The following is a 144179-nucleotide window of genomic DNA, read 5'->3' as shown; positions in this document are numbered from 1 at the left end:
AAAGTGGTGTTATTGTTGCGGGATGCGGATTGATTTGAAGAAGAAAAAATAGGCCCTGAAAAAACCCCCCAAAACAGATTGTTTCCACAAAGGAAAGTCAAACGTTTGTGACCGGACGGAGTATCAGAGCACTTTCAGGTGAGTTTAGCACCTAAATGTTTGATTTTTATTTTTTTAGATGAAAAAAGCAGAGAAATTGGGTAATAATCTGAAATCCGATAAACCAAGGCACGCTTTGGGATTGGCGTGAAATATTGTTGATTTGAAATAAATGGTCTAAAACGTGAAAAAAACCACCAGTATATGTATTTAACGATTGCATGATCAACCGACCGACCAGAGGGGGCGCTAGTGCAGCGATTTACATTACCACGTCTGGCTTCCCACCCGTAGACACGGCCAATTGTGTCTGTAGGGACGCCCGACCAGGCCCCGCGGGTAACACGGGAGGGGGGGGGGGATTCGAACCGGTTATCCAAGGGGTCGGTAGGCAACAGAATAGACCGCTACACTATCTGGCCGCCCCAAAACTATGGTGTTCATTAATATGTTTATTCACTCACACTGCCAGTTGTTCTCATCTCAACTTGGTCTATATGCTGTGGTTAGCATGATGATCACCAAAGCCTTTTTAAAGCAGATTATTTAACAAAGGCAGCTGGAAAACATGACTCTGATGCATCTACATTGAGCACACACACACACACACACGCGCGCGCGCGCGGGAGATACTATCACAGTCTACAGTGGGCGATTCTTTTCAAGTTCACGTTTCCCTTTACACACCCACGCCCCGTGGGAAATGCTTATGGATTTAGATACCATCACTGCCTGCAGGGGGGTAATTTAAGTTCAAGTTTTACTTTATTATCATATACATAATTATAAAAAGTACCATGCACCTTCCAGTGCAATGAAATGCATATGCCCTTCCTCTCTCAGCCCCTAAAACTTTAAACAAGGAAATGATAACAAAAGCAATAAATAAGAAATCAATGAAAGTTATGTAAGGAGCCTACTGTTCATTATTCTGACGGCCTTGGGGTAAAAACTGTCTTTGAGGCGGCTGGTCTGAGCTCTGATGCTCTGTAAGCATTGTCCTGAGGGAAGGAGGGAGAACAGACTATGTGCTGGGAGGCCGCTGTCCTCCATCATACTTAGGGCCTACCTTCTGTCTGCAGTGAGTGGTGTACATGCCCTGACGCTGTGGCAGTACTGTTCCTATGATGCCTGAAGCTGTTTTTACCATCCTTCCCAGTTGTTTGTGGTCCTGTTCAGTCAGGTTGCCAAACCACACCAGTATGCTTCCCGTAAGGATGCTCTCTGTGGTAGTCTGGTGGAAGCTGACCAGGGCTTTTGTGGACATTCTGAATTTTTAAAGACATCTCAGGAAGTATAGTCTCTGTTGTGCCTTCTTAATGAGACAACTGGTGTTTAGAGACCAGGAGAGGGAGTCTGAGATCTGAATGCCTAAAAATCTGAAGTTCTTCACAATTTCAACAGGGACACCGCTGATGTAAACTGGTGTCTGAACCGTTTTTGGATTTCCTAAAACAGATTAAGAGTTATGCATGATCTTCATATTCAGCTGAGATACACCAGGGCTGTAGTAGTCTGCCTACTGAAAGGTTTTTTTTGTGGGGTTTTTTTACCCCAAAAGTGGATGTTTTTATTCAGAACATAGGATATACCTTTTTGTTAGCCAGCCTTCGATGGACTACTATGGCTACAAATGTACAATACTTTATAGTACACCAAAACTTGTAATTTAGTGGACGGGTCGGCAAATAATGGATATTTTCAGGCTTACAAACATTGTATGGTATTTACAAATAGCATATTTTGACATTAACTGGTGCTTAGTTTCATTAAGTACACTAAGTTAGGAACCACCCCCCAGCTACACCCATGTAGTATGTTGAGCAAGACATGGACACACTCAAGGAGATGTACAGGGGGTTAGATAATATCATCGCTGTCTATGCTGAGCAACTGGTAGAGGTGTGTCTGATCCTCGTGTTCAACCGAGTTTAGAGGAACGGGTATGGAATGACATTCTTCCTCTTTTCAAATGTTTTTAAAGTTATTCCACCATGGTTAGGGGTGTTAGCTTTTGCATGTGCAGATTATGAAGGTTGATCGTTCGACTCTTGTTTCATAGGCGATTGATGGCGAGCTGCCGGGGGTGGAGATGACCAATACGCGCTGTGGGTTTTGTGGTGGGAAATAAAGACCCACGTCTGTGCTGTGGGGTCCTGACCTCAGTGGATGCTTTAGAACATGAAGTTGTCAGGCTGAGGTGGCTGTTATGTGAAACTGAGCTATTTCACATTCACAAGCGAGTGTAATAAGAGTTAGAAATACTGAGGTAGGAGCGCTACACGGAGTCTTTTTTGTCAATTTGACCTTCAAATGGGTGCTCTTTTGTAAAGGGTTGCAGATATCGTATGATCAAAAAGGAAAGAAGGCCTTCTTCGGGGCATAAAATGGTGTGAAACGTGTAATTAGAGGTTGCATTAAGATACTGATTTTTTTTTTTTTTTGCAAATACTTTATATGTAGATTTAGTTGTGTCCTAATAGGCTTCTCTACAGTGGCAAACTTAAATGTTCAATACTGCGTGTCTGTGACGTTCTCTTTGACACTGTCAAGCAGTTTTGTGTCTGTAAGAACAAGGAACTTGGCCATGGAGAGGAAGTTAGTCAATAATGGCAAACTGGATTTCTCAACGCCGCCGTTCATTTAGGGCGATGAATTGCAAATGATAAATCTCCCAGCGTTATTTGATTCTTAATGACAACAGTCGAACCCGTATGGGTGGTTGTCAGACAAAGTCTGGCATGTGTGTGTGTCTATTTCACAGAAACCTATACATTTTCTTTTTTGCTCAAAGGGAAGGTTGAGCTGAGATATGGGTCATATGCTGAATGAAACTGCTGATAGCAAACACCGACTCCCAACCTGTGGGGGAAAGCTCCGGACTATAAATAGACACTTCACATTTGATCTAGAAACTCAGTGTTCATTCAGATTGTACTTGTCACTGAATTGATTTTTTTCTTCTTTTTCCATTTATCAAGATGTTTTAAAGATAACGTTGAGATTAAAAAATTGTTCCTACTCACAAGAGAGAGAAAAAAAAAACCTCAAATGGAGTAACATCACCTCTGCTGCCCATGACATCACTTCCTCTCGGTATGCTGAGTTTGAAAAAAAAAAGGCATTTACACCTCCGGCCGTTGTGGGAAGTAATATTGGCACTCTTGGATGCATCAGTGAATAAGTAGTGTCTTTCCTGTATTCTTCAACAGGCTGCTTTTCCCATCTCGCTGGCCTCCTCCATGGCTGCTGATGACTACAACCCAGTAAGTACAGGTTGTTTCTTTGCGTGTAAAAGCAGAATGGAGCTCATTTTACAAAGCTTGCCTTGTCCGCTACTATGGACCCTGCCCTGTTCTTTATTCAGTGAGGGAATTGTGCTTCTCTAAAGTTGTATGACGGCATTGTGAAATGTATAGGGATAGAAACTTGGGGTCGTACATCACCAAGTGGCGAAGCGGCGTTCATCTAGTTTGGTTTCACTGCTACCAAATCTGGCTGGGTCGAAGGCAAATGTACCAGACAGAAGAGAAACTGAGAGAAGGGAACATAAAATGGAGACAGACCAAAGGGCAGAGAGAGACACACACAGACGCAACGTGCGGAAAGTGAAGTTGCAGATGAGGACTTTAAGAGAGGGGACATGTATTTGTGTGTGTTTGTGTGTGTGTATGTGTGTGTTGAGGGAGAGCGAGCGAGTGCAGGGGAGGGAAAAAATGCATGTGACACTTGGGGGTGAGAAACAGGATGTTGCAGACAGTCTCTGCTGGGCTACAGCATGCAAGATTGCTACTGTCTTCTTCTCGTGTTGTACACCATCTCTCTCCTGTGTTTACCCTGTCACACCACCCGACCTCAGATTTCGTCCTCTCTCTCCTTTAAGGTTTCTCTCAGGCACAAATCTCGGAAGAAGAACCGAGGAGGTAAGATGTCACCCTTCTGCCACCATCACACCACTTACTGTCTCTGTGTCTGTGCCCTCAACTGTAATTTGGAGCCACTGTGGGGGTGTATGAAAGGGCAATTAATGTGTGCAGAGGGCTTGTGGCAGAGATGCCTCCAGACAGCACCCGGTTCATTTGACTTAGATCTTCTGGTCTATTTAAGCTCTCTGTGCGGTGGCGTTGTCTTGTGCTTGGTGTCTAAACTACATTTAGGATTTCTGGTTTTTGTTTTTCGCTTGTTTGGGCCACGACTGCGTTAGTGACCCTGGTAATAAGGAATGTTTGATTTTTCCGTTTATTTATTTATTCATTTATTTTTGCGGCGTGAGTAGGTTGTGAACAGGGCATAAAGGGGCTCCCCGTTAACCGATTTCAGTTAGTGCAGCTGTTTTGTCTTTGTTTTTTCCGACTTTTCTTCCCTTTGGTTCTTTTTTTTTTTTTGAAAATTAGAAGCTCGGAAAATTTAGCCATCAAACAAATCTAGTTTGTAGATTTGGATAGCGGTATTCTCCCTGCTCATGCTGCTTTTTGCCTGATTTTTGACGTTTGTTACTTGTGCCTTAGATTTCTTCTCGTAGCCAATGTCTTTCTTTTGGCCTTTATTCTCTTTCAGCGTTGGACCGTAGGAGTCTTGTACTCATGTTACATGCGTTTTGTACTCTTAGGCAATGTGACAATGAGCAGAAGAAGGATCTCAGTCAAAGAGCTGGGCCGGCCGGACCACCAGGGCTGGCTTTACCGGAAGAAGGACGGGAAAGGCTTCCTCGGCATGAAATGGAAGAAATACTGGTTTGTCCTCAAGAAGACGTCTCTTTACTGGTACACCAACCAGATGGTGAGGGCCCTTCCCATCTGATCAATGCAATTCAGTTTCCACTTATTCACTTCATTTTAATCTGGGTAATTTAAATGTGGTGCCGTGACGTTGGATCTGCTCTTATGCAGTGAAGCAGTTAGGCGATAGCTGACTAAAGTTTGGAGGGACTTTTTTTAAATTGCATCCTAGACAAATTTTTGTTTGACTGTTGTGCATCTGTGTAGATATAAGTAAGCATGCATGCTTGTTTGTCCTTCCTCTGACCACACCTCTTGTTTTTCTACCGTGTTTAATTGTTTGTTTTTTGGGGTCTGTCTGCAAATTTTTCTCCTTTCTCTATGTACAATGTAGTTGTTTGCATTTATTGCTTGATATTTATTTTGTTTATCAACTCTTAGGGGATGAGTAAGGAAAAGACCTTTGGGTTTCTGTCCTCTCCTTTACATATAATGATAGTAATAATAATATTCATTACATTTATATAGTGCTTTTCTATACGAGTTCAATTTTATTCTTTACCTGATGGCCATTTTTTAATCTGTGCAACTAAAGTAAACTAATCTTATTATCATTTCCCTCATTTGGCATTTGCAGTGTTTAAATTGCTGAAGAACTTAATTTTTTTTTTATTTATATGCTTGTATTTTGCAAAGTAGTCCACTTAGGTCAAATCCAGTTCCATTTTTATTCACCTTTAAAATGGCCAATAAGAGCAAATGTAACACTTGATTTCCAATTGTTATATTCTAAATATTACTATTGACGTGACCCAGTGGTTTGCATAATTACACAATAGCTGTCCTTCTTCTCATTGCACCTTTATATGCAGTCTAAGGTTTTGTGGTTTGCAGTCTATTCTATGAGCCCGTGAGTCACAGCTGTCATTGCCACAGCTGCCTGCCTGTCACTGCAGGGAACAGTCATCATCTTTGCTGAATCTGAAGGTGTCACTAATTGCCTGTCACTTCCTGACATTAGCAAAACGGAAAGGCACGACCAACTGGCGTAATGCCCTTCATAAGATAACCTGGATTTGCCACATGTCAGCATCTAAAAGGCAGTCGGAATAAGAAGTGGCCCGCTGCAGTTTAACAATGTCATTGCCAGGAAGTGGTTTGAGCTCGACCAGCCATTGTTTTCAAAGGCTTAGACGTAAACCACTTTTTTTTTCTTTCCCAATCTGTGTGTTTCAGGCTGAAAAAGCTGAAGGGTACATCAACCTCACCGACTTCATGATTGACAGAGCCATAGAGTGCAAGAAGAAATAGTAAGATCATTGTTGTGTTTTTTTTTTAAAATCTCAAGTAATTTCACAACACGAACTAGAAGTGTGCAGTCAGTAGAGTGCAGATCCCCGCCAGGCGTAGCTCCCCTTCTCCAGTGCTTGGACTTCGGTGAAAAACCAGCTGAGGAGTGAGCACTCAGTTGCATTATTGAACAGGTCTTTCAAAGCTTTTGAGTCACCGCAGCCACGAGCGGTCCTTGAACCAGTGGGCCGGCACGTTTGTTTGTTTTGAGAAGATGGACACCTGACAGCAAATGCAGCACGAATGTATACTGTATTTATTTGTGTGAGGAAGAGACTCTGGGTCCACATAAAAAGAAAAAGTGGGGGGGGGGGGGCGTGGAGCGAGCTAGAGAGTGAATGAAGAGAGGGAGAGGTGGTAGCGAGAACAAACGTTTTGAATCACCGCAACCAGGGAAGGTTCTTCATCATACAGTCGTGTGTATGCGACCAAACACATATTCTCTCCCAGGCTAGCACCTGGCACAGATAATACCCGCCCACGGGACTGAGTTGAAAATGAGCTATTTCAAGAAGAACCACAGAGAGTGTCTCCTCACAGTGACAGGAAGTACCAGGTCTGAGGATCGTAAGCTCTCGAAAACCAAATCAAAACTCTTTTAGGGGCAAAGCAAAAGCCAACAGATTTATTAAAAACCCTACAGTGCTGCAAACCGTAAAGCAAACGCAGGGTTTGACTGAGAAAAGTTTGAGTGATGTCGTTCATGAGCCGCTGTGCACTTCAGTGACACCTTGAATTTTTGTGCCCCGTTTAGCGCCATCAAAGCCTGCCACCCACAAGTCATGATGTTTTACTTCGCTGCTGAGAGCCTGGAGGAGATGAACATGTAAGTCAAATGGGGAAGGAAGGAACAAAAAGTGTTTAGTCCAACACAAAGAAAGCAAGCTATCCATAATTGTAGCTCACTTTCAAATTATCGCTTAGGCTCTCACAATTCTTTGCTCTCACTCAATTTGGGGTTGTTGTTGTTGGGGTTTTTTTTTTGACGGATCATTTCCTTGTGCTTTGAGAAAAGTTGCTGAAGTTGAATATTTCCATTTGATTTTAGTTGGCTGAACAAGCTTGGACTGGCTTCAATCCAGTATGAGCCAACAGACAGCAACACTGAAGCTGGTAAGAACCCATAATGACTGGTGGTTTGTCAGGGTTGTAATTCATCCCCCCCCCCATGGATTCTGACTCTGTGTGTGTGTGTGTGTGTGTGTGTGTGTGTGTGTGTGTGTGTGTGTGTGTGTGTGTGTCCAGAGTCAGCAATTGGCAGATATAGTCATGCGTCAACCTACGGGCATCTCAGAGCACTGAAAAGTAATCATATCATATAGCCGTGTCACATGCATGCCATGTCAGGTGCAATTAGTGTAAATGTGCAACAGGTAGATCACCGATAGTGACACAAGTCATAGGGGATTCAAATCACTAATCAGCTGGTCAGTGCAACAAAATCAGCATCATACCCGTACTAAGGACCACCTATGAAATAGTGTAGGCTTGGAAAAGTAAAGTTTTTAGTCTTTTCACTTCATTCACTTCCGTTTGTGTGTGTGTGTGTGTGTGTGTGTGTGTGTGTATGAACATACACGTTCAGAGTGTTACAGTGAGGCCAGTGACCATGAAGAGACAGAAACCACTGAGGCACCCCCTCCTCCATACTCTGAACAGACCCTGCGAGACTCTGCGGATGTGACTAGTCTGCCTGGCAGCAGCCATCAGGTAAGGGGGGGGGGTTACTGAGGGCACTCTGGAAATAACACCAACCAACCTAGAAGGACATGAGTTGTCAGTCAGTCAGCACTAAAGCGTTCCTAAAAACTTTCAGCGAGCTGTAATCCACTTGGTAGTACACTTAGTTAAATCATTTAGCAACTCCATGTTGGGTGTTTAATGTGTTTGATAGGCCTGTGAGCCATGTTTTTAAGAAACTGCCCTGCTGAACATTATCCTGATCGCTTTTCACCAGATATGTGACTGTTCCACGCTTTTCTCCCAGGGTACGCTTCCCCCACCTTACTCCTCCCTGCTCCCCGGGGAAGCCAACGGCTCGCTCTCGTCACCCGTCAGCACAATGACGTCGCAGAGCTCCGCCTCCTCTCTTGCCAAACACCGGCAGTCCTGGTTGGACCTGGTCTCACAGGTCTCTCCTGTTGCCGGGGAGACAACAGTGGTGTGCTCAGTGCAGGTACACACGCATCACCCCCCGCGAGAGGAGGAGGAGGAAGAGGAGGAGGAGGACGAGAGCCAGCTACTTTTACAGGGAACCTCGGCCACAGGTTACTCTCCAGAGACCAGGCCCGGTGATGAACACCCCACCGCCGAGGGTCAGACACAGGTGGACCTTTCAGGCGCTGGAGATGAAGGTGAGGCTGCTGGAGTTTCTTTTACAACTGTGGATGTTTGGCTTTAGAGTAAATTATTCACTTCACTTCAGTCTGGTTGTCCCATCCAGTCATAAAACAACTGGGGATGTTTTACAACAAGGCTAACTTTTGATTATATCTTACGTCCTGTCAGCATTTTCATAAGAATTTGGATCATATACAAGCATTTCTTGGACGTTCTTTGAAACAAAGCTGTATTTTGAATTTTGTTCCGTTGTAAGTTGTTGGAAGACAGACATGTAGCAAACATTTCCTGTTTTGGGTGCTCTCATTACAGTAAACTGCTTTCGTTAAAGGAAGTAGTGTTGCTCTCTGTGCCTGCTGCCAGATCTCAGCGTAAGACTATCTGTCTTTCTCATGCTGCCTTGATGTACCATTCAATGTGTGGTCATTCAAAGAATGCAGATGAATGCTGGGTTTTACCAGACATTTTGTCCCTAGCTGCATAGTTAAGGTTTTGTCGCTCCCAAGAAAAACATATTATGCGATACATTCTTTATATAGAGAAATCTTAAAAGCTGGAAAATCTGGAAATGACAAGGTATATGGTAATAACGGAGTGCAACCTTATCTTTTAAAAGGGCGTAGCGAAACCAGCTCAGATGAGATGGAGAGACTTTACATCCACCTGAAGGAGGCTAGCCTTTCACCCATTGGGGATCGCAAACCGTCCACGAAAAGGGAGTTCAGGGCCTCCTTCATAAAACGCTGTAGAAACCAGAACGTCAATGACAAGCTGCACCTCATCAGGACCCTAAATAGCACGCTAAAGGTACTTTTTGTGGTGTGCAAAGTCTATGATTGCTTTTTGTTGTTTTCTTTAAAGAAAGGGTGATGGGGTTTCTAATCACACCATCAAACCACAACCAAGAAACACCAGTTGGCTTTAGGTGATTCCTATGCTTGAATTTTAGAAAGGCATGTGACCTCTCTGAAGTATGCAGTGGTGTGCCTCCAATTCACACTTTCCCCTCTCTCTTTTCTCTCTTGCCCTCCATTGGAGCAGTCAAAAGAGGCAGACCTGCAGGCGATACAGCAGGTGCTGTCAGACCAGGAGCTTACCTCAGGCAGGTTCAGAGAGTGGAAGGAGGCCAATGCACCCCTGCTGCACGAGATCTGTCTCAAGCACGACCAGCAGAGGGTGCAAGAACAGGCGATGGACACAACAGTGGCAGCAGCAGCCATTACTGCTCCTGTGGTAGAAACAAGTTTATAAAGACGCCACACGATTTGTTTCAGTATCTGGTGGGGGGTCAGAAGGCCTCACACACATATACACATATATTAACACACACACACACACACACACTAGGAGGCCTTACACAAGACCATTGCCAGACATCAGTGGTGATCAAATCAAGTGGATGGATCTACGTGTGTGTGTGTGTGTGTGTGTGTGTGTGTGGGAGGGGGGGGGTGATGTTGCCATTTTTTTAAAACGTGTTATATATTATTAGTGGGTTAGAGTAAAATGTGATGTGTGTATGTTTAGTATTACTTTAACTGTACTTCCAAGATTTACAAATTCAGTGGTCACTTGATTTGATTGTACAATTTGTTTGTTTTTGTTTTTTTTCCGCTGGACTCCGATTACAGTTTTAAGATTTGAAATGATGGAACATGTTGGAATGCGTCCGTCTTTCTCTACCTGGAAACACTCCTTTCTACTGTAAGTGTTTTACTTGTTTTAATTTGATCTGTAGTTAAGATTTTAAATTATTTTCACTCGTACTGGTGCCATGCACTACCACTGCCTTTGCACCTAGGCTTAACAGCAGCTGTCTTAAAGCGTTCGGGCGTGATACTGTTTGGCCTAGAGATGTTAAGACACCTCTTACCTGTAACTTCTATGTCGAACACCAAGCCCTATACCAGCCAGCCGTGGCTAGTCGGGTTGGAATGAAAACCTGCATGCACATGGCTCTCCATGGCACATGGTTAGCCACCCCCGCCCTATACTAACACAATACATGTTGGATACATGTCACGGTGGTTTTAATGAGCATTTACCGTGTGTGTCATGTCATTCCTTCTGAAAGGAGGGCTTGTGAATTGGCCCCTGGGGAGTCTCTGAATGGTTTTTAAATCAAGATGTGTCCTGGAAGTTATGACCATGACATTATGACCATGACAGAACATGTGAATAACCGTTTGATAACAGATTTCACTCTCCCCAGCTATCTTGCTTTTAAATAGTTGGACAATTAATCAAACCAAGGGAAAAACAGCCAAAACAGAAGAGTACATAAAATCTTGTAAGACCTGGTTCTCAAACCTAGTGATACGTATCATTTTCTCCTGTTCTTGGCTTTAAGAAATGTTGGGGGGTTCTTGCGGCGAAGCCCACTAGATATACCTTCTTTCAAAATTGAAGGCTAAAAATAAAGAAATCTGAACTTTAAGTGTGGAATTTTCAGCCAACAAAGATAATACAGTTATTTTATCGACAGCCAACATGAACAGTATGTGGGGACTTTGTGGAACCAGCTGGATGTTACAGTGTTGTTTGCTTTTGTTATTTAGTAGGCTTGACTCCTTTTCCAAGCAGTATCCTGTAATATATGAGTTGAAGCGGAATATGTATACTGGATAATGCAATTTTCTTCGGAAAATAAAACTGCCATGGTGTTAAAGTCTGCTAATCAAAGTGTAGTAGACTCTAATGTGCAGTGGACTCTAATGCTAAAGGTAATGAAATGTAAATTGCACATGAAGATTGTCCACCAGATATAGGCTGATGGAAAGATAATTCAGTCTTTGACTCTGGAATACCACCACCACCACCACACAGGTTTTTGTGCTGACCCTGATGCGCCACCTAACTAGGCCTGCTTCAGGCCAAGCAGATGCCTCTCCTCTGGGGTCAGCACAAACTGGTGGGACCCAAACACTGGGCACAAAGATGCATCTTTTCCCTTTTTGAAGGATTTTTTTTTTTACTTGTATTATCTGTGATGTGTGTTAAATGTTAATTGTTTAGTATAAATAGTTGTACATAGACAAAGTGTTTTTGGTCTTGAAGTCACAGTAATGTTGAAATAAAGTATTACTGCAACAATACATATATTTTGGATTATTGTTTTGTTTCATGAGGTCATTAGTTGTTTTCTTTTTTTAATTTTAGGAGTGTTACGGTGGGTTTTATATTACATTTTATACGTATGCATTTTGTTGCATCTGGGTTGAGTCCCAGACACTGGTGTGTGATTCCCACCAAGGGAAAAAACAAAACAAAACAAGGTTCTTATCCCAGAGGGGGCAAGATCACCAGCCCCAGATGAGCAAGATATTTACCAACTGAGAAGGTCTGCTTGTCCAGAAGTTCTAATTTTTATCTGTCTGGTTTCTTCTATCGCTACCTTTTCATTTGAGCCCTTTCACTTAATGTAAAGCACACTGCATTGCCTTTTAATGTACTGAATGTGCTACATAAATAAAGTTTGAGTGAGTGAGTGAAAGAGAGAGAGAGGGAGTGAGTGAATGAGATCGCTCCATGAAAACTAAGGTTTGCCGATGTAATATCAACGTTGTCACATGTACAGTGTAATGTCTGATTTACTGTGTCGTATCGTAGATCATTTATCTACTACTGTAGTACAGTGTTATTGGTGCACCAGCTTTGAAAAACAATGTTTTCTCTGAGGGCTATAAACGTGTGTATCTAACGTACTGGGAAATGAGGAGGGATGTCAGCAGGGTAGGTGGAGTCGTGTCGAGTCCATGAGATGTTCTCTGATGGGGGGGATTGACAGGATGTTCAAGGACCCACGTGAGGTCGTAAAGTTTGGAGGGGGAAAACTTGGAGATGTACAATCGGTCAGGAGAACTGGAAGTGGGATGGTTATCAGTGACTATTGCAAAGCCTCACGAGAGATGGAGACCTTAAGAGCAAGGTATTCAGAAGGTATCTCTGTGTGACTTGCTTCCCACTCGGGTTGGTCATCTATTGTGATTCATGGTCCATTACTCAATCAGTCAAATCTTACTTTATTCAGACACATAGGTCCATATAAAAAAAAAACAATAAAAATACAACACAGGACAACACATAAATATAGCTAAAACACCAATTCACACGACCACAATGATTAAAACCTATACAGATATTTGTTCCAATGTTTCCAGAAACAAGAGATGCGGAGAATATTTCATATGTGGTATGTATCCGTTTCATACACAAATAAGTATTGTGACTGAACATACGTAAGTAACAGCTCTAAATGTGACACTGTCCTATGGAGCAACTGCCAAACCAAAGTGTGTGGTAATACCTAGCCATCCTCAAGTTTGACATCAGCGGGGGGGGGGGGTGGCAACCACAGGAACTGCCGAAGCCGGGATGCGAACCTGTATCTCCCGCACCGCGGGAGAAATCGTTAACCGCTCGACTAAAGTGTCCGACCTGTTGGCCAAGGACTACCGAGACTATCCATCCGTGAGCGTTACAATATACTTGGTGCCTCTATGAGGTGTCCAGTCAAGTGTGATTATTTTTCCCACCTGGACTCCGGAAAGACCCGCCCCTACTCTATCTCTGATTGGCTAACCCTATCCCTAACCCCGCCCTAACCCTAACCAACATAATCGACGGAAGCAACGAGTACTAGCCAATCAGAGGCAGAGTTCCCGGAATGCGGGTCGGGAAAAAAAAACAAGGCGTCCAGTCACACCCCTCCATCCGATGTTCGGCAGCTTCGTGATGTCACTTGTCCGCTGAGCTTCAGCAAGAGCAAACGGGTGGGGAAGTTTTTCTCCAGTGCTTAGCGTAAGTTTAGACTCGTAATGCGTTCTGTCTTCCTTACGTAGACCTTCAGCATATTCGGAGATTTCCATATTGTCAAATTTCTAACTTTACTGCGTTTAGTTTTAAGTTTTATACGCTTTCATCTGCGAGTTTCACAGGAACGCGCGTCGTTTCTCGGCCATGTTTTGCCACATGTACCGCGCGTGCATTTTGTTTACAACGCGGCTTTTACATCACGCGATACGGGGTCGATACATTTGTGTGTTTATAGGCTGTTTTGCTATTTGACCGGTCCGTGTCTTATTTGTGCAGAGTATTCAGATTTCCACACTGGATCGGTCGAGGTCCAAGTTACCACCCTGCTGTTGGCCAGCAGGTTGCCGGTGGAAACTATGCTACTGTTGGGCGAAGGAAAAGGAGAGGGGGAAGGCACGTCCAGAGGCAGCGGGAGAGGAGGAAGGGTAGGAGTGTGGAAGTGAGAGTTGGAACTTTGAATGTTGGCACTATGACTGGTAAAGGGAGAGAGATGGCTGATATGATGGAAAGAAGAAAGGTAGGTATACTATGTGTGCAAGAGACCAGGTGAAAGGGCAGTAAGGCCAGGAGCATTGGAGGTGGGTTCAAACTCTTCTACCATGGTGAGAATGGGAGAAGAAATGGAGTAGGGGTAATTTTGAAGGAAGAGTATGTCAAGAGTGTGCTGGAGGAGAAGAGAGTGTCGGACAGAGTGATGAGTATGAAGCTGGAAATCGAAGGTGTATTGATGAATGTTACCGGTGCATATGCCCCGCAAGTTGGGCGTCACAAGCATAGTATTGAGACTGCATTACTAAGAGTGTCCAGTGACATTCTTATGCATGCTGATAAAGGTGAATATTCTATCCTTATTCTCCTAGATTTAACTGCTGCCTTTGATACCATCGATCATGCCATCTTACTTGATAGGTTGGAGAACTGGGCGGGCATTTGTGATACAGCGTTAAATTGGTTTTGCTTTTATCTTATGTTTTTTCTCCCTGTTAAAGGGTTTTTTTAGGGAGTTGTTCCTTATCCGATGAGAGGGTCTAAGGACAGGATGTTGTGTTGCTGTTAAGCCCACTGAGGCAAATTTGTAATTTGTGATGTTGGGCTACACAAATAAAATTGATTTGATTTGATCTGACAAATAGATATTTTAATATTTGTATTAGCAATCTTGTATCCTCGTCAGCTCCCCTACTGTGTGGAGTCCCTCAGGGGTCTGTCCTTGGGCCAATCCTCTTCTCTTTATACATGCTTCCTCTGGGTCATTTGTTTAGTCACTTCCAAGACATTTCATACCTCTGTTATGCCGATGATATGCAGATCTATTTCTCTGCCAGACCCAATAACCTGAATCAACTTTCCTCCCTCCATGATTGCTTAGCTGCCACCAAAGACTGGATGTCCCTTAATTTCCTCCATCTAAACCCCGACAAAACTGAAGTTCTCTTAATTGGTACTGAGAACTTTGCCACTGCAGGTGACCAGTTTATTGGTCCACTTCATTCAAACATCAAACCTACTGCTAAAAATCTTGGGATCATTTTTGACCAGAATGTCTTTCGATCACCATGTTGCTAAGCTTGTCCAATCCTGTTTTCTTCAGCTATGAAATATTGCAAAAATCAGAAATATTTTGTCTTTTAATGATATTGAAAAATGAATTCACACTTTCATTTTATCGCGTCTAGATAACTGTAACTCCCTCTACTCTGGCCTCAACCAAGATACTTTAAATCATCTACAGTTGGTTCAGAATGCAGCTGCTAGACTACTAACTAGAACTAGCCGTAGGTTCCATATTACCCCTATTCTTGCATCCCTCCATTGGCTCCCCGTAAAATTCAGAATAATCTTCTGGTATCTTGAACTAGCTATACGTGTTATACATTCAGGCCTCTAGAGGGCGCTCCTACCTTACCATTAGTTAGATGATACAGTATAACTGCAGAGAGCTAGACCAGTTCAGACTAGCCAGTCAGTGATGCACATGTAATAATGTTCCACGCTGCAAGACATTCATTAAAAGAAAGTAAACATTGGGGGCGTGGCCGGGACGTCGAGTATGTAGGACACGTTTCTCTATTGCTCCTGAGTTAGTGACCAAATTTATATATTTAATCTCGCTAAATCGTGCATGTCTTTGGTGGTCAAGCGTCTAAAGAGTCCTTTAAACGATTCACACTATATTTGAGGACTTTGAAGGTGAAATGACATCTAATCGACCGAAAACGGAGTCTGCAAGAGCAGGCCGCAATAAGCCTGCGCCCTCTCCTGAATCTGATCCGCTCCCAACATCGGGTGCTACAGCTAGTGCTGACAGCATGACAGTACTGACCGCGGAAATGCTACAATCCATGATGGGCTCCCTCAAAACCGATATTTTCGGTAAGATTGACACTTCAGCTACCACTCTCAGATCAGAGATGATACTGGTCAAAGACGAGCTTAAAAGATCTATCGAGAGGATCCAGAATAAACTCGACGCACATGGAGTCGTTTTATCAGAGCTGGAGCGCAGTGCTACAGATCACAGCACTCGGATTACCGAGCTAGAGGCGAACGTCGGCTCACTAACAACTAGGGTGACATACCTGGACAACAGATGCGAGGACCTGGAAGGTAGAATGCGGAGGAACAACATCCGTCTTCTGGGAATACCGGAGGGAGTGGAGGGCCCGCGACCGACAGAATTCGTAGCCGGGCTGCTTCAGGAGCTGCTCGGCCTGGATGAGAAGCCGCTGCTAGACCGGGCCCATCGCACCCTGCGGAGCCGACCCCGGGAGGGTGAACCTCCGCGACCATTTGTCATCAGGGTGCATTTCTTTCACGTCCGGAACGACATGCTGAAGAGATCTGGAGATGCGTCTCCTCTCCTCTACAAGGGCAGAAGAGTCTCGATATTTCCGGACTACACCACGGCTGTGGCCAAGAAGCGGGCTAGCTTCGGAGATGTTAAGCGCCAGCTGCGCGCCTGTCCCGGCGTGAAATATGGTCTCATCTACCCTGCGGTTCTGAGACTGACCCTGCCGGACAGCTCCACACACAGGTTTGAGGACCCGGCTGTTGCGGCCGATTTCATCAAAAACAGGGTGAAAAAAGCTGTCATGCCACCGCCGGGTCTGTAGCTCAAAATATCAGTTGGCTGGTCTGGTTAGCAGGCTAGTTAGCGGGCTGGCTGGTAGGCAGATTAGCTAGTGAAGTTGGTCTTGCAGTGCTCATTGTTGACATTTGAACGCAGCTGTTTTTTTATTTTCAGTACATGTTGGAGAGTGAAGCTAGCCTTGCAGTGCTCATTGTTGACACTTGAATGTAGTGGGTTTTTTATTTTCAATACATGTTGATGAGTATACAGCGGACTACTCACATTAAGGTGATATAATGTGGAGATATATTTTATTCCACTTACATTACTGCCTACTATTTGTGTCTTCTCATTTCATTTTGTTTTGATCTGAGCTGCCTGCACTGCCAGTATTTGGTTGTTTACATGGTTGAAGTTCAATTTTGCCACTTTATAGATTTTGTACCTCTCTTAACTGAGTTAGTTTTCCTCGGGTCCTAATGTTATTGGAGACCGACTTATGCACATTTGCTTTATTCTAGTTCAATGGTCACAAATCTCAGGTAGCTAAGAGTAAGCTAGCTAAGTTGGTATGCGTTGCTCTAAAGGTTTTTTGTATTTAGGGGTTTGCTTGCATCTCAGTTGGGGAGATGCTTCGGCAAGAGGGATTTTGTGGGAGGGTTTTTTTCCTTCTGTATTTGTGTTTTGTTTTCTTGTGTTTTGTCACTTGTTTTTGTTTTTTGAATTTGCACTATTGAGGTCAGCCAAAATATTTAATTTGCATTATGCCTTGTCCTTAACATGTACTCTCTCTCTTAAGACATGACTCAGCCTGACGTAGCTCATCCTGCTGGAGGGAATGGTTTTAATTTTCTCACTTGGAATTGTAGGGGCATTAACAACCCAGTTAAACGCAGTAAGGTTCTCCACCACCTCCATCAGTTGAAAGCTCACATTATCTTCCTCCAAGAAACTCATCTCAAGGTACCACAACACTCAATACTTAGGTGCAGATGGGTGGGTCAGGTGTTCCATTCCTCATTTCAGAGTAGGTCAAGAGGGGTGGCTATCTTACTTCACAAATCAGTACCTTTTACATGTTCTAATGTGATAGCTGATCCCAATGGTAGATATGTAATTGTCAGTGGTAGGTTATTCGATACGAAGGTGGTTCTTGTTAATGTTTATGGTCCTAATTGGGACAATGGGGATTTTTTCAAATCGGTTTTCTCCACACTCCCTGATATGTCCTCCCATATGCTGATCATAGGCGGTGACTTTAACTGCTGGTTGGACCCACATTTGGATCGATCCTCCACTAAATCTACTACTTTATCAACCTCAGCTGGGGCTGTCCGTACCTTTATGTCTGATTTCGCTGTTTCAGACCCTTGGAGAACATTTAATCCATCTGGGAGGGCATACTCTTTTTTCTCTTCGGTACACCACACTTTTACGCGCATAGACTACTTGTAGATGATAGACTTCTCCATTCCATATCTTCGTGCTTATATAATCCAATTGTGGTTTCGGACCATGCCCCTGTCACTATGGGAGTAGTCTTTCAAACAGCTAATAATCAGAGACCGCCTTGGCGGCTTAACACTCAATTACTCAGTAGCGAAAATTTTATTAACTTTGCTTCGGCCCAAATTGACTTTTTTATGGATACAAATAGAACCCCAGGTATCTCTGCGTCTACCCTATGGGAAACTTTGAAAGCTTATCTTAGAGGTGAAATTATTTCCTACACCACATATGAGAACAAACTTAAAAAAGATAAATTGTCCATGCTAACACGCCGCATTGCCCAATTAGATAACGCATATTCCGTTTCACCATCTCCAGATATTTATAAGGAGCGCTTAACTTTGCAAGCAGAATTTGACACTTTGCTAACAGATCAAGTTACTGAGCTGCTTGTCAAGTCTAGGAGCACCTACTATGAACAGGGAGACAAAGCCAGTAAGTTATTAGCACACAAGTTGCGTCAAGTTTCATCATCACATCAAATTCCCAAAATTCATACATCATCCGGAATATCATTAGACCCTAGGGAGATAAATGATGAGTTCAGAAGTTTCTACCAGTCTCTATATACTTCTGAAGGTGATGCTGATTTATCAGAATTTGATGACTTCTTCCACTCCCTTGATGTACCTTTAGTCAACCAGGATTTGGTTAAAGAATTAGAACAACCAATCACTGTTGAAGAACTGTCTAGAGCTGTCAAATCCCTTCAATCCGGGAGAAGCCCAGGGCCTGACGGTTACTCGACAGAGTTTTATAAAAAGCTTCTCCCCAAAATAGCCCCTATTCTAATTGAAATGTATAATGAAGCATTTGTTAATGGTATTCTTCCACAGACTCTCACTCAAGCGACTATCTGTTTAATTCTTAAAAATAATAAAGACCCTCTTGAATGTGCATCATATCGTCCAATTAGCCTGTTAAATGTTGACTATAAGATTTTAGCCAAACTTCTGGCAACACGCCTGGAAACAGTTCTCCCATCGATTATCTCTCCTGATCAAACAGGATTTATTAGAAATAGACATTCATTCTTCAATCTTAGGCGACTATTTAATATCATGTACAATTCCTCTGACACCAACACCTCGGAGGCCATTATATCCCTGGACGCGGAGAAGGCGTTTGACAGGGTGGAGTGGAAGTACCTTTTCTATACACTAAATAAATTCGGCTTTGGTTCAAAATTCACTACTTGGGTAAGACTTCTGTATGCGTCCCCCCAAGCCTCTGTCAGGACTAATAACACTCAGTCAGGCTGTTTCCCTCTGCAACGGTCAACACGCCAGGGTTGCCCTCTAAGCCCTTTATTGTTTGCTCTAACCATAGAACCCCTTGCAATAGCACTTCGTTCCAACCCTCTTATCAAAGGTATAGTTAGATACGGACATGAGCACAAGGTGTCTTTATATGCAGATGACTTATTGCTATACACATCTAATCTTTCTGTTTCTGTTCCTGCTGCCCTTGCTACTATTACATCCTTTGGTCATTTATCAGGGTATAAACTGAATCTCAGTAAAAGCGAATTGATGCCGCTTAATGTGACTGCGGAAAAATTCCCATTACATACCTTGCCATTCAAAGTTGCTCATAGTTGTTTCACTTATCTTGGTGTACAGGTCACGAGTCGATTTGAAAACCTTTTTCGGGCCAACTTTTCCTCGCTTTTAACCCGCACTAAGGATGATTTTGAACGCTGGTCAGTGATGCACCTCTCTTTAGTAGCGAGAATTAATTCTGTTAAAATGAACACACTCCCTAAATTTTTATATCTCTTTCAGTGCCTACCGATTTTTCTTCCCAACACATTTTTCAAAAAAATAGACGGCCTAATTCTACCTTTCATATGGGATAAGAAGACTCCTAGGATACGAAAACAGCTCTTGCAGAGACCCAAGTCAGACGGAGGTATGGCGCTACCAGATTTTAGATTTTATTATTGGGCGGCTAATCTTAGGGTCATTCAGTTCTGGTTGCGAGGTGGAGAGATGTCCCCGTCCCCAATTTGGTTAAAGATGGAAGCTGCTTCGTCTGTACCGGCATCATTGTCTTCCCTCGCTCACTCCTCCATTACAGGCCCTTATTCCTCTTTCACCAAGAATGTGTGTGTCAAAACAACATTGAGGATCTGGAATCAATTTAGACGCCATTTTGGGTTTCAGACAACCTCTCTTTCTGCTCCGATGGCCTCGAACCCTGCTTTTGCCCCATCTATGGTTGATAGTGCTTTCTCAATATGGTCTAGTCTTGGTATAAAAAGGTTTAAAGATCTCTACATTGACAATACATTTAGTACGTTTGAGCAACTAGCAGTTAAATTTGGTCTTCCCAGGCATCATTTTTTTAGATTTTTACAGATCCAGAGTTACGTCCGCAATTTGGATCCTCATTTCCCCACCCTTCCTGGTGAAACACAGTTTGACACCTTTCTTACCCCGCTTCCCACTCTGAAAGGTACCTTGTCAATAATTTATAGACAAATTTGTTCTTTAAGAATTGCCTCACTTAATGACATTAAATCCTCATGGGAGGAGGAACTGGGGGAGGGAATATCTGATGGGCTGTGGGAGAGGGCACTCGGAAGGGTACATACCTCTTCGGTCTGCGCCCGACATGGTCTCATTCAATGCAAAATCATTCATAGGGCTCATTGGACCAAAGCGAGACTAGCGAAAATTTACAAAGACATAAATCCTAACTGTGTGAGGTGTAACCAGTCTCCTGCTAACCATGTGCACATGTTTTGGTGTTGCTCATCTCTTGATGGTTTTTGGAAAGATATTTTTAGCACACTTTCAGAAGTATGTGACACACAGATCAAGCCAGACCCTTTTATTGCGCTATTTGGGGTGCCCTCGCCCACATTGCAACTGACCAATATTAATAAGGATTTTATTGCCTTTGTTACCCTGTTGGCGAGACGATTGGTTTTGCTTAGTTGGAAATCCTCTGCACCCCCTTCTCATGCTCTTTGGATTAAGTCTGTTTTAAATTGTATAAAGCTGGAAAAAATTAGGCACACCCTCAAAGGGTCCCTAAACAAATTCTGGGCAATGTGGACCCCCTTCTTTTCTTATGTTAAGCGACTTCATTTCCCTGTTATTTCAGAGTGATGTGTGTGTATATATATATGCATATTTTTTCCTTTTTATTGATGTCCTTGTTGGATGGAGGTGGGGGCGTGGCAAGCTCCGGTGATGAAGGAGGTAGGGTGTATGTGTACATGATGTCTGTGAGGGACTGTGCTGGGTTGGCTGGCCTGCGGACAAGTGCATTGGAATATGTGTACTTGTATTTATTTAGTTATTTTTATTTATTTTTTATTTTTTTAATTATTTTAGTTAATTTGTTTTGATTTGATTTGATTTTTTTTTCTCCTTTGAGGGTGTGTTTTTATTCCTCATTGTATTCTGGTGTGTTAGTGTATTGTTGGATGTGTTTTGTGTTCATGCTGTACAACTTACGAGGACAATTATTTTGTAAATGTTGATTATGCGGAAAATTCAATAAACAAAGTTATAAAAAAAAAAAAGAAAGTAAACATTGATAAATGCGTGCTCGGTTCATCCACCAAGATATAACAAATCTATAAGATCTTATTGGTTACATTTAAAGCACTGCATGATCTTACCCGCAGTTATGTTTCTGATCTTCTCATTCCTCATTCCACTTCCCGACCACTCTGATCCTCAAACCTTGGTCTTTTATCCATTCCTCACTCCAACTGCAAAAGAAAAGGTGACCACGCCTTTGCAGTTTTAGCCCCAAGCCTCTGGAATAATCTCCTCCAATCCATTAGATTCACTGAATCTTTGGACTGTTTTAAGCGGCTTCTAAAAACTCATCTTTTCAGGCAAGCCTTTTCATAGATTCCCACCCCTGACTTCTGTTTTGTTTCATTTTTAGCTTGGTCTGTTACTCCCGATGCCATGTTTTTATATTCATTCAATTTATTTTATGTATTTATTCGTATTTTGTGTATGGAGTGTAAAGCACTTGTAACTTTAACTGTGTGTTTTTAAAAGTGTTAATAATAATAGTGTAAATAAAATTTTGCTTGCTTGCTTGATGTGAGATGGAAGAGAAAGAAGAATTCTGGAGTGAGTTGGATGAAGAGGTTGAGAGTGTACCCAAGGGGGAGAGAGTGGTGATTGGAGCAGGCTTCAATGGGCATGTTGGTGAAGGAAACAGAGGTGATGATGAGGGGTGGGCCGGTATGGTGTCAAGGAGAGAAATGTGGAAGGACAGATGGTGGTGGATTCCGCGAAAAGGATGGAAATGGCTGTGGTTAATACATATTTCAAGAAGAGGAAAGAACACAGGGTGACGTACAAGAGTGGGGGAAAGTGCACACAGGTGGACTATATCTTATGTAGAAGGTGCGATCTGAAAGGGATTGGAGACTGCAAGGTGATGACAGGGGAGAACGTAGTTACACAGCATCGGATGGTGGTATGTAGGATGATCTGGGAGACCAAAAACAGGAAGAGAGTGAAGGCAGAGCCAAGGATCAAATAGTGGAAGTTGAAGAAGGAAGACTTTGTGTGGAGTTCAGGGAGGAGTTAAAGCAGGCACTGGGTGGTAGTGAAGAGCTACCAGATTGCTGGGCAAGCACTGCAGAAATAGTGAGGGAGACAGCCAGGAAGGTACTTGGTGTGTCATCAGGACAGAGGAAGGAAGACAAGGAGACTTGGTGGTGGAACAAAGAAGTAGTACAGAGGAAGAGGTTGGCAAAGAAGAAGTGGGATAGGGAGAGATATGAAGAAAGTAGACAGGAGTACAAGGAGATGTAGCATAAAGCGAAGAGAGGGATGGCAAAGGAAAAGGTGTATGGTGAGTTGTATGAGACGTTAGACACTAACGAAGGAGAAAAGGACTTGTACCAATTGGCTGGACAGAGACACCAAGCTGGTAAGGATGCACAGTAGGTAAGGGCGATCAAGGATAGCGATGGAAATGTGCTGACAAGTGAGGAGAGTGTGTTGAAAAGGTGGAAGGAGTACTTTGAGGGGCCGATGAATGAAGAAAACGAGAGAGAGAAGGTTGGATGATGTAAGGATAGTGAATCAGGAAGTGCGGTGGATTAGCAAGGAGGAAATGAGGGCAGCTATGAAGAGGATGAAGAGTGGAAAGGCAGTTGGTCCAGATGACATACAATATATTTACATACAATTTATTTACAAGAGTTTGAGAGATTCCTGGAGGCAAATGGGGTGCAACACCTTCGCTCTGCTCCATATCACCCATCTACTTGTGGATTAGCAGAGAGATTTGGGTAGAGCATGAAAAATGCTTTGAAGACTTCACAGGGACAAGGCTCCCTCCACCAGTGGCTGAACAGTTTCCTGCTGTCATATAGAGATGTCCCACACACAAACACCAAAGTTGCTCCTGCTGCACTTCTCATTAAGAAACAGCTCCATGCCAGTCTCGACCTTGTGAAACCACCCAAGATTAAAGAGATTGTTCTGCTAAAACAAGCCCATTTTGAGAGACGTAGACAAAGAGCACAGGAAAGGATTTTCCACCCAGGTGATCACCTCCACTCTTCCGCCCACTTCCCTTTCTGACTGCTTACTAGAAATTAAATCCTGGATTTCATTAACTCTTCCTCAAACTTAATAGTGATAAAACTGAGGTCCTCCTAGTTGGCATGAAATCTACTTTGGCCAAAACTGATAGTTTTTCTCTTACTATTGACAATTCTATAGTTCCCCCATCGCCTCAGGTTAAGAGTCTGGGTGTCATCCTGGACAGCACGTTATCTTTTGAAGCCCACATCAACAATGTTACTCAGTCTGCATACTTCCACCTATGCAATATTAATCGTCTTCGGCTGTCACTTACACCTAGAAGCACAGCCATACTCACTCACACCCTGGTTACATCCCATATTGACTACTGAAATCCTATCCTCTTTGGTCTTCCCCTCAAGTGTCTTCATAAGCTTCAATTGGTCCAGAATTCGGCTGCCCGTATCATTACCAGAATTCCTTCCATAGATCATATCACTCCTGTTCTTCAGCAACTCCATTGGCTCCCTGTTAAATACTGTATTGACTTCAAGATCCTGCTCCTCACCTTTAAGGCCCTTAATAACTTTGTTCCTTCATATCTTTCCGAACTCCTTCATATCCACACGCCCTCCCGCACTCTCAGATCCTCTTCTGCTCTCCAACTCACACCATTGGCCCGCTTGACTACCATGGGGACTAGAGCCCTCAGTTGTTCTGCCCCCCGCCTATGGAATTGTCTCCCACAAGACATTCGCAACATTGACTCTCTTTCAACCTTCAAATCCCATCTCAAAATGCACCTTTTCAAACTGGCATATTCAGTCTGATCCACGCTTCATTGAGTTTTGTGCAGATGATGATTTTATACTTATCTGTTGTATTAACTTTTATTGTCTACCTTGCTTTGTTTTGATTTTATACTGTCTGATACAGTGCTGCTTGTTTTTTTGTTTTTTTTACTGTGTTCTGTAAGGTGTCCTTGAGTACTCTGAAAGGTGCCCACAAATAAAATGTATTATTATTATTATTATCGTGTACTGGCACATAGCTATAACAACGGGCCAAAATGCATTCCTGCTACAGCAAGCGTGGATTCACCGGATGGCAGTGCTATGCGCCAGTATCCTCAGAGAGAACGGCTGTCTCCCAAATGCCTAAATTTGTAGTTATTGACATACCCAGAAGAATGGGGCAGAATAATCCCCAGGGTTATGTCTGGGTTTGAGCAGTCAATGTCATTCCCTTAGTTCAGATTCAAAAAAAGGACTGAAAAAAAAAACTGAAGTTGTGTATGGTTTGTTGTGACATAGTCCCATAGTTCAAGCGTGATGTGTTTGTGTTTACATAATTTGACAGTACTGGATGGTTGTTGATTTCAGTAAAGCTCGTAGTGTTATTGCTACATGCTACACATTTTGGTTATACCCATGGTACATTTTTCAGATTGGCAGACAACTTTATTTATCCCAGAAGGGCAATCCAGTTCTTACAGCCTACCCAGACATACACAAACTCACAGACAAGCGGCAATCATCACTATGTCAGAGACAACAGACAGATCAGTACATGGGCAAGAGATGCACACTGTCACCCTCATCTAAAACACATTTAGTTGTGTTTTAGATACCATGCAATTTGCAGTTGCTTTATGGTTTTGACGCATTCCTGTTGTGTTTATTGGGTGCAGCGTGTTCATTAAATGGGGAGGAGTATGTCTTAAATTTGTATTCATGATCCATTACTGACATCTATTGGTGTGCGCCCTCTGGCCACCGGTGTTAAGAGTATATAATAAAAGAGAGCGCGCTGCACCAAGGCGTCGGTCTTGGTGATTCATATTGTAACTTGTAGTATAAGTTGGAGAAATACTCAAGTGAAGATACAATAGGATTGAAAGTAAAGTGTGTGGCAAGAAGAGTGATGACATTCTGAGAAGAAGGACAGTAAGTCTGTGTGTTTGATTTTTGAAGGGGAATTGCCAGAAAGAGTGGACCTATGTAAGTTACAGGGTGAGGCCATATGAGAAAGCTCCTCTCAGATGTTTTTGCTATCAAGAATACGGACATGTTGCAGCAGAATGTAATGGGGTCAGAAGATGTGGGAGATGTGGGAAGAACAACTGCAAAGTGTAGAAGAGTAATGCGAAGAAAGCGCAAGCAACGTGCCTGCACTGCAAGGGAAATCATGATACGGGGTCAGCACAGTGTCCAAAAATAACTGAGGAAGAGTGAATAAGATGAGAGCAGAAAAGGGATTGCCGTATGCTGAAGCCGCTAAAAGAATGGAGAGAAACAATGAGAATGAGCAAAGAAAGTTGAATCAGTTCATCTGGACACGTTTATTAACAGATGTGTTTCATCACTCATCTAAGTGACCTCTTCAGTGTAAACGGCCTGCAGGTATCCCCACACAGAGGTATCATTAGAGGATTTGGGAATGTTTGCAACCACAGCATTGTAAGATGACGACAGACGTACTCTTGGCTTCACCTGACCTGCATGTCTTTGAACTGTGGGAGGAAACCGGAGCACCCGGAGGAAGCCCACGCAGACACGGGGCGAACATACATACTCCGCACAGAGAACAACCCGGGACGACTCCCAAGGTTGGACTACCCCGGGGCTCAAACCCACGACCTTTTTGCTGTGAGGCAACCACGCTAACCACTGCACCACCATTTCATATGCAAATATGGGTGTGACCATTAATTAGATCTTCAAAGGCCATGTGTACTATTCACAGAGTTTAGTTTAGTTTAGTTTAGTTTAAACGTTTATTTGGGACGGGACAATGTACATTAATCAACATTCGAAACAAATATAAATGTACTCGAGTTAGCTAATAGGCTAGTTTCCATCGGCAGTCCCTTTGCCTGATGTTAGGCATCCTAGATGCACAGCACATTATCCTTTGAAGCTCACATCAACAATGTTACTTGGTCTGCATACTTCCACCTACGCAATATTAATCGTCTTCACCCGTCACTTACACCTAACAGCACCGCCATACTCATTCACACCCTGGTTACATCCCGTATTGACTACTGCAATTATATCCTTAAGTCTTCCACTCAAGTGTCTTCACAAATTTTAATTGGTCCAGAATTCAGCTGCCCATATCATTACCAGAACTCCTTCCATAGATCAAATCAAAATCAAATCAATTTTATTTGTATATCCCAATATCACAAATTTGCCTCAGTGGGCTTAACAGCAACACAACATCCTGTCCCTAGACCCTCTCATCGGATAAGGAACAACTCCCTAAAAAAAAAAAGAAAACCCTTTAACAATGAGAAAAAATAGGAAGAAACCCCAGGGAGAGCAACAGAGGAGGGATCTCTCTCCCAAGATGGACAGCGTGCAATAGATGTTGTGTTTACGCAATTTACACAATACAACATTTGAAAGAGGATAACAGAATTATAATGGACTTATAAAATTTATGAAGAATATGATGCGCAGGATGCCAAGCAGTGTCCAGACGCCATCGGAACAGTCCAGGACCCAAGCCGCGCAACCAGCATTATCATGTAAAGAAAAAAAAATCAGCCGCCCACCGTGACACCTGGAATGATAGATCATATCATTGGAGTGATAGATCATATCACTCCTGTTCTTCAGCAACTCCATTGGCTCCCTGTTAAATGCTGTATTGACTTCAAGATACTGCTTCTCACCTTTAAGGCCCTTAATAACCTAGCTCCTTCATATCTTTCTGAACTCCTTCATATCCGCACGCCCTCCCGCACTCAGATCCTCTTCTGCTCTCCAACTCACCACACCATTGGCCCGCTTGACTACCATGGGGTCTAGAGCCTTCGGTCATTCTGCCCCCCACCTATGGAACTCTCTCCCTCAAGACATTCGCAACATTGACTCTCTTTCAACCTGGCATATTCAGTCTGATCCACGCTTCATTGAGTTTTGTGCAGATGATGAGTTTATACTTATCTGTTGTATTAACTTTTTGTTGTCTACCCTGCTTTGTTTTAATTTTATGCTGTCTGATACAGTGCTGCTTGTTTTTTTTAAGTGTTGTGTAAGGTGTCCTTGAGTGCTCTGAAAGGTGCCCACAAATTAAATGTATTATTGTTATTATTATATAAATTTCTTTTAACCTCATGCCATAATACAACATAATAACCGGGCCCATTGCTTGGGCCTAGGGTTAGAACGAGGTAGAAGGGGACTTCCGGTATGGCGACCGAGAGAAGCGGACCCACAGAGAGCAGCTCCCGAGCGATTTCGTAAATCCTTACTATTCACATCAACAGGAAATATCGAATTTATTCAGTGTTGCGGGAACGGGCTACAATATACATTTTAATAATGTCTGGCAAAAATAAGACCGGCGCCCAGAGAGGAAAAACTACAATGACGGGCCCTACCATACCTCCAGAGCCTAAGCTAACAACGGCTACCGCAGAAGTAGCTAACTCCGCTCTGACCGTCGCCGACCTGATAGTTGAACTGGGGCAGATTTCTGCTGAAATACAAGCTTCACTGTCTCCTATTCAAACGACCTTAAATGCGGTTCGGATCAAGGTGGAGGATCTGGGCTCTCGTATGATTACAACGGATACTGCCCCCTCCGACCATAGCGACAGGCTAACCAGCATTGCAACACAGCCGGGACAACTCCAAACTGAAAACCTTCACCTTAAACAAAAGACAGAAGACCTCGAAAATCGCTCTCGTCGGAACAACGTCGGAGTAGCTGGACTACCCGAAGGTTACGAGGGACGTTGGGCCACAGACTTTATGTCTATATTTTTCGTTGACGTATTGCGAGACAAATCGTTCACCTCACCGCCAGAGCTTGAAATGGCACACCGCACGTGGAGAGCGAAACCAGGGGAAGGAGAACGGCCCCGACCCGTGATCATTCGCTTTCTACGCCACGAACAGAGGGACCGGCGGGTACTCGCCCTAGCGAGAAAACGAGGGCAACTTGTATATCAGGGTCAAAGGACCTTTATTTTTCCAGACATGAGCAGCGAGCTGGCCAAGAAGCGCGCCACATTCCTCACAATCAAGCCCGAACTGTACGAGAGGTATCAAGTTCACACTCCGCCGTCCAGTTGTACACACCAGGGCGTGGAGCACACGTTTCACGCCGCAGAAGAGGCCGACATGTTCTACAACCAACACCCGGCGAGTTGATATCGAGTAAACAAGCTCGCAACGTACACGGCTCCTGAAATACTGCGGAGGCTTTCCTATCCGGTCCGGGCCAGGCATCAGTTATATACACAATTGTAAACTACTAATAAACACGTTAGTCCCTAGCTACCGGGTCTGACCCTTTAGCTGAGCGGTTAGTGATGTCGCCTTGTGGTGCAGTACACCCCGTATCGAATCCCGCACCGGGCAAGAAAATAACCGGTTACACAATTAAATAATCCCTGGTGTCGCGGTGGGCGCCGGATTTGGCTACCGTGCACCTCGGCCCTTTTTTGAAATGTGATTATTTCAACCCGACGAAAGTTCCTCGTTATAACACTAACGTTTGATTTTGGATTGTGGACCTCTGCCATTGGAATATGGACATGTGGTCTAAACATTAATTCCGGACACTGCAATTGGACTTTTTCCACCACTGCCGCGATCGCCATGATATCGGCTCCCTCAAACCAAGTACACGAAAAACGGGAGTCTCTTCAGACAACTACGTCACCCACGGAACGTAGGAGTCTACTTCGGACTTTTCTTTTTTCAAACTGCGATCGTCTCAAAATCGGAACCTGCTTCTTAAACGGCTTTGACACTTCAAGGTAATGGTGTGGAGTTTGTGTGTGTGTTTGCGTGTGCATACGTGTATGTGTGCGTGTGTGTGTTTACAGTTGCGTGTGCATATGTATGTATGGGCATGTAGCTGTGGACGTGCACACATATACATATACTAGGTTAATTTTTCTGGCATTCTTGTGCTGCTCTGCTCCGCTCCTGTTTTAGTTGAATCTGTTGGTGTGTGTTAGTAGTACACATGCAAGCTCGGTAGTGCTCTCTGTTTTAAGGATAGAGGGATAAGAAGGATAGTGCTTTAATTTAGTTATTCCCGAGGTTAATAAATAGTTTTACCTGCAGCTCATCATAGGTGGGCAGATGAGCATAGGTACAAGGGGGGAGGGCGGACTGTTATGGGGGGGCATGTTTTTGTTTTGCTTTTTTTTTCAAATCTTTTTTCTCCTTTTTTTTAATTACCTGTTTTTGCATTCGGATTGGCATGTGTGTGTCACTCTTCTTGCTGCAGTACCTTACTATGCCCGGCGAGTTTTCAACTGAACCAAATCACTGTATCCCATTATCATTTGACTTTCAGAGATTGTTATGACGAATAACCCAAGCAGTGAGAGTGACAGGCTCCATCAAAATTATCTCGCGGAATGTAGGGGGCCTGAATGGACCTGTGAAGCGTGATAGAGTGTTTTCTCACCTGAAACATTTAATTTCACATTCTTACAAGAAACACACTTGCGTACAATAGACCACCAACGACCTAGCAGACCCTGGATAGGTCATATTTTTCACTTTACATTCAACCTTAAAACGAGAGGCGCAGCTATCTTGATTAATAAAAAAGTAAATTTTATTCCCTCTAACATCGTCTGTGACTCTAACGGGCGATATATTGTAGTAACTGGCTCCCTTTTATCAAACCCTGGTTGTTCTTGTCTCTGTGTATGCCCCAAATTGGGATGATGTAGATTTTATGAAGAAACTTTTTTCGTCGCTTCCCGATTTACACACTTGCAAGCTTATATTTGGAGGAGACATTAATTGTGTGATGGATCCCAGTTTAGACAGATCTAGCTCTAGAACAGTTACACCTTCCAAGATGTCGCAAGCGCTGGCTACCTTTTATGGATAAGTGCACCTGTGTCGACCCATGGAGATTCTCTCATCCAACTGATAGGCATTATTCTTTTTATTCACCTGTCCATAATTCTTACTCCTGTATAGATTTTTTTTTATAGATAAGACACTTCTTCCCCCTGTAACCTCAGTTGAATACTCTTCTATAGTTAATTCTCACCACTCCCCTGTGATACTTGACTTGAGCCTTGAAAACCATCATAGAGAGAGTCACCTCGGGAGATTGGATTCCACGTTTCTGTCTGATGCTAAATTTCGTAATCTTATCACCCAGTCTATTGACCTTTTCTGGAGACTAACATGTTTCCGATCCAATAAGTTCCATTCCGCATATTTTAGCCACTCTCCAATCCTTTAGTAACTTCTCTTGGTACAAACTAAATATACAGAAAAGTGAATGCTTTCCTATTAATCAACAGGCCCAGGAAATACTCCAGTTTAATAGTCCCGTCAAGTTATCTAGCTCCAGGCTTAAATACTTAGGAATAAATATTACAACTTCCCTCCACTCTATACGTGCGGAAAGTTGTACGGCTCTAACAGCAAAGGTGAAAATTGATCTGCAGAGATGGAACAGCCTACCCCTCTCCCTAGCAGGTAGAGTACAATCCATTAAAATGAACGTGCTCCCCAGATACTTATACTTATTTCAATGCCTACCTATTTTTTTTAACCTAAACACTTCTTTCGTCAATTGGATTCAATAATTTCTAATTTTATATGGGGGGGGGTGTAAAATCCCAAGAATTCGTAAATCTTTGCTCCAGAGAGGGAGGTTCCAGTGGGGACTCAGTCTACCAAATTTTCAGTTATATTACTGGGCTGCTATCATGCATAAAATTGCACTCTGGATCTCAGACACTGAGGAGAATTGGATTCAGTTACAAGCTAACGCTTGTCATTCTTCATCCCTAAAAGCATTGGTGTGTAGCAGTCTTCCATTTAAGCCTAAACAGCACTCCTCTAACCCCATAGTAATTACCACTTTGAAAGTCTGGCAACAAATTAGGCAACAGTTCAGCTGGACTTCTCTGCCCCTAGCTACACCTATCTGCAACAATCAACTCTTTCAACCAGCCAAGATTGATTTGAGATTTGCTGTCTGGCGCAGACAAGGCCTATCTTGCCTGGGTGATCTTTATGTTGATGGCCTGTTTGCTAGCTTTGCACAATTACGTTCCACGTTCAGAATTGAACATTCTGATCTCTTTAGGTATTTTCAAATTCGCAACTTTGCCAAATCCAGCACCCCAGCATTTCCACAGGCTCCGCCGGCCTCAGGCATTGACCATCTTCTTGCAGTTACTGACTTGTCAAAAGGCCATATTTCTTTTATATACAATCTTTAATCAGCAACGACTCCCCCTGCTCTGCATAAGATCAAGACAGGCTGAGAGACTGAACTAGGTATCACTCTGTCCGATGATTGGTGGGACACTGCAATACGTGCAATACACTCATCCTCCTTCATAGGATCCATTTTAGCAAAGCAAGATTATCGAAGATCTACCCAAACCTCTGTGATTTTTGTGACAGATGCTCTCAAGCACCAGCAGACTTGACTCATATGTTCTGGTCATGCCCGAGTTTGACGGAATACTGGAGGTCTTTCTTTGACCTTATATTGGAGATTTTGGAATTTAATCTGGACCCATCGCCTCAAATTGCTATCTTTGGTGTCCCTGAGGAGGGAATTAAAATGACAGCTAAGCAAATTAATGTGATCTCCTTTGCCTCTTTAATTGCCCGTCGCCGTATTCTCCTATGGAAAAATCGCTCACCCCCCTCAAACACATCCTGGCTACGGGACTTAGTGTAATTTCTGAAATTGGAAAAGATCAAATTTGCGGTCCGGGACTCAGTTGAAAAATTTTTACAAACACTGGCAGCCTCTTATCTCTTGCTTTGAAACGATGTGCTCTATCCCATTGGACTATAGCAGTGTTTGTATGATTTGGTTTAGACAGTGATGTACTGTTCTGAGATATGCATTTGTATGCATATAGTACATATAATGTATATATAGGTACATTGGGCATGCGTTTATGTTAGTGGGTATGTGTGCAAATATAACCATATGCGGGTGCATACACCTTGGACTGCGGCCTTGTGGGTTGCCGGCTGGTGTTTGGGGGCAGATTGACATGTTGATTTGGTGTATTACCAATTGTCCATACCTTTTTTTTCTCTTTTTTTGTTATGTATGTTTTTATGTATGTACAAGTATTTTGTACTCTGTCTTTGCTTATTTAATTCACTCATTTATTATTATTATTATTGCTGTTGTGGTTGTTTTTGATGTTAGCTATTAGGGGGGAGACAATGGTTTTCGGTGTCTCCCCCTTTTACATACGTTTTTTTTTTTCTTTGTATTGTGTGCTTTTGTTGAGGTGCAGGGGTTGGTTGGAGTGGAAGGGTGGGTGGGAAAAGAAAATATGAAAAATGGTGACCTGTAATCCCAGTATTGTTTGTTGTTTGCTTGTTTTCACCAGTAAAAAACAAAAAGGATGCGGTAGAAGTCTATCTGATGGATAGTGCCTTTCTTAGGATATGAGAAGTTCCAAGTAATGCGATCTTCTGTAGTTCTTGTATTTTGATATTACCCGGGATCCGTTGGGCGTATTTCTCCATCCCTTCTATCACTACTGGTATTGTTGTGGTTTTCATTCCCCACATTCATTCAGTCTCAATTTCAGGGTCTTTATATTTCGACAGTTTTTCAGTTACTTTTGCTGAGGTGGTCCTTTAAGTCGGAATGGACATGTCGATGAGTAGGCAGCTTTTTTTCTTTTTTTTTTGTTCGTGATGACGATGTCTGGTCTGTTGGCCTTTATCTCGATCTGTCTGTATTGTCATGTCCCATAAGATTGTGATATCGTCTTTTTCTGTTACTGTTTGGGGCTCGTGCTCGTATCATTTTTTTTTTTTGTGATGTTGAATTCTTTGCAGATGTTCCAGTGCAGGTATGTGGTGGCCTTGTTGTGTCCTTGTAGGTATTCAGTTTTGGCCAGCTCAGGGCACCCTGTCACAATATGGTCAATGGTTTCCTGGAATTGACCACATATCCTGCACACTGGGTCTGTGCCATCTTTGAGGATTTTGCTCCGATAGTAATTGGTCTTGATGGCCTGGTCTTGAGCAGCGATGATAAAGCCCTCTGTTTCGGATTTCAGCCCAGCTGTTTTGAGCAAGGGCAGCACACAGTAAGAAAGTCCTGGGTTCGAGCCCCGGGGTAGTCCAACCTTGGGGGTCGTCCCGGGTTGTCCTATGTGGAGTTTGCATGTTCTCCCTGTGTCTGCATGGGTTTCCTCTGGGGGCTCCGGTTTCCTCCCACAGTCCAAAGACATGTAGGTCAGGTGAATCGGCCGTACTAAGTTGTGCCTAGGTATGAATGTGTGTGGGTGTGTCTGTGTATGTCGGCCCTGTGTGATAGTCTGGCGGCCTGTCCAGGGTATCTCCCCACCTGCCGCCCAATGACTGCTGGGATAGACTCCAGCATCCCCGCGACCCTGAGAGCAGGATAAGCGGTTTGGAAAATGGATGGATGGATGTTTTGAGCCATTGGTTGGTCATATGTTGGTCTACATCTTTCTCACCTACTATTTTGGGTATTGCCAGTGCATTTGTTTCCCTTCCCATTTTTGTTTCATTTGTTCTTGGGCTTGCTGCACATCTTTCCCATCTCGGTCCCTCTGTTTAGCCAGTTGGTACAAGTCCTTTTCTTCTTCCTTAGTGTCTAACCTCTCATTACATTACATTACATTACAGTCATTTAGCCGACGCTTTTATCCAAAGCGACTTACAACAAGTGCATTTAACGTAGGAAATCAGGAGAACTACTAGTCATCAGAGGTCATAAGTGCATCTTCGACTCTCATACAACTCACCATACGCCTTTTCTTTTGCCATGGCTCTCTTTGCTTCATGCTGCGTCTCCTTGTACTCCTGTCTACGTTCTTCATCTCTCTGACTATCCCACTTTTTCTTGGCCACCCTCTTCCTCTGTATAATATTCTATACTTCCTCATTCCACCACCAAGTCTCCTTGTCTTCCTTCCTCTGTCCTGCTGACACCAAGTACCTTCCTAGCTGTCTCCCTCACTATTTTGGCAGTGCTTGCCCAGCCATCTGGTAACTCTTCACTGCCACCCAGTGCCTGTTTTAACTCCTCCCTGAACTCCACACAACAGTCTTCCTTCTTCAACTTCCACCATTGGATCTTTGGCTCTGCCTTCACTCGCTTCCTCTTCTTGGTCTCCAAAGTCATACTACAGACCACCATCCAATGCTACCTAGCTACATTCTCCCCTGTCACCACCTTGCAGTCTCCAATCCCTTTTAGATCGTGCCGTCTACATAAGATATAGGCCACCTGTGTGCACTTTTCTCCACTCTTCTACGTCACCCTGTGTTCCTCCCTCTTCTTGAAATATGTATTCACCACAGCCATTTCCATCCTTTTCGCAAAATCCACCACCATCTGTCTCACACCCAACTTGCGGGGCATATGTGCTGATAACATTCAGCAATACACCTTCGATTTCCAGCTTCATACTCATCACTCTGTCTGACACTCTCTTCACCTCCAGCACACTCTTGACATACTCTTCCTTCGGAATTACCCCGACCCCATTTCTCTTCCCATTCGCACCATGGTAGAAGAGTTTGAACCCACCCCCGATACTCCTGGCCTTACTCCCCTTCCACCTGGTCTCTTGCACATACAGTATGCCTACCTTTCTTCTTTTCATCATATCAGCCATCTCTCTCCCTTTACCAGTCATATTGCCAACATTCAAATTCGACTCTCGCCTCCACACTCCTACCCTTCTTCCTCTCTTGCTGCCTCTGGACATGCCTTCTCCCTCTCCTTCTCCTTCGCCCAACAGTAGCATAGTTTCCATCAGCACCCTGCTGGTTAACAGTATCGGTGGTGGTCATTGGTAACCCTGGCCTCGACCGATCCGGTATGGAAATCTTATTTATGATCCGCTATTTGATTTGGCAAAGATTTCACGCCGGATGCCCTTCCTGACGCAACCCTTCCCATTTATCCAGGCTTGGGACCGGCACTAAGAATGCACTGGCCTGTGCATCCTCAGTGGCTGGGTTGCATTGTATATAGCCAATAAATTAAAGAAAGTCCTAAATTACATTATTGATGAATCTCAAAATGGCCTTATGTCTGGTAGATATATAATTGATACTATAAGACTCATTCTTGATATCTTAGACTATTCAGATTTAGTACTAGACAATAGTTTCATTCTCTTTCTAGATTTCCACAAGGCCTTTGACTCTATAGAGCATCAATTTATGCTCAAAGCTCTTGATTTATTTGGATTGGAGAACATTTTGAAAAATCAAGACACACTCAATATGCATTGGGGAATAGTTCGATTAAGTTACCTCATGGAACTACAAAAAGATTAAGAATAGAATGGGGTGTCCGTCAGGGATGTCCTATCTCTGCATATTTATTTTTACTTCCCATGCAAATTTTAGCCTATTACATTAAAAAGAGTAGTTTAAAAGGAATCTCGATAGCAGGAAGGATAATCTCTCTGAGTCAGCTAGTGGACGATACAACTCTATTTCTAAAGGATAAATCTCAAATTGATATTGCAGTTAAACTCTTTGATAAATGTTCTGCAGCTTCTGGTCTCAATCTTAGCTTATCCAAATGTGAATTGCTTCTCATCAAGGCCTGCAGTGATGCAGAACCTTCAGGAATTCCTGTAAAATTTAAAGTCAAATACCTTGGGGTCACCATTGTTAAAGACCAAACTGCAAGAATGAGTGAAAACTTTAATCCACTTATTTCTTCACTACAGCAGAGATTTAATCTATGGATTCAGAGAGACTTGACCGTAACTGGGTGAGTCTTGCTCTCCAAAGCTTAAGGTCTATCTAGACTTAATCTATGCTAGCTCAGCTCTCGATGTCTCAAAAGATATATGTATAAAAATTGATAAGACCTTGTTTGATTTTATATGGAAAAGGAAATCTCATTTCATTCAAAAAAAATGTCATGATTAACAAGCTCAGTAATGGTGGTTTCAATGTTTTAGACTTAATTGCCCGACTTTGCTCTTGGAATATAGGGACATCACGGTGACAGTAGAGGAGGTACTTGATGCCTACAGTAGGAAAAGAAGGCTAGCCCTGGTGTTATAAGGTAGGATGTTTTCTTTATTAGTGTAGACCTATTGAGTTTTTAATGGAACTATCATAAAGGGGAGTTTGTTTTTTGCCTGTGCGTTTGTTACGTTATTGATCAGGTTGACAGTACAACAAGTCTTAAATAATCAAATGACAAAAAAGTTGTCCAACCACCTTGTCAGTTCTAGATATCTCTGGTTGTTGTCTCATTTAACTGCATGTTCACCTACTGTTATCCATTCACATAACATAAAACGCACATTCACCACTCCTAAAGGGCTATTACACATTGATGTTTAGTATATTTTCTCAACCCCCCCCCCTCGAAATTAATTCCTGGCTATGCCACTGATCAACATATGTATTTGATGCATGAGGAGGATTTAATTTTACATTAAGATGTAATTACAATATAGAAAAGCTCCCTGCAAAACTGTCCAATTTTCATAAAGTTACTATTATGCTGGTCCGTGGTATACAAACATAAGTTTTCCCCTCAGAAATACTACATTTGAAATAACCAGGATATATGTTTCAAGCACAAATCATTGTTTTTTAAGAAATGGGTTGATAATGGCATACTACTTGTCTGTCAGTTGTTTAACAAGGAAGGTCATATGTTTACTTATAATGAATTCTTATCAGAATATAACATTCCTGTACTTCCTAGAGAATTCGCTATTGTCTTCGATGCTATTCCGTCAGGTATTAAATCTCTGTTGTCATCGTCAACCAGAGATATAGTCATTCAAACTACTCCACCAGAATTATACATAGGGAATTCAGATCCTTTTTTGAGTTGAAAAACTAATAATAAATGTATAAGGGAAATAATCCAGAAGGGCACAATTAGTAAACCTGCTTCTGTTTTTGTTTGGAATAATTTGAATATTGCTATAGACTGGGGAAAAAACATGGTTATTGTCTAAGAACTATTATGTTTCAATTAAGGTGTGAGAGGTATCTTTGAAAACATTGTACAGGTGTTATCCCGTTAATTCTGTTATTGTAAAATATAGGCTAAATGTTGATCCTCATTGTTCATTCTGTCACCACACAGATGAAACGATAACTCATCTTTTTGGGACTACCTTTAGTCAAAGTTTTTGGTATGACCTTAATCTGCTGTTAAAAAGAAAATTAGATATTCAGCTCAAACTCAAAATTGAATTAATTTTATTTGGTCTCTCTGATGATGAAATTCCTGGCATTCTGATGTTGTTGCCTTTGCCTCACTCATTGCCTGTAGACGCATTTTGTTACAGTGGAAAAGCCCAAATCCACCTTCCGCTACCTCTAGGTTAAAGGATTTAATGTCATTTCTCCCATTAGAGAAAGTGAAGTATTCTTTAAGAGGCTCAACTGCTAAGTTCTACAAAAAAATGGCAGCCTATATGTAAATTCTCTTACCACTCTGGACCCCCAACTGATTATCAATGAATTCATTCCTTGGGGTGGGCATCCCGAGCATTATTTTTATTGCACTGACCTCCCTACTTTATTTTATTTCATTTTATCAACTCCCTGTTTGTGTGTGTGTGTGTGTGTGTGTTATTTAGTTATTCAGCTCTGTATGTGCATTTTTTTCTTCCCTGTTTTCTTAAAGAATTTGGGATGGGTGGGGGGTTGGAACAAGGTGTTATTGTAGTTCTCTGTTCTAACACCAAAAAAAAGAAACAGGGGAAAATGTTGTGAAACACTGGTCTGTTCTTTGTGTCTAACATGTATATAACACTGGTTTCCAATTAAAAAAAAGTTAAAAAAAGAAGAAAGAAATGTATGTCATTAATCTTGTTTCTCTAACAGCAAAATTCCACATACATGCCAGCAAATTTGCAAAACAGAAACCCAACCGTACTGTTTTCATGTCTTACTTAAAATCCTACCTGGACACACTAAAATTCTGCACAAACTCAGAAGCTGTGAAAACTAGAGCCTTATGTAATGAATTTGATTTAATTTGATTTGTAATTTATTTTAATTTTGTTTTTGTCTGCATTTATTTTCTTTATCCTTTTATGTATTTTCTTTTTATACTATGTTATGATATATCAATACCTCGAGCATGCACTGCCTTGTTGAAATTATGAACATTTTGTAAGTTCAATTGTGTAAATAAAGTTTATTATAAAAAAAACCACATCGGGGAGCAGCGAGGGCAGAACACATAAACAATATAGTTGCATAACGATCGAAACCAGCGACCAGTCTCATATGCAAATAGATTTCGATGACCATGTGTACCATTCACAGAGGTGTCCTCTGTGAATAGTACACACGGCCATATTTGCATATGAAACTGGTCGTTGGTTTCGGTCGTTATGCAACTATATTGTTTATGAGGGCGGGGATACCTGCAGTCAGTTTGGACTGAATAGCTGAGTGATGAAACGTATCTGTCAATAAACGCTGTGTCCAGATGAACTGATTCAACCTCGTTTGAGCACCAAATCGTTGTTTGCCTACAGCCGGTAAACCCAAGAAAGAAGACGTACTGGGAAACATTTACAATACCCTGTTTTCGACACGTAGAGTCGCTGGTTCCTCTCTAGAGTTCTGGTTGGGGTGATGCGCCATATTGGCAGTCTCCTCCATCTCATCCAACCCAGAGAGCATGCACGTCTCAAAAGCGGTGATCGAGGAGATTAATTGAAGTAATCACAGACAGCAGCGAGCCGAAACGCAAAACCATGGAGGCCGTAAAAGCTTTTAACATCGAGGTTTGTTTCAATCACGGCGACATCTAAACGCCTACCCGACAGAACACGATCGCAGTCACTTTGGCGCTAGCATGCTAACGTTAGCATTAACTATCAGCGAGAAGGGCAGTCGCGCACCAGGCCGCTTTCCTTTTCCGACAGCGGTACCTTACTGTTGCCGTGCTCATTCGGTTTCATGTCAGCCAACGGCCCGAAATACATCCTAAGGAAAAATATAAAGCGTACACTGCGTGAAATTAACGTTTTGTGGGGACCAACCGGGCGCCAGTTAGCTGTTAGCTTAAAGTTAGCGCCGCTTTCAGGTGCGTGTTGCTCTTCGAGCGCGCTAGCATGGGCTAACGTCATGAAGCTAACATTAACTTTGCCGGGCAGTCATATTCATGGCGTCTAAAGGAGGTTTAGGTCCCCGCATTTAACGCACCCGAATTAATCAGGTCGGCTTATTTGGCTATCTGTTGTGCAGTAGTTGGCGCCTGTGGTCTCATCAGTCCTCCTCACCCATCCATCCATCGTGGGTCTACGTTGGAGATGAACCAGTGCAGTCGGCCCGGTGGGAGTGAATGCACCTGAACTCGGCTAACAAATAACTAGATTAAAGTGCTACAGGTGCCATTTATCACCGGCATGACCTGATATACGATAAAGTTGTTATTCATAGTAAGACTGTCTGTTGTTTTCACTCCTTATAATCAACTTCGTGGTGTTCCGACCGTCATAACAATAAACACAAATGCTAGCGTGCTAAGATACCGCCTTGGGTATCATTGATTGTCCGTGTACTTGCGGAGCGATGGTTTTACAGTATTTGTGCCAATGTGCTCTTCGAATCTGGCAGATTCTGAGTGCACAGTCTGCGATGATTTGAGAATGTTTATCTTGTGCTTCTGTGCCTTAGTAGTCGAAAGGTTTGACTGAGGGGTTTCCCCCCTATTTGTTTTTCAGCTGTACTCTCTGAATGAGTACAAACCTCCCATCTCCAAGGCCAAGATGACCCAAATCACCAAGTCTGGAATCAAAGCTATAAAAGTAAGTATGTAGAGGTGAAGGATGAGACAGGACAGTGAACAAGAAATATACAAAAATGCTCATAAATGGATAGTTCCTCTATCCTTGTCTTTTCTCCTTGTGTATTCCTTTACTCTGTACGTAGTATCAATCCTTTATCATTTATTTTCACAAACCCTTATGAAACGAAAGATAAAGGTTGGACCACAGGCTATTGTTAATGGAATTTACTATCCAGGGCCTATTTCACATGCTGAACAAGTAAGCACATCTAAAACTAAAATAAGTCAATTCATATACAAAAGGTAAAACAGATTTAAACATCGATTGGGCAGATGAATCCTTTTTCCCCTCTTAATATAAAAACATAATCAACCATAATGAAGTTGATAGAGCATATAATTCAGAAACGTTTGTCTAATTTTTAACCAGGTGGCACATTCTCCAAACCAACTCATGATGGCACATTGAATTGGCCGTGAGAAATTAAAGCCACAATCCTGAAGATTTGCATATAAACATATGTCGTTCCGATACTTTCTTTTGCTGGCGTATCGACTGTTACTACTTTCGGCTGCTCCCGTTAGGCGTTACCGCAGCGGATCATCTGTTTCCATCTCTTCCTGTCCTCTGCATCTTCCTCTGTCACGCCAGCCACCTGCATGTCCTCCGCCACCAAATCCATAAACCTCCTTTTTGAACTTCCTCTTGTCCTCTTCCCTGGCAGCTTCATATTCATAATCCTTCTCCCAATATACCCAGCATCTCTCCTCCACACATGTCCAAACCATCTCAATCTTGCCTCTTGCATTGTCTCCAAATCTCCAACCTGAGCTCTATTATACTCATTCCTAATCCTGTCCTTCACTCCCAACTAAAATCTTAGCATCTTCAACTCTGCCACCTCCAGTTCTACCTCCTTTCTTTTCGTCAGTGCCACAGTCTCCAAACCATACAACATAGCTGGTCTCACTACTATCTTGTAAACCTTCCCCTTAACTGTTGCTGGTACTTCTGTTGCAGATCACTCCTGACACTCTTCACTCTGTCTGCGCTCTGTTCTTCATCTCTCTTCCACACTCCCTGTTACTTTGAACAGTTGACCCCAAGTATTTAAACTCATCCACCTTCGTCACCTCTACTTTTGCATCCTCACCATTCTGTTGTCCTTCCTCTCGTTCCCGCATATGTATTCTGTCTGGCTCCCACTGACTTTCATTCCTCTTCTCTCCAGTGCATACCTCCACCTCTCCAGGCTCTCCTGAACCTGCTCCCTACTCTCGCTACAGATTACAATGTCATCCACAAACATAGTCCATGAAGACTCCTGCCTGATTTCATTCATCAACCTGTCCATCATTGCAAACAAGAAAGGGTTCAGAGCTGATCCTTGATGTAATCCCACCTCCACCTTGAACCCATCTGTCATTCCAACCACACACCTCACCACTGTCACACTGCCCTCATACATATCCTACACCACTCTTACATACTTTTGCCATTCCCAACTTCCTCATTCAATACCACACCTCCTCTGTCGGCACCCTGTCATATGCTTTCTCTAAATCCACAGAGACAAAATGTAACTCTTTCTGACCTCTATACTCCAACATTCTCAAAGCAAACCTCACATCAGTAGTGCTCTTTCTTGGCATGCAACCACACTGCTGCTCACTAATAATCACCCCTGCTCTTAATCTAGCTTTCACTCCTCTTTCCCATATCTTCATGCTGTGGTTGATTAACTTTATACCTTTGTAGTTGCTACAGTTCTGCACATCACCTTTGTTCTTGAAAATCAGTACCAGTATGCTCCTTCTCCACTCCTCAGGCGTCCTCTCACTTTCCAAGATTGTGTTAAACAATGTAGTTAAAAATTCCACTGCCATCTCTCCTGAACACCTCCATGCTTCCACAGGTAGTTATCTGGACCAACTACCTCTCCACTCTTCATCCTCTTCATAGCTTCCCTCATGTCCTCCATGCTAATCCACTGCAATTCCTGATTCACTATCCTGACATCCTCCAACCTTTTCTCTCTCATTTTCTTCATTCATCAGCCCCTCAAAATACTCCTTCCGCCTTCTTAACAAACTCTCATTTATCAGCACATTTCCATCTCTATCCTTCATCACCCTGACCTGCTGCACACCTTTCCCTGCACATGTAAAGGTCAAATTAAACAGTATTTAGAGCGCTGCAAACTTATGCGATTTGACGAATGTCCAAAAGACATTGAATAGTTGGGTGGGATTTTGTGAGAGGAGGGAGTTTGATGTGACTGACAGCCAGTAATGGTCTGGACATCTTTAGAAGAATGTTGTTAGTGGTATGCTATTGGGTAGTTTCAGTATGGTGGTAGAAGATCACTTGTCTTGTCTTTCTCACATTCATTGGTCATGTTTGTTAAAGTATGCCCACAAATGCAGGATGACAATATTTTTAAAAGATGTTGTACTTTGTCAGGAAGAGGAAAAACTAAATTCTTATAAACACATAGTGATGTTTTTTTTTTGGTAATGTTTTGCAACGAAGTGATGAATAGATGTAAATTAACAGCAGATAAGAGGTAACATGAATGAAAATAAAATTTTAATTCCGTGGGATTGTAAAAGCTGCTATGAGGAGTTTTTCACTAATCATTTACAAGTCTCAATTTAATTTTGATGCCTCTATATGACCAACAATGAGATCGTCAGCAGGCATATTAGATATTGTTATGTGTTTCCAAATGATGATGATGGATTACATTTATATAGCTCTTTATTTTGACACCCAAAATGCTTCACAGTGTAGGGGGAAACGCACCTCAACCACCACCGATGTGTAACTCCCACCTGGGTGATACACGGCAGCCATTTCGCACCAGAACACTATCACACATCAGCTTTAGGTCGAGAGGGAGGAATCATTGAGCGAATTACATTGGGGGGGGGGGGTGATTAGATGGAGAGAGCCAGGTTGGAAATTTTGCCAGAACAACAGGGGACCCCCTACTCTTTGTGATAGGTGCTTGTTTCCAGGTCGTATTTCCCACAAAATTTGACAAAACAATTTACAGCACTCAGACAAGATACATAGCCACATTTAGAGATACATTACCTCATCGCTGCATATCTTGCAAACGTCTTTTCCTAAACGTTTCTTTATCCCATTCTTCTTTTTAAAACAAATGGGCAAGGTACCCGATAGGGCTGTGCGATATGACCAAAATCTCATATCCTGATATAGGTCATTTCATATCCCGATAACGATACATGTCATAATATAGCACATTTTCTGTAAATTCAATGTATAGATAGTTTCTGGTCCTTGACCCCCCCCCCCCAAGGGTGCGCACATGCTGCCTGTGTGTGTGGAGGGGCAACCCCGACCCTTGCTGAACCACAGAGAAGAGGAGAGTAGCGCGACCATAAATGACAGCAAAGGCAATAGAAATTCTCACGCTGAGCTGAAATTAAACAAGTGCACATAAATTAGATGAATAACATGAATAAACATAGTGTCTACTACGTTTTGCTGTCATTTATGGTCATGTTAGTTTCTCGTCTCCCCTCCTCTGCTGTCTGTTTCACCGTGGGCGGGGCTCAGCACCTCCACACGTGGAGCTCAGCTGAGCAGAGGGAGAGACGCCACGGTAGAAAGTTGATGACAACTACATTAGTTAAGTTACTGTAAGTGCAATAAAAGCTTCACGAGTAAAGAGTCAATAACTAATTTATTAATGTAATCTGCTGACATCGGGCCCCGCCTCTCGCCCGATGTCAGCTGAGATTGGCTCCAGCTTCCCTGTGACCCTCTAGAGGATAAGTGGTAAAGACGATGGATGGATGTAATCTGTGCAAAAGATGGACAGACTTCAAATGACAAAAAATATTGCTGTAAAAAGTGTGATTTGCAACACAGCAAAATAAATGATGGAGCACAATATGAAATGATAGACGTTTTTCTATCATCACATGATATATCACACTGCGCTAGTACCAGAGGGTGAATGTGGATCTTCGTGACAAGGCAGTTCAGATGGGAAACAGTACTGCTTTTGCCCACAGGGGTGTGTAAAATCAAAAGAAATGTAGCTTTAAAGCAAGGGCAGATCCACAAATATAAAACTTATGAGCTCTGTTTTAGTTGCCTTTTATGAATCAATTTACATCTTTAGAGCAGCACCCAAATGCAGAAGGCAGCAGGTAGCTCCAAGTTTGAAGATAAAACAAAGTTATTTTGGTGGGCAAGCAGCCAGCGAAATAAGCTTCACCAGACTGATACTGGAACATCAATAACTGAAACCCAGTTTCAGTCGTGATGTTTTGTTTGGCAGCGATAAAGATGCTGACACAACGGCACCGGCCAGTCTGAATGGGTCTCATGGATTTGGGGTTCTCATCTACTACTGCCACGGTGCCACCGCCACATATCACCATAGATGTCATTGAGTTAAACATAAACAACGATCTTCAAGATTGTATCTTTAACAGCATTAGTAGCTGGGAACCAGCACTCTGCAGGAGCTGCTGATCCCGTTTCAGTCTATGGTGGGCATTATGCCAGAGAGTTGACACTTTAATAATAGTAAATTAAACTTATATAGCACTTTTCTAACTCTCAAAGTCACTTTACAATAAACAGCGGTGAAACAAGAAAACAGATAAACGTAGCACAAACATACAGGGGTGGATGGGAAGGGGGGGCTACGAGAGGGAGAAGCGGCAGCCACACACGACGCCAGCAGTACCACCACAGCCACGACGCGAACCCGGGTCTTGCGCACCACGGGCGACAACATTAACCAGTCAACTAGAGGGTCCGACCCGTTAGCCAAGGGCTAGCGAACTTTACTAACAAGCGTCATCTCCAATATTCTTGGCAGAATAGTCTGTCCAGTCTAATAGTTGGTTTTGATGCTGTCTCCAGTTAGTGGTCATATTTGATAGGTAGTGTTCCCATTTGTTGTAGAAGACTGGTCTTTAAAAATTATATGACGATCACTAATAATTTTATCTTTTTCAGTTTTGCAAGGGATTATTATTAACTCTTATCTTCCTATGATTTCCTGAGGGGGGAAAAAACTGAACAGAACTTGGCTTTTCAGTTAAGTAGCAACAGAATAAGATGACACATGTTAACATGAAGGGTTTGGCCAAAAGAGAGATAAAATTATAACCCAGTTAGTTTTGCTTAAAGCTATGCAGTTCAGTGAAAGGGATCTGACATAGTTTGTCATTAGCTTGACTGACCGTAATAGAAACAAAATACATTCATTAAACACGGTGTGTTCTGCCATCTGTGACATGTGCTACATAGCATTAAATAGTCACCAATAGAGCCAAGGATTTTATGGAAGTATTTATTTGAAACCTGTGCAGGTGTTAATGAAACACTTGCCTGAACCAACTTTTTTCCTGCATTCTGATTTATGAACAAAATTAAAGCATTAAGGTTAAACCTAAACATTGCACCGTTCTTATTCACCCCAACAGCAATGCACATACCAGCAAAAATATAAAGAAATCCACATCACATGCCCCACAAGTGGGTATGTTTTGGACATTTCATGTCCATCGTTGTACATTTATGAGCTTTAACATTACTGTGATAACATGTTTAATGCTTTAATTACACATTCTGCATCAATACCGGTATTATGGTACTGCTGTTGGTTTTCCCATTCAGACATACAGTTTCTAGCCATAAGATTTCTGGATAGAATTCATTCGCACATGACACGACAGACCCTTCTGGGGTGTAGTGAGAGAGAAGTAGTAGTGAGTAAATGATGGCAATTCTAACTGTACCACACAGCTGATTATTGATTTCATCCTCTGCACCAACTTAAAGTAGCTCTCACATTTCTTTTTGACAGTTTTTTAGGCATTTTTAAATATACTGTTACTTTGGCTGGTTTGCAGATAAATCTCCCACTTCAGACAAATCTGTGAGCAACTTGCAGATGCATTCCTTATGCTTGTTTCTCTATCTCCAGTAAAAAGCCTTATTTAAGATGGGCATAATCCTTTGCATTCTTGATCTGGCAACCCTTGAGGCTTTTGTGCAAATTGTTGTCGTTCCGAAATATTTCCATTAGTGTTTCTAGGTCCAGCAAGTTTCCAGTCTTAACTTTTCTGGCTCACATTCACACACGACCCTGCCATGGAAAATTCCCGGACGATTCACGCGTTAGGCTACCTGTGTGAAAAGGCTTATAAAAATTGTTAGATCGTCTTGGTTATCAGACGTTAATTTAGAGATGCAAAATCGGTAAGGGATGAACCGAGTCCTCTAAAATACGATGTTATCCATTTTTAGGTGCATTATACCAAGTGCTCAGATTTAACTCAGTACTTCTCAAAGGGTTTTCATTTATTCATAGTTGTAGAAGGCTGATGTGGTTAAGGGATGCCAAGTTGAATAGTGGAAAAATGTCTTTATGCATGCTCAATAATCCAGGTAAGGAAATCACAGAAAGTTGAATCAGTTCATCTGGACACAACATGTAGTGGGGGAAACCTTTCATCACTCATCCAAGTGACCTCTTCAGTCTCAACTGACTGCAGGTATCCCCACCCATATAAACAATATAGTGGCATAACGACCGAACATATACAAATTGGCACGACCATTAACTAGAGTTACAATTTATGCGTGTACTATTCCCAGAGGATTTGGGAATAGTTGCAATCACAACACTGTAAGATGGTGACAGATGTGCTCTTAGGCGCCCCCCCCCTTCTCGGATTAGGGATGGTCGTTCCCTCTTCACATAGATATGTGTATGAAACCGATAGTTGTTTTTTTCATTAAAAAGTTGTGCCCAGATGAACTGATTCACATTTCTATGAACAGTGGAAAAAGTGTGTTTGCAATACATTGAAATTTGAGAAGTGCTTATTGAGGGCCTGTCCAGTACTGCAACCACATCTAAATATCTATGGGAAACTGAAATGCTGATCCTTCTTTCAAATATAAAGTATACCTTTTGTTAATATTTCAGTCTTGTTTTTCCCTCACTTGGTTTAGGGCTATTTAGCTTTATTATTACCAAGCTATACCAATTTAGCACAGTAGCACAAAATGGTTCAATATTCTATAGTTTTTCTCTAGCTCTTTTTGAAGTGTTAATACAAATCACTGACTTCTCGTGTCCTGTACCTAAGGCCTATAGAGAAAGCCTCTCAAAGGAGGGGTTGACATCACTGACCAAGTCTTCATAACTATTTTATTCACTAATACTCCTGAAATACAACAATGCACATAAATTCTACTCTGAAATATTTTCCAGATATTGGTTCTGAGTTAACGGTATCTTTGAATGGAGGGAGGCGTTTTTGTATTAGGAGGCCCTAGTCCATGCAGCAATGCCAGCCCTTGATCAGTTTCCAATAATAATGATCAAGTAACTTCCTTGTTCTTCTTTTATTTCTGAAGGAACTGCTGTGATCTTGGTGTTGCTGTGCCTCGTGTTGCCTGTGAATAACACCTGTTTCCCCTTCCCTCAGCAGCTCTCCCAGCTCCCCCAAAGCACTGAAAGTGAAGCAGGAGGATGGGGTGGAGAGAGTTACAAAGAGATAAAGAGAATCCCTATCCAGCTTAGGTAGGAGTATGGGTTGTTTCACAAGGAAGATGGAAGAAGACCAAATCATTGAAACTTAAATTGCTTCCCACACACAGAAAGGGGGTCTGTTGCTAATGGCACTGTGGGCTATTTCCCTCTCCCCTCTGTCCTCTTGTCTCTGGCTATCATGCGTTGGGCGATGTTTGCTTTGAGAAGTGTTTTCATTGTTTGAGCTTGAAGATGCCATCTTGTTTTATGTTGTTGTTGAAATGTTTGATTAGCAAATTGGTGTCTTGGGATAATTTACCCAGTCACCTTTTTGTTTTACCTTTCTGAAGAAAAATTGTTGGCTACGGAACCATTTCTGTGCTGCTCAAGTGACCAAACATAGTGTATACTGATAGAACTTAAGCAAGTGATTTAGAGGAGATGGGGAGAAGATTGATAAGCGGTTATTTGTGCATTTTTAAAAGTTGGCCTGTGGCTTGTTGGTATTGGATAGTCTAGTCGGGTTCAAGTGCTTCGTAATAGACCAAACGGCCAACGGCTCATTACATTGATGCAGCGTTCATACACGGCACCATATTGGCTCTGCACATAACATGTGATTTTCATGTGAGATCGGTTGGTGAAGCGCTTTGTGTTTGATGTTGTGTGCCACAGGCATTTTTTGATAGAATATGGCTTGCGGAGAACCTCAGGGTGATTTGATGTCTCTCAGGAGTTGTCCTCCATCACTCTCACATTAGTTTGATGATCTACATGAGCATGAAAATAGTTTGCTTCAAGGAAGCACGTCTGCTTCTTCCTACCCTGCCAGTGCAAAGACCCATCAAGTTTCTTTGGACACAGCAGCTGACGTGTTCAAAATTACTGTAACACACGGTGTCTCCTTTAAAATACTGACACAATGTCTGTATTCCCCATATTGGTAATAATGATGGAACATTAAGATAGTTGGTCATAATGGACGATTTTAGTTCCATGTTTATGCCTGATTTGTCAGCACTTCTGGATTCTAGGATCAGGCTTAATGTTTTTTGACTCAAAAGATTTGTGTCTTTCAGGACAAAAAGTTCAACATTAAGTGTGAGAGGGTTTGTTTTACTGCCCTGAAAATAAAAATAAGTCAATAGTAAATGAAAAAAGAATGAATGACCAATTGGTGATAAATGTGTTTTAGGTTCTCAAAGTAGGGTCTGGGAGCACTGATGGGTCCTTTAGGGAGTTCTTAGCTAAATGGTTAAATTTGGTTGCAGTCTTTTTCCTGCAAATCATCCCAGTAAGTGAATCTATGAAAAAGGTTCTTCAAAGCATAGGTTTTATGCTCACAACTTTTCCCCATGCACAGTGCATGGGGAAAAGTTGTGATAGTATATCAGCAACACTTATTTTCCAGTATTGGGGTGGGGGGGATCTCATCAGTTTGTGGTCTAATGTATGTGTGTGTGTGTGTGTGTGGGGGGGGGGGTCAGTCCATGTAGTCAAGTCGTCAATTTTATTTTTATAGCCCAATATTACAAATTTGCCTCAAGGGGCTTTACAGCAACACAACATCCTGTCCTTAGACAGGATGTTGATAATCATTTCTGTAAACAATCGTTGCCATCTTTGTAAATGTTTAACAAATTCAGTAGTAGAGATGCACCGATTGCAATTTTCTTGGTTGATTCCGATTTCCATTTTTTTAAAAGTTTGACCTGCCAATTCCGATTTTGGCCAATTCCTTTTTCTTTTTTTTCCTCAAGAACTATTAATTGACAGCGTATACAAACATTTTTGTAACTTTCCTTTAAAGTGTAACTTCTCCCCCAGGTCTAAACCCAACTCCACCTATTGCATAATTTTGAAAAATACTAAAATGGCCAAGGGGCTTGGGGGGGGGGGGGTTCTAGGGAGATCCACAAGAAGGGCCCAGCGCAATCACCGGCTCGCTGCCATACCCAGTCCCCTCCACCGGCCCTCCTTCTGGCACGGCGTCATACTCCACCCCACGAAGGTACCGTGATGTGGATCCGCCGCAGACGGAAGGGGGCCCCATGAGACAGCTGCGGCTTTCCAGCAATGGAGAGAGGCGGGTGACTGCTCCCCGAGGCGTGAGACCAGCCCGACCGACCCAGTTTTCCGGCTTCTACACAAGTTGAAACCATTGCACCAAAATGGAACATGATGAAATAATATAACTATAACTGTAAATTGACAGAAATTCAATAGGGTGATTGAATTTTGAGTCTCAGTCAGCATATATTTGAAAATAAGCACAGTTTCACAGACTGACACTCAAGGGCAGGGGCTGGAGGAGGTGGAACCGTGTGCGCGTCTGTGTGACTAGTGCAAGTCCACAGCTGTCCACGGAATGCGGAAAATATGTCTGAGACTGTCTGTGCTGCTCTGTGCGCGACATGAACCATTGCGCAGCTCATGCATATAAATTAAACCGCCACAGAATCAGATATATGTGACTGACCGGTCGGTCACTGGTCATGGTCGATCAAGCTGAAAATCGGCTGATTCCGATCACCGGCTGATCTCTATTCAATAGCAGCATCAACAGTAGCCTCTTCCAACACTCTCATTGTCATCCTTTTCAAAATACGGCGCTGGTTGTTGTCATCGTCATTTCAATCACTCCCCATGGTTTGCTAATTAGTCTGATGTTCAGCTGCCAGGCACAAATCACGTCTCATTGGATCCTTTCCATGCTAAAATCTTGTAGCGAACTTGCAAGATTTAGTCTGGTTTTGTAAGGCTAGAGTCCATTAGCTTTTTTTTTTTTTTGTCTGGAGGGAGCTTAATAAAGTAGGATATATTCATATTTTCAGTACTGAGATAAATGTGTACACAGAATGGCTGGCATTTTTTGAGCTTCTTAGTGTATGAGAGCTAAACTTGGATCAGTTCTGCCTGTTGGATCATGATTAATGAAGATGATTATGGGGACTTGGTCAGTAATCTTAGCTATCACCCGTTCTGTCTGAGGCTTGACATGCATGATGGTGTACTCATATTTAAACCGTCTTTCAAGATTGCAGTGAGCACAACAGCTAAATTACACTTTAAGTATAATCAAATATATTTATTAAATTTTCAGGTTGTAAAACTGCTAGGGGTGGGACGATTCACAAATCTCACGGTTTGATACGTCTCACGATTCAGGGCTCACAATTTCGATTCAATATGATACAGTGGATCCTTTGGTAAGCAAGAGACAAAACACCGTTGCAGTTTTCTGTTTCTGTTCATTTATTTTAAGAGTTAGGCCCAACATTTCGACATTATCAAGGCACATATTCAAACATAATGCAAGTGCAAAAGTTCTAACAAAATGTTGTGCCATCTTGTTGTGTAACACAATTGCTTTACTTTAAAACTTTGAAAACTACTAGAACGACCAAGACAGTCATTTTGACCGTTTTGGATTTTAATAACTTTGTGGGGAAAAAAAGAGATACAGACCTGCCGCTCCCTGAATGCTCCTAAAATTGCATATATTTGCATTAAAATGAGTTTTAGATCAGTTGCACAAAAAAGTTAAGCTCTACCTAAAACGACCATGAGCAGTCAAAATGACTGTACGTAATTTGTGCATCATCATGCGCGTCATGTCATTATTTATGACGTGTTCGCCTTTTTTCCTTCGCAACGTTCAGTTCTTTTTTTACATTTCGCATTATTTCGGCCTTGATATGTTTGTTAGATTAGCAATATGTGTTTTCCGTTTTGTTTTTCATGTCTGGGTACAGCCACCGTTTCAGACACACCATGACTACCACCAAGGTGTTGCAGTATTTACAGGCATTGGACAGCGGCGATTTTAAGTTGTTTGAAAAATAGTATTGTAACGATCACGGATGTGTAGACCTGCTAGCTCGTTGGCAAATGTTTTGGACCCTTTAGTCGACTAGTTAGTGCAGTCGCCCGTGGTGCAGGCGACCCGGGATCACGTCCTGGCTGCGACGGATTCCCGGCTGCCTCCTGAATTCGCTAGCATATTAAAGCTGTTAAAATGTTAATTTTGGTGTTAGTCATTTCCTAATAGACATACTAATATAGGCAATGCATTAATATCTCAATTATTATATATTTGTCCTGTATTTATCTTGACATAATAGAGTTTAAAAGCCAGCGGTCATTTTGACCGCCCATGGTCATTTTAGGTAGGAGTGAAATCCCAGTCGTTCTAGTGTTAATAACACAAAATCTCACAAAATGGGGAGCGTCTTGAACCGTGAAGACCGTATTGAATGATTCGGAATTCGATCCAGTATCGTCCCACCCCTAAAAACTGCATGTTCGTTGCTATCAAATGATTCAGGCACTCATTTAGTCGACTAATTTAGGAGTTAGCAACTTGAAGCAATCCTCATACTTCACTTCATTCCCAAACCAGATATTTAACCCTTTCCAATCGGGTTACAGCAGCATCTTGTAAACTTGTGAGTTGTAGACAAAAAGTCAGGTATAAAACTACAATCTTTTCATCCACAAACAGAAAATAGAAGTGTTTTGTCTGGTAGGATAAGATGACCTTCAAGTTTTCATGAATTTAGGGCTGCCCCGACCAAAGATTTTCCCAGTTGACTAGTAGTCGTTTCAAGCCATTTGTCGTCTAGTTGTTGCACATATATGTTACTGATTTAATTATTAGAGCCCGGCTGATATAGGATTTTTATTAAGTCCAATACCAATTTTGATATTTGAGGATTTAAAAATCTGATAATGATGTATCGGCCGATTATTACGGTTTTTTTTCCCCCTCCCAGAAACACCTAACATAACCAAAGATTTTCCATAACATTTTTTATCTGTAGTTATTTAAAAGTCTTCATGAAGATAACGTGACATAATGCAGTTTAAAAATAAACTTCTTTTGCTGTCATAAATAGTACCTAATGCTAACCCTAACCCATCTTAAGCTATGCAGTACACTGATCGATACAGTGACCTAGAGTAAAACGCTGCTGTTGAAAGCATCTAATACTACATGACTGTCTGCAACGAGGACTTGCGACTTTGGGATTTCACACTACGCGTTTGAAAGAGAAGCTAGAAAATGTTTTGACTACCAACCCATGTTAAATACTTGTTCAGCTCACATTTATTTACGTGTCCCCTCTGGTTTAATCATTTCCAATGTACCGACTCCAACTACAGAAAAGCAAGTCACAGATATAATTACCGTAGTTTCATTTAGGCAGAATAAATTAAACACTATAGTTTTAACTGCTTATTAACATTAGCCATCTTGTACTGATAAACATGGCATTAGCTAGCTTTGAGGGTAACCAGGTTAGCAATGGACAGCGTTATAAGCTGCTGTAAGCGATGTTGCCAGAGAATTTTTTAGAAGTGACAAGGGAGAAATGAAAGGACCATTGTTTGTTGTCTCGCTAGAACTGCCACACTGTTTCATAAATAAACCTACAATCAACAGCTTAGCCTACACCACTCACCTACCATACTGTTAAACAAAGAAGATTGACTCAGTTCATCTGTGAACGTTTATTGACAGATACGTTTCATCACTCAACTAAGTGACATCTTCAGTCTAAACTGACTGCAGTCATCCCCACCCCTTATAAACAATACAGTACAATTACAGTTGCATAACGACCGAAACCAAATACCAGTTTCACATGCAGATATGGGTGTGCCCGTTAACTAGAATTGCTTTGATTTTCTTACCTGGATTATTGAGCATGCATCAAGACATAATGTTAAACGTAATTTTGATGTTTGATTGACGGTAACCACTTCCACATTACTGCAGCAAAAACCAGGCATAGCTGACATGAATGTTGTCAGGCTTATTTGGTCTAAGAGGAGAAGTGATGGGAGATTTTTTTTTTTTTTTAATTTTTTTTTCTGATTTTTCCCTTTTTTCTCCCAATTTAGTGGCCAATTGATCCCTATTTTAATTCAAACACCCACCCTCGTATTGCATGCGTTCGCCAACTGCATCTCTCCGGCCGGCAGTCTCGAAGGAGACGCCTCCCCACTTTCGTGACAAGGCGAATCCAAGCCGAACCACTGTTTTTCCGACACACACAGAGACGCATTCACATGACGAACACAAGCCGACTCCGCCCCCCTCCCGAAGACAGCGCTGCCAATGATTGCTGCTTCATCGAGTCCGGCCATAGTCGGATCTGACGAGACCGGGGCGCGAACCCCAGTCCCCAGTGGGCAACTGCATCGACACCAAGCCGATGCTTAGACCGCTACGCCACCGCGGACCCGAGATATTTATATTTAAGTAATATATTTCACGGGACAATTAGCATAAACACAGATGAACTCTGTTATGGGCTGCTCTGCACTGCGGTGAAGGTAGTTTTAAGTTGGATACTTGACAGACATTCACTCCAGATCCAGTGGCTTCTTACTCAGTTTCACCCGGTGTTGGCAGTAAAGAGGACGGTTAGCTCACATGCAAGTGCTCGCCCTTAACCATAGGGCAAGCCGCTGGATCCGGAGTGAATATCTGTCTAATATCCAACTTAGATTTAGGACTGCGCAAAAAAATCGATACAGCTCAGTATTGCAATATTTTTTTCCACAATATTATGGATTTTCCAGCCCCTCGTATGGATACATTAGAAAATTATTAATGTTTTAAACAAATTTTAGTTCAATGTCTTTGGTGACACAATAAGAATAATTAATATGCACATTTTATGTTTTTATGATATGTCATCTACATTTCAGTTCAGTATGTTCAGTGACACAGTGTACACTGTGCAATGCAAAAACCATTCTAATAAATTGGAATGGAAATTTTGAATTAAATAGTTTTGACTCAATTTGTCCGCTGAGTTATCAAAATATAATGTGACGTCAATATTAGACTACCCAGGTGGTACAAAGCAAGTTGTATTTTCAGATATATTTTTGAATATTCAGTAAATTATATAGAGTATTGCAATGTATTACAATAGGTATCATATCGCAATGTACCGCGATACAAACGTATCATGACCCGTGTATCATGACACATATCATATTGTTAGGTCCTTGCATATACCCAGCCAAACTTAAACTAATTTCACTGTGGTCTACTTGCTTGACTCTGTTTGGGTCAGCTGATTGTTGTGATTTGTGGCATTCAGCGGAGTTGCAAACTTCGCAACAACAATCTTCATCTCTTCTTTTTTAATTGTCACTTATCGACTGTTATAAACGCTGATACTGATTTATCTGCAATTAGCTTATATCGACCATTAATATCGGTATGCCGATTTATCAGTCGGACTTTAATTTAAATTATATTTTTTAGTGCATCAGAAAATGGTTCGAGTTCCATGGCTAAGAAAGAATGTTATAAGTAACATGGTTAACACTGCGCTACATTAGAGAAGTACAAAACCATAATAATGAGCCTTTAAAATATAAATTTTACATGGCAAAAGCGGTAATGTATAATGATTCTGAATGTATTGGAACAATCGGCAAGGAGACTGAACATTTTTTAAATTTTCAACATAGTATAACATCACACAATATGAACTTTAAACAACATCACAATAACTTATGAGCCTTTAAAATATACATTTGTAAGCGCACGCACAAAGCGAGTCGCCTGTTAATGGCATTGGAAAAAGAGGTAATGAATAATGATTCTGAATGTGTTAGGACAACCAGCAAGGAGAAGGAACATTTTGTTACTTTTTATTATTCTTTTATTAATCCTCATAATGTATCTGAATATTTCACTCGTTTACAAGAGACAGGAAAAGAACAGTAAATTTGAGGAAAAAAGTGTTGGCAGGTAGTGTTGGCAGGATAGACTTTAAGTCCAAGAAAAGCCACTTTAGGAAGAAATATATCCCTTTCAATCTGTATGAAAGATCACAGTGGATGGAAAGAAGGCTCGGACCGAAAGTGAGACCTGGTCAGTGACTGAAAGCAAGTAGACAGAGTCCATTCAAAACATATCTGCTGTGTTCACACAAAACATGCGTGACACAAAACTTTTTCAAATCTGGCATCGTAGGACTCTGGTTCTTTTTTTTGTTTGGATTTCCCTTTTTTTTTTTTCTTCCAGTTGTACTTGGCCAATTACCCCACTCTTCTGAGCCGTCCCGGTTGCTGCTCCACCCCATCTGCCAGTCTGGGGAGGGCTGCAGACTACCACATGCCTCCTCCGATACATGTGGAGTCGCCAGCCGACGCTTTACACCTGACGGTTAGGAGTTTTGCCAGGGGGCTTAGTGCATGGGAGGATCATGCTATTCCCCCCAGTTGCCCCTCCCTCCTGAACAGGCGCCCCGACCGACCAGAGGAGGTGCTAGTGCAGCGACCAGAACACATACCCACATCCGGCTTCCTCCCCACAGACAGGGCCAATTGTGTCTGTAGGGATGCCCGACCAAGCCAGCGGTATTAGGGGGATTTGAACTGGCCATCCCTGTGTTGGTAGGCAACGGAATAGACCGCCATGCCACCCGCACGTCCACTGATTCTTATTTTTACACACAGTTTATGTGTGCAAGAAAAAAAGCAAAAATAGAGCCCAACTACTGTTAGATTAACTTGTTTTTTTTACCCCCCCCCAAACCCCCTTTTCTCCCCAATTGTATCCGGCCAATTACCTCACTGTTCCGAGCCGTCAAGGTCGCTGCTCCACCCCCTCTGCCGAGCCGGGGAGGGCTGCAGACTATCACATGCTTCTTCCAATACATGTGGAGTCGCCAGCCACTTCTTTTCACCTGACGGTGAGGAGTTTCTCCAGGGGGACATAGCACATGGGAGGATCACGTTATTCCCCACAGTGCCCCCTCCCCCCGAACAGGTGCCCTGATCGACTAGAGGAGGCGCTAGTGCAGTGACCAGGACACATACCCACATCTGGCTTCCCACCCGCAGACTTGGCCAGTTTTGTCTGTAGGGACGCTCAACCAAGCTGGAGGTAACACAGGGATTCAATCCGGCGATCCCCGTGTTGATAAGCAACGGAATAGACTGCCACGCTACCCAGATTTCCCCAGATTAACATTTTTTATGCTTTTAGGATCGAAACTTAAGTATAGTTAATGTAAGGAACAAGGAGAGTACCCTATATTGGACTTAATAGGTAGCGCATTTCTCCGAAACAGTGAGGGTTAGGTTTCGTACTGGGGCCATCCATGCTAAAAACATGCAGACATTGTACTCAGATGTCCATTGGATGAAAGTGTCATCAAATAGCATATGAACACTCAGACTTAAAGTTGTTTAAAACAACAGTTCCATTTATACAACAGCTGTCACCAGGGAAAAGTATGCTTTCAGCTCCTGCCTGTCATGTGGGCCCACAAGATGCTTTTTTAAGTTTTCCGTTTTTCTATATATGGATCTTTCAGTGTTATTTAATCAGATATTGGAATTTGTTCCTTTATTTTCATTTCTGCATCTGGTTATGCCTATAACACGCTGCTTTTGTCGAATTTTATTTTTAAAACTTGTTTCACAAAGTTTATTATATAATGTTTCTTCAGTTGCACTATGCACAGTGATTGTGTCAGTGCGTAGGACTGTTTTGAATGAATGTTAACCAAGGCCAAAATATCAAATCTGTGAGAGATGAACAGGGCTATTTGATTTTTGCTGACAGGTGAAGACACGCGCACACACACACACACACACAGTCCCTGTTTAGATGTGGCTTCTTAGATCTAGATCAAGGTCCAAAATTAACTCTCGCCAGTTGCCAAATGCGGGTAAATCTAGTCTTTGGCGAGTAAATTATGGAGACCACCCGCCACTATGGCCAATAGAAAAATAAAAAGAATTTCCTACAAGTGCTTGAGAAAGTTGCTGGTTTGCTTTTACTTGCCTTTTTTTTTTCCACTCACATTTCATGATGACCGGCCCTACTCTGCACCTGATTGGGTTGTACTCGTTGCCTCTGTTGGTTAGGTTGGTTAAGGTTAGGAGTCGGGAACACTTTGTCATTTCAGTTAGCCAATCGGACACAGTAGGGCCGGGTCTTCACGGAATGCAGGTGGGAAAAATAATGCCTCGCTTCAATCTGCTAGATCTGCCATGCTGGGTGTGTCTTGCGTAGTTGTTTCAGTCATCAAACGCATGATTATTTTTTTATTTTATTTTTTGCGGTATTTGAGGTACTTGTCATCTGGGCAGTTAAAAACAAACCCAGCTATGTGGAGATTAGCGGGAGATAAAGAGGAAAATCGCTTTGAGAGAGTGAACTGTCTGAAGAAGACTGGACATGCTACTACAGAATAAAAAACATTAGTTTTTTTTATTCTATATGAACTATTATGAACTATGTCTCTGAACTTACTACTACTGTTATGACTTTCAGCTGCTCTCATTAGGGGTTGCCACAGCGGATCATCCATTTCCATCTCTTCTTTCCGTCATCAGCTCTGAACTTACTACTATTACTTATTTTTACTTTGCCAAATCATTTTGCGGATCGACAAGACCGTACCGGCTCATTTAACGACTGCCATTGGTGCTGTGCCCTCACAGGGTACTGATGGAAACTACAAAATCCACTGTGGCGACCCCTAAGAAACAAGGAACAAGCTGAAAGAGGAAGAAGAAGATTGTTAATTCCTCTATAATTGTTATTCTCAAACTCCTTGATAAATGATCCCTCTTGCACTGAAAGGCAAATACCGCCGAATTTATTAATTCAAATGCATTACACTTAATTGTTGAAATAGTTGAATTAATATTTCTTCATACAGTTAGTGTTATTACTATTATTACTGCGTACTACTCTAATATTGATTGAGAATCGCATATGAAACCAATATGACATGCTAAATATTAATAATAGCAAATTGCAATAGTAAAAAATTTTTTTGTTTGGCTGGTAAAAAGACTTTCTTGTCAGTAATTTTTTCATCTGTCAGCCAACTTGGCTGTAAGCCAAAAAGTTGATTTTTGAACCCTGATCCAGATATATATACTGTGATTGTGTCGATGGCTTCCACTCACACCTTGCATGTCGGCATGCAAATCAGCCTGCAATTCTAGTGACCATTTATGATTGGATTTTACCTTCCTGCTCAATATGCTAATTAACTACATAACTTAAACAATGTTTAGAAATTCTTTAGAAATGTTCTTGAAATATACACCAGTTTAGATGGCAATTCTTGAGTTCATTTTGAACTGACTGTTAACATTAGAGAGAAAGTAGACACCTGGTTTCATCGTTGTTTGATCCTGCGCAGTGCTGCAATTGTTTTGATCTAGAGTTGTCAGTGTTTTAATGGTATTAATACACAAAGGTATATGTATTTTTTGCTTACACAAATGCCATTCACATCGCTCTTATCAATGTGGTCACATGCGTCTCTGCTCAGCTTCTTTTCACAAGCTAGCTGCAGTTTTTCTGGGGAAAGGTAATTTGGTGTAGAGGTTCACACGATTTGCCTCAAGTGCCCTGCCACCTGTAAGAGTCACAAATTGTAACGGTGGGTCCTATTACCCCTACCAGCTCCCCACCAAGGAACATTGCTAATTGTGCTTCCTGTGACATATGGCCAAGCTGGAGGCAGCACTGGGATCCAAACTGTGAACCCTCAGCATTGGGACGCTAGTATGTTAGTCTACTTTGGCCCTGATTTCTTACCTTTTTATGAAAATTTATTTTTCATTGTGAGATTATATTACACATTAGAATCAGAAACATCTTTATTATTATTTTTTCCCTTAAACTTTATTTATAGGATTAAAACACACAACAAAAACAACCCCCCCTCCCCTGGACACCCCAAAAAAAAAAAAAATCAAGCAAATCAGAGAGAAAAAGGAAACAAAACAAACATAATCATCAATTACACATGTGTGAAAACAAAGGGGCTTTGTTACAATTCAAACCACTCAATAGTCAGACACCTAGTGCTAAGTACATGTATGCACACTTATACACAAAGAGATACTATATACAGTATATGCACATACTTATACATAAATAGAGATATACATACCCACATATCTCAGTACATATATTTAAGTATAGGCGGAGAGGCTCATCGACAATAACACATGAATAAAGCACTTATTCTTGCCAAATTACCCTGAATTATTAAAGCATCACCCATTCCTAATCCTAATACTTAGACTAAAAAGGGTAGTTGCTGTAGTTGGGAAGAAAGAGATCTATTCTGGTATTTCTAATAAAGATAAGCGCAAGAGTAAAGGGAGACCAGGAATCCATAAATTTCTGACAGGACTTACATCTGTTATATCTGAGTTTTTATAATGGAATTAAATATAGCACTTCTCTGATCTAACTTGTGAATGATGGGGGGGCTTATCAGACTTCAAATTACAGTGAATAAGTCTCCGGGCTTGAAGTGAGGCAAATGCAATAGAGTTAGCTTGGTGTGTAGTGATGTCTACGCCCTCACTGGGAACTCCAAAAATGGCAGTGATTGGGCTGGGTTCAATTGTTTTACAACAAATATATGAGAAAGCTTCAAAAATACAACTCTAAAATGTAGTCAAAGGTGGACATTCCCGAAACATGCCCAACTGTGGCTGGGTTCAGGTGGCACCTAATATAAGTAGGATCAATATTGGGGTAGAATTTGGACAGTTTCTGTCTCGTGTAATGTAAACGATGTAGCACTTTGAATTGAATAAGGCAATGCCTAAGGCAGAGAAAAGTGGTGTGAATGCGCCATAAGGAACATGTCCACATCTCTTCAGTGAGCTCGATGTTTAAATCTTGTTCCCAGGCTGATTTTGTTTTATCCGAGGAAGGTGAGCCATTAGCTTGGATAATCTTATATATTTTAGAAACATTCCCCTTGGTATCCAGGTCCCAGTCCAATATGATGTCTAACATGATCTCTTCTTAAGGGACAGGAAACGAGTAGTGTTCTTTGGCAAAACTGCGGGCCTGGAGGTATCTAAAAGTGTGTCTTCGGTATATTATGGTCCTGTTGGAGAGTTTCAAATGAAGCAAAAGTGCCATCCACGAATAGGTCACTAAAAAAGATTAAACCATGTTTTGCCACATTTGAAATGATTTATTGTTAAGTTATTATTTTATTTATTAGCTAGCTTTACGTAAGGGGGAATATGCGAAACATATTGTGCCAGATAGAAAATGGATGTTGGTGGAGGCCAGATCCCACCTACTACAGGGAGGTTAAATAGACTTCTCTTAATAAGTTAACAACAAATAATATTTCAGTTTGTGGCTACTATCATTTCATATTCATTTTCAACTAATTGAACACAGCACTAGAAAAGAACCAAAGAAAGAAGAAGAAAAAAGTTGACCACCAGGCTTTGCGTTAGTGAGGTTAAGTGGTCCAGGATTGAAAATTGGTGTGGACGACTTTTTGTCCAAACTACTATAGCTGTACACGAACAAATTGGATTAATTACCTTTCAAGCTTTTTTTCAAAATGCCATATTGTACAATCAAACCTAGCCTAATTAATAAAATGTTAGTTGAAATAAAGTCACAAAATTCACTGTTGACAGTTGGTCTATCAAATTATGAGCCTCCAGGTGATGGTTAATACATCGGAAAGAATTATTCTCAAAGAATTTGCCATTTTTGTAAGAAAAATGCTCTGTGCATCAGTGTGTTTTGTTTGTTCTAACCAGAAATGAGAGCAGTTTAAATCGAACTCTGTTTTCAGTCAGTTATAATAGATGGTAAAAGAGAGTACAAAGTGATCTTTTGGTGGCAAAGCTTAAAGGATTCTTTAAATTTTTCAACAGACTAGGCATTCTTGTATAAGTACTTTTAACTCTGATGAGGAATGTAGTCATTTCTCCTAGCCTTGAGTAGGCATCAAGATTCAAATTCTGGTATGTTACTTTATATGTGCTAAGCTGTTAGCACTGTATTTTTCCTTCTCTTGCAAGGTAGCAAGGCTGTGAATTGAGGCCTGCCATTGACATGTTTTTCAATGAGTTACAGTTGTTAGAATGTGAAACTAGTTCTAAAATGGTGCTTATCTCTGTGCCTCTTTTGAATGATTGTTAATCATATTAGGTAGAAGGCTGAGTAGTTTTAAATTAGTAATCCCATCTGCTTTTCTAGATAATGTTAGACCATGTTCACTGTTACCTTCCAACAAAAATTGAAAAGCCAATAAATGCTAAGGAACCTTCCCTGTAACATAGCTCAACAGAAGGAAGTGTCATCATTTGCTGCTTATGCTAATGTTCAGTGTCGTCCACCATGCTAATCATACTGATTTGTCAGTCCTGATGATCAGTGTGAATTTTGAAATTGACTTTTTTCTCATGATATTTTTATGGCTGGTAACGGACCATTTTCTCACAAATATTGCCAACAGTGGTAACACACACACATAGATACAGTATAAGCAGCTGTTAAGTGTGTTTTGTTGCAGAGCAGATGCATTGAATCAATCATCCTATAATATCTCCTATAATATCATGATGATATTATAGGAGGTTATCCATGAGTTATTTGTGGTTAATCATGGGAAGTGTTTGGCAAGTTGACAGGCTGGTTGACATTCATTGATGTACAGTAAATACATAGACCTTTAAACAACAGTATAAAAGACAAGCAGTGCTGTCTTTTTCCTATATTGACTCTTGCGCATGCAGAGGTTCGCTATTATCCTAGAGCTGTTGCCTGGAGACAAGGCCACACTCCAGTAACTCGTGTCTAAGAGTGGTAAAGTGAGAGCATGCATGCATTTTTGTGTGTGAGACGTTAAAAAGAAGTGCTAAAATGACTGGAAGGGAATGTGTGTATAATGTGTGTTCAGTATGTGTTCACGTTTTTACAGGCAGGATAACCATTTACTATTAGTGATATTGAGCGATTAGGGAAAGTTTAGTGGGCTTTCTCTACCTGAAGAGATCATTAGAGTTCCCCCACATACCTAGCCCTCCCTCCACCTTCCATGAGTATTGAACAAAATGCGTTTCTATAACAATGTTGTCTGGTGGAAAGGCAGTGGGCGCAGTCCGCCCTGTAATCTTTTAATATCCTATGACAATTCTCTACCTTTTTGGGTAAAAAAAGAACAGTGGAATATGCTCATTTTATTTTACAAGGCTGCTGTACATTGGACAATTTTGCTCGTGTTTTGCTATTAAAAGTTACTCTCTGCCAAAATAAAAATTGACCTAATCCATTTGCACACATGATCTGTTTAATTGCTGTTATTGAGATTTGTAGGGATTCCAGAGAGGCCATGTATGAGATCAGTGCAGGGTTTTCCTTATGGTGCAGCGTCTAAAGGTGCTCGCACATGATCAGCGGTGAAACTGCTCTGTGCTGGCTGTGCCATTGTTTTCCTATGGGGAGAGTGGTGGTGCCCAACTAGGTGGAAGCGCTACCCACGGTGTGGCTCACCGCTGGAAATTGTCACCCGAGTGTTGCATTCAAAGTTCAAATGATTTCAACTTTGACCTTGGCTGCAGCGGATTTCAAAGCACAACCAATGAGATAACAGCTATATTTGGCGTAGCCAGAAGCGATAAATGCAAGCAAGGGAGATAAAGAGCGATGGAAGAAAAAAGTTCCCTGATAATGGAAGAAAATGTAAGAAAAAGTTCCCTATAACACGACATTAAAAACATAGCACGATCTCTGCAGGAAAAGTAATGCATGGCGAAATGTCAGAAGTCAGATGGGGCTACTGGGTTTGTGAATATGCATGCAGTTTACAAACATAGCTAAATCCAATGCTAAAGTTAGCTTAGCTTTGATGACATATATCTGTGCTGCGCTTTGCCTTTGCACCAAGTGTCTGCACAAAGCTCTGCGCCTTACCTCGTGTTGAGCGAAGAACAACTTTTTTATCATCTGAAGGTGCCCAAAGCAATTTCCACCGCACCTGAACTGAATGAACGGAAAAACCTATGCTGAGACTTCTCTACCACTCTGGAGAGAGAGGATACCATATTGGCCCCAATATAAGACTATTTTTTTCCTGAAACTTAAGTTTAAAGAAGTAGGGGTTGTATTGTTTTTGAATGGAGAGAGTACCAGAGTAACTATGGTATTTTACAGTGTTTTGCATTTTGGGTTGTTTGTAGCCTTAATGTTGCTAGGCTAGCTTGTATTTTTAGTCCATTTATAGTGAGCCTTTCATAGTCAGTCAGCTCTGAAAGTTTTTCATTAATCCAGCTTAACTTGCAGGAGTTTCTGAAGGCTGCCATAACATGTTTTGCTGCCAAAGAGGGAATAAATTCATGAAAAGTGAAAATGAGTTTTTAGCATCTCCCAACATCTTTACTGCAGAAATGAACCAGGGAGAAAATCTATCAAGAATAGCCAAGAACTACGTCTGTCACAGATGATGAGCTCAAAAAGACAGTCTGAAAAATGTTACCTGTCAGAAAATAATTATGCAGGAGGAATGAGAGTGAGATAGTAATCAATTTGCTGCAGTAACTCTGTTAGCTGACTAGTGTTTACTAGGAAAGTGAGCCGTCTAAAGACATCCAACCAAAACAGAAACTTTGGTAAGCAGCCAAACACCGTTACATTGTCCAATGGCTATGGTGGTATGAGAAAAGTACGCTCAAATCCATTCACTAAGTCTTGTTTTACCGATGTTATTTTGTATGGCACTGTGCGATCACTCACAAAAATATGAAGGAGTACTTCAGCATAAGGGGTCGCGATATACTGATATTGATGATAACCATGATATTTGAAAAATTATACCATGTTTGTAATACATTTCTTTCCATTCTCACTTTGTCTCCCTCCCCCGATGCCATGTCTCACTGACTAGCTAGTGTGGTAATCGCCCAAATTGTTATTTTGACTTTTATTTTATTTTTCATTTTATTTTTATTTCATTTTTTATCTTCAACATGTAAAATGTAAAAAAACATAAAAACAAAACAATATATTAAATTGAAATGGACAATAAACCTATACAACAAACTCAAACAAATTCTCGTAAACAGCACAAATACTACATGTTCAAAAATGAGTATGAGGAAGTATACATTTATTTATTCCTACCCCTTCTCCACTACTCAACTCATAATCATTATCTGGTATACAATTTATAAGCAATTATTCCAGTTCTATGTACAACCCAAATATCACCCAGTGTCAATAATATAAAACTTAAATAGTTATCACAACCTTCCTCATACCTATACCTCTTAAAGATAATTTTTTTGTCCATCTTTTTGAACTGAATAATGTTTGTACTTTACTTGAGTTCAGACCTCAGACCATTCCACAAATTCACCCTACAGACTGAAATACACATACACTTCATAGTTGCACGAACAGTTTCGTTAAATTAAACTTTCCTGTCAAATTATAACCCCCCTCTCTGTCGAAGAACATTTTTTGTATAGTACTCGGTAGTAAACTATTTCTTGCTTTATACATTATTTGTGCTGTGTTAAATTCTACAAATCCTACATTGTTAATTATCCTTATGGCCCTGTTTTGCAGTATGCATAATGGATGTAGGTTACTTTTGTAGGTATTACACCATACCTCCACACAGTAATTCAGATATGGCAATACAAGTGAACAACACAGTATATACAATGCATTATAATCCAGAATGTGCCTTGTTTTTGCCAGGACTGCAATGCTCCTTGCCAGTTTTTCTCGCACATATTTTATATGGAGTTTACAGCAGATTTTGTGGTCTATTATCAGACCCAGAATTTTATTTTCATATACTCTTTCTATGTTGACATTGTCTATCATTTGTACTTGAGTGTTTATTTTACAATTTCCAAACAACATATGTATCTTTGTTTTGTTCAATTTAATGATAATTTGTTTATGTCAAACTACCTTTTTAATGTTTTTATTTCTGTTAAGATCACCTCCAAAAGCTGCTGTAAACTGTCCCCAGAACAGAAAATATTGGTGTCATCAGTAAACATTGCATTACATTACAGTCATTTAGCCGACGCTTTTATCCAAAGTGACTTACAATAAGTGCATTTAACATAGGAAATCAGGAGAACTACTAGTCATCAGCGGTCATAAGTGCATCCTCTCTCTAAACAAACATCTAAGAGCAAATCCAGTTTTAAAGTAAAAGCGCAAGAAAGAGTTTTTTTTTAAATGAGTGAATACAATAAGTGCTAAGAGCAAGTAACAGGGTAGTAGTTCTTAGAGAGGTGAGTTTTCAACCTGCGCCAGAAGATGGGCAGCGACTCGAACAATTTCAGCCCTAATACTGACCCCTAGGGGACTCCACAATTGATATCCATGCATGTTGATTTATGCTCACCTATCTTCACAAATTGTTACCTGTTTCTTAAATAGCTTCTTAGCCAATTAAGCATAACTCCTCTGATACCATATGTTTCCAATTTATCAAGTAATATATTGTATTAAATAGTATCAAGAGCTTTTTTAGATCTAAAAATATTCCCCGCATACATTTTTTTGTCTATGCAGTTAGTAAGTTCTATTAGTTCAGTTAGTGCCATTGATGTTGATCTGTTTGTTTTGAATCCACACTGGCTGTCAGTCAGCAGTTTACGCTTCTCAATGAATTTGTCTAATCTGTTAGTAAAGAGTTCTTCCAATATCTTGGAGAATTCGGAAAGTAAAGAAACAGGCCTGTAATTTGTGAAGTGGTGTCTATCCCCTGTTATAGAAAAAGCTATACATTTTGCAATTTTAATTTTGCTTGGAAATTTACCAATTTTAAATGCCAATTTATAGATGTGAGTCAGTGGCTTTGCAATACTATCAATGACTTTTTTGACTATTGTCACGTCATTTTCATTCCAGTCAGTAAAGTTTTGTTCTTAATTTGCTTACAGTAGCCATGATTTCCTTTTCTTCTACTGCTCTAAGAAAAATTGAACGCGGATTTCTAGCACTATAGTAATCATCAGTCCCCTCTTTGGTTGTTTCTGGGTTATTGATATATTTTTTTTCTGCCAATTTTGGTTCCACACTGAAAAAGAATTTAGCAAAACCACTAACCACATTGGTCTTATCGTTATCGATGAAATACTGAGGATAAATGTAGTCTCTCCATTTCTAATAGTGCTATGTAATATACTATATACCTTTAATGTTGTTTGTGTGAAAGCATGACAACTGCTGTTGACATGCTTTCCACCACCTTATAATTGAAGCTTTTATCCACGTACAAAGCCACACCCCCTCCATTCCTTTTTTTCTTCCTGTTCATATAAGTCAATTCGTATCCGTTCAACTCAAAGTCCACATCCTTCTAAGTCCGCGGTGGTGTAGCGGTCTAAGCATCGGCTTTTTTGTCGATGCAGTTGCCCACTGGGGTCTGGGGTTCGCGCCCCGGTCTCGTCAGATCCGACTATGGCCGGACTCGATGAAGCAGCAATATTGGCAACGCTGTCTTCGGGAGGGGGGCGGAGTCGGCTTGCGTTCGTCACATGAATGCGTCTTTGGGTGTGTCGGAAAAAGCAGTGGTTCGGCCTGGATTCACCTTGTCACAAAAGTGGCGAGGCGTCTCCTTCGAGACTGCCAGCCGGAGAGATGCAGTTGGCGAACGCATGCAGTACGAGGGTGGGTGTTTGAATTAAAATGGGGATCGATTGGCCACTAAATTGGGAGAAAAAGGGAAAAATCAGAAATAAATTTATAAAAGTCCACATCCTTCTCAGGGCTGAGCCAAGTCTCTGATATTGCTATTATATTGAATGGTTTCTTAAATTGACTTAGATAATCTTTGACATTTTTGAATTTGGCATAATAGGTTTCTGCTGTTTAAAGGGGATAATTAATATTTAATGATTAGTATACTATGATCAGACTTAACCTTCATGTTAAACTGATCGTCTGTGATATTATTGAAGAAATTATTTTCCAGATCAATATCATTTTCCATATCTTGTGATTTATGCTCAGTTTACTCAGAAGTTTTCAATCCTAGTTTATCATATTCTGTAGTCCTTGTTGTTTGCTGTTCATCATTATCTCCAGAATGAGATGAAAGACATCTTGCAGAACTTGTCATGGTTGTATGTAGTGTATTTAGTCACTCTGTTTTTGTTTTTGTTTTTTGTTTTTGTTTTTTGTTTTTTTTATTACCTTATTGTGTTGTCCTATTGGATTCACTTGTATTTATCCAGTTCCTCCATGTCTCTGATGACCAACACTTTAGCCTCTTCTGGTGTTCCATTCAGTTTTATCAAGATTTTGCAGTTTGCTAACCATGTAGGTTGGATCTTCCTCTGCTTTCTCAGGAAGTGTGCCTTTCTGGCAATGTCCGCATTCCTTTTAGTTAGATGTTCGTTGAAGCTGATCTCTTCAGCTTTTTTCCTTGCCTTAGCAGTGCGGTTTTATGCTTTCTGTTTGAAAACTTTGTTATTATAGCCAGTTTATCACTTGTTTTCTGAGGTAGAGGGTGACATGCCTCAATGTTGTTATTTTCCATTTCATTTCCCTTATACTAAAGGAAAGCAGTCGCTGTTGCTCCACAGAGTTTTTAGTTCAGCTCACTGAATTCCCCACTGTTCATCATCGTCACTGCCCGGGTTTATGACCAGGTTTGGTCTCCAGCCCGGGGACGATGTTGTTCATTTGCGTGCACTGCTCCAAATTGGCCACCCGGTTCTCCAGGAAGACAATGCTCTTTTCCTTCTCAGTGTTAGGTAGCCTCAGGGCCTTGACGACTTCTACCAGGTCTAAAATAGTTTTCTGTTGTAGTCTGATTGCTGCAACTTCCTCCATCAGAAAGTTGAGCGATCTTTTTATATCATTGACTTCCTCAGCTGCGGGATTCTTTTTTTGTTCCCATGGCGTTTTGTTTGTGCCAGCTAGTTAGCTTGGCCAGCCACCGGCTCAGCTGGCATCTCTTTTCAGTCCGAATTCCAAAAATCAGCATCGCAATCCAGGCAGCAGTCAAAGCCAAATATCTCTGTTGTAGATAGTCCAAGGTCTGTAATCCAAAATCAGAAGTCAATCGCGAAATTATTTTCAAAAACCAAGGACAAAGAGACATGAGCGAAGGAATCATTTCTAGAAATGATCAAACACAACTTTGCAAAATTATCCAAAATGTACGCTCAATCTGGATATGTGGGTGACTGTCCCAGGATTAGGATTGTCAAACAGTTATAAATAATAAGAAATATGATTGCGACTATGAGACCACACCCACCAGTGCTGTCAACTAGTGATATGGCTCTGATTTACCTGCTTTCAGAAAGACCGGACCCTTGCGTTCCTTTATGATAAGTAGCACAAATCAGTCTGGCAACTGACGCAGGCGAATAAAGAGCAGGGAGACGTTAGACTGCCACTTCGTCAGCCTACCCAGGTCTTTTGATTGTGTTAAATCCATTAAGTGGGTGCTGTTGTACTTCTCTTTTGGCTTCATTGGCTATGCTTGATTGGCTTGTTTGCGTGAGATTTTCAGGAGACGAGTTATCTTCTACCACCAAGTTGAAACTAGTCAATAGTATATCAGTGTCCTCTAAAAATGCCCGTCCATCATTTGAATATATGTCAAGTCGCGGAAGTTTATAGTGCTCTAAATGCTGCCTCATGAGACCTTTAAAAGAGTTGTCAATTATTTTGATAGTTTCATTGGATTAATTAATGGGGGAAAAGTTCTTGCCCTGAGTTATAATCAGTTTGAACGTACAAAATATCTCTATTTTGGAAAATCTCAATGAATTATTGTTGCGATAGTATTATTAACATTATCTACATGAAAATACCTTTACCTTATGTAAAGCCACCCTTGAAATATCTGCTGAAAACACTGGTCAAGTGTTGGCATATACTTAAAGTGCATAAATGCAAGAAACACAAAAGTGAAACCGCATCACGGTAACTTGACCAAATACCTTTGCAAAACACATTCAAGTCTTTCTGATCGTTAAAGAGTAACTCCACTCAGATTTTTTGTAGTTTTGAGTTCCATGTAGTGCTATTCACGTATGAGAGACAATAATACCAGTCATATTGTCAGCAGTTGAACACAAATCTGGTACTGGTATTAACCTCACAAAATCTGGATCAGTCCATCATCTAAGGGTTGAAATGAGCAGATGTTCATTTGGAGGTTACTTACCACCTCCGGTATAAAGGTAGATTTTGTGGGCTTCTCTGTGCACACTCATGATCTCGTTTATTTTCCGATCAAGCTCATTTTCAAGCATGAGACTAGTGGAGAGACTACCCACAAGCGCTCCATGTGACTCCACCCTGTCCCTCTTCTAACAATCAGGCTCCACCCAAACCCCCAGCCTCTCACTCTCTGGATTATTTTTTCCTTCCCCAAATTGGGCAGTAGGCGGAGACGAGCTCAAAATGAGCATGGAGATGCACTTTAAAATAAAAAACAAATAAAAAAGGTCTACATTAAACAAAAATTACACAGCTGTCACCATTTCAAAGTGAGTTTATTTACTTTGTGAAACAATAGCCAAACAAATGCACTTGCAAGCATGTGCACACACGCCAGTGTTGTAGTCAAGTCACTGAACCTCGAGTCCGAGTCGAGTCTTGAGTCCCCAGTGTTGGAGTTCAAGTCATCAGTGCTCAAGTCCAAGGCAAGTCACGAGTCCTGAATATCAGGACTCGGACTCAGAGATAGTAAATTAAAAATTTATCCAAGACAAACAAGAAACTCTAACAAAAGTTAGATTTTACCAAAGGAAAGATATATTTAAATTTGGTAACTAGTTGTGTAGGTTACACAAATAATGCCTATCACTTGTGTAATACAATGTGACTGGGGAAGGAGTCCGCCAGACATTTCTCCGTTGTTGGCTGAGATGGAGGGCATAGCAGTGCAACACATGTATTACGGTTTAATTGAATATATTAATTGTGAAGGATTCTGTTATTCTACAGTATTGTTGTTTGTTAATGAAAAACATTTTCCAAAAGGTTTGGTGTGTTTTATGCATGTATGTAATCCCGAGGGATTTGGTTAAACGAGGTCCTATCTATACACTTTTTGTGACATAACAGCTTGTGGCAATTTTTTCTTATCATAGATCAATTATAGAGCTACATAAATGCTCATTATAATTGGCTCCGAATCTGAGATAATGCCCGAGAAAGCGTGAAACAAAAGCGCAGAAACGGCACACTAGCTCCAACAAATGTGATTTGAAATTTATATTTATTTATAGTCTATTGTAATTTCTCAGTACTCATATACGTCGAAATGAAATTTGTCCTCTGTATTTAACCCTTCCTATGCACTAGGAGCAGTTCCAAATTCTGTCAGCTATTAGCCTAAGCACACATTTCAATAAATGAATAATTTAAATTAAAATATATGGCCTTATATAGTATAAAATGAACTGTAATAAATAGAACAAGGTAGGTAGCGCAATTAACACGGTTATAATAACAGCAGTACAACACGCATTTTAATAAACAAACAATTTCTTTCCAAACATTCAAATAAAATTAAATAAATTAACAGCTACTCGCTTTTAATTTGGAATGATGAAGGCATCCGCTGCTTCTCCAAGCTGGGATCCAAATGTCAGTTGTGAACTTAAGGCGGTTGAGTTTTCAACGAGTGTTAAAATTTGGTCTCGCACATTGCTGTACTTCAGAGACAGGGTGTGTGAAATACTGGATAGCCTACATTTAACAACAACAAAAAGAAAAAATTAACAGCTAAATCCCAAAATCCTGGCCCTACTGTGGAATAATCAAATTAAATAAATTACAGCCATAGACTATAAAAACTAAATTGCTCATATGTTTGCTGTTATTATTAATTGTCTATAATACATACCATCATTAGGCTGTTATTGTAATTATGTTATTGAGAAACAAAGGCAAAATCAGACTTTAAAGTATTTTGTTTTCATTGAAATGAATGCCACAAAAACAGCTTCAAAGTGAAATCCGTTGCTCCTGAAAAGAAATAAGAAATTAAGCTTTTTTGTCAGTGTAGACCTTTACATGAAATCTTAAATAATTAACTGCATTACTTCTGTTGCTTTGGGATTATAGACACGATTATTAGCAGAGCTAGCATGCTGTGTTCACATGACACCGTTTTTCACATTTTTCCCATGCCATATTGCCATCTGTGTTTACCGCCTCCCGGGGGGGAAAATGGGAGTACTGATTTTGCCGTCGATTACCATGGCAACGATCGAATACAACCCTAGATTTTATTTGTACAAAAAAGCTCTGTCCAGTAACCTGAAGCACTTTTCTATTTTGAGATTTGTTTGAGTGAGATTGAGAGAAGGTCCTGTAACCTGGTGTAGTTTTGGAGAAAGTGTTAACGTTATTTAACAGTCAGTGTTTTATTATGAACATACAACTGAAATTTCCATTAAAGAAAAGTTACAAAAGTGTTGGTGTATGCTATCAATTATAGTTCTTAGGGGGGAAAAATGGAATTGGCAGGTCAGACTTTTATTAAATTGGAATCAGCCAATAAAATTGCAGTTGGTGCAGCTCTATTTTTCAGAATCAGATCAAAATCAGAATCATGTTTATTGGCCATGTAGGTTTGCACTACATGGAATTTGACTTTGGTTTCGTGGCTCTCTGTGTACTTAGAATAACAAAACGACAACTCAACAGTCTTCAGGTATATACACAAGGATTGACTTTTGCAGGCGAAATAAGAGGGGATAAAGTGCAATGGTGCAGAGAATATATTGGAGATTCTGAAATAGATTTTAGCAGGTTACTTACATACATGCCTGAGGTAGATGGACATGACCGAGCGTACCAGTATATGTACAAGGTACAGTACAGTATATACGAAATGGTTGGATTTTTTCGACAGTGTTACGCGTTCATTTGAATGACAGCCCGCGGAAAGAAACTGTTTTTATATCTGGTTGTTTTGGCGTACAGTGCTCTGTAACGCCTAACAGAGGAGAGGAGATGGAACGTGTTGTGACCAGGGTGTCATGGGTCGGCAGTGATGTTGCCTGCCCGTGTCCTGAGTCTGGAGGTGTATAAGTCCTGAATGGCAGGTTGGCACCGGTGACTTTCTCTGCAGACCTAAGTGTCCCTTGTAGTCTGTCCCTGTGCTGTTTGGTGGCTGAACCAAACTAGACAGTGATGGATGTGCAGAGGACAGGCTGGATTATTGCAGTGTAGAACTGAATCAACAGTTTCTGAGGCAGGTTGAGTTTCTTGAGCTGGTGGCAGTGATGTAGTCGAGTCACTAAACCTCGAGTCCGAGTTGAGTCTCGAGTCCCCAGGGTTGGAGTCCGAGTCGAGTCTGAGTCAAGTCCCGATTACCTGAGTCCGAGTCCGAGTCATCAAGGTTGAATCTGAGTCGAGTTCCAAGATGGGCTCCAGTGCTCCACCCTGGCACCGTAAAAAAGCTGACATACAAATAAAAAAGGTCTACATTAAACAAAAATTACACAGCTGTCACCATTTCAAAGTGAGTTTATTTACTTTGTGAAACAATAGCCAAACAAATGCACTTGCAAGCATGTGCACACACGCCAGTGTTGTAGTCAAGTCACTGAACCTCGAGTCCGAGTCGAGTCTTGAGTCCCCAGTGTTGGAGTTCGAGTCATCAGTGCTCAAGTCCAAGGCAAGTCACGAGTCCTGAAAATCAGGACTCGAGTCCGAGTCCTGGACTCGAGTACTACAGCACTGGCTGGTGGAGAAAGTACATCCTCTGCTGATCCTGGGAGATTGTGGAACCTAGAAATCTGTAGGTTTTCACTGTAGACACTGTGTTGTTCAGTATGGTGAGAGGGGGCAGTGTTGAGGGACTCCTTCTGAAGTCCACTATCATCTCCACTGTTTTAAGCATGTTCAGCTCTAGGTTGTTATGGCTGCACCAGACGGCCAGCTGATCAACCTCCTGCCTTCAGGCTTAACCTTACAAGGGAGACATTTCTGGAAGAATGCTTGCTGTAAGTCTTAGCCAGGAGAAGTTTTGGGTCCTCAGTCATTTTCCCATAATGGGCCATTCGGGACCAAATCTTGCTCATGATGTTCAAAACAGCAGATTTAAAGCACTGTTTGATTTACACTAACAACTAGCTCACAAATGGTCCCTACTAGTGACAACATTAAAATAATTTTAGTTTTGTTCAAACTGGTACAAAGTAAGTAGTCCCGTTGGTCAGTGTATGTAAAACCTGACTGGTGTGGTCTAATTTTGACGAGATGACGAGAGGTTCATCTTGGAAGTGAAAAAAAGACTAGGTATTATATGACACAAGGCATGCAAGCAAAACACTCCGCTTCTGAAATGCTCCCTATGGGGTATGAAGCCGTACGGAGGGTGGAATAAAACCGTGTTGCAGATGCAACGTCATAGAGCCACGCCCAATGGAATCAAGGGCTTATGTTAGCGGTTTCCTTTTAGCCATGGAGTTAATAGTTCAAAACCTATAAACACTGTCCATATGTGACGGTTATCATAGGAAAAATGTCCAAAGCACTTAAACTTGTTGACCATAGACTTTAATTTAGGTATTTAACCAAAACCCCATTCATATATCCCATAGAGGCGGAGTCAAAAGAGCCCAGAGCTAACTTCTCGGTTGGCCAACCAAAAAGTCATCCCCGAAACGCTCCGAAGTAAAAATGAATTACTCCAAGCTGGAATTATAATGGGTAGGCTGGTCATAGATTTTAAATTTGTCAAACCTTAAAGTCTAGTTATAGCAGTATTTACTGTGGCATTCAAGCATATTTTCATTGTTTACTGGGTTCACCAAAGTTATTGGCTGACCAAGATCATAACTTTCAATAAACTGTTCTTTCCTTTCCTTTCCCACATATTAACAATCTCTAGATGAGGCTCATTGACATGTAGCCTATCTGTGTCCTATGTAATGTTCGGTGGATAAAGGTCAGTGTATTGGCTATACTGATTTATTGATCTTTAGAGTTTTCTGCCCAGGTAGATCACTCTGTCCTTGGTCCTGGGTGGCGTCCTTCCTGCTGCATTCCGACAGGGCAACGATGAGCACCGCCAGGTGCTTTTCGGGGCCCCTGGGTGGCAGCTTGTCATCGTGGGTGTGGGCCATGCAGTGGGGGACAGCTGTCTGGCTGTCCGTGGGTGCTGGCAGGGCCCTGTCAGCCCCAGGGAAGGTTTTTGTCGAGTGGCCTGGCCTGGGTTGGGTATATTCAGCTATGTGGGTGTGTGCTCGGTGATTGCGGCTGGATGGGGCGTCTATCTGGTGGCGGTGTGGAGGGCCTCACCCCTACATCGGACGTGGATGGGCATGGGGCTCCACTGGCCTGCCTGCCAGGTGGATGGTCCTGGTGGTAAGTCGGGCTGTTAGTCACGGGGCCCAGCTCTGGGCCCACGGTCTGGGTTTGCCGTCTGTGGCTTGGGTTTCACGCCTATGGGGTGCGACTTGTACCTGCGCCTGGGGGTCGGTGGTGGGGGGGCCTCCCAGGGGTGCGGGCCTGACTTGTTCTTTTGGGGACTGATCTGTGTACTTCGGGGGCATGTGGGGGCTGTTTTTCTGCGGTAGGGATGGGTACCAAAACCTGGTGTGGGGTGCCGGTGCTAAATTATTAAAGACTGTAGTATTGATAAGCTCTGACGTTAAAGGTTCATCTACTGGTATTGTAGAAATTAAGAAAATAGGCATCTGGGTGGTGTGGTGGTCTATTCCGTTGCCTACCAACACGGGGATTGCCGGTTTGAATCTCCATCTTGCCTCAGGCTTGGTTGGGCATCCCTACAGACACAATTGGCCATGTCTATGGGTGGATATCCAGATGTGGGTATATGTCCTGGTTGCTGCACTGGCACCTCCTCCGGTCGGTCGGAGCGCCTGTTGAGGGGGGAGGGGGAGCTGAGGGGAATAGCGTAAAAAGACTGGGACCTGTCATCAACATCCAGTAGCTCCTATTTGTTTTTGTTTGGGCTGGCTGTTCTGTCAACTTTGGGCAATGTTTTTTTCTAAATAAAACCCCCAAAAATAAAGTAGTCAATGATGTCGCTCAGTGTTTTGTATCCTTTGAATACATTTCTTCAATTGCTTGACTATGAGTTCTTTGTGTCAGCACATTTCTATATCTATCTACATCTGTCTATATATATATAAATAAACACGGATACAGGAAAAAAGATTTTAATGCATAGCAGTACTGTCTCATAAAGTATTTACTTGACTCACTGGATTATTTTGCTCCTTATTTGTTGAGCACTTTCCCTACCATTCAGTGTTTATTTTAACAAAGTTATTATATAATTTTTTTTTTAATATAACCCAGTAATTCAAGTACATTCTTTGAGACAGTATGAGCCTGTTTCATGTCGTAAGCAATCATCAGCTGTATATATATATATATGGTAACACTTTATTTTAGGGGGCTGGAAATAACCTAGTAATTTCCTAGTTATAAAGTGGCAATTATCATGTAATTCTTAGAAATAATGTTGACATACCTAGTAATTTCCTAGTATTAAGGTGGTAATTATCACATAATTTCTTAGAAATGTTGAAATTACCTTGTAATTTCCTAGTAATAAGGTGGTAGTTAACCCTAACCTTAACCCTAACCCAAATTACAAGGTAATTTCCACCTTATTTCTAAGAAATTATGCTATAATTACATTACTAGGAAATAAGGTGGTAGTTTTTACAGGTAATTTTACAGCTAGCCCTAACCCAAATTACAAGGTAATTTCCACCTTATTTCTAAGAAATTACGTGATAATTACCACCTTATTACTAGGTAATTTCCCAGTAATAAGGTGGTAGTTTTTACAGGTAATTTTACAGCTAACCTAACCCTAACCCAAATTACAAGTTAATTTCAACCTTATTTCTAAGTAATTACGTGATAATTACCACCTTATTACTATGTAATTTCCGCGTAATAAGGTGGTAGTTTTTACAGGTAATTTTACAACTAACCCTAACCCAAATTACAAGGTAATTTCAACCTTATTTCTAAGAAATTATGTGATAATTACCATGTTATTACTGGGTAATTTCCAGCCCCCTAAAAAATGTAACCACACACATATATGCATGCTAATGCACATACAGTTGATCTCATTGCAGACTGGAATAAAAAATCTGCTGAGCTCAACAGTGTGACCCCCCCCCCCCCCCCGCTTTAAAAAGAACCCTATCAAAATTTGCATTTTGGTCGGGTGGAAAATTATAACAGCAGCATGCTTCGGGGATCTTCTGAAGCACATCCGTCACAACAAGCCCCAGCTACAACATGACTGACACACTGCATATGGAAAAGCTTAGGAGAGCATGGTGTTCAACCTCCCATGCTCTACGTCCTCCTGGCGAAACTCCTCACTGTCAGGTGAAAAGAAGCAGCTGGCAACTCCACATGTATCGGAGAAGCATGTGGTGGTCTGTAGCCCTCCACGGATCGGCAGAGGGGGTGAAGCAGCAACTGGGACGGCTTGGAAGAGTAGGGTAATTGGCCAAGTATAATTTGGGAGAAAAGGGGAAAAGACTCCCAAAAAACTAACTAAATTATACAAACATGTGTTAGTGATTAAAGCTCTGCCCAGACATGAGAAAATAAAACAATGTTAATTCTGTTCTTAAGTTGTTTTGTTTTTTCCTCTTAAAAAACACAAAGAACCAATAAGAGTACTGTTAAAGTACCAGATCGATAAGCAGTATCGGTAAGAGTAGTAGCACGGTTAAAATCTTCATGTTACCCATCCCTACTCTGCGGGCTCTTGTCATCCCACAGATCATCCAGAGGACAGACTTATTGTAAGCAGTTCTTGATAATTAACAAAGTTTGCCTTTGCAGGTTGAGAACCTGAACGCCACTTGCAGATTAAATCTGTCTAGGACACATTGGCATACAAATCCCATGTGTTGTGTCAAGCCTGGTTACAGCATAGGTTAGAAAAAAAGAAGAAGCTCTTTAGAAAGATCTTTTATCAGTTTTTACTGATCCACAATCTCATAGTTTTTCCTAATGAGATGTAGAAAGTAGGGTGCTGCTGCTGATTCCTATAGTACCAACAGTGTCTCCATTTGAAACTTCCCTTTTACACAGTAAGAACATGTACACAAGATACACACAAAGCAGTTTTGATAACCTGAGTTTAGGTTAGGTTGAATATAAGTTTCCTGGTCAGTATTCCTAGTGTGTACTAACTTTTCTTTTTGTTTTCACAAACTGAAAATGATTGTTGTCTTACTCTTGTGCAAAGTTTATGGTGCCTTTCATAACACTTGTTATGCCTCTTAACAATACGTGCTTAACCTGTTTTCTGCTGCCAGTGTAGTGTTTTCCTGAAAACCACACGCTTGCTTTAAAATGCATTTATGCTGCTGCCAAATGAAACATCCCACGCAGGGATCTCATGTACTGAACTGAAACTGAGTATGCATGGCGAGATCATGGGATTACGGGATAAATGTCATTTCAACAGTGATTCACTTGCAACACATTTTCATCAAAAACAAGAACTGGAGACTGTCTTTTAAAACAAGCCATCTCGGAGTAATTTATTCAACACGTTGTGATCCCACCCTTAGATAAGATATTGTGTCTGTCTGCAGTTTCATATCACGCACCCTGAATGTCACAATTCAACCAACTGCTCCTCGTTCTTGAAGATTTTTAAGTGATGCCCAGATAGGATGATTGCCCTTCCCTATGCTATAAATTGCTGTCATTCTGGACAGTCGGTAGGCAGAACTTTCACTCCATCTGCTGGCAAATAAGAAAACGTATCTCTCTCTTACTTGAGTTGGCCTATCCTGAAAACAGTGGTGTGATTACTTGGCTGCATGGAAAGCAGTTCTTTCTTTCTGGGTCTTTTAGTGCCTCGGTTACTGTATATTGCTTCTTGTACATGGAGGTATTTTGGGGGATTTATAGGCCAAATCATAATTTGCTTGAGCTAAGTAGGATGACATTTAAGGTCTAATGTTTCAATCTGCAAGCATTGATCCACTTCCTTCTTGGTTTTATTTGTTTTGAGTATGATTAAACGAAAGGGGTGCATTACATACTGGTTCAACTTGTATTTGACCACTTAAATCATGAATTGTGCATTTCAGCAAAAATGGCCTCACATTTGGGCTCTGTGTCTGCGTCTGTAGCAGTAATGATTCAACCCTCAATATTAAGTACATATCCATCATTTTAAATTGTTAACCTTGGCATATTTTTATTTTGAAACAGCTGAAAGGATTTTTAGTGATGTTTACATATCCTATAATTGTTTGAATGGTAATGAAATATGTGATGATGATTTTTTTTTTTAATTGGGGAACCAACTGGCTAATGGTGCCCCATTGGTGCTGGCACATATTGGCGGAAGTGTGATAGTTGCATTTTCTGATATTCCTCGAAATCCCACAGGTTTGTCTCCATGAGCAAGCCAATCATACTATACTGTGCCCAGGAATTCCTGATCATAGTGCGTACAAAGATCTCATTGCACTGTAGGGAAAAAAGAGACATTAAATAACCGTTACAGCAGAAAAGCTGGAACTAAGTCAGTACTCAAAAAGAGACTCTTATTTAACACCATGTACAAAGGCAATGTAAAGAGTATATACGTATCATCTTCTGCAAATTTGCAGGTTATGATCAGATGCAAATATTCATGGTTAGAATTAAATTTGCACAATGACATATTTTTACTTTGTTAAATTTAATTAGATTCTGATTAATAAATAAATGGTTGCTATAGAAAATTATTTTCTTAACCACTCACCATGCTTAAACTAGAACGACCGGGATTTCACTCCTACTTGAAACGACCATGGGTGGTCAAAATGGCCATCGATTTTTAAACTCTATATTCTGTCAAGATAAATACCCAATTGCGATATTAATGCATTGCATATGTTAATATGTCCGTTAGGATACGACTGACACCAAAATTAACATTTTAACAACTTTAATACTATTTTCCAAATAATTTAAAATTGCCGCTGTCCAACGCCTGTAAATACTGCAAGGCCTCGGTAGTAGTCAACGTGCGTCGGAAACTGCGTCTGTAACCAGACATGATAGCAATAATCAGAAATCACGTTTGGACTATTACACTGCACTGGAGAACGCTAGTGTGTTTCTAGGACAGAGCAATGAACTTCACGAAGGAAATGATGCTACCAACACACGTTATAAACAGTGACATGATGCACACAATCATGTGCAAATTATTCGCAGTCATTTTGACCGCTCATTGTCGTTTAAGTAGATCTTATCGTCACTTTTTTGTGCAATTGATCTAAAACTCATTTTAATGCAAATATATGCAATTTTAGGAGCATTCAGGGAGCGGCAGGTCTGTATATTTTTTTTCACAGAGTTATTAAACTTGGAAAATCCAAAACGGTCAAAATGACCGCCTTGTTAAGAATGCAAGAAAAGTGTATCATTCCTTACTGACTGAACTGAGTCTGACACCCCAGTTACTGCCAGGCCACAGTGATGTTCTCATGATAAGAGGCTGTTTGTTCAGATCCCAGGCAAAATCTCAAAAGAATGCCCCATGAAAGCATTTTGTGTTACATCCAATTGTGTCACAAGGGAGTAAATATTTTTAAACTACCTTTTGATGCATGCTCAATTATCCAGGTAAGGAAATGCCAGGAAGTTGAATCAGTTCATCTGGATATAACGTTTAGTGGGAGAAGCGTGTCATCACTCATCTAAGTGACTTTTCAGTCTCAACTGACTGCAGGTATCCCCACCCTTATAAACAGCACAGTTGCATAACAACCAAACCAAATGTCGCTTTCATATCCAAATTGCTGTGACCATTAACTGGAGTTACAGTGGCCATGTGTACTATTCACAGAGGATTGGGGAATGGTTGCCAACCACAGCATTGCATATTTATTGTCAATATCATCATCCCTGAACCGGAGGGGGGGCTAAGAGTACACCTGTCGCCATCTTACAATGCTGTGATTGCAAACATTCCCAAATCCAATCCTCTGTGAATCATACACATGGCCATTGTAACTCTAGTTAATGGTCACAGCAATTTGCATATAAGACCCATCGTTGGTTCAGTCGTTATGCAGCTGAATTGTTTATAAGGGTAGGGATACCTGTAGTCCGTTGAGACTGACGAGGTCACTTAGATGAGTGATGAAACGTTTCTCCTACTTAACGTTGTATCACGGTGAACTGATTCAACTTTCTGGGATTTTTAAACTACAGCAGAAAAGGAAAAATAGGGCAAGTTGATGTATTGACAGCATTCTATTTTTGTCTTCAATCAGTGTGAATATGAAGATAAGGACGCGCTAAGTGTTACTTTACCCTTCCCTTATCTTAAAGCTTCTGTAAAATAATAATGTGCAAAAATGTTCTCATTTTCTCACCCAAACTGATGAAAAGGCAAAAGCACACAATGACTGAACATCAGCCGTCAACAGTCAGGCCTTATGCTATCTAATTTCCTTTCATAATTCATTTGCTGCCATATGTCAGGCCTTGGTTTACTTGCTTGAATATTCATTCAAGTTTGATTCAAAGCTACATTACAATGTTTTGGCCATGACTTGCTTTTACAATGCGTATAAATGGATTTGGAGTCTGAGGTAACCGTTGGGTCACTTACCATAATGTGAATTTTAAGATGTATCTTGAACTTAATGATGCAACAAGTTTTCAGCAGGGTTAGAACAACATATAGATATTAATATTGATAGCAATTCTGATTTATCTGCTTTCTTTCTATAGTTGCATGAAAAGTTTTGCTCCAGTTTGCCCTCTGATAGAGTAATATTAACAGGATTGCATTGCTGTGGTCATTTAATGCTCAAATTTGATTAGTGCATTCAAGGGCCTATCTGATCGTATTTGGTGGTGAAATAGACAAAATTTCACTGCAAAGGACAAAAAGTACTGTTTAGGCCTGTAAGATGGACCATAAGAATAGACGGCTTGATGTCAGGCATTCACAACGTGAGCTTGTGTTGAACAGACTGAGGTGCACAGGACTGTTGTGGTCCTGTGGTCCACCCACACTGTCATGTCATGTAGTTGTTTCTGTGTAAAGAGTTTTGTGCTTTCGAATTAGGAAATTCCATCCATCCATTGTCTTAACCACTTCTACAAAACCATTTTATTTAAAAATTGTCTGGAAAAGGCTAGGAGTATCACATAAGCATGAAATGTCATTGATATATTTTACTTAATATAATCAGCTTCCTTGTAACTTCATTATAGTGACCTTTTAAGAACCTGGATTTAATGGAAACACTTTTTTGTTTTTGTTTTTTTAATTTATTTTCCCTATTTTTGGGGTGTTCGTGAGAAACGACATCTTTGAATGTTGTCTTTAAAAAAAAATTTTAAGAGAACATTTAACAAAGGGTCGGGTGTAGGAATGTACTATTCACCTGTAGTAATTTCTCTATTCTCTATTCTCTGTTTCTCTATTCCGTTGAGGACTTCTATATTTCATCCATTATCTAAAACATCATAAAATAACCAGACACAAAATTAAGCACAAGTACAAGTACAAGATTTTCCAGGCGTCTCCAGCAGTCCACATCTCCCACACTTTTGCTTTTTGTCAGTCTGCCTGCTCCTTTATAATAGGGTTAATGTATATTGCAGGTGTAGTAAACCAGACAGAAGAATGGAGTGGACACCGAGGGCCAGTGTAGGAGTTACACGAAATAAAACATCTATAGACTTGATCTTGACCTTATCGCTCTGACATCAGTCTTATCATTGGATACTCTGCAGCCCTCCCCGGATCAGCAGAGGGGGTGGAGCAGTGACTGGGATGGCTTGGAAGAGTAGGGTAATTGGCCAAGTACAATTTGGGAGGAAAAAGTGGGAGGGGAACAACCAGGATTGAGATTTGAATGTTTTATTGCTGATGTAGGGCATTTCACAACCCAGTACATTTAGTAGTAACAAAAGGCATTTTCTAGTCCACTTGCTGGGGTTTTGTGTCTAACAAGATCTATTGCTGTTCTCATTTCTTTCTGCAGAGTGAGTCTTTCTGGAGCTTTCCAGTGAGATGTTGTGGTTTTGGTGGATTTTCACAAAATGCTTTCTTTCCTTTTCCCTTTCAGTTCTACAAACATGTTGTCCAGAGCGTGGAGAAGTTCATACAAAAGGTGAAAAGCTGTCTTTTTAAAGTGAAGCTTCCAGTAGCACGAAGAGCAAAATAAGTGGGCAGAAATGAGCCCCAGCCATAAAGTGTTATAATTTTTCTCTGTCGCAAATTGCATTTGAGCTCCATTGAAGCCCCCATTTGTTGTGAGACATAAGTACACTCATTTTGCTCTTCACTCACTTCAGTAATACTCTCTGAGGTTACAGTAGATACAGTTGAGTGCCCCACCAGTGCTATGTCTATTTATTTATTTATTTATTTTTAAATTTAAAGCACATGTAAAATGTGAAAGCGGGTACATCAATACGGACACTGACTCTCTGTTTCTGTAACAACAGTGCAAACCAGAATACAAGGTGCCAGGGCTGTATGTCATCGACTCCATCGTCAGGCAGTCAAGGCACCAATTTGGCACCGAGAAGGACGTGTTTGCCCCACGCTTCAGCAAGAATATCATTGGAACATTCCAGCACCTATACCGCTGCCCCTCAGATGACAAGGTCAGCCTGGCATCTGAAGTGTTTTTCTAATCATTGTGTTCCTCGTTTGATTTTGGCAGCTGGTACAATTTCATAAGCATGCTATTGTATTCCTTCATAATATGACTGTACATTTACTAGTCAGTGAAAATTCCCATGTCCTATTGTTGTTTTGTATTTGTCTTCAGAGTAAGATAGTGAGAGTCCTCAACCTGTGGCAGAAGAATGCTGTCTTCAAAAGTGACATCATCCAGCCCTTGTTGGACATGGCTGCAGGGTTGCCACCACCTAGTGTTACCCCTGTCATGCCCAGCAGTGCTGCCCCAGTGAACAACACAACACCTGGTAAGAAAACACACAGACATCAAGTACATGCACACTGTGAGAGACAATACACATGTATCATGCAGTGCAACCCCACATTGCTTAACCTCATCCACCTGTGTTCAGGTGTTTTTTTGTAAAATCACTGCACCCCACAGATGCTTGCAAATAAGAACTCATAATCTAAACAAAAGCAGAACATGTTTCTACCCCTCACCCCAACCCTCGGGCGACACAGTCGCCCAGTGGTTAGCACGGTTACCTCACAGCAAGAAGGTCCTGGGTTTGAACCCCAGGCCGTCCCAGGTTCTTTCTGTGTTGAGTTTGCATGTTCTCCCTGTGTCTGCGTGGGTTCCCTTTGGGTGCTCCGGTTTCCTCCCACCATCAAAAAGACATGCATGTTAGGGTTAATACTCCTGTTTGTGCCCCTGACCAAGACAATGGAAAGAAGAACTGGAGTTGGTCCCCGGGCACTGCAGCTGCCCGCTGCTTCTATTCAATAGGATGGGTTAGATGCAGAGAACAAATTTCATTGCATCCTGAACAATGACAAAATAAAGTGGTTTTCTTTTCTTCTTCTTCACCTCCAGGGCTCCACCCCCTCTTCCAAAGACCAAAAAAAAAAGGGGGGACACTAATGCACATTGAATGATAGATGGAGTTTATACTTTAAACGTATGTCTGTTGAAAAGCAGGTAGACAAAGATCAGGCAGTTCTCCGTCTTGGCCTGCAGTTGAGCTTTAGGCCTATTGTACAAAAACAGGCACTGAGCGTAAAAGTGTATCAGTGTGTAACTGTTAACCATACCATCCCTGTTTACTGGAACTACACTGTAGGCATCTAACCCTGTAATCAAGCTACATATATGTGCAAAAACTTGCTGGTGTTCCCACAAGATTTTTCAATATACATTTGTCCTTGAGAGAGATGTGTTTTAAGTCTGAGCATTTATAAGGTAAGATGTACTTCAGCTGTAGGACAAGAGCAGTTTTATGATGCAGAAAAAGTACTACCTATATTAGTTCATCCTTCTACTATATTTTTAGACCTACTGAGAGCACTGTAGGCTTCATTGAGGTAAAATACTTTTTACAGTGTAAGCATTTGTATCACACACTCTACTTCCTCTATTCAAAGTTTACAAAATAACTGTTTTTATGTAGGTACGCCTGCCACACCGGCCACCCCTGCTAATATAGTCCAAAGTCTGCCTGACTGGGCCTCCCAGATCTCCAACACAGATACTGTTGCTGCTGTGGCTCAGATCCTACAGAGTCCTCAGGGACAACAGGTTAGCAAGCACACACACAGCCAGCCTCTCTGCAAATAAAATATTTAGTCTGGAAAAAAAATGCACCACATTAAAATTGTAAATCAATGTTAGTGCTCCCAGTGTTACTCAACTTTGTAATCTTCTTTGTTTGTTAGCATATTGTTTCTGCTGCATTTTGCTGTTTCGATTCCAAAATGGTTCCAAAACCTCCTGCCTGTCTTGTATTGTCATGTGGTGTAGCTACAGCAGCTGGTGCAGAGCCTACAGATGCAGCAGCAGAAGCCTCAGCCATCCCTTCTTCAGGCCCTGGATGCTGGCCTGGTGGTGCAGCTACAGGCCCTGACAGCCCAGCTTACTGCTGCCGCTACTGCCAACAGCTTAAACCCCCTAGAACAGAGGGTTTCCTCCTTCAACAAGGTAATGGACTTCACTGACATTTAACCTGCCCTCATTTAATACCTGGACTCCCTGTGTTGTGTAAAGCAATTGTGAGTCTTTGCATTCATTTTCAATTCTCATCCCACACCTACTGTCTGTATACTTAATGCAGAAACTTTTGGGTCAGTTTGATTTTGGGAATGACTCTGAACGTGCTGATGATTCTAAAAAGGACACCTCATCATCTCAGCTGTAAGTATGACTGATCACATTCCTGTTTTTTGTCTTACATCGAAACTGTCCATCTCAGTATGTTGTGAAATCCTTTCAGCAACTGTTGGAATTCCTTCACTCTTTCCATCCCTACCTGCTGAGTGCTCATATCTAACCAAACTGCTGACCCCTCTGTTGTGGCTCCCTCCAGGCCCATGGTGTCCGAGTCCATCAACAGCTCCCTCTTTCACCAGCTGGCTGAACAGCTGCAACAGCAGAACCTGGAGCAGTTCCAGAAACAGTTATTAGAGCACCAGCAGAAGGTATGACATCTTATAGGAATGTGCTCATACACATCAGCAATAAATTGCCAACTAGTCTCAGTTCTGTTTTCCTGCCAGCTCACCCAAAGCAGAGTTGACCTCCCACTAACCTTTTAAAAAAACAAAACCAAAACATGTTGTCACAGCTTTTCTGTTAATCTTCTTCTAGTCTATAAGCATGGAAGTACAGGACTCTATCTTTGGGCCGGAGAATTCTGTAACAACAGCCCAGAGCAGCAGCATACCACAGCTTCCTGAGCCTGACAAGTTGGATGATTCTATTGACAACCAACAGCAGGTATGGAAGTCAATTTGCCTCCCAAGTCTCATAAACCAGATTCCCATATACCAAAGATATGACTAGCTTTCATGATGGGAGGGATTAATTTTGTCAATATAATGATGGCTATGGGTTATTGTTGTTAAGCCACAATGGAATCAGGTGAAGTGGCTTCTGCATTTATTTTGCCTCATTGGCTTTTACAACCACACCTCTCATTACAACATTACAGCGTTCTCTTGTGGTACCTGTGTTTTAGGACATGGATCTAGATGAGGGCCCAGATGGTATGGAGGAGGAGATCTTTGAGGCAGAGGAGAAGAAGACTGTTGGCACTCGCTCCAGAACAGGCTCTAGGTCACGCTCCAGGTCAGTGAGACTCAATTCTCACGTCCTACTGTACAGTGACCCTTCATCTTCTGGGACCCACCCAGCTTGGGACCATTATGATGTGCTACTTAAGCCCTATTCGCACAGGACTAGTATTACTTGGGGACCTCGTAATTTAGAAACTACCCCCCCACGTCTGTTTCGTGCGGGGCATTCACATGGGATAAGCGAAGTGCGTATTTTACTTGAATTTACTGACATTTTCCCCCCGGATATGATTGAAAATGTCAAGGTTCTGCATAACATCCAATTCCATTTACACTATTTACACTGTATTTTATATTTCACTGAATTACACTATATTTTGATGGATTTGAGCTTGCTGTTGCTGCAAATAAGCCTCCTGAATTTGCAGCCAAAATTCTGTCAAAACTTACATTTATAATTTCCACCACAGCCTTCGTAATTCTCGACTGGAAAAGAGGCAGGAAAAAAATGTGTGGAGAAAGCAAAAAACCTTGCTTTAAAAAAAAAACGACCCCAAATTACAGAGATGCCAATTCACACAAGACTAATTTGATCAGATAACCCCTGTGTTTGCTGAAATATGGTAGGTAATTTGCGCTGAATTTTTTACTTTAATTATGGACATGGCCGATTCACACGGGATGAAGATCACAGGCAGCCTCAGCAATTATTAGGGGTGTAATAGAATATCAATACACTTGAATATCGTGATACTATGTTGCATATTGTGATACTGTATTGATTCTCAAAAACACTACTGATTTTTTTATTAATAGTTTACATGCAAAGATTCATGGCAGACAATGGTTCATTTTGTATTGTGTGTAAACCCCGACCTTTGGATAGCAGTGTTGTAATCTATCTTCAGCCATTTGACTCTTCCACTCCAACATAACAACATAATCTGAGACAGGAAGTAGCGTAAACACAAAGAACACAGGCCTATGAAATTGCAATTTATCGCCTTGTTTACAGTATCGCAATATATTGAATCATAACCCCTGTATGGTTATACGTATCTTATCGCCATATTCTTTCCGATACACATCCCTAGCAATTATTAGAAATTACTAGAGGTCCCCAGGTAATATTAGTCCTGTGCGAATTGGAGATTACTCCAACTGATCTACTTGGTTCTACTCCTCAATTGTAAATTCTCATAGTGGATAAAGATTAAATCTGATTATATAGTGAGTCTAAAAGTGGGTCTGGAGAGGATTGTTGGGAAGTTTCTGTATTCTTTCCTTCAGGTCTCCTAAGAGGAGAAGGTCCAGGTCACGATCTGGCTCTCGCAAACGTAAGCACCGCAAGCGATCACGCTCACGGTCCAGGGACCGCAAGAGGAAGTCATCTAGGTCCTACTCAAGCGAAAGACGTGCCCGTGAGCGAGAGAAGGAGCGACAGAAAAAAGGATTGCCTCCTATACGATCCAAGACTCTCAGTGGTAGGAGAACCTGCTTAACATGTTCTTCCTCAAAATATTAGAGTTTTGATTGCCTGTTGATGAATTCCTCGTCATAGTAATATCCAAAAGTTTTTTTCTATTTTTTTCCCTGCCATACATTTTTCTATTGTTGTTATTTTAAATTGATCCACTTAATCCTTTGCCACTATGTTAACCCAGTATGCAGCACAACTCTATGGGTGGGCCAGGTGGACAAGAAGGCCACGCAGCAAGACCTCACAAATCTTTTTGAGGAGTTTGGCCAAATAGAGTCCATTAATGTAAGTAGAGCTCTTCTCCAGCAAGCTTGTAGTCTTTAAGGAATAGACACCTGACATAGGCCCTTACTTTTTTACTGGGCCCTGTAACCTGTGAGAATTAGTAATCATCTCTTGTGAGCGTCTGAGATTCTCATTAACCACACTGTGACCTTAAAGTGTTATTAAATGTCTCGCTTCTCCTACTGTTTTTTTTATATTCCCTTATCTTTTTTATTCCCTGTCTTCTCTCACTCATATCCCTCTCTTCATCAATCACTCCTCCCCCTCTCCATGTCACATTGTTGTACTGTCTTGTCTCATCACTTACCCTTCCAATGTCATATGCAATCTACATCCATCCATCCAGATGATCCATCCCAGAGGCTGTGCCTACATCTGTATGGTCCACAGACAGGACGCCTATCGTGCACGCCAGAAGCTTAGCACTGGGTCCTTTAAGATTGGTTCCAAAATCATCAAGGTACATATCCTACACCAACCCTCTCCCGTATGAGTCCTAATTTGATTTCCCACATTGTCATTCCACACTGGTACAAGTAATATGATTTACCTATGACCTTCATAAGGTCTCTCTCAAGAAAACATTCTGGGGTTTTTCATTTAACCTACCCTAGAGATTCCCTATATAAGCTTTTAACCTCAGCTGTTATTCACACAAATTCCACATTTTTTGATGTTTTTTTTTTAATATATATATATTTATTCATTTTTTACTTATTCATTTCTTGTCTCATTGACATTCCTGCATGTGTATCTGGTCTAGATTGCATGGGCCCTGAACAAGGGAGTGAAGCAGGAATACAAACAATTCTGGGACGTGGACCTGGGCGTCACCTACATTCCCTGGGAGAAGGTGAAGGTGGATGACCTTGATGGATTCGCTGAAGGGGGCATAATTGACCAGGAGACTGTCAATGATGGTGAGAAACACTGTTATCAATTGACTGTCTTTCATTAGCGCAAGTGCAAGAATAGTTAACTTAAAAGTAACGCTTCTCCATGTGTAAGTATAACTGGCACTCTGTGAGACCATAATGGAAATATCTGAAAAAAGACATTTGTTCTAAGTAGATTTGTTTCTCACCTCAGTCCACCACGAGTTGTTTGCTTTGTTGTGGTAATACCAAATCATTTAAATGGGAGTTCCAATTTTTTGTGTATTTGTGAGGTTTTTATATCATTCTGTGGTTTCCCAGTAGTGTTCCTTGTATATTCAAATCTGAAAATTCAAATTTTGGTCGAAGTACATATGTTTTAGCGTCTAAATGCTATTTTCCCAAGCCCTTCTAAAAACTTTATCTCATGTAACCTGACAGAGGTTTCTGGACTTTCTTTTAGCATTTTCATAACTCTCCATGCTTACACTGTCAGCAAACGGTTTGTGTGTGTGTGTGGGGGGGGGGGGGCATCAGCGCATCACTGCTTTTTGCTAACGGCTGAGTGGGGGCTTCCATTTGAACAACCCGGAAAAGAAGGAGATGGCATCACCCTGAAAGAAATGTCAATTGAGAAACCCTTGTTTGAAAGATTGAGATGAATAAACATAACTAATCTCCTGAACCCCAAACAGAGAAGTAGATAAATGTTTTTAAACTATATTTTCATCCTTTTATCTCTGTCTCCACAGAGTGGGAGGCAGCTAAAAATACTGAGCCAGCCAAGGAAGCCCCAAGCCAGCCAGCAACTGAGACTGTAGCTGCCTCAAACACCCAGACTGAGGCCTACAGCCAACAGGTCACCATGATGCCTGTACAGGTACTGAGACAGTACCAAAGCCAAACATTAGTTGGTCCATGCCTGAACAGTCTCTTGTGCACATTATACTCAGAAACCCTACAATTTTGAACATTGCATTGCAGTTATGGAATGTGTTTTTATTGTAAAAGGTAAATTTGATAGTCTTGAAACCTTCTGCTTGTTCCCCCTTCTGAAGAGTGTATCCCTCAACAGAATAAAACACAACACTGTTTCTATACAATAGTCCCTGTTATTACAGCTTTTGAGACAATCTCTTGATATTTTGACTAAGTTGTGTCAGCTTCTAAACCAACCAGTTGCCTTACTTGACCCTTTACCAGCAAAACGTTTTAAAGACCTCTGGCCTTTCCTGGGATTTGTAATTTGTGATATTGGGCTATACAAATAAAATTGACTTGACCTACAATGCTAGACATTGTCAATTTATCACTTATTACTGGCCCTTTTCTCAGCAGTTTTAATATAGCTGTGGTCAAACCTTGTCTTGATGCATACTGAATAATCCAGGTAATAAAATCAAAGAAGGTTGAATCAGTTCATCTGGATACGTTTATTGACAGATACATTTCATCCCTCAACTAAGTGACATCTTCAGTCTAAACTGACTGCAGGTATCCCCACCCTTTATAAACTATACAGTACAATACAGTTGCATAATGACCGAAGCCAACGACTAGTTTCATATTCAAATTTGGGCGTGACCATTATCTAATTTCAATGCCCATGTGTACTATTTACAGAGGATTTCCAAATCCTCTGTGAGTAGTGCACATGGCCACCAGATGCGATGTTTGCTTTGACAATGTTGATTGAGAAGTATAGGGAAGGCCAGAAGGAGTTACATTGTATCTTTGTGGATTTAGAGAAAGCATATGACAGGGTGCCGAGAGAGGTGTGGTATTATATGAGGAAGTCGGGAGTTGCAGAGAAGTATGTAGGAGTGGTGCAGGATATGTATGAGGGAAGTGTGACAGTGGTGAGGTGTGCGGTTGGAATGACAGATGGGTTCAAGGTGGAGACGGGATTACATCAAGAATCGGCTCTGAGCCTTCTTGTTTGCAATGGTGATGGACAGGTTGACGGACGGGATCAGGCAGGAGTCTCCGTGGACTATGTTGTTTGCAGATGACATCTGTAGCAAGAGTAGGGTGCAGGTTGAGAAGAGCCTGGAGAGATGGAGGTATGTACTGGAGAGAAGAGGAATGAAAGTCAGTCTGAGCAAGACGGAATACATATGCGTGAATGAGAGGGAGGACAGTGGAATGATGAGGATGCAAGGAGTAGAGGTGACAAAGGCATATGAGTTTAAATACTTGGGGTCAACTATCCAAAGTAACGGAGAGTGCAGAAGAAAGTGCAGGCAGGATGGAGTGGGAGGAGAAGAGTGTCAGAAGTAATTTGCAAAAGAAGGGTACCAGCAAGAGTTAAAGGGAAAGTTTACAAGATGGTTGTGAGACCAGCTATGTTATATGGTTTGGAGACAGTGGCACAAAAAAAGACAGGAGGTGGAGGTGGCAGAGTTGAAGATGCTAACATTTTCATTGGGAGTGATGAAGAAGGACAGGATTAGGAACGAGTATATTAGAGGGACAGCTCAGGTTGGACGGTCTGGAGACAAAGCAAGAGAGGCAAGATTGAGATGGGTTGGACGTGTGTGGAGGAGAGATGCTGGGTATATTGGGAGAAGGATGCTGAATATGGAGCTAACAGGGAAGAGGAAAAGAGGAAGGCCAATGAGGAGGTTTATGTATGTGGTGAGAGGACATGTAGGTGGCTGGTGTGACAAAGGAAGATGCAGAAAACAGGCAGAAATGGAAACGGATGATCTGCTGTTGCGACCCCTAAAGGCTCATTTATGCTCCCGTTATGTACGTAAATAGATACATCCGTTTCAGATGTTCTAAACGTCACTGCCCACATACATCCCATCCGGTTTTTTACCTTGGCATGGTTGTTAAGCAATACATCCACTAGAGGGCAGTTAAGAGTTAAGTTCAGAGGTAAGGTGTCTAGGCTGCCGGAAATTCACATGAAGAAGAAGAGAGCAAACATGGCGACGGTGGAGGAGATCATGATCATGTATCTGTTAAAAAAGAGGCAGCGTAGTAGACGGTGGTGGTCTGTGCAGCCATTAAATACATCGCGGCATGTGGACGGAGAATTCTTCTCCCTGATTTTACCTATGAGAGAAATTGACGACAAACGTTACTTCCAATACTTTTGACAGCCTTTCCTCAAAAAGTTCTGCCATTTCTTCATCTTCTTTGTTGTGTGTTGCTGGCTGGTCGCGCGTAAGCTATTAACTACACTGCCCCCATGATTTCCTGTGGTATTTCCGGTGGTACTGCTCTATTTGTACGGATCCGCAAGCTCCCAGAAAACGTGCAGAAATACGGACAAAGTGAATGCAGAGTACGGACAGAAGGCTCCGTCCATATACTACGTATACGTATTTAACGTTGAGCATAAATGAGCTCTAACGGGAGCAGCCGAAAGTAGTTGTAGTAGATTGTTTATAAGGGGTGTGGATACTTACAGTCAGTTTAGACTGAAGATGTCACTTTTGTTAGTTGAGGGATGAAACATATCTGTCAATAAACGTATCCAGATGAACTGATTCAACCTTCTTTGTGGTCAAACCTCTACTTATGAAACTGTACCTCAATCCAGGGTCTCTTAATAACTATCGACCAGTCTCTAATCTTCCATTCTTTTCTAAAGTACTAGAGAGAGTTGTGTATCAACAACTTTCGACCCATATAGAAGAAAACTATCTAAACCCTTTCAATGGGCTTTCAGGGCCTGTCACTCAACTGAAACTGCTCTGACCAGAGTGGTCTGGCTACTAGCTATGGACTCTGATTCCACCTCTGTGCTTCTACTACTGGACCTCAGTGCAGCCTTTGACATCATTGACCAATGTATACTAGTAGACATAATAAATTGTAATTTTGGTGTCTCTGGTTTAGCTCTCTTGGCTTAAGTCCTGTTTATCCGGAAAAACACACTGTGTCTGTTATAATAATGTTACATCAAAATTCTCTGACGTTAAATATGGCGTGCCTCAGGGCTCAGGTCTTGACCCTTTACTTTTCTCTCTTTATATTTCACCTCTTGGCCAAGGACACTGCTTGGCGTCCTCATCATATTCTTCATATATCTTATAATTCCATTATAATTCTGTTATCCGCTTTAAATGTTGTTTTCTGTAAATTGTGCACACACAACATCCATTGCACGTCTGTCCGTCTTGCGAGAGAGATCCCTCCTCCGTTGCTCTCCCTGAGGTTTCTTCCCATTTTTTTCTCCCTGTTAAAGGGTTTTTTAGGGAGTTGTTCCTTATCTGATGCGAGGGTCTAAGTACAGGGTCTTATATTGCTTTAAAGCCCACTGAGGCAGTTTGTAATTTGTGATAATTTGTTATACAGGTGAAATTGACTTTAACTTCCTGTAATTAGAACTAGCTGCTGTTCGGCGGTGTTAAGTCCTGTTTGCATTAAGATTCAGGTGTCAGCTTCCTGAAACCTTTTTCTTAGACCTTTTAGTGAAGTGGCTGAGTGACAGCAGGAAATAACACCCCTGTTTTTTTCTGGGCTACAAGTGGCACTGGCTCCATCAGCATTAGGACTATTTGGTCTGAAATCTTATCTAATTTCATTCTAAAGCTGGGCCCTGACCTGACAGAGGATAATTGTAAACAACAAGCTTTGGGGCCCAAGGAGATGGGGTCAAACTTGGCCTCCTGCACCTCAGAGTAATCTGTTTACTTGAATCTGTGTTCTTAGTTCAGTTCAGTCATTTATTGTCCCACAGGGGTAAATTCCGCTTACAACAAGGTACTGTAAAGACAGTAGGAGACATGATGACAATAAAAACAACAGGAAACACTTGTTGTTATAGGAAAATCTTTTACTGCTTTTTTTGTAATTTGTGATATTGGGCTATACAAATAAAATTGACTTGACTTGACTGCTCACCCACTCTAGAGCCATTTAAGTGTTGGTTTACGCCTAACTCAAAATGAATTCTCTTTTCATCCCAGTTGATAAAGCAGTTGTCCAAAAAACAGTCGCAGAGATGTTTTTGGATGTACCGAGTGGCACAAAGTCACCCCATGATATAATTCACTCACCTAGTATATGTTTCTTAGTTGCGTTTTTTTCTGTTCTGACTCCTGTGATCCTTTTTGTCCAGCTGCCTGTAGCCCAGGCTGTCCCTGCTGCTGTGGGGCTGGTGCCTCCATCCTTCCCTGTCTCTATGGGCATACCCCCACCAGGCTATGGGCCACCACCACCCTTCATCAGGGCAGGTTTCAATGCCTCACAGCCTCCCCCAGGTAAACACAAATGATCAATTTTAATGAAAGTCACAGGTTAACAAGTTAACAAGCTAACGGTGGGGATTTTTGGAAACCCTCCCACAGGTTTCATGCAGGCAGCCCAGACAGCAGGCATGACTTCAGCACCTACATGTAAGTATGCATTATCTTCAGATAAGGAAAAAAGACATTTAGCTTTTTTGGTCTGTTTTTAATTTATTTCTCCTGTATTTGCTTATAGCCCTTGTGCAGCCTTCCATGACATCTAGCCAGGAAAATGTCAAGGATTCTCCATACGGAGCCATGATGCCTCCCAACAGCTCCATCCCTGGCAGCTTCATGCCCTCAGGTATTCCCGGAGCAGGTGTTTTCAACCCAGTGGGAGTCCAGACTCAGCAGGCCACCAATGACAAAACACCACAGTCTGTCATTGAAGGCATGGATGCTGCTGCAGAGCTGACTCTGCAAGGTAGTGCCACACATTTGTCCTTAACTTGGGACGATAGCTCATCAAAGATTTCTATTGGGTTGCATGCTTTGCTTGCAGTGTGAAAGTAATTTTCATCGTTTTAGTATTTTAGACAGGTCAGGTGGATTGCTTTGTTACTTTCAATCAGTAAGAACTTTGTATCATTTTTCCATTATGTGCTGTCTCTCTCTCCAGGTATGCAGAATGCAGTCCGCAGCGGAATGGGTCTCCTTGGTATGCACCCTCCCAACCCCCTCACTCACCCACTGCAGTCTGGTCTACCAGGCCAGAGGATGCCGGGCCTGTTGCCCCTAGACCTACGGCCGAACCTCCTCCAGCCGGGGGCCGGGGCTCGTTTCCCTCTTCTGATGCAGCAGGGTCTGTCTCAGCAAGTTGCTGGTCTCATGGATGCCTCACTTCAGTCCCAAGCCCGTGTTCGGGCCCCCTTCCCCCAGATGGAACCCTTCACCAGGGCCCCTAACCCTCCCAATGATAACTTATCTAAGGCAGAGGATGAGCCCTCCTCTGGGGCTGATGAAGGCCAGGACCAGGATTACCGCTTTCCCCCACCAGAGAAGCAGAGCACCGGCCTGCTAAGGACCCCTCCCCCAGAGCACCGAGAGCACCTGGGAGGAGGTGGTGGAGTAGGAGGAGGACCAGTTGGTGGAGTAGGAGGAGGACCAGTTGGTGGAGTAGGAGGAGGACCAGTTGGTGGAGGAGTTAGACCTGCCTTGCTCCAAACTCCAGGGACTCAGCCATCCCGAACCAGCCTAGTTGGACGCTTGCAGGCCCTGGCAGGCTTTACTCCAGATAGCCGCTGGAGCCAGACCAGAGGTGATTTTGATGAACGAGACAGCATGAGGGGAGGCCCACAGGCATCCAGTGGTCCAAAAGGCTTCCCAGAGGAGCGGCCCACCCCTGGACAGAACTTCCCCAACCGCTTTGAGAATCGGCCCGGGCCAGCAGGACCAGCAACTGCCACCTCTGGTGTTCCGGGAGCAGTTGGGGGACCACAGCCCTGGAATCGTAGTGGTGCTGCCGCAGCACCTTTTGAAAGTGACCTGCATCAAGACCTGGATGACCGCCGACGCCAATGGGACCGGCAAAGAGACAGGGACGAAAGAGATTTTGACTTTCGGAGAGAGATGAATGGCAACCGCCACAGCCGAGAGCGTGAGAGAGAAAGGGAGAGGGAGCGTGAGAGGGAAAGAGAAAGAGAAAGGGAGCGTGGCCGTGACCGCACCAGAGAGCGGGAGCGAGAGAGAGACCGGGAAAAAGAGAGGGAGCGTGGGGGCTGGACACCCCTCTTGCCTCTACCAACACCCTTGCTGCCAACTCCTCCCCTCAACCCCAACCTGACCCTAAACCAAGGCAAACTGCTGGCCCCACTCAAACTTAACCCCCAGATGCAGCAAAGATTCCAGTCCCCACTTCTTCCTCTAAATCAGGCCAAACCATCTCCTACTCTGGGCCTGACCCAGCCACTGCTTCAGGCTCCAACCAAGTCTCCACCTCCAGTACAGAGCCAAGGAGCTATGCCTGTGCCCAAGTCACAAACTCCGGTCCAGTCTCAGACTTTGTCTCAGGCCCAACTGCCTGAGAGCAAGGTTCAGAGTGTACTTACTGAGACTCCCTCTCAAGGCCAGTCATCACCTTTGTGTGAGTCTCCTCAACCCACACAGCCCCAGCCCACCACCCACTCACCTTCCAAGGTCATGGCCTCTCCACAAGCAGAGACTCCACCCCAAGACTCACTGCTGGTCATGGCCTCATCCCAGGACTCACCCATGGCCCTTCAACAAGCCTCCAGCCTCCCTGAAGAGATGACTAAATCTCTGGAGGAGAAGGAGAACCCACAGGTGGACCAGGAGGACTCACAAGAAAGGCCTTCCCCTCCCCGACCTCAGTGGCTCAATGGACCTGGGATGGACAATAGTGTTATGGCTGTGCCCTCACCGGTGCCCTCATCAGAGCCCACTCCCTGTGCTTCCCCTGAGCCCGTGGCAGAACAGGCTCCCTCTCACTCCGTCTCACCCACCATCCCTAACCCCACACTGTCACCAGCCCTTATATCAAACCCTGAGGAACCCCAAAGTGATCCGGAGCAGCAGCAACTTGCCTCCCCTAAGGACATAAACAATGAACAGAGTGAATCCATGGAGGAAGCTGAGAGTCAGCCAGTGGTAGACACTGACACAGACACTGAGGGGACATAATCATCACTCAGTAGGTAAAAGATCATTTTGTAAAGTTGTCTCTTCTTCTCTGTACTCATGTCAGCAAACCACACGGGACATGGCGAGTAATGACTCACATCAGTTATCGTCTGATAACCAGTAACAAATGATTTTATCTCTCACCAATACCAGTGTACTTCAATAGATGGCTCATTAGATGAATCATGGGTAGATTATTTTGTTTGTATTTTATTTCATTTTACTTTTTTTAAGTTTTAATGCCACCCCACCCATTTCAATTAATCTAAGCTCAATGAATTTTTATGAATTGCCTGCCAAAATGTTTCAAATGTAAGTGGAGATGGAGAAGAGTTTTGACCTTCCTATGGAAGAGTGAGGAGTCCTGGCTGTTCCAACAATGGATTGAACCCAGTTATACATGATACTTGAAACAGTCGCTGGCCCGTTTCTGCCTCCTCCTTTAAAACGCTGCTGCAAAGTTTTGAAATAATGTTTTTGTGGTGTCCTCTTATGCTTCCTGTTTCTAAGCAAACCCCATAGGCCATCAGACAGTGAGACCAGTAAAGCTGCTTATAAATGGACAAAAACACAATTTTGAAAGATGAAAACGTGCAAATGTTGTATCCCCAAAAATAAATGTCTGTGATTTGTTTCTCATAACGCAGTGAATTCAAACAGAAAATTACATGCCAGATGGGAGGAGAGGAAAAAAAAAACAGAGGGATGTTCCAGATGTCGGGTGCATTTTGTTTTAGTTTGAAATAAACATGCTTTGTTTGTTTACACACACGCTTTAGGACTGTATTTTCTGACCCAGGACCGGCGGAAGCTAAGACTTGTTTCACACAGACTCATACACGTGTCGTGCTGTCACCGCAGTCGATTTGACAGTCTCGAAACTCAAATCGCTGCTTTGCCATCCATCCACAAAGCACTTTGCCGGATGCAACTTTGGGACTCGTAGTTCTTGGTTTATGGTGACTTTAAGCCTGCATTTTACCCCAAGCTTGTTCGAGGTGGCTGTTGAGGATGGGCGTTGTGCCTTTTCTTTTCTTTTCTTTTTTTTTGTTGAATAGATTTGTTATTTACATTTACCCACTGTGCCCCCCCCCCCCCCCCCCCCCGTTTAAAGGCGGCTCTGTGAAAAAGGATTGCGCCTTGAACAGCGAATTAACTGGCCCATGTTTGAAAACTAGCAGGAGAGTTTGTACAGCACTTACCGTTAGAATGAGTCCACGTACTCCATATTTCTGTGCATGCAGGCTTGCAGCCCTCTTTCAACCTTCCTGTTTCTCTTATTCATTTCATACCTCTAGTGCATTTGTGTTGAGACATACTACTAGGAAACCATAGTCTGTTTTGATAGACCAATGTCCACTGCAGGAGTTGTGAAGCTGAATAAAAGTTGAAGGTGCATCAGTTCTTTTCCCCTCTTGTCATGAATCCTGATCCGTGCCTGATCAGGTGACTCCTTACACACATGCATGTGTGCGCGTGCACACACACACACACACACACACACACACACACACACACACACTCTACAGCTATGGACCTCAGAGCAGGCAGGATCAACATGGTTTTGAATAATAATATATCTCATAGAGAGAGCACAGCTTGTGTATTAGATGGTCACTTTTCACCAAACAACTGACGTTAGCAAATAAAAACGCCGAACAATATTTCAGACTTTTTTAGGCACAGTGGATTATACCCAAGTACATTCTCATCAGCTGTATTAAACTGATAAGTAAGATTCCCTGTAATTCTCAGGCGTAGTGAAATAAATTAAATCTAGGGTGTTTACATGAAGGTAAAATGAAAAAAAAAACAAGCAATTTCACAGTCAAGCAGTTCGCCAATAAACTTGGTTTTCGTATCTCAAGCTTCAAGAGGACCTGATAAGCAAACTTAAGGTCAATTCCACACACTATATGAAGCATAACTCTCTCACACCTGGCAATAAAGGTGTTTTTTTTTACAACCTAAATACCTCCCCGGCTAGGAAGTCCTGACATAAACTTAAACGAAGCAAGGAACGACAAATCCTCAACGACGGAAGTTGATGTATGTTTAGAAACAGCCATCTGGGGCTTGGCTCAGAACCAAAATAAGGTGGTGAGAGAGCAACGGGGATGTTCTTTTACCTTTTTTTTTTCTTTTTCGTCAAATGTCCAACAGGGACAGGTTAGGGGAGGATGCTCGCCGCCCTCCACGGCCAGGGATGTGGTATGGCGGGAGGAAGGGCTTACTCGGCACAGACCTCACACACAGGGCTGCTGTCTGTAGCCCTGTGTGTGTAGGGCCTGGCTACTGTCAAGGAGCACCACATGAAGGAGTCATTCGATTCATGAGCCCCATGACGGTGTCTCCTGAGGCCATGTCAGCACTTCCCCTAACAGTAGAGAGAAAAGCGGCGGCTTGTAATGCATCATGCATATTACTACCTTTTTTACATTATTTTAGCCTCTTAATCCAAATGTTAACGCACAGGAAAAACCACACACACACACACACACGGTGTTTATATAGTTGTGAGGACCCCTCACTGACTACATTCCCTGGCCCAAACGTAAACCATCAGAACTGCATGCCTAACCTTAACCTTTACCTTAATCTAATCCTAACCTTAACCTTAAACTCTACATTTTAACCCTTAAATAGCCACTTGAAGTAGTGAGGACTTCGTCCTTAAAGCAAAAGTGGGCTGTCAAGGGGCGGCCCTCACAATGATAGCAATACACACACACACACACACACACACACACACACACACACACACACACACACACACACACACACACACACACACACACAGAGTGTTAGACTCCCTTACAATTGAGAAAAGATAAATCCCAAACTACCAGAGGTTCGACGTTTTGTAGTTATTTCACTTTGGCAGAAAAGAGCATACCCGCCTACGTAGGTTGATTTCATTATTCTAGTTAGGAGCAGAAGTATGTGCTAAGTTTGATCGTGGCTGGGAAATATAGGCAAAAGGGAAGGTAAGGTTATGACTCTTAAGACGAATAATATCTAGCTGTACTGACTGACCTTTGTGCGCCTCTCTTTCTGCCAGACTTACAAGTCAGTGCAGTAAGCCTCTGATGGCGCTGTGGCCTGCAGTAATGTCTAGACTTGCGTCAGACTGGTATATCGTACCCCACAGAAACCCCCAGACGCCCCCCCCCCCCCGGGGGACATAGATTTACAGAGGCTGACCTTTAGTGGAGGATTACCCTTGCATGCCCGACTAGTATGAGAGTGCCTCACTCCAGGGCTTGGAACAATTCATTACCAGTTATGCCCAGGTGGTAGAGATTACGTGGGGCGCAGTTCAGGTTGTAAGTCAGAAAGAGCGAAGTTCCCCATTGTGAAGAAGTCAATTAGTCTGAGACTCTGCCCTGTAAAAGGGTTTTTACAATGGCATGAGGTGGGATCCACCTATCTCGTGATTCTGCTCCATAGTGATGGACGTTTTTTCTCCTATAGTCTGTGTGCATTCGACGAGAGGGTCCTTTCCACTTGAATAATAAGTGTTAGACTGGCGGTCTGGTTTAGCCACCTGATCCATTGGAATTTTGTTAATGTAAGTTGGAATGATGATTTTGGATATAGTGGAGGTGGGGGGGGGGTGATGTTAGGTTTTCAGTTTATGTCAAAAGTGTTTCAATTGTGGTGTTTTTGGGTGGTGTTTTGAAGAAAGACATGATCCACTGTTTAGTCTTTCCTTACATACACATCTTTATTCCTTTACCAGTCAGCGCGACAGGGTCAGTACCACGGCTGACCACTAGAGGTCAGTGTGGCGCCACAGCACAAGATACAGGCGTGTGTTTTTAAGGCATTGTAATCTCTCCAAGAGTGCGACAGAGGCTTAATGTCTGCAGTGTTCACCTCTCTCACCTTCAGTGCTTCCTTTCACACGGAGAAAGCAAAAGACTGCCTGGTCCATGGCACATATGTCGACCCGTCATCTGTGTTAGAGGCAGCATACTCAGCTCAAGAATAAGGACTTTACACAAATTGCTGCCGTGCAGAGATTTCTGCAATGCACCTCGTGCTGAAATTAATTCATTGGTACTTCTCCCCAGACCTTTATTCTGAGATCGATAGAGGAGCAGGAGTGTGATAAATGGAAGGAGCGCCCTGAAGTGTGAGACTTCGGCACTGTGCGCAGCCTCTCAACTGCCGCATTCTTATTTGATTAAAGCCATTGATTAGTTATCCCTAAACCCCCTGACTAAAAACAGCCTCTTGTCTGTCAGTGCCCACAGGACACCCAGCCACCATGTTGGCATAGGATGGACAACGTCTGAGTGAGCAAGTGTGCATGTGAATATGTACATAGGAGTTTGAGTGTGTGCGTCTGTGTGCATGCAAGTACACTTAAATGCACAAGCAGTTTAGTGTTAGAGCAGTGCCATCTATCTTCCATCCACCTAGTTGTGCAGAGGAGGAATGCCCTATCTCGGTTGATGCTCAGTAGAAAGAATAATGACTTATCACTGGGGGAGGATGTGTAACTTTCCTGAGCCTGCCTGGCTTCGCCTTATCGGGGCCAGCAGACCCTAAGGGGCCAGACAGATTTTTTCCAAAGTTACCTTTACATAGAGATTGACCCTAGTCCTAAATTGACAGACAAGTCCAGGCCCTAGTGTAAATTGGTAGACCAAGGGATGAGGTGGCCAAGTTCAAAGCGTTCCTCGCTCTGCCGTTCAGCTGTCGGTGTCTTTAACTAAGGAAATGTGGTCACACTCCTTAAGTTTTCATTGATAGAGATAATAATGTGATTTCCCTGGGGTGGAAAACCATTACCCACCTACACTGGGAGGAAAAACTGCAGGGTCAGCTGGAGAGCAGCACCCCTGAGACTGGTAGGGATCCATTGACTTTGCTCAAGGACGCTTCACCAGGGCGGATGCTTGCCGTTGAGGGCCTGAACCAGGGGTGGGCAACATGATAAGGGCCGGTGTGGGTGCAGGTCTTTGTTCCAACTGAGCAGTTACACACCTGATTCTATTAGTCAAGGACCTTGATTTGTAGACCAAGGTGTTGCACCCACACCAGCCCTTTCTGGGTCATGTTGCACATCCCTGGCTGAACTCGACCCCCCCAGTTAAGTTAGAGACAGTCTTACTTTGCCGCTCAATAGCCCTTGGATTATTGAGCATGCATAAAGATGTCAGTAGTTCTTCGTTTTGCCCCGCTTCATACTCTGAGAAATGCAGTGTTCGACTAGGGGTTGCTTTTGCTGTGGTTGTTTTTCTGCAGTGCACATGCATGATATTTCATTTCACCCTCTCTTGGAGGAGAACAAAAACGAAGTTTGAAATTGCTTCCCTCCCCGCTGAGAGCAGGAAGATCTCTCTTTGTCTGTTTTTGCCAAGTCAGTCTGCATTTGCATACTGAGGAGGTGTGTGTTGGTTTTATCTGCGGTCCGCATGCCTGTTAATGAATACGCCGTCCTTCACACATGGCTGTGTGTACTGGCTTGTCGGTGGACAAGGCCGTCCAGAGCATCCTGGATGGCCCCTTGCTATCAACAAGACCTACACAGGCAGGAGATACCACTTTATATTTACATTACAACACCGACACCTCCTCTGTTGTTACTGTTTACGTTGTTAACCCTGCGACCTTCCCCAAAACTTGCCCCGTCTTAAAACACAGAATATCAGTAGACGTACATTATCGGGTATTTACTGGGTTCAGATAGACAGACATATCAGTTGTTTGCAAACATCTCAAACAGACCAGGGTGTCTGAGGACTCCCCGATAGCTTGCTGTTTGTCTCGAATCACCCGGCGCTCGTTTTGCATGTGTTTAGAGAGGAGGTCAGCGGGGTTGAGGCTGGAATTGGATGCCCGGCGTCACGTGATGCATCACGTTCAGCGGGTTGGAGATGGCCGAGGAGTCCGGGCACGTGGGAGAGATGGGAAGATGGAAGGCAACAAATAGTCAAACAGGCAACCCCGCTAAGAAAAAACACCTTGACCAATCGTTTAAAAAGGTGTTTGTTGGGGCGTCTGGGTGGCGTGGCGGTCTATTCTGTTGCCTACCAAGACAGGGGGTCCCGGTTCGAATCCCCGTGTTACCTCCGGCTCGGTCGGGCGTCCCTACAGACACAATTGGGGGGGTGGGAAGTCGGGTGCAGGTATGTGTCCTGGTCACTGCACTAGCGCCTCCTCTGGTCGGTCGGGGCGCCTGTTTGGGGGGGGCTGGGGGCTGGGAGGAATAGCGTGATCCTCCCACACGCTACGTCCTCCTGGCCAAACTCCTCACTGTCAGGTGAAAAGAAGCAGCTGGTGACCCCACATGTATCGGAGGAGGCATGCGGTGGTCTGCAGCCCCTCCCCGGATCGGCAGAGGGGGTGGAGCCGCGACCAGGACGGCTCGGAAGAGTGGGGTGATTGTCCAGATACAATTGGGGAGAAAAAAGGGGGGGGAAATCCAAAAAAACAAAAGTGTTTGTGTGTTACCTGTGTGACAAGGGGAGCTTATTAAATCCTCCATCAGTTTGGGGAGGGAGCGAGAGATGGCAGGGAGGGGGGAGGGGGTAACTGTATGGGAGGGGAAGAGAGGAAGTGGGGTATGCGGAGATGCTGAGCAAGCGTGAGAGCATTTGACAGCACAGCACACACAATATAAGTGGAACTGGGGAAATTCAGGGCATCACATACACCACACGAGACGGCCAGGTAGAGGAGTCAGCTTCCCGGTGCACCCTGCACGCACAACATTGCAAAAAATATGATCACTTATACTGTAATGCAGCTTTTCCCATATGGACGACACACCTCACAGTTGTTGTTACAACTTCCAGCTGCCTATCGTTTCTCTCAATGCACCACCAACACAGTTGTGTTAACGTTGTTCTCGTTCTCTGCGTTGCACATGTAGCCTACACACACACACACACACACACACACACACACAAGCTGCACACGTCTGTCGTCGTTTGGGAGGAAGATCTTATAAAAGGCCGGGTATTATGGGGTGACTCAGCCTCTCGCCCGGGGATGTGACACCTGGTTCATCAACTGCTGCAGAAAGTCTCATTGTTTCCATTAGGGGGTGCAGACTGTGTGTGCGCGCGCTCATGTCTGCCTCTGTCTGGGGTCTGTGTGTGTGTCTGTGCGTGTGTGTGTGCGCCCTCGCGTCTGCACACGTGACTCTTGTTTGTCAGCCCCCACTCCCCCCGCCCCTCCTCCTCCTCCTCCTCCTCCTCCTCCTCCTCCCAGTGTTGTTTGTTAGCGTGGTGCAGAAGTTAGCTGGTAATTAGCCCTGAAGGCCTCCTTGTAGTTCGGCTGTTTGTTTACGGTGTCAGAAGCAGACACACCCCCCCCCCCCCCCAGACAGCAGAGGCGTCACTCAGAAGAGAGTGTTAGTGAGGAGCAGGCAGTGTCAGATTCAAGACAGGAAACCCCTGACACAACAGAATCACGGCGGCATCAAAGCACCGCTGACATTTGCTGCGAGAGGGCTGCGTTGACTTTGATTTAAGATACGCTCATGTTGTCGTTATCCATCGATGTTGTTGTTTTACCACGTTTTCGGTCCTGCGCGGGGTGTTGTTCAGGTCCTAATGCAGGTACATGAGGGGTCACACCGTAGCCTGGGGCGGAAGAGGTTTTTCTTTAAGTGTCTTTATTTTTTAAGAGTGAGTATATCTGGGTATTCGAAGGAGTTGAATCGAGTGTAACTGGACTTGGTATATATATATCCGTGAAGACGTTTCGCCTCTCATCCAAGAGGCTTCCTCAGTTCGTGCCTTTCTGACTAGACCAAGCTAGTCTGACTGGCTGGTGATGAGACTCAGCATTTATCCTCTAGGAGCCGTTATCAGAGCTGTTGATATGCATGGCTCTTTGTGATCCGATGTTTACCAACGCCCGTCGCGAAACATCGGATCACAAAGAGCCTCACATATCTATAGCTCTGACAACGACTCCTACAGGATAAATACTGAGTCTCATCACCAGCCAGTCAGACTAGCTTGGTCTAGTCAGAAAGGTACGAACTGAGGAAGCCTCTTGGATGAGAGGCGAAACGTCTTCACGGATATATACCAAGTCCAGTTGCACTTGATTCAAGTCCTTTGGATAACCATGACCTGGATAAATGAGAACGTTCACAGACGAGTATATCGGGGGCGGCACGGTGGCGCAAGGGTTAGCGCGGTCGCCTCAAAGCAAGAAGGTCCTGGGTTTGAGCTCTGGGGTAGTCCAGCCTTGGTGGGTCATCCCGGGTCGTCCTCTGTGTGGAGTTTGCATGTTCTCCCCGTGTCTGCGTGGGTTTCCTCCAGGGCTCCAGAGGAAACCCACGCAAAGTCAGGTGAATTGGCCATACTGAATTGTCCCTAGGTATGAATGTGTGTGTGTGTGTGGGGGGGCCCTGTGATGGCCCGTCAGCCTGTCCAGAGTGTCTCCCTACCTGCCACCCAATGACTGCCGGGATAGGCTCCAGCCTCCCCGCGACCCTGAGAGCAGGATAAGCGGTTCAGATAATGGATGGATGGATGAGTGTATCTGAGCTGGTGCAGGCTGACTAAGGACACACAGGGTTCATTCTGCTCTTAAGGGATATTATTGCCCCATGTCCACCAGAGACAGCCTACCATGTGATCTATTTAACCGAAGTCATGTCTAAATTCTCACAAGTTATCATAAAGAAAGTCAAGTCAGTTTTATGTGTATTGCCCGTTATCATAAATTGCAAATTTGCCTCAGGGGGCTTTACAGCAACACAGCTTCCTGTCCTTAGACCCCTCGCATCAGATAAGGAACAACTCCCTAAATTAAAAAAAAATCTTTATCGGGGAAAAACAACGGGAAGAAACCTCAGGGAGAGCAACGGAGTAGGGATCTCTCCCCCAAGATGGACAGGTGTGCAGTGGATGTTGTGTGTACACAATATACACAATACTCCCCTGAAAGAGGACAACAGAGTTATAATGGAATCATAAAATATATGAAGAATATGATGAGGAGGATGCCAAGCAGTGTCCAGATGCCACCAACACAGCCCAGGACCCGAGCCACGCCACCACCGTTACTATGGAGACCTGACAGGAGGACAGACTACACATGCACACAGGGGAGACTCACATCACACCATTCACATATACGGGAGAAAAGACGAGAAGAGACGTTAGTCACACAGGAGAGACAGAGGAGGAGAGACGTCATCCAGCAGAGAGAAAGACGTGTGGCGCAGGAGAGAGAGAGCTGCAGTGGTCTGTACTGGGGCAGGGCAGTGCTCATGGGCAGGGCAGTACTGGAGCAGGGCAGTGCTCGTGGACAGGGCAGTGCTCATGGGCAGGGCAGTGCTCATGGGCAGGGCAGTGCTTGGTCATGTACTGAGACAGACTGGGCTGCTCGAGAGAGAAATCCAATGTCCCTCTGAATAGATGTTCACCCCATATGGAGCACTTCAGACCTTGCTCCTGCAGTCACTCCAATCTGTTGTGTGTGTGCGTGTGTGTGTGTGTGAGCACACTTGTGTGAGATCGCCCATACCACCCATGAGGATTCCCCTGCTATCCAACGGATAGGGATTAAACATTTATGATCATGTTTATTAATGGCCAGCACACTTCTGGGACCTCTGGGTGTCACCCTCTCAAGCCCATTCTCTCTTCTCTCTCTCTCTCTCTCTCTCTCTCTCTCTCTCTCTCTCTCTCTCTCTCTCTCTCTCTCTCTCTCTCTCTCTCTCTCTCTCTCTCTCTCTCTCTCCCTTTCTCTCTCTCTCTCTCTCTCTCTCTCTCTCTCTCTCTCTCTCTCTCTCTCTCTCTCTCTCTCTCTCTCTCTTTCTCTCCCTCTCCCTTTCTCTCTCTCCCTCTTTCTCTCGCTCCCTCTGCCTTTCTCTCTCTCCCTCTCTCCCTCTTGCCCTCTTTCTCCCTCTCCCTCTCTTCATCTCTCTCTCTTCCTCTCTCTCTCCCTCTCTCTCCGTCCCTTTCTCTCCCTCTCCCTCTCTCTCTTTCCCTCTCTCCCTCTCTTCCTCTCTCTCTCCCTCTCCCTTTCTCTCCCTGTCCCTTTCTCTCTCTCTCTCCCTCTCGCCCTCTTTCTCCCTCTCCCTCTCTTCCTCTCTCTCTTCTGAGACATGCGCAGTTTCTGTCAGTCTTTGATCTACATACATCTACACACGATCCTTGCTTTTACACTCACACACTAACACACAGAAAGATACGCACACACACACACACACACACACACACACACACACACACAAGATTTCGCTTTTCCTCCTTTGTACTGTTAAATGTCTATTTGAAGTCACTTCTCAAATGGTGGGGGGGCGGGGGTGCTGGGGGGTAACTGGGTCCTGGATATGGATCCACTCATCCGTTAAAGTTGAAAAGGAACAGATTTCCTGTCTCTGTCTCCCCGTGGACTGGGGAGCTGAGCTGTCCCAGGGGTAGAGGAATGGACTGAGGACCTCGCTGAGAGCATCTGTGAATGTGGCCCCGGCAGTGACTGCAGTGTGACAGGGCCAGTCTGTGTGTGTGTGTGTGTGTGTGTGTGTGTGTGTGTGTGTGTGTGTGTGTGTGTGTGTGTCTATAAGTGACGAGAGCCTTTAAGACCAGATCAGGGTAGAAAGATCCAGCAAGCATCCATGAGAAAACACCCTCAACCTGTTTAGAACTTTTTTCTCTGCTTATGAGTTCTTCTCCTTCTCTCTCTCCTCTCTCTCCTCTCTCTCTCGCGCTCTCTCTGTCTGTCTGTCTCTCTCTCTCTCTGGCTTTTCCTCCTCTTTTCTCCTATCTCTCCGTCTCCCTCCTCCATTCTCCCAGCTTCATTCGGTCGGCCTCCCTCTCTCCATCCGTCCCCTTTTGTTGCCCCTTTCTGATGCACTGGAAAACTATGTATGCATGGCCCCGCAGCGCACACGCCATCTGCAAAATGAAGTGACAAATGAGCGATGGCAAAGGAGCGCTGACGCTGCAGCGCACACGCCAGCAGCCCTCCTTACTACTCCCTCTACCCCCCGCCCCTCTCCCAATGCACCCCGGCCCCTCACCCTGTCTGTGCTCCCTGTTCTCCCCCACTACCACTGACACTTTTCCTTCCCCCCGCCCCCCACCACCACCGCCACCATTTTTGCTCATCCCAGCCGAGCCCATTATGGCACAGATGCCTGCTAGCCTCGTCAGGTGCCCCGGGAATAAGAGGCCCTGTGTGGGCCAGTGGATCGATGAGGATGCGGGGTGGGGGCGAGGGAGTTACAAGGTGAAGGTTTTGGGCTGGTGAGGATTGGAGGAGCTGGAGGTGGGGGCTGCAGCTCATGCATGGATAAGCAAGTAATCTGCTGCCCTGCCAACCCACTTGGCCAGCACTCAGTCTCTCTCTCTTCTCTCTCCTCTCTCTCTCTCTCTCTCTCTCCTCTATCGCTATGTCCCTCTATCTCCTCTCAATGTCTCTCCAGTGAAGGTCCACCAGCCGACCTCCACCCCCTCATGTCCTTGTGTCCCATGAGGCACCCATGAGAAAATGAGTAAAAAAGAAACCCAGAGAAACGTGAACCTGGTGAGGGTCTGTACACGTGCATGCCTCGTGTAACTGCGTTAGCGTGGGCCGGGCCAGACTGGGCCAGACTTGGACAATGCAGCGAGAGCCTAGAGAGTAAGATAATGGGAGAGATAGAGAGCACCCATTTGTCAAGCTGCCGGGGACTGGATGGAAAATGGGAGGGAGGAGGAGGAGGAGCTGGCCTTCAGACACATAAGTTAAGACTGGCTGTCTCTCCCCTACATACGCTTTCTCACTCTCAGTCTCACACACACACACACACACACACACTCCCACATACACAAGCCTGCCCGCAGTGAGCAAGTGGGAGCTTATATCTCACACATATGCATGAGTGAGAAATATGCGCATGCACACAGTCACACACACACACACACACACACACACACACACAGAGTCACCCACCCAGCTGTACTTGCCTTTTGGTAAATAGAGGGTGGGGCTGGGTGGATGGGTGAGTTTGTGCGTATGCTTTTGTGGGAGGGGTGGGTGGTGGGGCAACATCTGCTTTTCAAGGAGACTTGTACTTCACACACCCGCCCCCCCTCCCGTTATCATGACATACACACAGACATATACAAGCACACACACACACAAATGCACACACATACACATGCATGTATACACATTGGTAAAAACACATCACAGTGCACTGCCGGTGGGAGAACTAATCCCATTTCACAGCCTAAATGAAAAAGAGTCTCTCATATGCAAATCCATTACCTATTATTAGCTAAGTAGGCTAATAGGTAAACACACACACACACATGCCGAGCTATGGAGAGGAGTGACACCAAGGCAGACCTGCTGGAGTTTTAATGGGTTTTAGTGTAGAATGGAGAACGTGTTGAGTGTGTGAGTCTTTATCCACCATGTTCGCACCTGCGCAGATACAGCTGGAGTCGCGCAGTAGATCAATATAGTATCGATATCGTGACGTGAGGCTCGATATCGTCTGAGATGTTGGCTGTTGTAATAGGCGCAAAAATCCTAAATGTTGTCGTTCCCCCTATCTTCAAGGATGCCTCACAGTGAAGTGATGCAGTTTTCTTAACTTATCAGGTGGTTTTGTGGGGGGGGGGGTGAAATGAACAGCGAATGCCTCCAAGCTGCTCGGTCGCCATATCGCCGCTCCTCTTCCGCATCGCCGATCTTCGCCCTTGTCGTTGTGACAGGTGACGTCCTTATCTGCCCGAGCTCTTACGGTCTGGACGCGAGCGCCGCGCACACGCACACGCACGCAGACAAGCCGCACATTCCTCACTCGTTTCTCACTCACGTTCACCCCCCCCCCGCAAACACCCCCCCCCGCAAAACCCACCGCACGGGCCCGTAAACAAGATGGTCCAGACGGTTCTGCGGGCGGTATTGGCTTTCCATTAACAATTTACCAGTCGTCCGTTTCCTCCCTGTGTAAAAGCTGCGCTGCCAGACGAGCGCGGTTCGGTCTGTTGTTCCCTACTTGGTCTGCGTTGTATCTATAGGACGCGGGTTTTGTTGTGTGGGAAAGGTCTTGGCAGTGTGTGTTCCTAATTAGGGAAGTGATATGAACAGAGTTATAGCCTACTACGACTTTAACAAGGCACCTTTAAATGCCCCGCGCACCGCTCCCTTCACAGGAGTGTGAAAGTGTTCCCCTGCAGGGAGTCGTGCGTAATGGGCGTGGGAATGTTGCCTCAGCTCGGAGTCCTGATACGGCACCTGGTACCTGTCTGTCTTTAACATGCTTTACTGTTGGGCTGGTGATATCCGAGGCAAACGGGGACACAGCAGGCGTTATATTGCGTGTTACGACTACCCCCCCCCCAATTATACCTGGGCAATTACCCCACTCTTCTGAGCCGTCCCGGTCCCTGCTACCCCCCCCCCCCGCCGATCCGGGGAGGGCTGCAGACTACCACATGCCTCCTCTGATACATGTGGAGTCGCCAGCCGCTGCTTTTCACCTGACAGTGAGGAGTTTCACCAGGGGGACATAGCGCGTCACGCTATTCCCCCTAGTACCCCCCCCCTAACAGGCACCCCGACCGACCAGAGGAGGTGCTAGTGCGGCCACCAGGACACATACCCACATCCGGCTTCCCACCCGCTGACACTGCCGATTGTGTCTGTAGGGACGCCCCACCAAGCTGGAGGTAACACGGGGATTCGAACCGGCGATCCCCGTGTTGGTAGGCAACAGAATAGGCCGCTACACTACCCGGACGCCCTTGTGCTGCCACAGCTTTAACGAGCTCCTATCAACTTATTTTGCAGCCGAAATGGTTCCGCCGGTGATTGTAGTGTCATGGGGAAATTTAACTAAGTGATTCGCAGGGTTCCCAGCGGATTCCCTGCCCCTGTGCTGTTCTCACACAGCTCGCCGTCTGAGGTGGAGAGACGTGGCGCAAGGTTTTCCGTGACCCTCGTCGAATTAGAACAGGCGGACTCTCAACTTCAGCCCGGCCCAGTACAAATCACATCGCATTACATCCCAGAGTGGATCATTACATTAGGCTCATTGGAATCAGCCTCCTCCAGTTAGTCAAGTCGCCAGTCACTGGCTGGAATTGGGGCTATTTACAGGGTGGGTGATGGATGTTTTGAAAACATAATTTTCCCGAGTGTCTGAGTGTGCCACTTGTGTTGGGCTATGCCTTAATGGCCTCTGACAAGGAGCCTTCTGGAGCTGTGGTTGTAGTCACGAGACCAGGCGTGGTGTGGATGGAGACAGCTTTCTCACGCCATCCCAGGGCAGTGGACTGTTTCTCTATTCCCTTTCAGTGACTCTGTTAAAAGAACAGGCTTGTCCGGTCCTGATCTTTCTTTCATGAGGGTTTTCTTCCTGAACCTGCTAAATCATTAATACCTTTCCTCTCTCATGTGGGATATATTTGGCTACCTACATACACTCATGTTTTTCATAGTCAAATCTGACCTAAATTTTGCACAAGGGGAATCAGTAACGGGAGTGATGTGTGTTTTTCTCAGGCACAATTTTTTCTTTTTTAGATTTGTGCATCTGATGTCATCTTGACCGCACGCTGAACTGGCCACCATTAGGCCATCCATCATAGTTTATTTCTCCATCTTTGGACATTTCTACTGTACCCCCGTGTGCCAGACCTGCCATGGGCTGATGGGAAGACAAACATGATTTTTCCGACGGGCAATTTTCTTCTCTGTCACTGTGGAAATCATTCAGTGTGCTGTCCAGGGACTAGGTCTTGAGGCTGCTGAGCATTTTGAGGCGGCGTAGATAGGCCAATATTGTCTGTGGCAGGCAGAGGAGGCGGTAATAAGAGGAAAAATAGGATGAAATAAAGAATCAGAAGGAGGAAGCGCGATGGTGATAGCGTAGAGATCAGGTGGCCCAAGGGGTTTTGGAAGCGATCTTCCAAAATAATTCTGTCAGAAAACCTTTCACAATCACCCGATTTAGCTGCTTCCTCTAATAGCTCTTAAGACTTGGCTATAAAGTATTCCGCCTTAAAGCGTTCTGCCCCACGTTGGCTGCAGAAAGCATTAGGGCGGCATGGTGGCCCAGTGGTTAGTGCTGTTGCCTCACAGCAAGAAGGTCCTGGTTTGAACCCCAGGCAGTCCCAGGTCCTTTCTGTGTGGAGTTTGCATGTTCTCCCCCGTGTCTGTGTGGGTTTTCTCCAGGTGCTCCGGTTTCCTCCCACCATCAAAAAGACATGCGTGTTAGGGTTAATACTCCTGCCTGTGCCCCTGAGCAAGGCAATGGAAAGAGGAACTGGAGTTGGTCCATGGGCGCTGCAGCTGCCCACTGCTCCTGTACAATAGCGTGGCTTAAATGCAGAAGACAAAATTCATTGTAACCTGTACAATGACAAAAATAAAAGTGCCTTTTCTTTCTATGCAACTTGACTGAGTCGGGTATTCATCTTGTAGTGATGAGCTCTAAGTATTGTTTGTTTCTGTGAAGTAGAGCATATAAATCACATAAGCATTCTCATATGGGACGTTGTCAGTGTCCAAACATTATAGTAATCAACTAGCCATCCATCCATTATCCAAGCCGCTTATCCCAATTGGAGTCGCGGGATGCTGGCGCTTATCCCAGCAATCATTGGGCGGCAAGTAGGGAGACGCCCTGAACAGGCCGCCAGTCCATCACAGGGCCCACACACACACATTCACACCTAGAGAGAGTTTACTATGGCCAATTCACCTGACCGCTGTGTCTTTGGACTGTGGGAGGAAACCGGAGCACCCGGAGGATCCCACGCAGACATGGGGAGAACATGCAAACTCCACACAGAGGACGACCTGGGATGACCCCAGACCTTCTTGCTGTGAGGCGGCCGTGCTAACCACTGCACCACCATGCCGCAATTGATCCCTAATACGACTTTGTACTTTTTTTCAGTTGTGCATTTTCTTGCCACATATAAAGGTAGTTTCCCTTTGCACGTCAATTTTTGCCATCCATGCCATCGCTGCTGCACTAGAACAATTCTTTGTCCACTTGTAGTAATGGATTACATTTGTAGAGTGCTTTATCTTGATACCCAAGGCCTGAAAGGGAGAAACTCACCTCAACCACCACCAATCATTTTGAGCCAGAATGCTCACCATACATCAGCTTGAGTGGAAAGGGACGGATCGTTAGTCGAATTACATGGGGGGATCGTTAGGTGGCCAGATGGAGAGCCAGGTTGGGAATTTTGCCAGGACACCGGGGAACCATCTACTCTTTGAGATAAGAGCCGCGGGATCTTAAATGACCACAGTATGTTAAGACCTTGGTTTAACATCTCATCTGAAGGACGGCGTCGCCTACAGATGTGTCCCCATTACTGCACTGGGGCATTGGGATTTGGTTTTTATTAGGACCAGAGGGAAGACTGCCCCCTATTGGCCCAGAACACCACTTCCAACAGCAACTTGGTTTCCCCAGGAGGTCTTCCATGCAAGTACTAGCCAAGCCTACACCTGCTTAGCTTCTGTCGTTCAGCAGAACCAGGGTATATGTTGGTATGGCTTCTTGATGTTTAGTCTGCTGTCATGGAGAACCTCTTGTCTGTTAGGTATGCGAGGTCTTGTTACCTTTTGTACCTCATGTGTTGATCCAGCGCTGCATAACAGTCTTATAATCTGTAGGTGCTTGTTATCCAGGTAACATTCCCTGCGCATATGTTGTAACTGGAATGTTGTTTCATTCCCAAATGGGATTTTTATATGGTGTTGCTGTGTAGCCCTCTTGCAATGTGACCTGAGTGCCAGCAGGGCAGTCGTCACGTGCTCTCTAACCACAGCTTATTCTCTTCTGTTCCTCCACCCTCTAGGACTTTTGACAGTCTGTCGTTAATCATACGGCTGTTTCTATCTCTTCCACTTGCATGACATTTCAAGAGAAGAGCTCCTCCCTCCTCTCTCTCTTTTGTTCTTTCTTATTCTCACACTCCTCACTCTCTCTCTCCCTCTTGTTTTGTCATTCTCTCATTTTCTCTCCTTTTCTCTCTTGCTCCCTTTCTCCCCCCTCCCCCCCGCTCGCTCTCTCTCTCAACCTGGTGATAGGTCTTTTACCTCTAGCTCAAGTAATCAACGCTTGCTCACCCCCCCCACCCCCCCACCCTTAGTGATGACATACAGGGTCAGCAGACAGACAGATGATGCAAGGCATGGAAGTCTGATCCATCTCACATGTACTTTCCCAAACCACTACAGTCATGAAGGATGGAGCTCTCTCGCTCCCTCCCCCTTGCCAACACAGCAACACTGTGATATGTTATTTTTTAGCCATCTAAATTACATGAAACCAAGCAAATTCATCTGCTAGCATGCAATGTACTGATTCTGTTGTGTCACAACCTTGTATATCCTTTTTTTTTTGCAATAAATGAGAGTTACATTAGCCCTTTGCAGAGTAAGCATCCTTAGCCTTTAGTCAAAGAATTTCATTCAAAACCCCTTTGCATTTTGATCAACCTAAAGAGAAGACCTTTTTTCTCAATTCCTGTAAATCAAACGGGGGGTTTTTCCTCTCATGCGTTTGACATGGATGTGTAGTTTCTATAAGCGCACACATAACTCGCATGCACGGAAGGGTAAATCAGGGTCTTTCAGTGCCTTGTCCGTCTTTTAATGACCTGAGCAGCACTGGCTTTAGAGGATTGCCGCTGTGACAGAGTTCACTCTTTGGCGTCATTGATTTCTCATTAGTTTAGCCCTGAGAGGAGTCTGCTGGTCATCATCGGGATCAAACCTGTCATGTTCAATTAAACGCCCTTTTTAATGGGTCTGGCTCTTTCATATCGCTTCCTGGGATCTGCTCACGCCCTTGTATGGGATTTCGGTGGTGAGATTTCATCTGTCTATTTGCGGGGACCTGCTACAGAAGGTTCTTTGTTGATGTCAGGAGCGAGGATGCTTTTATGTCGCTTGCGCTATTTAGAAACAAGCAAGAGGTTGTTTTCAGGAGCGATGTGCGAGTGCGTCTGATAATAGTCCTTGTACACACTCGCACACGCGCACACACACACACACACCCCTCCTAAAAACAACTCCTTCATTGTGTCTGTAAATGGCACTGCCCACATAAAAGCATCTTCCTTCCAAAACAGCAGCAGCGCGTCCTAAAACAGTACAGCAGGCCTTTGTAATGGCAGCGGATGAGACGGAGCTCTCATCGTGTCTCTTGGCCACCCCGGCCCATTTAAAGACTTGTGTGACGAATGAGCGTGGTAATTACACGCGGACATTGAACAGGCCAGCCTCACAGCTCAGCGGCTCATACAGTCACTAATAATGGCCATATCACACCGTACAATAGACAGCACTGAGAGGGTTGAGAAAATCACTTAGCAGGGGACCCCCAATCCCCCCTGACACCACCACCACCGACATCACCCCCACCCTCAACACACACGTACTATGTATACATGCGTGCGCAATTACCATGACGACGACAAAATGGTGACAGTTAAGCTGGGGCTGTGGAGAGGTATTGCACCCTCACCACCACCACCACCACCACCACCAAGGTGGGATAGTGTGTGTGTGTGTGTGTGTGTGTGTGTGTGTTGGGATAGCCCAGGCCACATCTCCACACCTGACCCAGACCAGAACAGGTTAGATGAGATATGATGGTTGGCTGGTGCCATTGTCTGAAGACAGACAAAGAGGGCTGTCAGAACCAGTTAGAGCTAATGAGATGCAGAGTGGCGAAGACTCCTGCAAGGTGCCAGACGACTCACAGCGCACATTAGTCTCCATTTTCTCAGAAAGTACCCAGAAAGCTCCATTAAACTGCGCTACACACTGGGCGGGGGGATCTATAGCAAGGTCAAGGTCAGGGATATCTTTATTATCCCGAGGGGCAATATGTTGTACAGCCAGCCAGTAACACATAACAAACAAATATAAATGGACAACAAACACAGTCGGAAAGTCAAGTCACCTGGGACACTGATCACATTTCATGAATCACGAATGGTTGGCCATAACTGTTAATTTTTTGTCAGCTGTTTCACAGCTGCCCCTTACACAGAGAGGCATACCGATAAGCAATATCAGCTTATACCAGTGTTAAGCAAGGATCTAGTCTCGTACCCTTTAGGAGCAGGGGCACCTTGACTGTAGCACATCTCCATTTGCATGCTTTCCCCACCTTCCTCGCCCTAATATGTTAGCATAAATCCTTTCACGTCCTCTCAGATGTGTAATTAGGAACTGTGCTGATAAAGAAAAGATATGCTCCGCTAACTTGAAAGCAGTGCCCAGCTGAATGCCTCGTGGGTAAATCCGTAAGAGTCGGTATGAGACGGCCCCGATTCGTAGAACTCGGCTGGTCAGTGTTGAAAGGAGCCGAGCATTACAGTAATCAACACCACAATGGACAACAGCAGAGAGATAGGCATCGCCGTTCAGGGCCGTATGCGGAGCCTGAAAAAAAGGCTGATATGTAGATTAGATGTGGCTGGTGGACACGGCTGCCCGGTTATGAAACACAGGACGAGGTCCTGCTTTACGAGCATGAGAGAGGGAGGGAGGCAGGAAGGAAGGCCTGTCCATCTTGTGTTATCAGGGACCGGAGGCATTTGACATGATTGAACTGGAATAATGGCCATACAAAGATAGGGAGAAACCCACAGTAATACAGACAGAAAACAGACACAGACCATTGCACATGCACACCAATCTATACACGTTATTTCAGGCTGCATACCACAAACACATTCATATGCAAGCATTAGGTGCAGGAATCACAATGTCTCACCATGGCCATGTAATTTTTTATTTGACTGAGCGAAACTGAACATTTTTTTTGAATATTTCATTTTTGTTGTTCAAATAATATACAATAATACAATACTATACAATACAATAATAATACAATAATAGTGTAAAATAAAAATACAACTACTAAGAGTAGGTAAAACACTAAAGAGAGAAAAAAGAGCTAGATTAGCTTTAACCACAATAGAACCGTCATCTACGACACTAGTGTGGTGAAAATAGAGACTATGCAGACGATCATCCAATCCAATCCATAACCCCTCATGTGAGATGGAGATTCTCCATGTAGTTGATGAAAGGTTGCCATATTTTATAGGAAAAAAAATTATCTTATTCCTTAGTGAATAGGTTATCTTTTCCAGAGGTATGCAATTGTTCACTTCTGAGAGCCACAGTATACAACTGGCGATGGGAGATCTGACTTCCATTTCATTGCAATAAATTTTTTGGCAATGGCCGGTAGGATTTCTGTAAGAGCGTGATGGAATGACTATGTGTATGATTAGAATTTGAGAGGGAGCTCGATGAATTGTGAACAAAGCATCACAGATCCCCTGCCAAAAACCTTGTAGTGCATTACACTGCCAAGTGGAATGAAGGAAAGTGCCCTCTACTAGACCACATAGAAAAACAAAGGGATGAGTGACTGGAGTTAAACCCATGTAGCTTGGAAGGGGTGAGATAAATCTGATGTAAAAAAAAAGAAAAAAGAACTGAATTAACCTTTAACACACTGAAGTCACACTGAAGGGCAGGGATGTGGACGTGGCACATTCAATGCCTTTGAATATAACGCTATTTTTAAAAAAAAATTCTCAACCTTGTTTCCTTGCAGTGACAGTAAAATTACAGCAGAAGAGTTTTTAGAATCGTTGAAATGTATGGCTTTTAAACAGCATGTTAACCTACCAACTCACAAACATGGACACACCTTGGATTTAATGATATCATATCTTAACATCTTAACACCTTGCCCTGTGATGGCCTGGCGGCCTGTCCAGGGTGTCTCCCCGCCTGCCGCCCAGTGACTGCTGGGATAGGCTCCAGTATTCCCGCAACCCTGAGAGCAGGATAAACTGTTCGGGTAATGGATGGATGGATAGCTTAACATCATTATATCTTTTGTCACTGATCTGTCCACCACTGTGTGTTTTTTAACAGTTTAGATCATTCTCTGCCAAGTACCACAGAACCTATTGTCAAAAAATGCTGCGTTACTGCAGAAGTTGCCACAACTCTCACATCACATATTGCAACCTACAAAAATAATGTCTTACCGTCATCCTGCGATAGCTTAGTTAATGATTTTAACCATAAAATGAAAACAGTGCTTGACGCAATTGCTCCAGTTAAAACCAGGGAAATAACTACAAAAACAAAAAAAGTTTGCCCACGGCAACATAGTCAAACCATGCAACTCAAAAGAGACTGCAGAATTGCTGAGTGCAGATGGTGAAAAACAAAATTAGTAATACATAACAATATATTCACTGAAAAACTTAAAAAATACAACGACCTCATGGCAAGGTTATTTCTCAAACCTGATAAAACCCAACAATCTCAATCCCAGACTGCTTTTCAATACAATAGATTCTCTGGTAAATCATACAACTAGCTACAGTATGATGCTTCCAGGGTCTAAATGTGAAGAGTTTGCTGGCTATTTAAGGGAGAAAATAATCTACATTAGATCTGGTATCTGCCGCCAGAACAAACACACTGCACTTTTATCTATATCCTCCGTACAGAGTGATGTCAAGTTGGAACATTTTAACCTGGTTGATGCTGAAACTCTCAGGGAAATAGTAACAGAACTGAAGTCTTCCACATGTTCCCATGACCCAACACTTACCTTCCTTTTTACAACTATTTTCAATTCTGTATCTGAAGACATCCTAGCCATAGTAAATTACTCCCTACAACTTGATGTCTTCTCCACTGATTTTAAAACTGCTCAAGTAAAACTTCTTTTAAAGCAAGGGAACCTGGCTATTTTAACACCAAGCAAAGTTAGACCGATTTCATATCTCCCATTCATAAGCAACATTTTAGAGAAGCTAGTTTTTAATCAGCTAAGTTCGTTTTTAAACTTGACCCATAAATTAGAACTATTTCAATCAGGTTTTAGGATACATATCAGCACAGACCCAGCCCTGCTAAAAGTAGCGAACGATATCAGAACAAACCTTTACAGCAGCAAGCTCTAAGTTCTAGGGCTACTTGACCTGAGTGCTGCATTTGATACTGTGGACCACCAGATTCTTTTAGATAGATTAAGTGAGCACGTTGGCCTGCCTGGAATGGTTTTTAACTGGTTTACCTCATATCTTTGTGGAGGAAAATTTTGGTATCTATAGATGACCGCTCCTCCAAACACTATGAGGTTATCTGTGGGGGTACCACAAGGATCAATTTCAGGACCATTACTTTTTAATCTGTACATGTTACCCCTTGGCAGTGTCATCAGGAGGCATGGCATCTTTTTCTACAGCTACATATGCTGATGACACACAGCTCTGTATCTCCTGATGACACTGGGTCGATTGACTCACTTTTAACTGTATTTTAGATATAAAGGCTTGGATGTCACAGAATTGTTTACAGCTCATCCAGGATTAAACAGAAGTACTGATCATTGGTTCAAAGGCCTGGAGGGAGAAACTGGCCTCCAAACTAAATGCATTAGGACTCAACCTAAGCCAAGAAGCAAGAAATCTAGGAGTGAGTTGATTCTGATTTTAATTTCAAGGCTCATGTGTAGGGTATCACAAAAAAAAAACATTTTATTATTCAAAGAACATCTCCGAAGTGAGGCCATTTCGCTCTCTGAGCAACACAGAGAGACTGATGCACACTTTTGTAACTAGGACGCTTTTGTAACTATTGTAATGCTCTCCTTTCTGGTTTACCGAAGATTACAATAAATCAGCTACAATTAATTCAAAATTCTGCTGCACGAGTGCTGACTAAGACCAAAAGGAGAGAACACATTATGCCTATTTTAAAGTATTTACACGAGTTACCTGTTACTTTTTGTGTTGATTTTAAAATTATTATATTAGTTTATAAGGCATTACATGGCCTTGCACCAGACCACCTCTCAGACATGCTTTTGGTCTATGAACCAGGATGGCCCATCAGAACCTCTGGTTCATCTCTTTTAGCTGTTCCAAAAAGCAGAACAAAAACATTTGATGACGCTGCTTTCAGCCATTACGCTCCAAGCTGTTGGCGCAGCCTTCCAGAGGATCTGAGAGGAGCTGAAAATACTGATATTTTTTAACGTAAATTTAAAACCCACCTATTTAGTCTGACTTTTATATAGTGATCTATAATTTTATGTTTTTATTTTTTAAACGTATTTTATTTTCATTATCATTATTTATTTTGCTCTATCAACATTTTGCTATTGATCATTATGATCTATTTTTTCTATTTTATTTTATTAACATTGTTTTACTATAATTTATTTTTTGTGTAGTATTTCAGAATTTTATTTTGATGTTACTTTTATTGCTTGTGTTACATTTCATTATTTATCTTTTACCATCTTTTAACTACCCGTCTTTTATTGTTGTCTTATTCAATTAACTTTATTGCGCTTTTTTAGTTGTCTTAGTGTGCATTAGTCTCTATATCCATTTTTAAACAGCCTATGTTTTGTCAAATGCTTATAAAGCAATTTGAATTGCATTTGATTTGTGTGAAAGGTGCTGCATAAATAAAGTTGTATTGATTGATTGTTTTATATATATTGAATGTAGTGTACCAGAAAACTCAACATTTTGCTCTATTTGTCAGATTATTGATTATCTGGGACATATTTTGTGACTATCAGCAGGGCCGTCACGGGGGGGTGTGAGGCCCTGTGTGAACTTAATGTGCGAGGCCCTGTTCATTGACATGCATGCGCATGAATCATAGTCACACACACATAGCTATTCTAGTTCTACTGCATGCATAATCTTGGTGCAATACATTTTAAACAAGTAGAATAATACAGCAGCATCATGCACATAGTCTCAGCTATGACTTTCTGTCATAGTCTTTCAAAGGACAAAATAAATCAACTGTAAAACTATTGGCTTTATATCATCAAGTCAGCCCAGCTGTCACTTTATTTTGGCATGTTGAAGTATGACAGTATGTTACAATTCAATATTTCAGGTTTATAGCCTACATTTCAGTCAGATTTTAGATTCTTTTTCAGACTGGTCATTACACATAGCCTACGGCCACAGTCACATGCATCCGCTAGCTTTGGACACATGCTCAGCCACCACATCTCTGGAAGTGTTCACAAATTTATCCAACGATCCTTGCGGCTACTGTTGAAAGAATTTTTTCTTTTTAATTTTTTTCCCTTTTCTTTGCACCTGACTCACATGCTCTCATGCAACCGGCATTGTTTCCCCTTCTCCCTCTTCCTTGCAGTGGGCAGTAAGATGGAGCACACACTACGTAGCAATGCAATATTGAAAGTGAAAAAAAAATGAATCATTAGATTTTTTTCATGTGACCTGGACTATGCATAATGCAAATAACACACAGGAATTTAATTTTAGAAGTATGTTGGGTCAAGAAGTCATAAAACAATTACACACACACACACACACACACACATATATATATATGTATATATATATATAAACTTAGCTCAAAAAGTAAGGAAATGTGTGTTTGGTAGATTATTTCTTTGGTGTAACAATGCTTCTTGGCAATAAATCTTATATCAGGCACCTGATTGTCAGCACCTGGGGTACCAGAAGCTCAAAACAAGAGCCAGTAGCAATAGCAAAATAAGCATTGGCATTGGCAGAGAAGATTTGGCAAATTTTTCATGGGCGCAACCCACATACTCAGCTCTGCTGCTCATCCCACAAATGCATGTTCCTTACAAACGTGGCACCATTTAAAAGGGAAATAAACAGGCGTTCAAACGGTATAACATTTATTGCCAAGAAGCATTGTTACAACAAAGAAATAATCTACCAAACACAAACTTCCTTACTTTTTGTGCTAAGTATATATAATTGCAGGCCAGGCATGAGGCCCTAGCGGTGCGAGGCCCTGTGCAGTCACACACTTGGCACAGCCCATACAACGGTTCTGACTATCAGGGTGGTAAATGCAAAATATGCACACCTTCCCCTGCAAAGCAGCAGCAGGGCTGAGAACCTGAGGGCAGGAAACATCTAAATTACAGACAAACCTATGGTAGGCTTACCATCGATGGTACGCAGAGAATGCCACAGTGGTACACTAAATTGCCAAATGACTCTGGAAATTTGCTGTATGCTCCAAGAAAATGGCAAACCTGATCAATAACATAAAAATACTTGAACATATCTATCCAAAAGAAATTGAATCAAGTGCAACTGGACTTGGTATATATCCAGTTGCACTTGATTCAATTTCTTTTGGATAACCATGACCTGGATGAATGAGAACATTCACAGACACTTGAACATATCGAGTTTATTTTTCATCATAGTCATATAATAATAGTATAGAATATGGCTTGTTGGAGGTGTGGTTGTACTTGTCAGCAGAGAAATCAATTTACAGCATGTGTTGTCATTACTTTTTTTATGATGGATCAAAACAGAAGTCCAAGAGGGCAAGTGTGAGCAGGAAGTCAGGTGCAGTAATAAGGACGGGGATACTGGGGAGGGAGTAGAATCTGAGTCTAGTGCAGAAGGGTGCGATGGCACCGGTGATGTCAGCAGTTGGTGGGCTCAGATGTGCCTTCATCTATTTGTGGCAGTGTTTCTGTCATGTTTCCAATAGAGGCGGTGGAGGGGGACGCAAAGACAATTTCAGTGGAAACTGAAACTTATAGACTAACCATGTCTCTAGCTCCTTTTGAGTCTCGTCTTAAAAGCTTTGTTTTCACGAAAGCTTTTTTACAAATGTTCGAAATGTGTTCGTAATTATTTATACTGTTTTTATTTTTACTCTTTTACTTATTTGGTCTTATTCTTATTTTTGGCTCGTCTGGTTTTGTTTCTTTGTAAAGTACTGTGTAACGTCGTCGTAGAAAAGTGCTATATAAATAAAAGATGATTTTTTATGGGATTTTTAGCGCGTGCGCGTGTCCGCGCGTGAATCCGCCCACGTGGGTCCCCGAGTTTGCTCCGTGGCCACTAAAGAGAGGTGTTGATGGCAGAAACGTGGCTTGGGCGACCCCGCGTCCCTTCGTTCATTCATTCATTTCACTTTTTTATTCTCCACGGTAACGGCTAATGGCTAATCGGTGAAATGGGTAGTTCCCCTCACGCTCACAGAGGCTCCGGTGTGCGTCGGGAGGGAGGGAGGGAGGGGGGGCGTCGGAGGGAGGAGTTTAACCCCTCGTTGTCTGGGAGGAGACCGCAGCCTCTCGGCGACGCGTCCGCGGTGCGAGCGAGGCGCGCGGCAAGACGCTCGAAGAGGACTTGACAAAACAAACAAAACGTTATCATTCTGACTTTTGGGGGAGTTTGAGAACAGCAGCGGCCATAACTTGCTTCCCAACCGAGAGACCGGTAAGTTGTGAGCCAACTAGTTGTGTGTGTGTGTGTGTGTGTGTGTGTGTGTGTGTGTGTGTGTGTGTTTTTAGTCCGGTTCGTATTGAAGCCGCATCTTAGAGCGCGAGCCCGCCTTCCACTGTGGGAGAATGCGTTTCGTCCCCGCAGAAGTTTGCAGTTTGTTTGCGTGCCCCCCTGTCCGTGTGGCGAGATGAATTACAGCTGTTCTAGCAGCTGTTCACATAGAAACGAGTTTCCCGTTCGGACATTTAAATATTCCGACGTCGGGGCGATTTATTTTATTGTTGTCCTGCAATTGAAACGCCGTTCACTTTGCGGGGTGGGGGGGGGTCACTTTTGAAAGTGGGTCCGTATGGAAAAGAGGCGGAGTGGCGCTTTGGTTTCTCTCTCCTAGTCTCTTAAATCCCATTCAAACTAGTTCCCCGCTTCCCCCCCCACACCCCCACACCCCACACCCCCCACCCCACACACACACTATAGAGCGTAACACGTCTTGTGTGTAGTCTGAGGCAGTGGTGCGTACACGGGTGTAAGTAAAGTATGACATGTTGTTATTAGCACGTTGCCTTTTGGGCAGCTTCAGCATTGAAACTAATTTAAATCTCCCCTCCGTTGGTATTTATGGTATGTTGGCCCATAAATAATCCCGGTGACACAATGGGGGATATTGTAAGTGCTCCCAGTCAAAGCCTGAATGGAGTGGCGATGTTCAACATGTAGCTGAGAGAGGAGCTGCTTATTATATCCCTTTATAGCAAATGATTTATGAGGGGGGGAGAAATGGAGACCTTTGGCCCCTTCCCGTAAAATGCTGTGGTGATTTACCTCCTTTGTTGTTTGGGGAAGTACCGTGGCTGTGAGCAGGGGTGGAGGGTTGCTCTAGCTGCTTGAAGACAACAAAAGGTCCCCCCCTGGACCCCCGGTGTGAGGGGCCCCACCAAAGCAAATGGAGCCGGATGGCAGAAGGAAGGGACGTCACGCCTTTTGGGTATCAAGGGCCTTCTGTCATGGAAACCGCGACCTCCAAGGTGCCAGATTGACTTTCCTGGGGCCCTGCACACTGCTGAGTTGGCTAGTAATAATAATGACAATAATAATAATGAAATACCAGGCTAGTGTTTGACTTTTTAAGAGCCTCCCTGGCCCAGTCGTTCATCTGTCTGAAGGCTCGGGTTAGAGTCTGTCCATTTTTCTTAACTTGGCGAGGGAGATTAACCGATGTGGAAATGTGGAAAAATGAAATGTACTTAATGATGTGACGGTAATTATTGTTGGTTAATGATCCCCGAGCGATCGATGCGCCTCTTAATTGGATAAGTCGACGTAATGTCAATTTTGGCCGCCGGAAATTTTCTCGAATAAACCTCTGCTTGGAAAGCCGGAGTATGAAAATGAGACTGATGGAGGAAAGAAGGAGACGTGCTAACCCAAGGCTATGGTGCTGTTTGTTTATCCGAAGACAGGAACATGCTGTGTGACTGGTTTATGTTTCGCCGTGCTTTCCAGCTCTCCTGCTTATTTAATGGATTGGGCAGAAATTGGTATTTATTTGAATAATTGCCGTTGTTATGCGAAAATGTGCACGGTGTTCTTCCAGAGAGAAGCAACCAAAATTGTTGGGTTCAAGAATTCAGGCAAAGCACAATGCACATGCCTCTGTCTTTGTGGCGCACATTTTTTTATGGTGGAGACATGCATGACCACAAGGAACAGTCTATTTTTACTGCTCTTGTCTCAAACACCCACGCGCGCACACACACACACACACACACACACACACTCCACACGTCGGTTCAGAAGGGGTCTTGAGTCAGAATGATGCAAAGAGAGTGTGGCCCCTTAATTTTGTTTGAAACCAGTATTGTTTTGATTATTCTCTCTCTCTCTGCCTGTATATGCCGTGTGAGTGAAGGTTATGCATCTTGGCTGACACGACAATCGGCGGTCAAAATTGTTTACCAGTAACAAAAAGGGAGACATGCTGAAATGCTTACACCCCCCCCCCGGGGTGGCTAGAAGTTGCCTCACAAGTGTCTCGAGCTGATCACTCATCTAATTTAACTTTATAGGCTCTGTGATATTATGAAACACCGATGTAATTATGACAAGAAGTCGCTTCATCGGAGAGACCCTTCTCCAAGTTAATTTTCTTTGTGTGTGCGTTTTTGATTGTCAAGAAGTATAACCCGGCTGTGATTTCCTAAACGGCAAGTGAGTTTTTTTTGTTGCTTTCCATACTTTTGTGTATAGCCAGGGCCTATGTGAGGGACTCTCTATTGTTCCTCTTTGCAGGCCCATCGGAGGGGCTGTGAGCGAGTGGCCACCATCATTAATTCTCAAGTGCTTGCACATGAGCTAAGAAGCGCCAATGTTTCATGTCTTCTCCCCGGCAGATTTTTCTCCATATAAGGTGGCGCGCATGTGACTTATCTGGCATGGATAACATCTGTGCTTATTGTCACATTCCGTAAAAAGGGATGAAGGCCTTTTACTGTCTCTAGGTGGAGAGGCGCTCGAGGGGTGGGGGTGGGGCACAGCAGCTCTTCATGGTAAGCTCCGTACGGCACATCTTCAAGACCTAAATCAAGTGAGAGTGGCTGGCAGGGCCCAAATCTTTTGTATGCTGTTTTTAGATTGTTTTCCACGTGCATTTTGCAGTATCTGATGGTGGAAGCAGAAAAACCTGGGAGATGGTTTTATGTTTTTTTTTTTTTTAGGCTGGATATTCCAGGTTTCATTTTGGCCAGTGTACTCAGTTAAGCATAATGACTGCTTGTATGTTCTATTTCTTGCTGCTGTGGTTCAGATTATATTTGGCGTTGGAAGCGTTTGTTGGTTGTGTATGGGCAGCAGTGTCTGGGGTGGTTGCTATAAAAAGCAGGTGAGTTCAAAGCTGGTGTTGACAGCATCTTGGGCAGGACGTCTCATTGGCCACCGCGTTCAGTGTGACGCCAACCTCAAGGCACATGACTCCCTTAGGACATGTTGCGTTGCCCACTGTTCCGTCCTGCAGCATGACTAGATGCAGGGCTAGCAACAACACAGCACTGACTTTATTGTTTTGCCTCTGATATGTTTGCACACAGCCCCAAAACAGGCTATAAAACTGAAAACAGTTGAAATTGCCACTCATTTGATGCATAAACCAGTGATTCTGAAATTAGTTTTGCTGTGGCCACCCAGCCGGTGTACTTGACACCCATAAAGTTTGAGGGGTTTGTTCAGTTAGCTGCATTTGTCCCTGTTAGATCCTTAGCTCCGCTGCACAAACTGAAAAGTTCATTTTCTCTCAATAGACCGACATGGGTCTTATCCTTACCTGAATTGATGCACCCATGCCCCATTTGTGTTCAGGTTGACACCCCCGAACAGATGCACAATGGTGGCCTTTTGAGGAGATTAATGCATAGGCCCAAGCTGAATTGTGTTCCTTTGCAGGTCATGAGCCAAAGAATGGCCATTGAGCTTTGCAAAGAAAATGAAGATTAAATGGTGCAAGGAGCTTAAACCATGTGTCAAATGAGGTTGCGGATTAAGAGTGACGAAGCAAAGGTCTGAGGAGAAGATGAAGAGGAAGGCGACTGTTGAACTGTGCCAGGAGACTGGGGTTTGAATTTGGACTTAAATTAACCCCAGAGAAACCACTACTGCACATGCAGATTTGACGTTTACAGTAGAAATAAGATGTTAACAGCTGTGAACCATCCTGCACTAATGCATTACCATTCTTTTATTGTCTGCCATATAAATCACATCGCTATTGGTGAACAAGCTGCAAAGAGCCCCCATGGTAGCGATAGATTAGCATTCGATGCAAATCCAGTATGCACGCCAGACAGTGTCCCAGTCTAATAAATGTGCTGTCTCAGTGCATTAAACCTATCCAATTGATTAATAAGCTGTGGGTGGCGATACTTCTATGATTATTTAAGTGTATGGACAAGGAAACGGATGGGACTTTGAACAATGGATGCTTTAACTATTTGGTGTATGTTTGCATTGCTCTGCATATGATTTACAGCATCTTGACAACCTTATGTGTTGTGCTGAACCCAGTAGGGGTGGGTTAGTGATCTTTTATGCTTAAAGCGCATTCTTGCAGCACATTGCCATCTGTATTTGAATCCCCGTTGAGCCTTTGATTGTGAACGAAAGCCGTTGGGAGTCAAGTTGCATCTTGTCTGTGTGCATAATGTGCACACATGGGCACATGATAATATTTGCGTTTTTACTTCCAACTCCTAACTAAAGCATGTGTCTTTACGTTCCGCAGACAACCCAACAGCCGTGCTGCTGTATGAGTCGTACATGTTGCCACCTTCATCCTTGCCTGTAACCCTGCTAACCAGTAAAGCCTAACAACAATAGTAATTGTGATTGATCGCCCCCTACCTCAGTCCAGAAGCCCCAAGGTCTCACTTACAATTCATCCCCTATTGGAAATGCAAACACAGCTGGTACTATAGGCCAGAGCGCTAGGTGCATCACTCTCCAGTTGGTGCCATGTGTCTTCCATTGTTATTCTTGATGGATGGGAAAAGAGTCAGGGCACATACTTACTCCAACACATCGCACCTGTTCTTCAGCGGGCAAACGTTGACTCCACTGTGACCTTTGCATCATATTGCTTTATCTCTTTTAGAGAGAACAAATGGGCACTCCACTGTTGTGCACTTTAAGTCTTGTGGATAAAAAAACAAACAAAAAAAATCAGATGGGGGAATCACAACAGTCTCTAGCGCTTGGTGGCTTCAATATGGGCCGAACAGCTAGGGTTTGCCAAACACCGGCAAACCCTGCTTCTTTATCTGCTTTATCTTAGCCATCAGAGTACATAATAATTCTGGTAATCATTGTAACCACAACAATATATCTTATCGTGTGTTTAGGCAATAGCTTGTATTTTGCCCACCTACCCAGCCCGCTGCTTTGAACTGCATTGGCTTTAGCAAGTTCCTGTCTCCACGGTTCCTTGGGCTTTGCGACAAGCAGGTTGATTGCTTCGGAGGGTCTTTTACAGCGGTCATATTAATGGCATGTAAAGGTGCATTTTAGGGCTCATTAGCGCTCCTCTTCCTCCCCATCTCTCCCTCCTACTTTATCACTGGTTTGATCTCCAAGCGAGATAAGCCTCTTCCTCCGCTCCTCAGTCTCCAGGCTTTGTCATGTTAGCTCAGTCATTTGGCATCCGGCCAGTGTAAACAGAGACCGGGTCCTGATTGTTTTAGGTCACCAGCAATCCTGGCAACCACACACTGAACGCGCTCAATTAAAGATTTTCTTTTCTTTCACTATGTTTGCCCTTTTCCTCCAAAGACATAAATGTATCCAAATAACTTGCTTCTCGGCGTGATATCATCGGCAAGGCTTCTTAGGCTCACCTGCCTCGGCTGCCAGAAGGAAAGAGCATATGCCTGTGGAGGAACTAACAGTAAAGCACGTCAAGATATGCTGAAGAACCACGAAATGGTTACGGATATATTGTTAGAGCTGGCCTTACTGGAAGTTGATTGTAGTGGTAGTCTAGTTTATTTTGTGTAGATTGTAGTATGTGTGCAATAAAGTGACCCAACGTTAAGCTTAGTGTATTTTCCCTGTGGTTTCTTTCCATATAAAATAGTAGGGTACAATCAGACTGTCTGATATAAGCAAGAGTAGGAGAAGCTGATATGTGAGTTAGCCAGGTCACTGAGTGTGTGTGTGTGTTTGTTTGTGGGTGGGTGGGGCTTGCTTAGTTTGTTCTATTGCTGTCTATCCTGCAGTAGCCTTGGGGTTGTCTGTCCTCTCTTTATTACTACTCAAGTTTCCCTCTCCTCACCAAGGAACTCCCAGCGCCGCTCTTCTTCTCCTCCTCCCATGTCAAGACTGGTTCTCCACATTGCTATTGTGTAAGAGCAGTTCAACCCTGGGGTTCACTGTTTTTTTGGCTCAGAAAGGTTAACTAGCTCTGCGCCTGGCCAGCTCCCATACCACCCTGGCTGCGCTGCCGCTCAGCAGCTGGGTAGAGTTTCTCGGTTGACGGGTCCACAGGTGTGAGGAGAGAACATTGTGGACTTCTCTCTAGCATGGACTGTATTGAACCGGTTTTGGATGATGAGGGAATGTTTTTACTTTCTACACCTTAAATTGATGCTACGTGACACGGGATTGCTTTACCTGCTTAGTTGTAGCTCTTTCACAGTACTGTCCGAATCGAACTCTCCCTTTTGTATTGAGGAAGGAAGGAAGGAAGGGTACCACCGTTGATATAAAGTAAAGTTGGGTCAGTATTGGGAATGGACACAAGTACTTGTTTAGGACCTTGATTTCACAAATGGATGATGTGTTTGCACTAAATTATTTATATATATATATATATATATATATATATATATATGTTGGGGTTTCATGAAATGAAAAACCTTAGCCATTCGAGATCAATACAATGGGAAGACTTAGCTGGAGTGAGTGTAACTAGTTTTCGTAGGTGCATCAATGAATCATTATAGTACTTGTTTCTAACTTTCACGTGAGTACTCAAACTGGGAATTCGGGTCAAATGTACATCCCTCATCAATATTATTGCCAGCAGGTTCCCCCCAAGGTTTGTCTCTGGTCTGACAGGCTCTGCTGGGTGCAGGTTGCCACCATGCCTGTCCCAACCTGGGACAGCAATAAAATATTAATGCCTCTCGTTCCCCAAGTGATGTCAGAGCAGATGCCATCATGCTGTTTTAAATGCTGCTTTTTAAAAGTTTTAGTAGTCTACTTAGAGCGGGTTCACGGGCGTGTCAGTTGAGTATTAAAAGTTGCCATGCAAAGAAGCTCATTGACACGTCAATAAACATGTATGCCCCTGCAGTATAGTATAGTGTGATATGGGAGAGGACATGGAAAGCAACCAAAGTGCATCAGACCATTTGAAAGTGTGCAGCATATCTGTGCATACTATGTGTGCACACGATTTGCCAGAGTCTATTAATGGTAGCTGACATTCTGCAGTCATGGGAGAAGCTGGCTTCTAATTTTCTCCCCGACTCAATCCTAATATTATTAAAGGTACCGTAGCCAAGAAACCGAACAGCTTGTTTTATAGACTCCCAGGGCTCTCGTCCTGGTTTCCCTCCCGTCCACACAATGCTTTAAAGCAGGAATGTTGCACCGCCTGAACTTTGCTGTGGGAAGTTCTTAAGCTATCGTGTTTGTAGTGACCCGAACTCATTTCAGTCGCCTAGCCCTGACACTTAATGCCCCTCAGGATTAGTGGCTATGGGTCATCTCGTTCTACCACCCAAACATCCCTGGTGGTTTAGCCCACTCAACAGGACCTTTGTTGGCTGCTCCAGATGGGTCGCCATGGATGGGGGAGGACGTATTAGGGGATAGATGTTTCAGTTTAGACTGGCTCTTGGGGGGTGGGGGTGGGGGGAGGAGTGACTCACAACTAAAAGGAAAAAATGCACATATCCTGTGTGCAGTGAAACAACTGGTGTGTGTGTGTGTGTGTGTGTGTGTGTGTGTGTGTGTGTTTCTCATATGATGTGTATATATAAATATGAGAACATCATGTGAGATTTTGTGGGGCCACCGTGGTACATGTGTTGTGTGCCAGCACTTCTGCCTGCATTCCATGTAGCTGAATAATAGGAACTCTTGTGTAAGGCGACATAACAGTCTCCCAACCATCACCGGCGTCTACATCGCTGAAACAGCAGCCTGCGCAACGGCTGTTGGCTTTCTCGGGGGGTTTAAAATTGGGCTATCTGATCCCCATTTCATCTGTCTGCTTTGACAAAAGGAGGCCAACTGCAAGTATGACGGGGTAAAAAAGTACCTTCCCTTGAGATGAAGTGCAGTCAATCCCTTTATATATCCAGCATTTATTTCTTCATCCTCCATTTACGGGGTGGGATCTCATGTGACGAGAACTTGAGTGACTGTGAAATGATTCATTAATTTAGTTTGGTGACGCTACTGATCCATGGAGCGAAACACCCTGGCGGGTGACTGATTTGTGACTTGAACCCGTGTCACTCGACCTAGTGACTTCTCCAAGGGTGTAACTTCTCTGTCAACAGAAGCGAGTAGAATCAGGCTTTCTCCATCAGTCATTTCGCCTCGGCGGTAGATGCTGGTGGAGCATCGCAGATTTTGCTCCCGCCTGCCAGTTCTCTCTCAGCCATTCGAAGCCGAGTGCCTGACATCATATCTTACTGTAAGAGACTGACTCTAATAACTGTGATATTTTGTCGGGGTTATTTTCAGAACCATTCATGGCCCTTTAGGCACCCACCCAGCTCCTGATTGTTGTGTGTGTGTGTGTGTGTGTGTGTGTGTGTGTGTGTGTGTGTGTGTGTGTGTGTGTGTGTGTGTGTGTGTGTGTGTGTGTGTGTGTGTGTGTGTGTGTGTGTCTCTACGCTGAAGCGTATTTACAGCAGCGTGCCCTGTGGTCTGCTCGCGTGGAGAAAGCAGCCTCACTGGAAACTTGTGGTTGTCTTTCTTTTATTTTTTTGGTGCTAATAACAATATTTAACAGTGCATATATTTTGTAGCGGTGTGCCCAGGCCTTAGCTAATAATAACAGTCTAGAGAAAAGCCAGGAACTGGGTTTTCCTGACAGTTAGCCGGCTGATGCAGTTCAGTGGGTTGGTTGTCAGTTACACTTAAACCGTCACAATGGGTTCATGCACTTGTTTAATATTTCCACTGCTTTCTTTATCTATAATATCTCCGCACCCCTGATTTTTAATGCTTTTGTTTCTCTGAATCTAAAAGTGGATGGAAACTTGCAGTGAAGAATGTAAACTGTTTATATTTTAACTTTATAGGCATACATGTGTATTTAGATGGCACTTCTGTTGTATGTGTGTGTGTGCCTAGTGTGTAGTGTATGTGTTTTGCTTATTATTATTATTTTTGCACATTACATTGTCTTGTAGCACTACTGGCTTCTTTAAGTTAACTTCCCCCTGAGTTCACATGTATTTTGACAAGCTGATAAATACATACCCTCTCTCACAAGCATCCTCGCAGTCGTGCATGCTACTGAATCCTGTGCGCCTTGGCTACGGGCCACGGCAGGCTCGGACTCGAGATACACAACGCATGCATTGCATGCACCCTTCTGTTCTGGACCACGTTGTAGATGTGTGGTAAGCCAGAGTCACTCTCCACTTGTGTGAGACAAAACGGCTGCACAGATTCCGCAGACACGCCGGATCAGGTTCGATCGTTCAAACCGCTTTTTGCTCCTGTGGTCACCATTACTGTCAGTTGGGCTGTTTTGAGTGTGTGTGTGTGTGTGTGTGTGTGTTTGTGTGTTCTTCTCATGTGTTGTCTGAGCTCCCTCTTTCCTGTTATTATCCACTCTGCACGGCCCCTCTGCTGGGTGGCAAGGGATTCTCTTGTCTTCCAGGAGCTGGAAAATCTCGGGGGAGGAGGGGAAATCAGCCGATGTGTCACTTCAAGTGAGGTTTTTTTTGCCCTTCACATGCACCTTCCTTCGTTTCTTCTCCTCTTTTTACTCTTTTTACAAGTTTGCGCTTGTGCGCGATCGGATGTGTCGCTCTCCTCTCCACCAGTGACGAGACAGAGGCTGGTTTGTATTTGCCCGTCCCCCTCAAAGGGTTAAGTAGCCATCTCCGTTCCCTCTGAGCCCACCCCGGCTCGGGAGCCAAAGGCTGTGAATAAATGCCCCCCTTGTCTTTGTATAATGGAGCAGCTTGACCTCCTCTGGCCTTGTGCTGGTAGGAGCATCTGCCTGTCGTTTCCACCAGCTTGTCCTACGGGAGATCTGCAGGCTGTCTCATCTGCCTGTGAGCGGTAATTTAATTGGTGGAGGAATTTTATTTTACAGAACTAAAATTAGGGGCGCCCCTATTATTTTCAGGGTGCCTGTAAGCTCAAATGGGGTTGTCGACTGTCAGCGATTTGCCGATTGTGTAAAAGGACTTGATTTATAGGGGGGGAGTAATTTATTTTTTTCCTTTTATTTTTTTCCATGGGCCCTCTGTACAATAACTGGTGAATGAGCTTGGCCCTCACTGACATTCTCATGCCTCCCTGTATGGATGGGGCAATAATGACTGTCAAGACAATTTAATCAAGTCTGTGAAAGGGCTGCACATGTGGCGCGGCTACAAGTGCATCAGCCTGGCCTTTTTTCTCGCCCCGAGATGAGACGCCGGCCTGTTTCCGTGCCGGCTCGTGTGTGTGTTATCAGTCTTTAGAAATGGTGTTCCTTTTCTGAGAGGATAAATGGAACGAAATAGTTTGTTTTGTGCAGATTTGTACGTGGGTTGCTAATCAGATCAGGCTGGCGCACGTGCCGCCGTACTCTCGTGACCGGAGAAACAGGATCAGGTATTCTCTTGTTTGCATAGTTCAATCTTTGCATTTTGCGCCGCATGTTTAACTTTCCCTTTTTAACAACGCGCTGCATGCTTAAATGCTTTAAGCACCTGTCCTGGATTATAGGTCGATATAAAGGCCCCTAAATAATTCAAAGTGATAATGTGCTGGTGGAAATCCAGTCTTCTTTTAATTTATCGAGGGTAGGTTTTAAAGAACTCCTGCCAAACTATTTAGAAACAAGATGTGTTTCCAACAAGAACAAATGTTTTTTTTTTGCCAGAGGAATGTACAAAAGCACACGTGTGCGCACGCACACAAAAGCAAGTTGGCTTCAAACAAGTCGTCTGACTTTTTCCACTGCGTTCCATTCACTCCCATTTATCGCATGTTTGACCCTTACACAGATATGGGAAAGTAGCTGTTGGTAAACAGGAACAAGCAGTTATGTGTTCCTATGCACACAGTCGGACACGCACACCAGCAGCAGGTGTCCGGTCTGTCTGTAAGTGTTGAGCACCCCTCTGTGGGGAATGTCTAGTGTGGCCTCATTTCTCAGTCCATTAAAATGGCACCTTCGTGGGGCGTCTGGGTAGCGTAGCGGTCTATTCCGTTGCCTACCAATACGGGGATCACCGGTTCGAGTCCCCGTTTTACCTCCGGCTTGATCGGGCGTCCCTGCAGACACAACTGGGTATGTGTCCTGGTCGCTGCACTAGCGCCCCCTCTGGTTGGTCAGGGCGCCTGTTCGGGGGGAGGGGGAATTGGGGGGGAATAGCGTGATCCTCCCATGCGCTACGTCCCCCTGGCGAAACTCCTCACTGTCAGGTGAAAAGAAGCGGCTGGCGACTCCGCATGTATCGGAGGAGGCATGTGGTAGTCTGCAGCCCTCCCTGCATCGGCAGAGGGGGTGGAGCAGTGGACCAGGATGGCTCGGAAGAGTGGGGTAATGGCCGGATACAATTGGGGAGAAAAAGGGGGAAAATTAAAGAAAAAAAAGGTACATCCATGTCTACACACACAGTCCCCTTCCCGTTACAGCCTCGGGTGACTTTTCAAACTCACTCAGGTTCATGCTCCCAGCCCGAGTTGCTGAGGTCTGGTCCATCCAGATAGTTGAGCATCGGTTCACCGATCCCACATAAAGTGGATGGTTTGTAGCCAGGGGAGGTCTATCCCTTCTGTTTGTGTCCTTGCCTTGGCTCGTGTTTGCTGGCTGCATGTAGTTCAGAGCTTTGCTGCCTAGGCTGGGAATCCCGATGTGGCTTTACAATGATGTTTTACTGCTGATTTGATAAATACTGTGATTTTTTTTCAAGTGTCACGATATTGAAAATACTCTTGATTCGATATCATATTTTTTCGGGCTTTGTCCCCTCTTATCCACAGTAAGATGTGAAAACTACAATAATCCAAAGAAAAGGTACCTGTAAGCCCCGTGTATTACAAAAACTTACAACAGAGGACATATTCAGATGTCATTTTTACATTGCGATGCAGGGAAATGCTATATCAAAATCGTCATGGCTTAGTATGATGATGTTGCTCTGAATTGATCCTCTTTTCTTTTTCTTTTCCTCCGCCACCCCCCACCCCTACTTGCTGCTCGCTCTCTGGACCAATTTACTAGTAAATCCAGATTAACATGTGCTTATTTACTCGCTCTCTTCATTCGAGCTCTAAAAGGCTACTGTAGATCTTCTTCTCTTGGCTGCTCCCGTTAGGGGGCGCCACAGTGGACCATCCGTTTCCATCTCTTCCTGTCCTCTGCATCTTCCTGTGTCACGCCAGTCCACCTGCATGTCCTCCCTCACCACATCCATAAACCTCCTCTTTGGCCTTCCTCTTTTCCTCTTGCCTGGCAGCTTCATCTTCAGCATCCTTCTCCCAATATACCCAGCATCTCTCCTCCACACATGTCCAAGCCATCTCAATCTTGCCTCTCTTGCTTTGTCTCCAAACCATCCAACCTGAGCTGTCCCTCTAATATACTCGTGCCTAATCCTGTCCTTCTACATCACTCCCAATGAAAATCTTACCATCTTCAGCTCTGCCACCTCCAGCTCTGCCTCCTGTTTTTTCGTCAGTGCCACTGTCTCCAAACCATATAGCATAGCTGGTCTCACAACCATCTTGTAAAGCTTCCCTTTAACTCTTGCTGGTACCCTTCTGTTGCAAATCACTCCTGACACTCTTCTCCACCCACTCCACCCTGCCTGCACTCTCTTCTTCGCCTCTCTTCTGCACTCCCCGTTACTTTGAACATTTGACCCCAAGTTGATCCCACCTCAAAAGGGCCTAGCTATCTGTCCAGACTTCTCCCACCTGGCCCCAAAATGGTGGAATGAACAATCTTCTCTCAGAGATACAGACCCTCCCATTTCATTCGAGAAATTCATTAAAAAAAAAAAAACTTTACTTTTCCAGGCATACCTTAATTTAATTCATAGATGGTCTCGAACCATGACTGTTATCCTGATTTTTGGCTAGGTCCAGCTAAACTGAAATCTCCTATTACTCATGCCACTATTAGTGAGCTACCTGTTGTGCACTTGAACTAATTACACAACATGACTCTTGGCTATGACGTGATGACTGTTCGGTGCCTTGAGAAGCCTGTAGGTTGGCAGGTGAATATATCTGGTAATTGCTGACTCTTTTGTGAGCTGCTTCTGATAAAAGCTTCTACTGAATATCAAAATGTAAATGTAATGATACCTTCTACAGAATACGGCAGGGCTTTGTGTGTGTACCGATCAGCCAAAACATTAAAACCACCTGCCTAATATTGTGTAGATTCCCCTCGTGTTGCCAAAACAGCTCTGCCCCTTCGAGGCATGGACTCCACAAGACCTCTGAAGGTGTCCTCTGGTATCTGGCACCAAGACGTTAGCAGCAGATCGTTTAAGTCCTGTAAGTTTTGAGGTGTGGCCTCCATGGATTGGACTTATTTTTCTAGCGCATCCCACAGATGCTTCCAATAGTGCATCCTGGTGCCATCTCTTCCCTAGGTAAACAACTCACACGCATCCGGCCATCCACATGTTGTGGGGAAAAAAAAGTGAGTCATCAGACCAGGCCACCTTCTTCCATTGCTACATGGTCCAGTTCTGATGCTCACGTGTCCACTGTAGGCACTTGCAGCAGTGGACAGGGGTCATCATGGGCACTCGAGCTACAGTAGCTCTTCCGTGAGACCAGACCAGATGGGCTAGTGGATCAGTGATCCTTGGGTGCCCATGACCCTGTTGCTGGTTCACCGGTTGTCTTTCCTTGGACCACTTTTGGAGGTACTGACCGCTGCCTACCGGGAACATCCCACAAGACCTGCTGTTTTGGAGAGGCCCCGACCCAGTCGTCTAGCCATCACAAGTTGGCCGTTGTCAAAATCACCCAGATTCTTTTAACAACTTGCCCATTTTTCCTGCTTCCAACACATCATCTTCAAGAACTGTTAATTTTCTGCCTAATATATCCCACCCCCTGACAGGTGCCATGGTAACGAGATGACATTATTCACTTCACCTGTCAGTGGTTTTAATGTTTTGGCTGATCTGTGTGTGTGTGTGTGTGTGTGTGTGTGTGTGTGTGTGTGTGTGTGTGTATACATTTCTCACGTCATATGTCTGTGTACATGTACACTAGTGCACATGCTTTCTATGCTTTTCGCTGTGCTGTGAAATAATTCAATATGATCATTTATTGTCATATAATGGCATTGTATCGGGATGAATTTTGGATATTGTTATATGGCAATTCATAATTTCGTTGTCTAAAGTAATGATAATGAGAATCTGTTGCCTAAAATTTCTCACAAAATGAGTTCTGAAATATTTGCGTAATTATCATTTGATAACTAGTTGTCATTTGAACTGTTAAGTGCATTACATTGATATTATTCTTTACCAGAGTCAGATTCTAAACATGGTCTTTTTGCATATGTAAGCAGATATTGTGGTGTGTATGTTGATATTGTGTAAAATCCTGTGGTAATAGTTTCCATATTGCCCAGCACCACATAAACCCCATACTTAATGTCTAGCATGTTTGTAATGCACTTCAGGGCTTTGCATAGTGTAACCTCACCCTAACATAGCCAGGGTCACGATGACCTGTGAAATGCCTCCGCTTGGTATGTCTATGTAGAGTGTGTGTGTGTGTGTGTGTGTGTGTGTGTGTGTGTGTGTGTGTGTGTGTGTGTGTGTGTGTGTCCTGCTACACCCCAGGTATCCATGATCTTGGGATGCTGAGCAGACAGAATAGCCAAGATACCTATCCTCTTACCGTGTACAGTCAGGCCTCCAATAAAAATGCTTGCAAGATATGCAGATACAAGTGTCTCTGGACTTTGAGCTGTAATAAAGGGATTGGTCTGAAGTTACATTGATAACAGGGAAATAATAACCGTTTCTGTCAGGCAAGAAAGACTGCATGAGCAAGTTTGCTTTATTGTCTTGTTTAGTGCCACCATCAAGTCAAAGTCACAGCAGTTCGGTATCCAGCGTTGTGCAGCACCTCTCCACGCAGAGCTGTTGTAGTCCAACATAACTGTAATTTCCACCCAGTCTGAATGATTTCAGCTCTGGAGAATGTTATGGGTAGTCCACCGCGGGGGCGTCAGGATGGTGTAGCGGTCTATTCCGTTGCCTACCAACACTGGTTCAAATCCCCGAGTTACCTCCGGCTTGGTCGGGTGTCCCCACACACAATTGGCCGTGACTGCGGGTGGGAAGCCAGATGTGGGTATGTGTCTTGGTCGCTAGACTAGCAGCTCCTCTGGTCGGTCGGGGTGCCTGTTCGGGGGGGAGGGGGAACTGGGAGGACGTAGCGCGTGATCCTCCCACACGCTACGTCCCCCTGGTGAAACTCTTCACTGTCAGGTGAAAAGAAGCGGCTGGCGACTCCACATGTATCGGAGAAGGCATGTGGTCTGCAGCCCTCCCCGAATCGGCAGAGGGGGTGGAGTAGCGACCAGAACGGCTCAGAAGAGTGGGCTAGGTGGCCAGATACAACTGGGCTGAAAAAGGGAGGGGGGGGGGGATAGATAGTCCACCGTATAGTAGTGCTCTTTAGTAGAGAGCTGGTGGCTGTGAAAAACCCAAGTCCATGCTGATATGGTGATGGTTAGTTTATATGAAGCTACACTGGGACTCTCCGCGGCTAGCGGGTGGTAAAACGCTCCACAATTATCTTTTTTTAATCTTTACTTACTGCCTCATTACTGTGTGCATGATTGTTTGAAAACATTTACAGGCTTTTCTTTTTTTTTTCACCCATAAGTGCATGCCTACACACATCAGGTACAGTGCGTCATGCCCTTGAGTCTAAACAGTGTAGATTCCTACTTAGAGATGGTTTATTCAGTAGCCGTGACTGTGGTCCTCTGTTGACACGGCTACAGTGTAGGTCCGGGGAGCTGAGGCTGTCGGCTCACCGGTTTACCCCACCGTCTCGCATCACGTCCGGCCAAACCAGACGGGCTCGGCCCAGTCGGGGGGGGGGGGGGGGGCACGTGTGCGTGTGTTGCAGATCTGTTGACGTCATGAGAATACCAGAGGCTCTGCGGTAAAACGTTGTGTATTAATGCCGTCTGGTGGTGTAAACACACATGCAGTTAGTTGCGTGCCAGCGTTGGCTAAAACCTCTTTTGTGATGTGATTTTGGTTCTAGTCATTGGGGCTCTAAACACCGAGGTAGCTCTTTGTAAGTTCCCGGCGGAGGCTGTCCTTAAGAGCCACCGGTGGGGTAACTAAAAACCAAGGCTTTTAAACATGGAAGGTAATTGCCCTTAATGGCTGGCTGGGGTGAGGTTTCATTTTCACCCGTCTTAACCTTGACCATGAGTAAAAGGGACTAGACAGGCCGAGACTGGTCTAATCACCTGTAATGGACGCTCGAGGGTGCCCGTCGGCGTCTACCTGTCAGCGTGTCACTGTGTGAGGCCTAAGCTGACATGGCTGTGATGAATAAGCAGCCACGAGACTGCTGATCGTTATAAGCCAATCGCGGCCTGACCTTCTTTTGTCCTGCTTGTGTTGTCAAGTCATTTATCGGGTCACCTGTTTGCTCATTTTTGCAGAGTACGTTGTAAACGGCGCTCCCGAAACGTCGCGCTGATGATGCCCACATATCGGATCGGAGGGAATTTAATTATTTGTGGTGTACGCGGTCCGACTGCGGCGTCTACTCTGATCACTGTAAGGCCATGAAACCGCTGTCATGGCCGACGTTGAGCGCTTGCTTATGGCGAACATATGGATCCTCTTGGCACAGCGCTGCAGCAGTTAAATTATCATTAGTGCTGCGCCGCCGCCCCCGTGGCCGAGTGGTTACGGCACAGAGCACTTGGTCGCAACCGTTCAATCCCCGCCGGCGACCTTTGTTGCATGTCGTACCTCTCTCTCGCTCTCGCTCTCTCATTTCCTGTCTGCCTCTTCACTGTTGCTGTCTAATAAAGGTTAAAACAAAATGGTGAAAAATAATCTGTGTGTGTGTGTGTGTGTGTGTGTGTCTGCAGCTATTCTCACATACTACTGGACCTATCAGCCTACTTTTTTTTTGTGCATAGTTATGACTGTATGATCAAGAACCTCTTGTGGTTTTAGATGACCATCAACAATTTCTTTGCTCGATCATTTGTCCTTGATTAGTTATGTTAACGCCCTGTGATGGCCTGGCGGCCTGTCCAGGGTGCCTCCCCGCCTGCCGCCCAAGGCTGCTGGGATAGGCTCCAGCATCCCTGCGACCCTGAGAGCAGGATAAGCGGTTTGGATAATGGATGGATGGATATATATATATATAATCAAGTGAGTCAAGTAAATTCTTTATGAGACGGCACAAGCCTGTTTCATGCCATACGCAATCATCAGCTCTGTGTGTGTGTGTGTGTGTGTGTTTATATATATATATATATATATATATATATATATATATATATAAATTAGTGTCAATCTGTTCTGTGGCTTTCTATGCTCAAAGCCCACTTAGGTGATCCGTCATCCCCATGCTGCCAGGTGTTTCTAAATATAGTTTAATGTCTGAAGTCGATGAACTGGGTTTCGGGGTGTCAGGCGGTATAGTGGACCCAGAAAGGGGGCTCTCTCAGTGGGGAGGGATGCAAGGGTAGGTTCCCTCTGGTGTCGGAGCTACTCGAGAATGCAGCGGGGATGATTTATGTCTTTGGCAGTGATTGATGGGGATAAGGTTTTGGCCCCCCCCCCCCCACACACACACACACATATGCACTCATGCACACAGACACACACAAAGAGTTGAAGAAAGATAGATGCAAAGAGAGACACACACACACACACCGAAAGCAGCACACGGACACAGAGAGACTGGGAGACGCAAAGCGAGAGAGACAAAGGGAGAGCTAAACGGAGAGAGACATACGGCATATGGATGCAGACTATGTAGCCTTCCCCAGCAGCAGTGTGTAGCAGTTTTAACAGGTGTGTGTGTGTGTGTGTCTCTCTCTCTCTCTGCTGGAAGAAGGGCAGACCCACTAGTTTGTCCTACTACCCCAAATAGACGTGTGGTCACTAAAGTCGAGCTGTGTGATTGGAGGTCACAGTTTTTGTGTTATTTCATTTACAGCCATTTGCAATGATTTGCTTTGTCCTTGTCAAATCGTTAGTCAACTGACTTCTGACCCCCCCCCCCCACACACACACACACTACCACCATCAGTCTTCCTTTGGTACTGAACGATTAATAGTGTCTTTCTGTGTGTAGTCTTGCTTTTTTTCCGTGCACGTTTGCACTCGTGTGTGTGTGTGTGTGTGTGTGTGTGTGTGTGTGTGTGTGTGTGTGTGTGTGTGTGTGTGTGTGTGTGTCTTAACAGCACAGATGACATTATGCAAGAGCGTATTTGTGTCTGTACGTGCACGCATGCATCGATGATTGTGCACACACGAGTCCGTGTCCTCTCAAATCCCCAGTACATCATTGTTTTCCCGGATTCTCCCGTGATTCCGTTTGTCGCTCAGCCGCCGGCCCCGGAGTGACCGGTATTGTGGCATGCTGGTCAATTTTCTCTGATGGATTACCTCGGGCAGCCCAGAATGTGTCTGCCTGTCTGGTGCAGTACACTACAGCGGATGCTGTTATGGTAATGAGCGAGCGAGCTGAGAGCCGATCGAATTAATCACCGGGCCTCGCGCCACATGCCAGATGACGGATCGTCCCGCAGCGCACAATTGGACAGCCGGAGTCAATTTCAGCGGAGACAATACAGTTTATGAAAAGATTTGACGCCGGTGAATTATGCCACCGTCAGACACGTGGGTACACGGGGTCTGTGCGAACCTTAACCGAAGCGTGGAGCCGAGGTGAAGGTTTAGTCTCGCGTGATAATGGCGAAGGGTTCAGTAAGCCGTGCCGAGCTCCCTCCCCCGCTAATCTTAAAGTTTTTCGTTTCCCCCCGTCTTCACCTCGAGAGAAAACTTTTCTGTACTTGTCTCTTATCGAATTACCTCCTCTTCTAGATTTCCTTCCCCTGTTGAGGAGTTGTCATACTGAGCAGCCATGTCCTGACCTCCTTTGCAGGGCTGGGTTTAGACTCATTTTTCCAAGGAGCCTTAGGGCCTCTTATCTGGGCCTTGGCTGTCCCAGCACCGAGCTGATGGAGGCTGTGGCTCCACCGCCTTCCTGTCAGAGATGTCTCAGTCAGTGCACCTCCAGACCCATTGTTGCTGTTTCTCAGTGACAGAGGCCCCCCCCTCCTTTTTCTGCCCAGTTGTATCCGGCCAATTACCCCACTTTTCCGAGCCATCCCGGTCGCTGCCCCACCCCTTCTGCCGATCCGGGAAGGGCTGCAGACCACCACACGCCTCCTCCGATACACGTGGAGTCGCCAGCTGCTTCTTTTCACCTGACGGTGAGGAGTTTCGTCAGGGGGACGTAGCGCGTGGGAGGATCACCGTTCCTCCTCCCCCCTGAACAGGCACCCCAACCAGGACACATGCCCACATCCGGCTTCCCGCCCGCAGACACGACCAATCGTGTCTGTGGGGACGCCCGACTAAGCCGGGGGTAACACGGGGACTCGACCTGGCGGTCCCCGTGTCGGGAGGCTACGGAGTAGACCGCTACGCTACGCGGATGCCCGTGACAGAGGTTCTTAAAGGTCTTCCTTGTGCTGGGACCTGACCTGGATGTTAGGTCTTCTTCTCCAGCACGTAGTGAAAACTGCGGCGGGAGGTCTGTTCTAATGTGGTATAGCAAGTCATTTCTGACTCAGGGCATGGCGTACCCAGTAAAACATTCACACTGGTTCGAGCAGATGACGTGTGTGTGTGTGTGTGGGTGGGTGTGTGTGTGTGTGTCTGTAAACAGCTGGAAGACTGCAGGTGAAAATCAGCATTCCGTCAGCTTTTCTCCTAATTAAGCAGCTTAATGGACAGAGAGAGGTCGTTTTGAGGGTTAAAGTCTTTGAAGTAAATTTACACACATGCATCAATGTACTGGCACACAGACACACACACAGACACACACACAGACACACACACACACACACACACACACACACACACACACACACACACACACACACATCGTTCCTTTGAACTAGGGCCAGAGTTATCTGGCTTGCTCCCTTAATGATAGATATTCCCACAACTTGATTGCAACCAAATTCCTAGTGCAGCCAGCATGCGCTTGTACGTGTGTACGTCAACACTATAGCTACACACAAAGACATACACTCACTCATTCTGAATCACACCTACACACTACTCCACTCTCCGATACCTTCTCTACCACACTCAAAACCTCACAACGGCAAGACGCACACTATTTCTCCTCATGTCATGTCAAACAAGCATGCACACACACACACACACACACACACACACACACACACACACACACTGACAGCAGCTAGGAAGGTGGATCCCGACAACTCCCTGGGGATGTTCAGAGGCAGTGCTTACAACTCTACACCAAACAAAGCATGAGAAGATGTTCACACCCCGTTTCTGACTTACGACTTCACTGGTGCTGTTCTCAGAAAGACAACACTGGTACAGCCTAGTATGCGCACACACACACTTAAGGCATTTTCAAACACACACACACACTTAAGGCATTTTCACACACACACACAGGCTGAACAGATGCAGTCAGATGGAGACAAACGCACACGCTGCTGTGTTACCGGTGGGCCGGCGTGTGTCGGCAGCTTCTAGTTGATCTGAAGTGAGCGTCGGACTGCGGGACTTGTGGGCCGTGTGTCTGACAAGAGCGCTGATGTGTCGGGACTAAACAGAACTGGCAGCGGGAGAAGCCGGGAGACGAGCAGGGACGCGGAGGAGGGGGAGGAGGAGGGAGAAGTGCTGGAGTTGGATGAAACACATTTCTAAGGTTTCGGCTACTGATTTATTTACATGTGTGTTTTTTCTGCAGGGCGGCTTATTTGAACGGTGAGAACACGTCACATTAAACCTCTCGCTGGGACGGGGTGTGGCGAGAGCGCTGGGTGTTGGTACGAGTACGGCTTCGGTCCTGATCGGGTCAGTCGTCATTCCCGGTGAATAGAGGGTTCAACCTGAGAGTGGATTCGTATTCTTCCTCTGCTAAATACGGCCACAGACTTAGAAAGCTGAAGAGGTGGGGTTAGCTGGGGGTGGTGTGTGGGGGTGGGGGGGGCAATGCATCAAACAAAAGAGCTGACCTTTCACCCCGATCTGACAGATCCCAGCTTAAACAAATTCCGCCCGTCTGTTCTGTCCCCCTTATCTCCCCCCTGCCTTGCTCTCTAGGTGTAATTCATCACTCGGTGTCG

The 144179-nt window shown here is 43.5% G+C and overlaps 3 protein-coding genes across 4 annotated transcripts in view; all 3 read left to right on the top strand.

The window, feature by feature from the left end:
* LOC130125981 (CNK3/IPCEF1 fusion protein-like) overlaps positions 1-11596 on the top strand; it is a 65205-nt gene extending 53609 nt beyond the window's left edge. The window contains exons 10-19 of the mRNA XM_056295357.1: positions 3312-3365; positions 3983-4022; positions 4709-4878; positions 6054-6127; positions 6922-6993; positions 7216-7280; positions 7753-7877; positions 8155-8521; positions 9124-9314; positions 9549-11596. Coding sequence (XP_056151332.1) covers positions 3312-3365; positions 3983-4022; positions 4709-4878; positions 6054-6127; positions 6922-6993; positions 7216-7280; positions 7753-7877; positions 8155-8521; positions 9124-9314; positions 9549-9758 — 1368 coding nt within the window. The 3' untranslated portion in view covers positions 9759-11596. The remainder of the gene's footprint in view (positions 1-3311; positions 3366-3982; positions 4023-4708; positions 4879-6053; positions 6128-6921; positions 6994-7215; positions 7281-7752; positions 7878-8154; positions 8522-9123; positions 9315-9548) is intronic.
* Positions 11597-39012: 27416 nt separating this feature from the next.
* On the top strand, positions 39013-97874 carry scaf8 (SR-related CTD-associated factor 8). Its single transcript, XM_056295563.1, has 20 exons — positions 39013-39180; positions 40123-40206; positions 82625-82669; positions 83007-83168; positions 83336-83492; positions 84636-84763; positions 84986-85162; positions 85296-85375; positions 85548-85659; positions 85829-85957; positions 86199-86308; positions 87547-87740; positions 87921-88021; positions 88368-88481; positions 88785-88941; positions 89649-89776; positions 93974-94115; positions 94203-94250; positions 94339-94566; positions 94762-97874. The coding sequence occupies exons 1-20, from the start codon at positions 39151-39153 to the stop codon at positions 96780-96782; spliced, it is 4347 nt and encodes a 1448-aa protein (XP_056151538.1). The 5' UTR covers positions 39013-39150; the 3' UTR covers positions 96783-97874.
* Positions 97875-124006: 26132 nt separating this feature from the next.
* Positions 124007-144179, top strand: part of tiam2a (TIAM Rac1 associated GEF 2a) — a 90910-nt gene continuing 70737 nt past the window's right edge. For both annotated transcript variants that reach the window (XM_056295561.1, XM_056295562.1), the window contains exon 1: positions 124007-124092. The gene's annotated coding sequence lies outside the window, so the exon portion shown is untranslated. The remainder of the gene's footprint in view (positions 124093-144179) is intronic.

This window comes from Lampris incognitus, chromosome 16 (assembly GCF_029633865.1).
Source record: "Lampris incognitus isolate fLamInc1 chromosome 16, fLamInc1.hap2, whole genome shotgun sequence".
NCBI classification, from domain to species: Eukaryota; Metazoa; Chordata; class Actinopteri; order Lampriformes; family Lampridae; genus Lampris; species Lampris incognitus.
This window is presented reverse-complemented; position numbering and strand designations above follow the sequence as displayed.

What these genes read in the sequence shown, in the direction of transcription:
- scaf8 (XM_056295563.1), top strand. Translation starts at nt 39,151, where the DNA reads ATGGAGGCCGTAAAAGCTTTTAACATCGAG. An exon ending in TAAAAGCTTTTAACATCGAG is followed by an intron (nt 39,181 to 40,122) that starts GTTTGTTTCAAT and finishes TTTGTTTTTCAG; the next exon opens with CTGTACTCTCTGAATGAGTA. An exon ending in CATGACTTCAGCACCTACAT is followed by an intron (nt 94,251 to 94,338) that starts GTAAGTATGCAT and finishes ATTTGCTTATAG; the next exon opens with CCCTTGTGCAGCCTTCCATG.